General features: G+C 43.7%; 5 protein-coding genes across 15 annotated transcripts in view; 3 read left to right on the plus strand and 2 right to left on the minus strand.

Annotated features, from left to right (window-relative positions):
* The window catches only part of rps6ka2 (ribosomal protein S6 kinase, polypeptide 2), a 10,993-nt gene extending 4,095 nt beyond the window's left edge, over positions 1-6,898 (plus strand). The window contains exons 8-22 of the mRNA XM_076146963.1: positions 1-39; positions 725-795; positions 1,108-1,196; positions 1,394-1,458; positions 3,091-3,193; positions 3,343-3,488; positions 3,789-3,911; positions 4,067-4,156; positions 4,406-4,564; positions 4,707-4,868; positions 5,025-5,101; positions 5,441-5,558; positions 5,681-5,737; positions 6,050-6,130; positions 6,589-6,898. The exon at positions 1-39 is cut by the window's left edge and continues 104 nt beyond it. Coding sequence (XP_076003078.1) covers positions 1-39; positions 725-795; positions 1,108-1,196; positions 1,394-1,458; positions 3,091-3,193; positions 3,343-3,488; positions 3,789-3,911; positions 4,067-4,156; positions 4,406-4,564; positions 4,707-4,868; positions 5,025-5,101; positions 5,441-5,558; positions 5,681-5,737; positions 6,050-6,130; positions 6,589-6,738 — 1,530 coding nt within the window. The 3' untranslated portion in view covers positions 6,739-6,898. The remainder of the gene's footprint in view (positions 40-724; positions 796-1,107; positions 1,197-1,393; positions 1,459-3,090; positions 3,194-3,342; positions 3,489-3,788; positions 3,912-4,066; positions 4,157-4,405; positions 4,565-4,706; positions 4,869-5,024; positions 5,102-5,440; positions 5,559-5,680; positions 5,738-6,049; positions 6,131-6,588) is intronic.
* A 37,704-nt stretch (positions 6,899-44,602) lies between these two features.
* On the minus strand, positions 44,603-56,490 carry immp1l (inner mitochondrial membrane peptidase subunit 1). Of its 3 annotated transcripts, XR_012961721.1 has the most exons (7): positions 56,409-56,490; positions 50,125-50,238; positions 49,939-50,027; positions 49,669-49,795; positions 45,306-45,416; positions 44,965-45,171; positions 44,603-44,757 (listed from the first exon to the last, which is right to left on the minus strand). XR_012961721.1 is itself a non-coding variant. In XM_076146962.1 (6 exons), exons 2-6 carry the CDS (start codon positions 50,227-50,229, stop codon positions 44,671-44,673), a joined length of 519 nt encoding a protein of 172 aa, XP_076003077.1. In that variant the 5' UTR covers positions 50,230-50,238; positions 56,409-56,490; the 3' UTR covers positions 44,603-44,670. The 3 variants fall into 3 exon arrangements, 2 of the variants coding, with proteins under 2 accessions (XP_076003077.1, XP_076003076.1); XM_076146962.1 differs by lacking the exon at positions 44,965-45,171; XM_076146961.1 differs by lacking the exon at positions 44,603-44,757 and having other exon boundaries at positions 44,768-45,171.
* elp4 (elongator acetyltransferase complex subunit 4) lies at positions 55,878-101,211 on the plus strand. Of its 3 annotated transcripts, none has more exons than XM_076146959.1 (10): positions 55,878-55,950; positions 58,105-58,140; positions 62,182-62,303; positions 63,037-63,171; positions 64,562-64,698; positions 67,216-67,300; positions 69,898-70,086; positions 73,846-73,954; positions 75,584-75,690; positions 100,630-101,211. In XM_076146959.1, exons 3-10 carry the CDS (start codon positions 62,211-62,213, stop codon positions 100,756-100,758), a joined length of 984 nt encoding a protein of 327 aa, XP_076003074.1. In that variant the 5' UTR covers positions 55,878-55,950; positions 58,105-58,140; positions 62,182-62,210; the 3' UTR covers positions 100,759-101,211. The 3 variants fall into 3 exon arrangements, with proteins under 3 accessions (XP_076003074.1, XP_076003073.1, XP_076003075.1); XM_076146958.1 differs by lacking the exon at positions 55,878-55,950 and adding an exon at positions 56,586-56,776; XM_076146960.1 differs by lacking the exons at positions 55,878-55,950; positions 58,105-58,140 and adding an exon at positions 60,885-60,984.
* A 3,689-nt stretch (positions 101,212-104,900) lies between these two features.
* On the minus strand, positions 104,901-115,555 carry pax6b (paired box 6b). 7 transcript variants are annotated; one of them, XM_076146926.1, is made up of 11 exons: positions 115,531-115,540; positions 111,911-112,041; positions 111,558-111,599; positions 111,459-111,473; positions 110,764-110,929; positions 107,503-107,661; positions 107,161-107,243; positions 106,912-107,062; positions 106,364-106,497; positions 105,987-106,128; positions 104,901-105,320 (listed from the first exon to the last, which is right to left on the minus strand). In XM_076146926.1, the coding sequence occupies exons 1-11, from the start codon at positions 115,538-115,540 to the stop codon at positions 105,235-105,237; spliced, it is 1,119 nt and encodes a 372-aa protein (XP_076003041.1). In that variant the 3' UTR covers positions 104,901-105,234. The 7 variants fall into 7 exon arrangements, with proteins under 7 accessions (XP_076003041.1, XP_076003039.1, XP_076003036.1 ...); XM_076146924.1 differs by having other exon boundaries at positions 111,366-111,473; XM_076146921.1 differs by having other exon boundaries at positions 111,258-111,473.
* Positions 115,556-139,220: 23,665 nt separating this feature from the next.
* Positions 139,221-144,179, plus strand: part of rcn1 (reticulocalbin 1, EF-hand calcium binding domain) — a 6,056-nt gene continuing 1,097 nt past the window's right edge. The window contains exons 1-6 of the mRNA XM_076146834.1: positions 139,221-139,725; positions 140,590-140,783; positions 140,891-141,069; positions 142,748-142,808; positions 143,395-143,594; positions 144,137-144,179. The exon at positions 144,137-144,179 is cut by the window's right edge and continues 1,097 nt beyond it. Of these exons, the coding sequence (XP_076002949.1) occupies positions 139,505-139,725; positions 140,590-140,783; positions 140,891-141,069; positions 142,748-142,808; positions 143,395-143,594; positions 144,137-144,179 (898 nt within the window). The 5' untranslated portion in view covers positions 139,221-139,504. The remainder of the gene's footprint in view (positions 139,726-140,589; positions 140,784-140,890; positions 141,070-142,747; positions 142,809-143,394; positions 143,595-144,136) is intronic.

Genomic DNA, 144,179 nt, shown 5'->3' on the forward strand with positions numbered 1-144,179 from the left:
ACCCAGAGCGCAGACTGGTGGTCATTCGGGGTACTCATGGTAAGACCTGCTTCACCTTGTGTTTTAGAGAGACTTTAAACCTGCATGCGTCGATCTTTAGCTTAAGTAGTTTCCTGGATTACCACGTGTTTTGTCTCATCCTACAGTCAAAAACAGTGGTTTCTTAATTTAGCTTTCATCCGGCAGTGAACCTGCTTAATTACAACACCTAGTATATTAGATTTTATCACTTTTAGTAATAGTGCCCCTGCAGGAATGTGCTCATTTGTACGCTTAGTGGCTTTTATTTGATTCATACCTAAAAGGAGGATCACTGTCGGGTGGCAGCTGCGCCAGATTGCCAGAGGAAGACGTCCCTCGTCTGCCCTTGACTCGCATTAAAACTCCAACCAAACCAAATATGCAAGCAGGATGTACAGGAGTTATGTAAGGCCTCCATCCGTCCCTATAAAGCTTATCCTGTGCAGGCAATTCAATCTAAATCTCTTAAATTTAAACCTTTGCAATACCTTTGGAAAAGGGTCATGCAAGCAGAGGCATGTCATGTTAGTCAACAGCCAACAGACAATAGCAGAGAAAATGTATTTAAACTATTTGTGAGTGGTAGATGAAGGCCGCAGGATCCTAAATGCCCCTTCGCATGATCCATACCAAGCATTCCCATTAGCCATAATGATATCAAACATATGCAGGTCCTTTCACTGTGCTGTCTTGTGTTTTCCAGTTCGAGATGCTAACAGGATCGTTGCCATTCCAAGGAAAAGATCGTAAGGAAACAATGGCACTTATTCTGAAGTAAGGCCACAGTAATCTCACCCTAACGTTTTCCTCGTGAGCATCTCCAAATGTTTACTCTCATTGTTAGTCTTTGATTTAAGAGGCTGATACATTGTTGTAACTGGTTAGGAATGGTAAGTGGGTGCTTGTGTTACCGGCGTGCGATTAGTGGCTTGTTCTTATTTTGCTGTCTGCTGAGGAACAACATTCCTATACGCTCACAGCATCAATAACCAAGAAGCCAACCTGAAACTAAGCCAACTGTAAATAGAAGCTGTTTACACGCTTGTGCATCTTGCATGACCATACTTTTTCTCTTATCTTGCGCAGGGCTAAACTGGGAATGCCACAGTTCCTCAGTCCAGAGGTGCAGAGTTTGTTAAGAGCACTTTTCAAGAGGAACCCTGCTAACCGACTAGGTAATGATCAAGCTTGGCTATAACTTTATATTTTAATAATACCAGCCTCAAGGAATCACCAGTTATTGAACTCGTTGATGGACATCCTGGAATGTCAGCAGGACTAATGTAAACGTGTTTCTTACACATCTATTATATTATATGTGTTTACCTGGTAGGCGTGAGCTATGATAATGTTCTCCCAATCTGTTCGACAGGTGCGGGACCAGAGGGAGTGGAAGAAATAAAAAGACATCGTTTTTTTTCATCAATAGACTGGAATGTAAGTACAATGTAAAATAAGTGGTTAGTTTATGACAAAGAAACACCTGATTGACGCCTTCATAAGTACGTGCTGCAGTGACATCTGCCTCTTTCATATTATACACACTGAATTTAGGACATTATTTACTGTATATATCTTGTTCTATATGTTAAGTATTGTTAGCAACAGCCAAAGCAGACAGATACAGCTGCTGTCTTTCCTCTGGATCATATGGAGCCATACTGAAAGGATCTAAAGCTCCATCCCACCGATCACCCATTAATCCATCTGGCTCAACTATTACGAAAGACGCGTTTAAAACCCCAGTAGTGCAAGGAACCATACAATGTTAGCTCAAACACTTAATGTAATGGCTTTCACTGCAAATTCATGTACATACAGCAGTGTGACCTTCGCAATTCAGGTTCTATCTCACCCTGGACCCGTTTTCAGAAACAGTTTTTCCCGTTGGCTGACCTCTTCTGACGTCACGATAATCACTGTTTTCACAAAACTGCTCATAAAACGTTTCCCTGGGAGGTCTCGTGCCTTCCAACTTCAAAAAGCTTACATTACACAGGATGTCTAAGGGGAAATGTAGAGAACTGGAAACGCAGTGCCATATAAAATAACAAAGCAGGGGAAACAATCCAGGCTATTCTGTCATAAAGTGGGTCATCTGTGACAGACTGGCAGGTCATTTGTTACACGCAAACACACCAAGTACAAGCGTAGGACAGATTATTTACTGGCCATGTTGTCTCAGATTAACATTGTCCTTTTACAATGATTGAATTCTATTTTTTGCATCCCAGAACAAAACATCTGAATGTAAACGGACCACTACTGTTTCCTCTCATGTAAATCCTGCCTCCTCAACAGCTCAACCTCATGTGTCAGTAACATGTGAGAGTCAATCTCATTCTCCTGTCCATCACAGGGCTCTGTTGGCTCATACACCATTTCTTTCTTTATATTAGTTGTTTCTTCAAGTAGAATCCCTCTTGCTTCTGTCAAACATCACCAAATCCTGTTCTAAGTCTGGTTTAGGCTCATTCAAAGGGATTTTGGTGGGATTTTATCTGTTTCACAATCCATTTCTTGACTTTTCCTTTCATTGATTGTAGAGAAGAGTGAGAGAAGTCACAATCACTTCCCGAGGAAGCATTGCTGCTACTAAAATGTCACATCCCTTTCCCAGTTCCTCAATTTAGAAATTAGAGAGTTAACAGACAAACTTGTCACGACATGAATCCTGAGCAATCATAATCACATTAAAAGTGTCTTTGATCTGTTCTATATCCCTACTGCTGTCTCAGTCCTCACTGCACTTTCTTCCAAACACCACATCGTTTTTAAAAAGAGGAGAGTAAAACATGCAACCATATCTAAACGTAAAATGCTGGAAATCTCTATCATAACTGTCATTATTGAATAATGCATCGACAGTTCATAATGCTTTATGTCATTTTACGCCAGGATCGCTGACAGGTGTTGTAATGGGGACACTTGCTGGACATTCTTAATATTACACCTCCAAATATATGTTTGCAGGCTTCTCACTCAAGCTACACACCAAAACGTATATGTTCAGATGTCATTATATTTTGGACACATCATTTAAGTTATAATGTGATATCTTTTCTGCAGAGGTTGTACAGGAAAGAAATGAGGCCTCCGTTCAAACCAACAGTTGGTAGACCTGAGGACACCTTCCACTTTGACCCAGAGTTCACCTCCAGAACACCCACTGGTGAGTAAAACATACACACGTGAACATTCACACAGGAATCAATCCAAAAATTCAACCAATTCAACATAAAGTAGGTGCCACAGTATCAATGTACCCCAAAACATTACCAGACATCCATACATCTTCTTTATCTCTGTCATTGCATCTAGATTCTCCAGGCCTCCCTCCGAGTGCAAACACACACCAGTTGTTTCGAGGTTTCAGCTTTGTGGCGACTTCTCCAAATCAGGAGCCCAGTGTTGCTGCGGTAACATCTTCCCGTCAGGAAATTAACAACTTCAACCCCGTGGCTCAGGTATCTGCCATGCCATTAAGAAAACAACTAATTTCCTATCCGCCTCTTTAATTAAATGACTCTCCTGGCTGGGTGAATGACTTGGTGGCAGATAAAGGGCTTGACTAATTAAGTGAGCGCCTATCTAATGATGCTGACCTTTCAAAGCCTGATGAATCACTGTCATTTAGATGGCAGCTGTCTCACCATTCATTCACATCATATCTGACACTGTTGTGATGCATATATGAAATATAACGGCAGAAAACCTGAAACGGCAGACAGTTATTGTTTGTGTGTCCGTCTGTATCGTAACGACAGCATCTCCGTGGTGACGCGGCATTCAGCGACGTCTATGAACTGAAGGAGGAAGTTGCACAGACTGCGATGTCCATCCGCAGGAGATGTCTGCACAGAGTTACCGCTGTGGAGTATTCAGTCAAGGTACTGGAATCTAAAGTAGATTTTTTTCAGCTAAACGAAATGTATACATCCTCTCTCATTTCAAATTAAGCCTCGCAGTAACTTACAAAACTTTATCAAATAATCAATATCTTCGATACACTAAGTGTTTTCTGTGTACTCGTGTGTCGTCTCAGATCATTGACAAAGCAAGAAAAGATCCTTCTGAAGAAATGGAGATTCTGCTGCGATATGGAGAGCACCCAAATATTATTACCCTGAAAGATGTACGTTTAACACACACACTGCACACAAAACACACATGGAACAGATCAACAAAATAGCAGTTGTGATTTCATCTCTACCTAATCCTACATCCGCCATTTCAGTATTGTCACTTTTACATTACGAGTGTGGCCTTTCACGATCAGATGTGTGGTACACTTTGATTGAATTTAGTGCCTTGTCTCTGTCTCTGTTTCTGTCTCTGTCTCCGTCTCTGTCTCCGTCTCCTTTTTGCTGTTTCTCTGTCACAGGTGTTTGATGATGGCCACAGCGTTTTCCTGGTTCAGGATTTACTGCGAGGTGAAGAGCTGCTGGACAGAGTTCTGACAGTGCCAAAGTTTACAGAGAGAGACGCGTCAGGCATCATGTGCATACTGACCAAGACTGTGGAGTATTTACACTCACAGGGGGTGAGCCGGATAAAAACAGATACTCAATAACATATGAATATAATACATGTTTGTGTCCTGTTTTTAAGCTCCAGTTACAATCTCTCTCTCTCTCTCTCTCTCTCTCTCTCTCTCTGTTTTTGTGTGTGTGCTGGTGTATCAGGTTGTGCATCGGGACCTGAAGCCCAGTAACATTCGCTATTCTGACGACTCCGGTCTCCCAGAATGCATCAGGATATCAGATTTTGGTTGTGCCAAACAGCTGCGGGCTGAGAATGGCCTTCTTATGACCCCTTGTTACACAGCTACTTTCATGGCTCCTGAGGTATATTAGTAACAATCAATACAAACCCACCAAGATCTCATCAGCACATACACAGATGAAATCTTGACTGCAATGTGTGTTTCTACATTTGCGTGTGTGTGTGTGTGTGTGTGTGTGTGTGTGTGTGTGTGTGTGTGTGTGTGTGTGTGTGTTAAGGTTTTGAAGAAGCAGGGGTATGATGCAGCCTGTGATATCTGGAGTCTGGGGATTCTGCTCTACACTATGATAGCAGGGTAAGATTCTGCCTGGTGTAAAAGTGTGTATGAGCAGTGTTTATGCTTTTTGCTGCAAATGCCCCCATGGAAACCTGCCATAAAAACAGAATAGATAGCCAATATGCCTTTTGTTCAGTCCTCCAGTTAAACAATAGTGAAGGCAAAAAATGACATCATCAGGGGCAGGTTGTGTCTTATCTTCCCCTTAGATAGACATTTAGATAGACATTTTAATATGAATTTTTGTGGTTTTCATTTGTCAAATCTGTTTCGCACCAGAGGGTTCCCTGAGGCCAGACTCATATTTTTTATTCATCATTCCCTTGAATCACTTTAATTCTTCTAATTATTGTTCAGTTTCAGCCCATTTGCCAGCAGTCCTGAAGACTCAGCAGAGGAAATTCTGGCTCAAATTGGCAGTGGGAAATTCATTATCACAGGAGGAAACTGGGACTTGGTGTCAGAGGCTGCAAAGGTTACATTTTAATATCCTCTATTGACAGACAGATGACATCATTTCTCCTCTCATTATTACCAATACCTTCATGTGAATGACATTTGTGTGTGTGTGTGTGTGTGTGTGTGTGTGTTGAACAGGACATTGTGATCAAAATGCTCCATGTGGACCCCCACCAACGTCTGACTGCCCCCCAGGTACTATAGGTCGTGACTGAAGACTTGCTACATTTACAGCCTAAAGATACATATTAACACCAGGTTCTTTGTCTTTTCGCAGTTTTTACTTTATTTCTAACAATTTACAGTCTGTTAAAAGCGGGCATTGTAAAATACAGTATTACAATTTTGCAGAGATGAGGACAATAGAAAAAGATATACATTCAATAAGTGTTATGAGAGGAACTTGAGGACTTTTCTGTACTGTGTGTACTGTTTATAATGCCCACTGAGCACCAGTTGATAATAAATAACAGATGTAGAAATAATTCATGCTGTTATGTTCTCCAGGTTCTTCATCACCCCTGGATTGTAGAGAGAGATCAACTCTCTAACAGAGCTTTCAGCAGACAGGATGCACTCACTGTTAAGGTCAGACTTGATGTCTTGTAGCCCTGGCCAGTGAGTCATTTGAACTATTGACTCACACATCATTTTAGTTGAAGCAATTGATTTTCTTGAACAGTTTTAACAGTTGTGCAATGACAAGTCTATGCACAAGTCTGCAATCCATAGAATGCCAGAACAATTGATTCCCTAACTTTCAGTTCCCAACCATGAATCCCCTGAGTATGACCTCATTGTGTGTGATAATTTGTCATGATTTTTATATAGTGTGTTGTTGACTTCTTATGTTGCTGATCTGGGTGTATCATGGATTGAAATAGAGTTTATATTCATTTTGTTAAATGTACTGATATTGATGTGTGTCTCAACCTGTGCACCAGGGGGCGCTGTTTACCTGTTTACAATACTGCTTTTTCTTTTGACAGATGAGAGCAAGGGGAGACACTTTTCACTCAACGTAACGTCTGATTTTGTTCCACTAGGGGGCGCTGTCTGCCACATATTCTGCTCTGAAGCGGTGCGCTCCTGCTCCGGTCCTGGAGCCCGTGCTGTCCTCCAGCCTGGCTCAGCGGCGAGGAGTGAAGAAAGAGGGAAGTCCAAAACTTAAAATAGACATGAAAGAGAAGAATTAGAGTGAACTACTCTAAAGCTCAACTCAAAATTAAGACAGAACCCAGTCGACCAGTAGCACTGACATTCTAAATCTCAGATAGTACTGGTGAAAGATGTGTATCAATAATGATGCCGCATCATGACTTTCAGTTTATTGTGAGAAAATCAACTTCAATACCTACACATCTTGGGTTCTAAGCACAGAGCCTTTATAAATACACTACTTCTTGGTTACAATGAAAGTTTTAATAGGAATATGCCCTTAATTTATCCATAAAGGTGACTCCTACTTTGAATTTGCTCAGCTTTTTTTTATAGTTTGATTTTGGTCAGGATGAACTGACCTGTCACACGATTAAACAGGTCAGTTCATCCAGTTCCATTATGCGCAAAATACACTGGTACAATGGGAGCTGTGTTAAGTTCAAGCTGGACACTTGGGATTTGACAGTTCCAAACAGACAACATTCTGTGCCACAGATCATTTAAGCCATGCCAAGTAGTCAGGTTAGACACGGTTTTGTTCACTAAACGTTGATAGAGAGCCAAACAAAATGTCTTCCATAGGCAGCCACTGTGATTTCACTCATTTGAAGAGGTCATGCACCTTACACACCAAACCGGCCGCTGTCATTCAGATATATTATATTTCTCTGATATGCATGTGAAAAATGTATATATGGTACCAAAGGGAACTATTGAAGTCTTATTGTTAATATGCTTAGTACTTTTACTATACGTGTTGTCGTCTTCCACAAACACAGCCTTTGACTCTATTGCACTTCCCAGGTGAGATGCTGTCCTCATTGAGCAAATTAACATGTTTGTAAATAGTTTGTTGTTTTTTTCATGACATATTTAAATGTTTGTTTGAAAAACTGCACAGCACTGTATTGCTCTCTGGTAAATGCCTCAACCGTAGCATAATTCTGCAATCCATACATGTCATTAAATCCACATTCAGTGTGACAGGTCAGCGTTCTGTATGTGCTTGAGTGTGTTGTAGCTGCCAGCAAGCTTCCATATGTTGTATGTGTCTAAAAGAACAACTGTGTCAGATGACCGATATACTGTATGTTGTTGCTGCTTGCTTTATAATCACAATCTGGATGTTAGATTGCAGGAATGTGACCCACTGTGTTGCACAGTGAACAGTTTTGCACAATTATCCTGTAGGAATGTAGATAATTATGTTCCACTAACTAATTGAGGTAAAACTAGACACAAGTATGGCTGCTGGTAGAGGCAAAAACATATATCATGTGACGTATAACCAATAAGCGGAGATACGGAAATGCTGTAGATGCATATGAGTAAGGAGATATGATGCAACAATAAATAAGCGGTGAAGCTGTAAATATTGTTTCTAACATAGACGGAATATATTTACTGTCGAGCAGAACCACCAGTAAAATGTTAGATTATGTATATAGTGCTGTACAACTAGTCAAGAGATAAGACTGTATATATATATATATATATAAAGTGTTTGCAGACATATTGAGATTGTACATATTATACTGTGTTGTGCAACCATTGCTAAGAGTGTACATACTGTCTATACCTGGCCAACCAATGAAATGACTGGCTAGAATGCCAAAGTTTTACAAATAAAGGAAGATGATGGAGACAACACTGATATGAGTGGTGTTTTTAGTCAGGTCCATAGTTATGTATTTATGCTTTATATGAAAGTGTCATTCATCATTGCACACACACAAATCCTGTCCCTGATGAATCATTTCACTCATTGAATCTTGTAGAAAACATCAGTTATTATAGAGAAGGGAGAGGTCAAAGGTGTGTAACGCTACATTAACATGCAAAATACTAATTTATCAAATTCTACAATATTCACCATCAAATATTATGTATGAAACATCGTAGTGTCAGAAGATCCAGACACCACAGAGAAACCATGTTCACAAAGGCTCAAAAATGCTTTACGCAATGGACTCTCAATCTAGTCTTTTAGCAAAATCTTGTATGTATGTATGTATGTATGTCAGCATGTGTGTGTGTGAGTCAGTATAGATTCACATTCAATAAAAGAGGTCACTCACAACAAAGAAAGAGTTTTTTAAGGCATTTATATTGTCATTGCAGACAATACGGGGGGGTATGAAAGGAAATGCTCACAATACAATTCAAAATAAAATCCATGACAAGCTAAAGATTGTTGAAGTAATAATAATTGATTATATAAAACAAGAGTGAGCACATTTTCATCATGTGCGTTTCTTTTGTAAATGAATACTTGAATCGTCTCAGTTTAGGCCTCTGTGACATAGAGTGTGTGTTGTTCGACGTCTGTGATGATGTAGCAGGAGGAGCTTGTGAAGGCCACTAGATGGCAACCGATCACAGCCTATGTTCCCTCCCCTACAGCTTTCTTACCAAAACTTGTCCCCTCACAACCATAATCCCTGAAAAAAAGGGGTAGAAAGTCTTTAATTTGTGGCAACCACTGTGTTCTCTGGCTGCTCCATAAAAGCTTTTAGCAGGCACTGAGCTGATGTGTCAGGTGGGTGTGGCAGGCTCATCAGCTCTGACATTTAAGTGCAGTAGTGCTCCGAGCAGAAGGGACCGTAGGATATGAGTAGATACAGATGACAAGGCCCCCCGCAGGGATGATTGCAGTGGAGTGACAAGAGGAGACCAAACAACAGATCGAGGAAGTAGAAGGTGTCAGGAGGGATGAGATGAAAGGCAAAAGAAGGAAAAAAATCTTTGAAAAACAATAACTCAACCCGACAATTACAGCCATGACAGCATTTATATTATCATTCATAAAAGCCAAAACTATGTCGGAACATTTTTGCAGTTTTCCTCATCTTACTGAAACTTAATAGAATGCAATTTACATTTTTGCTGCAAGTAAATGTGTATATCCGGAAAAAAGCAGGCGGCTTTTTAGCTTCAGCGTGTCGTTTAATCTCACAGCAGCAGTCCGTCCATTAATCTCAAACGCTATGAAGAAAAAGATCAAACTGTCTGGATTTTACTTCTAGACTTTCAAGTTCAGAGTCTGTAGTATGGCTTGTCCTGGTTTGAACCTGGACATCCTTTCACCACAGCAACGTTTAAAGTGTGGCTCAGTATCAGACAATAATGATCCAACAACATAGATCAGAAGCAGCTGATGTTCCTGACTTTGAACCCAAACAACCTGAATGGGGCCTCTATAGGTTTAGTCTGCAAGTTCTCCCTGTGTGTGTGTGTGTGTGTGTGTGTGTGTGTGTGTGTGTGTGTGTGTGATAAGGGCACAGAATGTTATATTAAATATGAAGTAAATCACACACACACACACACACACACACACACATCAATGCCTTTCCTGCATCAGTTCCTTGTGTATATCTTTCAGCTTTCCACTTCCGTCATAAAACAGAAGACTGAAGTCTAGTGAAAATACACATTGACAGGGACGGAGATCCCACCACCTATGGCACTGGGTGCGCAAACACACACCCACACACACACACACACACACACACACACACACACAGACCCACCCTGTGGCACCACAGCTCGACCTGCCACTCGGACATTCACTGAATCAGACGGACAAATCTCTAACAGACGGCTCCTGACAAAGAGATTATCACCGTGACAGCAGAAGTGTGTGCAGCTGTGGGTGGCGGAGTTTACAGCCGGGAGGTGGGGGTGGGGAGCAAACTCTTCGTACCTTCACACTCTTCTCTCTCGTTATAACACTTGGCCAAGTCAAAGACGAAGTTACTTCAGTCAGCCAAACTAATACTGTACATGCAGTGTGTGTGTGCACCCGTCTGCGTGTGCTGTTGGCAGGTCCGTCGCTTCCAGTGATGGCTTCTACTTCAGTGTGATCCACAAGTCGTACTGCAGGTTGTGCATGAGGACTTATCCTTTTTAATGCTGCTTTGGACATCGTCATCTTTCCTCATCTGGCACTTTCTTCGTCATTGGCTCTTGATATTTAAAAATTCTGGTCAAAATGAACTCTATACTTCTTTAGCTGCTCTTTGATTTGATCTTTGTACCTCCCACATGTTGTGCCAGATGTAACTGCATGCACAGCATCTGTGCAGGCTTCCCGATTGTAGTTGCTGACCCAGCAGAGCAAAAGATTGTGGCCTCCATACGGCAAATATGTCCTTGCGGCCTTGCGTCATGCCAGTTAAGACGAAGACTGTTAGAGACAATTGATATGGAAAGCCCCAGTTGTTTAATGTGACAGCAGTAGGACAGCTTGTTTGGGGTACACCTTAGATCCTCAAGCAGTAACCACGTAACCTCTCCACTCTCACATACATCAACTATAACAAAGTGGATGACTCTGGTGCACAGGTATCCTTCCAGTTTCAGGGTTTTGTTATCTTTCAAAGACTTGACAGCAGCCAGGAGAGGATGGGAGGAGGTCAAGTTCTTCAGCGGTTTGATATTTGTGGAGCCAGGGGAGTGTATCATCAATGGAGTCGGGTTGGTTGAAAAGGCTTTTGAAATGTTCAGCCCGATTATCAACTTGATCTTTTATGAGAGTGGAGCCAGCTGCCGATCAGAGTTCCTGGTTTTCACAGAAGTCGTGCGTGTCATCTGCATAAGTGTGTGTTTGTCCTGCCATACACATCCAAGCGTCACTCTGCATTTGTCTGAGGACTGCTTGCACTTTGCACCGTCCTTGATGTGGCCCAAATGGAACGGCTGCAGTTATTCTTAACTTGCGCTGCTTGAAGTCATGCACATTGCAATCTCCTCTTTTCAAGGAGAAATACGACACACACACACGCGCGCGCAAACACAGATGTCACTCTGTCAGGTGAAAGGGTGAGAGAGAATGGTGTCAAAAAAAACATGAGCTTTGACTGCGAGGTGATGTGGGTTAAAAGAGGGTGCTGGGTAGATAATTGAGGAAGATAATGGATATCTGTGTGGCAGACATTCAGGAGGTGACCTTCACTCTCGCCACATACTAATTTACACAAAGATACACAGAGATAAAAGCAGACAGTCCTGGATGGTCATTTCAGTCAGATGACTCTACTTGTTGGTTTAGTTAAATTTCAATCTTAAAATGTTTCTGGGAATTTAACTCTAAATGCTCTTCAGCACTGCAGTTTTTTTCAGTAACACAGCAAATGATGGATCTGTAAATTTGCAGACAAGATAGAAAAAGTATAATTATACAGACATATTTGAAGAAAAATGCCAACAAAATGTCTCATAACTGCATAAATGCTCCGAGTAGCCACTGTGGAGGAAACCAGCGACGGGCAATAGTTTGATATTTCTCCAAAGAGTTTTGAACAGACTGCAAATGGCTGTGATAATGGTGATATAATCATGTAATCCAAACACAAATACACTCACAAGTCAAAGGTGCCAGTGGAGGATAAGTGAAGCTCCGCAGAAAGTCAATTAATCTTTTCAGTGGTCCCCCTTCCCTCCGCCCCGCTTAAAAGCTTCATTTACCTCCTATGGAGAAGAGATAGAAACACCATTAGTGAGACGATGGCAGGACTGGAAAGGGGAAAGCAGAATCTCACAGTTGGATGAGCTGAAACAGTATAGGCCCCCGTCTCCTCAAAAAAAGTGTGTGCGCAAAAAGGCGAGAGCATCTTCTGCATGGGTGGGCTCAATTAAGCTCTATCTTGATTATCAAAGGTAGTGGTGTATAAGTTTTAAGGTGGAAGTGTGTCTCAAATCCTGCAGATGTGAACGGGTCCGCTCACCTGCATATTTACGTTAGACTGATACAGGTACGAGTTCCTGCCACAGGGAAACGCTATGCAAGGTGTGCATTAGGGGATCACAACAGTTATTTCCATATACAATCCAGTATCTATCTGTGTGTGTGTGTGTGTGTGTGTGTGTGTGTGTGTGTGTGTGTGTGTGTGTGTGTGTGTGTGTGTGTGTGTGTGTGTGTGTGTGACACATGGGACCCCAGCTGGAGAAATTATATTCATGTGTGTTTACACGCACGCTTTTGGGTGTGTGAAATGCCAGTGAGCATACAGGCTCTGCTTCACTGAGCTCGGCTGGCTACTGGAGCACAATTGGGGGTCTCTTGAATGAAAGAGGTCAAAATACACACACATGCACAGACACATACACAAATAGGGAAGTTTGGATGATTGCTCAAGACTAGATTACCATGCATATACAAGTCAATCAGTTCAATATAATATGATATAATATAATATAATATGATATAATATAATATAATATAATATAATATAATATAATATAATATAATATAATATAATATAATATAATATAATATGACATTATATTATATTATATTATATTATATTATATTATATTATATTATATTATATTATATTATATTATTTAAGTTATAACTATATAACATAGTTTTGTGAATGTCGTGACAGTCAATCGACAGTTCGTCAGTTTTCGGGCACTTTAATTTGCTTGAGAATGGTTCTAGTGTAAGATCTTGTGTAAGTGCGAGACAGAATAAGTGAACGGCAATACCCAGGGCTAAAGATGTGACGGCTTAACCACAGGCAAGAAGCCCAGTCTCAATCTTCTTAATTACAAGGAGCTTCAGTATAGCCCCCAGTGTTCTCCCTAATGACATTGCATGTTGTTCTTTCCATTTATTATATATAGGTTTCATTAGATGATTATACAACTCCTTCTGGGGATGACATCTTTCACTGCATCTCATAGCTCCTATCTGTATGCATGTGTTGACATGTCTGTTAGCGCTAGTCTCGTGTATAAACTCATGTTATGTCCCAGTTAACTAGGTCCCAGTTGAACCAGGTCTATTTGGCATCGGTCCACTGCCGCTGGTGTGCAAGTGTTTCGGTTGCCGCATATACTGTACATGGACATATGTGTGTCTTTTGGATGTGGCAGCCAGGGGGGTAGCATGCTGCTGCTGACACTGGGCCTATCTGCCTGGTGTGCCCCCTTCTGCACCAGTAGAGCTGGCACTGCCTCGTGCCTCTGCCCAGCCGAGTCGCAGTGAGCCAGCTGGGCACTACCAGGAGAGACTCTGCATGCAGACGGGAGGATGCAGGTCAGCCATATAAAGAGAGAGAAAGAGAGAGAGAGAGAGAGAGAGAGAGAGAGAGAGAGAGAGAGAGAGAGAGAGAGAGAGAAAGAGAGAGCGAGAAAGAGAGAGAGAGAGAAAGAGAGAAAGCGAAAGGGTAAAGTGACAAGGTTTAGATACATGGCAGCATCCAATTATTTTCCATTTATTCCATATTTTTGTCATTCACATATATATATATATAAATACATATATCCCATTCATATTTATTCCATGTAGAATGTCAATTTGTCCGGATCACCATTACACATTAGACAAATTTTGTCAAGGCTTGTTCAACCTTCGCAGAGGTCAGTGTCCAAACAAACAATAAATATGCAAATTCTCATGTAATTCAGCAGCGTTCAGTGTTTTCAGACCTTGTCAACCTGTCAGCAGGAAATCTCAGAAACATAGAAACATAGTGACTTTTAGGAGATTGGATCCCCTTGGGCCAAGACAAGAAAATTCACAATTTCAGCCTTAACACATACTTATTTTACACCAAATCCAAGATGTTTGTTTGCCTGGTCCAGGAATCAAACTTATGCCCTCTACTTTGAAAATATTCAACCTGCAATTTAATGAGATGCCATAATTTTTGCTAAACATTGTGTTAACCCCTTTCTGTACATTACAGTTCACATTGATCGCTCAAAATCATCATTTAAACAATTGTGTCTGTTCACTGCTTTTGGGAGATGAAAAAGGAAGGATTCAAAGGTGAAGTGAAACTCAAATATCCTGATCTCACTTTACACTTCTGATGTTCTATTGAGTCTCTCAGGCCACCTTTATCAGATCAACAAAAGATTATAAGGACACAGTGAGGACAAACTGCAAAAGAGACGTGAGATGAAGAAGTCAGAAGTGATGTTTTTTATTCAGTGTAAATAGACTAGAGAAGATAGAGCGTGTAACACTGCTGGCCTTATAGGAGCATCTGTTCCATTTTCCTCCGTACACCTTCACCTCCACATCCCCATGTTGTCCCACAGCCTAAAGCTTTACTGTGTTGGCTCTGACATTGAGCTGCCACAGGGTTGTCCCTACAGCTACAGACTCAATGAAGAGGTTATTACACCAGTGAGAGCAAAGGCCTTGATAGCCCTCACCTCCTCCTTCTATTCCTACCCTCCTGGACTTTTTTCCCCATCCCTTCTGCCCCACCACACACTCTAAACACCCCACCCTGGCCCTCGCCTTCTCCAAAGCGGGCCCCTCTCCCAACCACTTCTCCACGGGCCCTGGGTCTCTGGCTGGGGTAGGCTGGCACAGCTGCGCCGGGAGCCGTGCTGTCACAAGCGGTTAGGGTGACAGCCACTCACACTTCATAATGTCCCTCTCACAGGTCAGCGAGCGACAAGCTGGGTCACCTCGCTCCAGCAGGCAGCCCCAGGGGAGGCCGAGTGCCCTCCCCCACCACCTCTCTGTCGGACCACCCCCGCACCCCCATATAGCCCAGGAAAATACAGAAACAGGAGGGGCAGGTGGAGGGAAGAGGTGTTGTTCTGCTGGACTGGGCTGACTGAAGACTACAGGGTTAAACTGATGATGGGCACACCGCTGCTAGTGCTCAATGTCTAATACAGACCGTCCTGTCTGTGAGCCTTGGGGTCCGACCGTCTGAGTTGGTTGGATGGTAATTGTTGACCTCAGAGGAATATGATGATGTGCTGTGTATCTTGATACTGTCAGTTTTTGGGTAATGGTCTAGAACGCAATACATCCACCTTGTGTAATACAACATAGAGCCTAATTAACACTGACAGACCAAACTGCTCAAGATCAAAGGTAATAGAAAGCTAGAGCTGCTGAATTTAGCCACAGTCCTAATGTGAGGGGAGATATCTTGTATTTGTTTGGCAGTGAAGGTATAGCAAAACAGTAGGGAAAAAACAAAAAAAACAAAGATAAAACTTTTGTCGAGGTTGGTCCAGGCATTTCACATGTAAAAGTTTGCTTCGGAAGAAATATAGGCAGGGCCTTTGTGGATAGATCCGAGTTAGATAAATCCCCAAAATCTTGTTTCCTTGAATTACAGCTCAGCAGCCTTAGGCCAAAATGTAAAAGTGATTATTGCAATACCACCATCAGACTCACTGGGACCTAAATGAAATTGATTATTTCCTAGATCATGTCCAACCTGCGCAGCACGTTTAACTGGAATCCGTCAATAACATCTGCGATATCCTGCTAACATACAAGACAGACAGACAGACAGACAGACAGACAGACAGACAGACAGACAGACAGACAGGCAGGCAGGCAGACAGGCAGACAGGCAGACAGGCAGACTTGGCTGAGGTGAAATGTCGGTGACTTTATTGTGTCATCCTTCACAAATAAACTGAGATATATGTTGCTTATATTGTCATATAAACTGAAAGTGAATCCTGTCATCCTGACACAATGGGATGAACCTGATAATGGCCAAAGGATAGCACCATGTGCTCCTAATGCCTGTCATTCAACTGTCATTAATGTGTATTACCTCTGCTCTCAACCTCATTGTGAAGTCTCTAATTGGTTTGCCATTTTCACCTAATGCATAGCATTCAGGTCATTACTATTACAAATGTCTTTCTCAATATGTCAGTTGAAATAAGTGACTGCCCTTTCAAGATCTCTTAATGATATGTTTCATCTCAAAGTACTTTTCAAGCAAATGGTTTGCTGTTCTGAAAAATGTGTACACAGGTTTAACAATAAAAGCTGACAGATGTGTACTGCACACAGAACTGCACTGAAAACCACAGTCCAACAACTGTTTACAATGTGTTGTTGACGAAAATGTGTCCCTCCTTTACGCTCTGACACATGGGAAGTTAAGCATGTGAATTTAGGGGCAGATAAGCTAATTGGATGCAATGTCTGCATTTGGCTTCAGCTGTGAGTGAGAGGCCTCATACCTAATTTCAGTTATTCAAATAGTCACACACACACACTGAGCGCAGTTAATTCACTGAAGGTGAACACACACACACACACCCACACACCCACTGAACAATGTGTAGCAATTAATTTCGCTCTCCCTCCCACATCTGGCGCTTGGATGTGACCCTGCCTCTGCTGTGCCGTGTCGCCGAGGCTGGGCGAGCCTCTGCAATTTCACACGTAAAGGACCCCAATGAAACGTGAAAAGAATACGCGGCATTGTTAAATTGCATTAAAGAGTTTAAAACAGTAGATCTGTGTCCCACGCCCACCCGCCCCCATCCCTGGGAAAACAAAGCAGTAAGTCCGCTCAGATGCCCAGTGATGAGATATGACATAATGTAGTACGCACTTTCACAAAGGGGACAATTTCCTCACAAGGCCCTCATGTGCTCCAATTATGATAAACACCACAGGAGGAAGCTGGACCTGACCTGACTACTGGGATGATGCATTAGATGTCCAAAAGTACATGTGATAACACAATAACTTCAGAAGAACATGTAATATTTATTATTTTATGTGCCTCTGTGTTTTTATTACAGAGGGATCTCTTTAATCTAAATCTCTATAATCTCTAAAATATGTTTTTTGCAGCTGCATTCACACAGAATAAACAAGTTTATATATATTGTGTTTATTTATAGATCCGACATTGCTTCATGCTTTTTCTCCAAATAGAAATCAATTTATATATTGAATTACTGTTTAACAACTGGGAGGGATGCACAAGAAATATGAAAATATGAAATAAGTGAGTAAATGATTTGCAGAGGAATATTTACTTTACGAAGTGAAATCATAGCATTTTCAAGATACAAGATTACAATAATATCACAGAAAATAACATTCTGTGTTCCTTATTCCTGTGTGGATATAGTGCTTGTCAAACAATACATCACCTGTCAGTCCTTTAGCCACGCACACACACCACCTTCCCTTCTGCTCCTACACTCCACCTCTCTCTCTCTCTCTCTCTCTCTCTCTCTCTCTCTCTCCTCCTCCTCCTCCTCCTCCTCCTCCTCCTTTCCTCTTTCCTTCCTTTGCCTTTCTCTCTAGGAGCCACAGTGCCAGTCACCCTGCTTTAGGGCTGCGGAGATATTTCAAAAGTATGCGAGGAAATCAATCTTACAGAAAACTGAAGGAAAACATCGAATGTCATTGAGCAATAAGTATGAAGCCTGTCAGAGGTGGGGTTGAGAGCTGGGCCTGGGGCGTGTTGGGCCTGCCAGTGTCCCAGTGAGAGGCCTCGTCAGCTGGGCCCCCTGCTTCCTCTTCTCTGCCACACACATACACACACACTTACATATACACACACCTCTACTCTCTCTCTTTCTATGTGTGTGTAACCTTATGTCTTAAACAGTTTGTGCTTTTACTCAAGGGTTGAATAATACCTGATACGATGAATATTTACTCAACGTGGGGGAAATCAGGTACGGAGCATGGATTGCTGAAGTACTTCAACCTGTTTGTATGCACACCATTGCTGAATGTTCGGTGAGATGTCACAGACCCTAGGGTGCCTCTTGTTGTTCTCATTGAGCTCAAATGGTTGTAGTCGCACAAACACCTAAGGAATTCTATAACTACCACAGAAAATATTACAATGTCAGGTTATCTCAGGTAAGTGTCAGGTTCAGAACTTATCAATCAATGTACACATTGGGCAGCTTGTGATTCTGTCGCTCTTAAAATGTAATATTAATTATATATTATAATGAAATATTTTTTCCATCATTCTCCTCTTTATCAGCCATCTTTTAAAGTCTGGGCAGTGAAGATAAATAGTATAGAAATATCATCATGTATCCACACTCTCTAGCATCTATCTAGCACGGGTACACAGGTGTTCAGTCAGAAAGGAGAGTGAAGAAGGGAGCGAGGAGAACGAGAGACACCCTGCACTGACAGACAAGTGAAAGCAAGCAGAAGTTGATGAAACAAGATGTCACCATTGATGGGTCATTACACCCAAGTAAGCATGGGACACTAGCTGAGCCTCCGCTGCACCCCCCCCCCCCCCCTTTCCCCTCTCTCTCTCTCTCTCTCTCCCTCTCTCTCTCTCTCTCTCTCGTCTCGGCAGCCTGTCTGACACACAGGAACTTCAAAATGCGCCATTGCCTCAGGGCCTCGCTCACTTTTAGCGACTTTTGCCGCCTACGTACAGTTTAGCGTGGGAGCATTCTTAACATGCACACATGTATGTCCAGGTCAGGCTGAAAGAGATTCTATAATGAGCCTGGGTGCTGAATATCTAACATGAATGAGCACGTTTGGGCATAAGCTGTCACAAATCAGGTGAATCCAGTTAAGAGTGTTTACACTTTGTCTCACAGTCCCTTGTTGCACCCATCCTGTTGCTCATTATCACGAGTCGAGTCCCGCATGAAGATCAGAGCGTCAGTGGTGCCACATCAGGATATGGGATCGAGAAGCGAGACTAATCTACAAATCCCGAGGGTGAGAGTTTAATAGTGAAGCTCAACCATTATTTGTTTTAATGCTTACCCATTTTTGGGCGACTACGCGCACACAATGTCCATATCACATAGCCACTGATCACAGCCTGGAGACGAGCCAATTATGGCTGAAGATGGAGAAAGGAGGATGCTGGCATGGGTACTGTTTATGTGCTTGTATTAACAAGCGTGTGTGGAGTGTGTGAGAAGTGTTCAAGCAGAGGTTTAGCGAGGTAATGAAATGTTTGTTTCCACTGTGATGTGATGTGAATATCACATTGTGGGATGAGGATTTGATGGTCCTCAGGCTGCTCAGTGGCAAGGAACAGAGAGGTCATCGTTTAGGTAACAGCACTGAAGCAGAGAGAAGCACTGTGCTGTGTTTTATTTGTGTTCACTGCCCTGCATCTACTCATACGTTACTGTTACCGCACTGTAAAATGAGTTTAGACGATAATGATCGTCAATAATCACAATTGAAATTTTATCTAAATATTACGTTAAGAGTTAAGTGCTTCATTTAGGATTTACCGTCTCTGACAATCAAGGTGAGAACCCAAACTAATGTAATCAGCATGAATTAACAGTTTTTGTTTTTCATACATGACGAGGTCGTGACCTCAGGGGACCTCACATCAGCATTTGCGTTTGCATTTAAGACTAGTGAGTGGAACTAAAACCCTGCACGCACGCCAACACACTTTGGCTCCATTGAGAGACAAGAGAGTGACAATAACAATCAAATTAAGCACGAGGACGCAGGCATCGGGGTGTCGAGTTGATATTGTTGAGCCGCGGACTCGAGGGGCCCCGGTCCACTCTGCTGCACTGATACACCACGAGCCATCACGCAGGCAGAATTCTGCACTGTGAAATTAGACCGGGGTGTAAAAGTGGAAAAACCAAATAAGCATGAGGTTGAGACATCGTATTTCATTCCCTCGCCTGTCTCATTCCTTTGCTTCTACACTGTCAAACTCCATAAGGACAGAAAATCATCTGTGGTCAGACACACCTGGCTCCTCTATTGTGACTAACACCCACATCTTTGACTTCACTTGTTGAAACGCTGTCTACTTTATCTCTAAACTCAATTTATTAACCCATGCACAATTCCATCAGCCAAAATATGCTCAATGGAAATGCCTGAATTAGTTTGAAAGCGGGGAAGGAACACATTTTCTAACTTTAATTCTATTTTACTCAAAAAAGTAGTAAAACACACCTAAATACACCTGCTGCAGTTATTGAGTGTCATTTTTTTTACAATGATTTGACACATAAGGGTTGATTGATAAGGATATGATGTCATCATCTGAGGTCAAAGTGTGTTAAGCTAAAGCCTCATGTTTGGGAAGAGCTGACAGTCTGAGGGAAGTAAATTAGGTGAGCAGGCCGGGTGCTGATAGCAGCCGGCAAGAACATAATCACAGCCATGTTGATCTAGTTTACCCATCGTGTAAAACACACAGAGGCTTAGTTTTGTACATCTGCTTTTACACAGTCAACAGTGTAATACAATTATAGTTACATTATCCACATATGTTCATTATTTTTTCATATTTACCATGATCACTACAGAGCAAATACTAACCTAGAGTGCATTAGCCTGGAGATCATAACCTTTTACCCCCATCTTTGTCTGTTCATACTGAAATTATGTGAAACTATGTTTGGTGGTGATGAATCTGATTCACCCTCACTTGCCTCAAATGACACCATTGATGAGCAACAACTGATTAATAAAACAGAAAGAGCTCACCCCCTTATGTGTCAGGTTCAGAATTTATCAATCAACCCCCTTACTTCAGCTGAGAATCCCTTGACTGTGTTCACTCTATCTTTTTCTGGCCCATCGGAAATTCTCCTTTGACCCTCTAACACGCTTCTGCCTTCATGCTGGCAGCTGTAATAGCATCCTATCCACAGAGACCTGTTTGTTATACACACACACTCACACACACACACACACACACACGCACACACACACACGCACGCACGCACGCACGCACGCACGCACGCACGCACGCACACACGCACGCTTAAGACTCCAGGCTCCAGTGAGACTTTTTGTAGCCTTTCACACAGATTTCCATCGCTGTTTGTCTTCTTCCTCTTAGTACACAGGCCACTTGTGTATCAAAATGACATTCCACAAGCATGTAGTCCCACACACATACACACATGCAGAAAGGTCAAAAGTCTCTTTGAATCACACACAAGTAATCACATTTGTTCCCACCAAAGACACTTTTACTTTCCTGAAACAAATACAGTGCAGGAGAACAAAAAACACAGAACACAAGCTGACACCTGCTCCCGTTACCTTAATCTTAAAGGCCGGCGCTGTGTTGACGGCATCACAAGGTGGGGGCTCCAATCTGAGTATCCAGGACCACACACACACACACACACACACACACACACACACACACACAAACACACACACACACACACACACTGTTTATGCAGCAGTGCGGCTGAAGCAGGAATGGGCTGAGAGAGCGAGCCGGTCTACAGCGCTCCAAATGCACCAGGCCTAGTTATACCCTGCCTGTTTGAGGTACACTGATTATATCTTACACACACACACACACATGCACTACCTTCACTGCAGGGTGTGTGTAAACTCACCATGCAGAAGCAGGTCGCTGCATTAAACACAAGCATATGCTAGCAAGGAATCTTAGTATGATCTTGCACACAGCACTCCACTAGACTGGGCTTCAGCACGCTACACTAGTCTGTGTTCCAGTGCAGCGGGTCGGGCGCAGCCGGGCTAATGCTGGCCGATGCGTCGCCATAGAGTAACAATGGCAGGCCTCCCTAGCTGGATGCTAGGCTAGGCTAAGCAAATCTAGGCCTCCTGCAGTCATTGGTGTGAGAGCCCATTTTCACAGTTCACACCCGACCTGCTAATGGCTGATCTTTCATTCACGCTCTCTGTTGAATGTGCAGGCAGGGGGTTGGCCAGTCGTACAGTTTGCTAATGTACCGTACATAGTGAGGATAATTGTGAGAGCAATAAGCATGCAAATGTTCTGTTGGCCATGAAACTGAGGTCTGGTAATCTGGGAATACTTTACAGTGGGATCTTCAAGTCAGCTGTGCGGGTGGGGCGCTGCAGGCCGGGACTGGGATGAATATTTTGAGATCTAATTGAGGACGAGTTGCAAACTACTAAAATGTTCACTGAAAAAATTTAAATACTAAGTCTATCTGTATCTTTAGTTCCACTGCAATGGGCCTTCCACCTGTCTCACTGTAGACATTATGCTTGGTGCAGGCATCTAAATGCACAGCTTTATCAATACCTACCATGATTTATTGATAAGCACACACTGAGGAAAATGACAGCAAACTGATTTATTTAAAATATGGCTTTCTTTCTTTTTTTTGCATTATTTGAAGAAATGTATCTGTTCATATTTTCTACATTCTCCCACAATGTTACTGCTTCTCTACATAAAAAGCAGGTCATCAAAAACACTACAACTGAGTAAGAGTAAAAGGAATACAACATGAAACAGGGATGGAAGATACGATACAAATAAGCAGGTGAATTTTGACATGTTGGATTTGTTTGCAACACCGGATCAATTGATTACCGTTTGAGATCTATGGTTTGTAGTTCTAATGTCTTATTGGTTTGTTCCATTACTTCCAAATGTCAGCGTCAGCAAATCTATTGTCTCTATCTCTATCAAAGGCCAGAGCAAGCACGTTCCAAGGAGAATTTAAATCAGCTCACATCTTGACCCTCCATGCGACATCATTATCTACCTGTGTAATATTGTTTCACTTATTGAAACACCAGCTAAACATCGGAACAGGATCAAGTACAATTTATGTTTTTTCCACCCCAACTCTTTTTTATATTTATATCCCCCCTTCACGGCTAGACAGCTTCACTGTCTTGGGGCTGTTATTAGGCTTAAAGGTGATGTGTTTAATTACAGTGTCATTTTGCTCACTAACATCTTAGGCTAAACACACTTTTACACAGCTGTCAAATATCTCGATTTTGATGGTGGGGGAAGTGCAAAGGGAAGCTACAGAATACACACACACACACACACAGACACACACCAAGCTCATTACTCCTTCTAAGAAACATCAGTATATACAGAAAAATACTGCACATACCCTGACTGAGGTGATGATGTCATTAAGTCTGTTAAACATCTGCATCCACCTTTCTTTGAGATCACATCAGATTCTACACTGTCTTCCTTTAGACTGGATGATAGAAATAGAGTGAACATGCAGCTACAGCCGGAGCCTTTAATTCTCTCCAGGCTAAAAAAAAACAGAGATGGAGTTGGTGCCAAGGAAGCATTACTAATGTTCTTAATTGGGCCTTTCCTTACAGTGGCGAATGATAGTCCAGCCATGACTCTAGGGCCACTGCCATGTGCTGCTAATGACGTGTGTCCTGTGCTTGTCTGGTCTCATTCAGTCGCAGGCCGTCTCTAACAAGAATCTCAGCACATATGAAGTATTCAATTACAGTTATAATTTATTTATTTTTTTCTTAAAGTAAAGATTTAAAGTGAATATTTTAATAATAATAAGTAATACTGGGCATTCCTGATCATCTCAATCAAATTGTTAGTTGTATTTTGTTGGCTTATTTATTTAATGTTTTTTAACACAACAACAGATTTTATTTTTATCACCAGGAATGCGCCATATGTTACAATTGTATATATATTTTATTTAATTTTCTGCAAATTATTGCGCTATATCATGTGGTCTCAGGAGAAACACTGTCTCATAAATCTCCTTCCTTTGTCAGTCATTTACTCTCTCTCAGGTCTGTCTCCTTCCTTTGCCGAATGATGAATTTCATCATGGAGCGTATCTGTGTGTATCTCTGTCCATTACATGATGGCTTTAACCCCCTGAACCTGTCCTCTCCCAGAGGTCTTATTTACAAGCACTCTCTCATTCTCGCTCTCGCTGACCCCATGACATAGAGACAGCAGATGGGCAGCCAAGTGTAAATCCGTTGCTCTCACAGACCTCTAACACTGACACTCTTCCTTACGCAGTTAAATCAGGTGTGACACACAAAAACAGTTTGGAAAGGGAAAGGTACAGTCACATGTGCTGAAAGTATGCTCGAGCAGATTGTTATTTCCAGGGATGCATAAGCTAAAAGAATATATGAATACATTAAATTGAGTGGTTCCTGTGAAAAGTCACATAATATGCAATACATGAACATTACACAACTAGAATATAAGTAAAAATGAAGGGGAAAATTAAAATGGAGCAGAAGGTGGTTTTAAATAAGGTAAACAATATTTACAACAACATTCATTTCATTTTGCTTCACTGGATTCCTGTTTGTTCCGTGAGAGATCAACCAGCAGGGGTCACTAGTGCACTGCTGTAAGGGTTCAGCCGAGCTCCTCTCCTCTGACAAACAAACTGTACCGCAAAGCCAGCTTCCATATTAGACCATGTACAGACCACGCTCATTAGTTTAAATATATTACATTTGCTGGGGGAAAAAATGTTATAGTATTAAATAATTATCTGTAAACCATATATGAAATTGATGGTGACAGCAGATATTCTGAAGGAAATTGTTTGAAAACAGAAAAATAAATTGCATACTTGAAAGCTTGTAAAATTAATTATTTTCATGTTATAAGTTTCCTATTAATACGTGGTTCAGTGAAAGCGCTTTTTTCATCGTAATGAACTTAAAGGAGGAGGCCGGGACATCACATGGATGCACAAAGAGACAAACAGACAGACAACATAATTATTAGATTTAATCAACAATTCTACTATTCACCTTGATGAACACGAATCCTCCCACGTCTAAAATTCAAATCATTTTATTCATGTATGATTAGATTGTATTGGAACGCTTGTCTAATTGTTGTTTTCTTTTTCCATTTTCTGCATAGGGACAATTGAAGAAATAACTCAATAAAATGGGTAGGGAACACTTTCACTTCAAAAGTTACATAACGAGTTTTGAGTATAAGCTATATATTCCTCTGCAGTAGAGGGTCTTAGTTTCCATGGTCATGGGAACAGAGTGACAGTTTAGTGTCCAACACGGGCAGAGACTGACACACTTTCCCTGTGTTTCACCCTCAGGCAGAGAGCTAATTAAGAAACAACTCTAGTTTTATTTACTGTCAGCCCGTGGGCTCTGTGTGTGTGTGTGTGTGTGTGTGTGTGTGTGTGTGTGTGTGTGTGTGTGTGTGTGTGTGTGTGTGTGTGCGCGCGTGTGTGAGGGCTGATTTTGCCCTTTCCTATCTGAGACCGTTCTCAGTCACACCAGTTCAGTTGGGCCTTGCCATTTTGCCCACACTCAGCCAGCGGCGCAATGCAACACAGATATCCATTAACTAAAGCCTTTGGTTAGAGGGAGATCTCCTCAGAATGGGGAGGTGCTGGGCACAGCAGCCTGCACTGTGGGCAGAGATGTAATTATGCCCTCACTGTGATATTGATTACATTAAATCAAAGATGTCATCTGGAGATACACCCCACACTCAGCATTAGGGTAAAAGAGCTCCATTTGATAGAGTTCATTTCTTTCAATTGTTATTCAGTGAATGTTCATAAAACCAGGCTGAGCTCCAGCTGCTTCACCGCACAATTCACTTTAATAATCCTCTCTTACTTGTCATCTACATGGCCACATTTATCATTGTATTTGGTTTAATTAGGGAATTTGCTAAATATTTAGTAATAAGCTTGATAATAATAAACTTGCAACCCTCTACTGGCTGAATCACACATTTTTTATTTTTACCTCATACTACATACTTACACCTGCACCTGCTTGATTGTTTGTGAGCAGGATCACTCGAAAATGCTTTAACCCAATGTGGACGAAGCCTGGTGATAGGGCCAGGCACAAAATAAAATGTTGCTGTTTTCTAAAATACATTTGACTATTACGGGATGAGATGCATTTTTCTTTTTTGGCATTTTGTCAAATACATCAAAAGTAATACACTCATCTCAATGGGTAAAATTCTAATTGTATCCCAAGATAGGATCAGTGGCTGCAATTTGGCCCATATCCCAATAGATTTAAAAATAAATATAGATAATGTAATAAATAAAGTACATTTCCTTCTCTTTAGTCCAGTGTTTTTAGAACAAGACAAATTTTGCATGGATGTGCTCAGCATTGGTGGAGGTCTACCTGTAATGAGTAAGCTGACCTGATTGTGAATAAAGTTACTTGCTATTCTCTTAAAAAATTGCTCACCCCTCTCAAATATTCAGCCGCTCTCTGTGTTGACTGTGAACGGTCATTTGTAGTTAAGCCAACAGTGGACATCCTCTCAACATCCGCTGATGTTGATCAAACAGAACCTGCAGTCCCCCACTGGCCCCAAACTGACTCAAACAGTACCTCAGCAGGAGTCTCTTTACAGGGTTCCACTAAAGCTCCATTTGTTGGTGACAGCGCTGCTGCAGAGGTGACACACCACAGTGACAGGGGCAGCCCCCCCCTCAACCCCCATCCACCATCATGCACTCACCCAGCGGTGATGCCCCAGCGCGTCCTGTACCTCGCCCACGCCCGTCAATAAACCGCAGGTGGTCACACACAACATCCCCAACAAGCTGAAAACGTTGAGGGAGTGTGGAAAACAACAGGACTGAAAAGAGAGGAAGTGATAGATGGATGGAGGAGAGTGTTTCAGGTGTATCTGAACAGCGAGCGCGGTGAGAAGAACTCTCATTACGTGCCGCTGAGTGTGACACAGACAGTGCTGTAGCTGTTATAGGAAGTTGATGACCCAAGTGACCCGGAAAGCTAGGCGTGGCCTACACAGCTGTGGTCACTGTGGTGATCTCACACAGTGTAATTAATGCACACAATCAGAGGTGTCTATGTATGTGTGTGTGCACATGGACACGCATGCAGGGGTTTGCCTGCTTATTACAACCAAACAGTGAGTTACAATCTGACAACAGAGAGCTCTGGGTAATTTCCCATCATGCCTCATCAGGAACAGTGGGGGGCCAAGAGCCTCACCACATCAGCTCACACTCGGACCTGGGTAGAAAATTACCGTCATTAAACAGCAATGTGTGAGAGAGAAAGAGGAGCCAAAAAACGGAGACCAGGAGACAATGGGACTGGGATGACTGATACCAATGGAAGCAGATGAAAGCAAAGGGATAGACCGGCACATCCGGGCCGGAGTAAATGCCAAAATCACGATGCAGTATTGATCAAGGCAAAAATGGAACTCGCAGCATTCAGGGCCCTCAAAAGACAAATCCATAATGTCATTCTACCTGGACAAAAAGACAAGGAGAGCCAGGCGCTACTGTTTTCTTTTCTCCTTCTGTCTTTTTCTCCCTCTAATTAGCAAGTAGCTGTGATTGCATTGGAGTGAGCGGCAACTGCGTATCGATCTGATCGCCCTCTGAGGTCCAACGCAATCAGTGCCCTCTGCCTCTGTGTGCTGATAGGCAGGGGGTGCAGGGCCAGATTAGTCCAGGGACTGAGCCTTCACAGTGAATATGGTCCACATACAGAGCACACAGGAAAGATGTGCACAAACAAGCACACACACACACAGACACACACACACACTTCTTCTTCTTTATCTAGCTGAACTAAACATTGTGATTTTATCATGTCATTTTTGTGAAAATATACTGCAAAGATTTTCAGTCAAGCATATTTAGAGAGCCTAAACACGCTGTCTGTTATTTATACTCTTGTTTCTCTGGGTGGCAGCTCACTTCACCCTTTAGCTCAGAATGGCAATAAACTTACAAACAAACAAAAGCCGCCGTAGTGACACATTTCTCTTGTTTTTGTCTTTCTATGCGTTAGAATCGACAACGCACTGATACTGAGATATGGATTAAAGGAATGGAAGGATTTTGCACAATTTTCCTGAAGCATCAAAGAGGCCGTTTTTGACATTTTGCCTGAGAGAGCAGAAATGTATTTCTTATGAACTGTGATGCATCCTGATATATGCCAACAAACTAAATCACATATTATGTGTTTTACATATTGAGACGAGTCGTTTCCTGACAGTGTGCAGGCCCGCAGCTGATTGGTCGCCGCAGAAGCTCTGGCCGGGCCCCCCGCTCGTCCTTTACTGCGTCTCTCTCTCTCTCTCAACCCTAAACGCTGAGAGTGGTTAGCTTCCCATCCTCTCTGCCATCACCTTCAGCGTCCCTGTACATATGTCTGCAGCTTGCCGTCACCCACCTTGACTCGCCCACCACAACCCCCCCTTCAATCCTGTAGCTCTCTTTATTTCCTTCTCTCACTCTCGCGCACACTCCCTCTCTCTCTCTACCGCTCTTGTGAAAATATCAAAAAATAGCATCACTTGATCACTTGACTGAGTGTTCACCTGGCTGCTCGGTTGGCAAGAGACAAGAGGGAGAGGAGAGAAAGAAATGAAAGAAAAAATAAATGAGATGGAAAATAAAGAGAGGCACCCAGGAGGAAAGACGGACATATGTAGAACACAATTTATGTTTTGTTGAGGATTGGTTGTACTATGCCCATCACCCCCGGCCCCTCTATAACACGTATTGTATCACACACACACACACACACACACACACACACACACACACACACACACACACTTTTGCTATGTAAAGGCCTACACAGATGCGCTCTTGGTGAGGAGGAGAGACAGAGAGAGAGAGAGAGAGAGAGAGAGAGAGAGAGACTCTTTGCATGGATGACCCAGTTGGGCTTGTGCCAGTTCTGGAAGAGCCTGGAGCCAAAGCGTGGACCTAGACACACACACACACACATACACACACACACACATACACACACATGCACGCACCATCTGGTCCCGTGCCTTTTAATAACCGAAACAAGGCACAAGATGTAGGCAGCATGGTGCACGGTTTCCCATCAGCCTGGCAGCGAGAGAGCAGTAAGTAACAATAGCAGCAAAAGCCATGTGAGCTGTAAATACACAACACAGTACAGGTGGAGATGGAAACACAAGGCGGCGGGTAAAGCCTTTGTTTGCAGAAAACTGGGGGATTTGTTGAAGGAGTGTAACACTTTCTGCCTGACAACAAAAAAAGATCCCTCTGATTTCTGGTTGTGCCCAGAATAAAAATAATTTCCCTTTGTTGCTCTTCCTCTCTCTTTTCCTCCTTACTGTTTTCCTCCCTTTCTTTCTTTCCTCCCTGCCCCCCGCTGTATACAGGAGTCAGTCCGACTTTTGATCCTGACATCTGCGTCTTGCAGGAATGTCCGTGTGCTCCCTCTGCCCTCTGATGTGGCTCCAGGAACTAATGGAATGTGAAAGAGACAGACGGGCTTCTTGTCTGAAAAACACGGCCCCTCGCTCCATATATGTGAACGCATGTGAGTGTGTTTCTGTGCTGTGTGCTTGAGGAGAGGGCACACTCCATCACACACATACTGAGTAGTTGCTTCAGTCAGCCTTATCTATTGCATCAATGCAAGGAAATGTTTATGTTTAGTAGTAATTTAGAGTGTGTATCACCACAGGCTAAAATTATATACTATAGTCTTGAGCTGCACATGGCAATATTATATGAGGGTTAAGATCAGCTGTATGGATTAATCCCAGAATTCTCTCTCTCTCTCTCTCTCTCTCTTTCTCTTTTTCTCCTTCACTCTCCGGAGAGTCTGAGGGTCTAAAAGGGTGTTTACAATTCGCTAATCTGACTTCAAAACCAGCTTAACTCTGGGAGACATCAAAGGTGCGCGCGTGATGGCCCCACTGATCCCAGAAAGGGGGGAAGTACGATAGACTGGAGACACGGTGAGAAGAGAGGAGATGAGGGCTGGACAGAACAAGAGGTTTCTTCTGAGATCTTGTGATGGCTGTGTACACTTTAAATGTGCTCCAGACTTATAATCAGGCAGACTTATTAAAAGCACATCAGGTAGATGCTGGAGTTTTGCGTAAATCAATCGCAGGTCAATAGTATCAATGGAATAATCAATAGATACACATTTGTTAATTGACAGAGAGATGTTGCGACACGCTCCTCAACATGCAGTTACATTTATTTGTGCTCCATAATGAATACATCCGTCTGTGTTTATCACTTCATCTAAAATCAGTCATGATGAAAAAAGGCTGGCGCGTTCCATAAACATCATGATTAAGAATTGATAGCTGGATTTTCAAATGCGGTTTTAAGGGAGTGAACAAGGGAGTCTTTGTCCTGGTGAGGCTGACTAATGATGAAGAGCTCATTTAAACAGGGTAGGATAGCTGGATAGGAGAAAATGCAGGCAAGGTAAAATTAGTCGGTAATAAATGAACATCGTGGAAATACAGCTGGCATTAATTGTCATCAAAGGTCACGGTTCATTAAATTACCATTAAAGAGTTTGACAAAATATATTTGGTGCTCATTGAGGTATGCTGGCTTTGTGAACTAAAATGTATAAATAACTGTAATAACTATAGCTGTGTTTCTAAGCCCTATTTATATCAGATGGAGAGGAGAAGCCTATTCTGCAGGGACGTTATCAAGGGATTCACGCTATTAACAGATGTATTTTTCCTCCTCCTTGAACACGTAGAAATAATGCAAATTATAATAAATTGTCGTGTAATGAATAGTCAAGCCAAAAATGAGGACAGCATGATTTGATGGAGATGAACTGATCACCGTCCTATTAGTTATTCGCTATGTGTGCTGAATATGTCTCAACACACAAAGTTCCTTTTGTGAATTCAAGTTTGTCCCACATTTCTATTGAGCTTCCTATCAGGGACAGACATGCGAGACAGCCCCGAGCAAACATCTGCTAACACAAGCACACATATGTATAAACACTCATAGGCTGACATACAAAGCCCACACGTGTGTGTGTGTGTGTGTGTGTGTGTGTGTGTGTGTGTGTGTGTGTGTGTGTGTGTGTGTGTGTGTGTGTGTGTGTGTGTTGCGCCGGGCCGGGCAGGCTGGAGCCAAAACACAATTTAGACCAGAGGACCAAGGAAATGACGGTGGGAAAAAGAAGGAAAGAATGTACAGTATCAACATACAGTATACGATAACGTGTAGAGATGAAAAAGAGAATGTGTGTGTGTGTGTGTGTGTGTGTGTGTGTGGGTGGAGGAGGGAAGGGGGGGTTACACGAGATAGAGAGACTCGGGTGGACAGACACTGATTCCCCCAGGTGCATGTTGGGTAAGTCTTCAATAATGTGGAGTGACAAGGAACAGAAGGAGCCGATTTCTCCTCATGTCATATCCTCTTTCTCTTCTCGCTTCCTGCTTCTTGTCAACAGGACTTTAAACTGGTGTTTGTTAAATTGGATGTCAGGGTCAACAGAGGACTTTGTTACATCAAATGATTGTCTGTTGATATGCACGTGATCGGCTGTGTGTGTGTGCGTGTGTGCGTGCGTGTGTGTGTGTGCGTGTGTGTGTGCGCGTGTGTGTGTGTGTGTGTGTGTGTGTGTGTGTGTGTGTGTGTGAGTGTGTGTGCAGCTATACTAAAGGGTCTCAATTGGAGGCGGAAACACTGCTGGAATACCTCAACTCCAGACATTCAGCGGCCAAATGTCAGGGTGTAGTGTTACATTACAACAAATGCAATACAAACATAACAGCCTCCATTATACTGACTCAGTGAGCCCACAGCCTTAGCACCATGCACGCTGAAGCCCTGGAGCCTTCAGTGTGCACCCACGCCACTGTAGCAGGTCCCCCCGTTGCCTTCCCACGAAGCCTCAGATGAGCAGGAAGCCCCTGAACATCTCTGTTAATCACTCGTCTCCAAACCAGCATTTTCTAAATGACCTTAGAGGGAAAGGAACGAGACAGACAAACCACGCTGCCAAACAAGGCCCCGAGGCCTCTAACCAATTTAAATCCCAATTAGAATTTTCAGAATACTCTCAAGAGGTAAGCGTGTCTCTGCATTTGTTATATTTGCACGCGCTTGTGTGAATGTCCGTGTGTGTGTGTGTGTGTATGTATGCGGGCATTGTCACACAACCAGCGACTTCGCATAAACAACAAAGGTCATTCCCTGTCGGAGTGGATGTATGTTATTGTTCTGATTAGTGTCTGTGATTTTGTTTTGACTGTTATTGCTACAACTGGAGAAGCAGCTGACTTATGATCCTTATTGTTGTCAGAAGATTTCCAGCTTGGGTGTCCTGCCAAGTCAATACTGGAGAATTAAAAACAACAGTTACGCACGCGCACTCCCTCAACCACATAAATTGTCTTCTTTATAGTTGGAATCATGCTTAAATGCAAATGAGATGACATACCGTGACATGTGACACCACGCAGGGTTGCATCAAACTTTTTGTGTTTTACATATTGGACAAGCAAAACTCATCCTCTTAACTTACATTCGGTCAGTTTTAACATGTTACATCCTCAAGTGTGAACACTAAAGAGGTAACATTTGTTTCAGTTTTATGGGCAATGATATGAAATCAACCCAGTCTACGCGAGTACAAGTGGAGGTGAATTTAACGACACTGATGTACACAACATATTATTTAAAATGTTCTTTGCAGTAAGAGCAGCTACAACCCATTGGGCTTTTTCAATACCCCTCGCATACATGAAATAAACAAATATACAAACACCCATGCACACACAAACACACAGCAGATGGCCACTCCCACCCTCACCTCTTCCATTAGGGTCCCCATGGCAACAGGTCAAAACAGGTCCCACCTGAACAGGGCATTTCTGGTTCACAGGTGAGCCCTCTGCTTGTTCTCTTCTTTATAGTCACATCTCTGTCTCTCTGAAAGTAAATGAGAGCAGGTCACAATGTGCTGGGCTACTTCTGCAGGCCAGATGGGATTGAATAGCGGAGACATTCGGTGGATGACCCACCTGGTGTAACAACAATACTGCTTTTTTTTCTCTCCGTTTGACAACCACAACAGTGGGATGAACACGCACACGTCTACTGAATTCAAATTGATGGTTGTGTGTAGTCCAGTCAAATGGATGCTGCACATACATACAATGCCCTTACCACGTTTCCCTCCAATGCCCCTAGGTGGCAGTATTGTCATACCAACCTCTTTAACCTCTCTTCTCTCTTTGCTCCATATTTCACAACTCCACAAAAACTGTCAATACCCTTTTTGCAAACCATAACACTTATCCAGTGCAGCACAAAATATTCTATATAATATGTAATAGCATAAACTTCATGTAATAGCCCATCTTCCAGAAGCTTCCACAAGGAATCGGTCACGCTATTTGCATTTGATCCTGCATTAAAGATACATTTGCACATGTCATTTGTTTAGAAAAAGCTATATGAAATAAAATTTTAATTTGTTACTTAACAATTAATCATGTTGGAAGTTGATTTTGTTGAATTGTTTTGGTCAAATCACTTTCCAATACTTAATACTTAATTGTTCACTGTTCATATGCACAATAGGTACACAATGTGACACAAAGGTGAAGTCAGTGCATGGCTGAGGTCAATAACACATCTACGCATCATCACAAACAAAATACCATTCACAGTGGAATATTGATGTCAGGCTTTACCTTGGTGTGTGTGTTAAGCTGTATGGAGGGCGGTGTTATACGGGTTGGTGTGAGTGCGAGCATTGTGTGCAGAACAGCAATTGTTGTTATGATAAGTACGAGGCAGAAAGAGAAGCAGTCACAGCCGCATGATGGCTACAAGTGAACAACACACAATTAGACTCATTATTGTATGCTGGAGATGAGGGAAGCACATCGTGGATTCACCCCCTGCTGTGACTTGGAAGCCCTTTGAGATGGTGAATGGTGTACACATGTACACACATGTCACACAACAATACAATAAAATTACTTCAAACATTCTGCACCATTCATTCACTCTTCAGACAGCCAAACACATTGACATTTATCAGTCATTGGCAAATGGTATTCGGGTGTCTTGCCAACTCACCGATTCTCAGCTGCAGGCCCATTTTCCATCTTGGCTCCAGTGTAATGTGAGCTTCAGAGCTATCATTTGACACAAGTCTTGCGCCTTAATTCTCCACATTGACAGGACCGATTACCATACAAAGTTGACAGTAAAGTAGTTACACTGAAACGCAGACAGCTCAAACTAATAGTCACCTTTAATAGTTTGGGTATTTATACATGCAGGTATTTATACAAGACGCCTCCGTGTGCTCTTGTTTATTCCCTCCTTCCTTGGCTGTAGGACTGCGGGTGCACCTGGACTCCCCAGCAGAGCGCTCGTCTGACAGCTAACACTGCACTATGTCACGGCGTGCACTGATTGTCTCATCTGCCCATTTATCACAGTTGAATTGGAACCAGCCTTGCCTGAAACCTGCTTTCAGACTTTGTTCGGGTGACTTGGGATGCATGATGCTGCAATTGTTGTGCTTTCAGAATGGGGGTTCCATTGCAAATATATTCAAGGTTATTTTAACAAACCAAGATACTTCATTTTTCATGACTGCATTTCACTGGCCTGGGGTAATAATGACAATTATCCTGCCACTATATTATGGCAAAGGTTGAGATACCATTAACTGTTATATAGTAACGTTCATACACAATGTATTCTTTTGCTGCTGCTCCTAGTCGCCTTGAATGGGATCTTGCATGATTTCAAAGTCTAAAATATATATCAGTGTGTGAGAAGTGGCTCGCTCCATGAGGCTGTTCACACAAGATGTTTGTACACAAACCAGCACTGATGTCTCCTGTCAGCCCTCATTTTGGTAAGAATTGATGCCCATGTGATGAAATGGAGTGACAGGTGCATGATGGGGTACTTAAAAGCAGACACTTTCAGTGACTCTGCCCCTCTCTCCCTCTCTCCCATCTCCCTGGGTTGCTGCTGTGATCCTCTTCATAGACTTACATCCTAGCATTATATGCATCCGTTTGTTTTTGTCTCCTGACACATTTTTTGGGGGGTCATGCTCAGCTAAAGTAAAGCATCTTTGGTAAGCTTTAGCGTTAATTGCAAAATAGTTTTAAGAGGTCAGAAATAAGCACTTCATTATCATTCACAGAGGGAGAGCTGCCGGCTTCTAAATGAAAAAAAGAACAGTTTCATTTCTGAACTTGTTTGAGTCTGACAGGCAGGCGCTGCCTTTACGTGGACTTTGTCATCTTTTCAAAGACTTTGCCGTTTAAAAGAGATCTGTAAAAGATAAACATTAAATATGCATCTGGATCTTCTGCTTGGGCAAGTGGACTGAATCTGTATGAATGGCTAATGTGTTGCTGTGACGGCAAGCATCTAGATTGATCACTCATTACGATATCTGCTCCATTGGCCATTAACACCCGCAAGGAGCCTAACCATGGGCCCCATCACACACCAGGGTTAAATTGAGAGTGAAGAAGTGAAGAGTGAGAAAGAGAGATAGAAGAGAGAGAGAGAGAGAGAGAGAGAGAGAGAGAGAGAGAGAGAGAGAGAGAGAGAGAGAGAGAGAGAGAGAGACCATGGTTGGAAGAGGAAGAGTTGGAGTCATGATCTAAACACGGTCAGCTGTAGGAGACGAAAGACAGGGAAGACGGTGTGTGAGTTCAGGTATCCGGTTGTGAGGTTTACAATACATTGCTACACTTTCTCACCGGGGCTACTGTGCCCTGTATTTATCACACTCACTAAACACATTAGGCCACAACAGTGCAAATCAAAGTGTAACCATTAACCCAGATGGCGCTTCAATGGAGGAAAATCATATGTGAGATAATACTGAGTGTACTGTAGGTGTTCAGATGTGGCCTGTTCACAGCTGATCCAAGAGTCAGAAGGAACAACACTTGTACATTTAAATGAAGAGGCGTCCACACCCATCGCCACAGGCCTGTTGTCAGCAGAGCCAAATTTAATAACTTACCCATGACACCTGGACAGATTCTCTTTCTCTGTGTCACACGCAGACACACACGCACCTGTCTATGTGAGGGATTTGCTTGTATTACACACAGTACATTGAACATGTCAATCATCCAATAGTGCAGCTGTCTGTGGGTTGACTGTGAGCTGTCTGCATTCCTTCAGGAATGTACTATGCACCTCAAATACTCTCTCTCTCTCACACACACACACACACACACACACACACACACACACACACACACACACACACACACACACACACACACAGTTTTAAACGGTAAAGAAGGGACAACTGTCGTGACAGGCTTTTCCATCAGTTACATGTCAGAAGCACTCACATCGTTTTTAATTACCAAAAGGGCGTTGCTGGTTCAACCCATGATGATGCCCTTAACCATTCAGTAGGCAAACAAATGATTTTGTTTCACAATGTGATATTACATTGTTGAGTTTTCAAATAAAATAGAATCAAATGTATTTGAGTAAAATAAATAAAACACTTGAATTACAGCTAAGCACACAGCCTTTATAGCCCATATGTGTATCATAGCGTGGTAATGGCGTTTGTGATTTAATACAAAAAACACAAGGCATTTTTGTCACAGCAACAGACAATAATGCAGGAACCAGGTGGTGTGAAGATACAATTAAAGGTATTGCACAGAGGAGACAGGAGCAGTAGCAACCCGACCCTGTAACCCTGTAGCCCTATAACCTATCATACATTAACCTGCAAATATACAGCAGAAATTTCAATAAATTGAAGAAGTTGAGGACTTTATTTGAGATGGGTTTATCTTACCGTCTCTACAAAATGATCACTGATAAGTTCCCTGCATGGACTAGACTGAAACAACAGCACTGGAGGGCTGGCAGTGGCAGTGAAGCTGTATGTTTTTAGGGGGGGGTGTCAGAGATGCTAATGTTGACATAAAGCCTGTTTACTCCACTGTGCTCCCTCTGTAAAGATTCTATCCACACAGACCTCATACGGTTTGAGGGGACCCCTATTCATCTCCACCCAAATGGGATAGCATCCTCCAGGGGAGAGGGGTGACACAGTCCCTGCCAAGGCAATGGGGAAGTCCTTCTGTTGATAATAGCAGTCTGCGGGGGGAACAACCTCAGCAGGCACCAGGCCAGACAACTGTCAATCAAAGTACCTCTCCTCCTCTCCTCCTCTTTTCACTTTCGGTCGCACTTTCCACCATTTCCGCTCCTCTCCACAGTGCTTACACAGGTGATTCTGGATCAGATATCCAGCATGAAGACATTTACAGTGATCATAATGGTCATGTTGCTTGACAGGGATCGGTTTGGGCATCAATGAAGAGGAACATTTACAGATGTGGACCCCAATGGCTTAATAGTAAGGATCGCAGCAACAAAAATGTAAAGCAGACATCACAAAATCCTGTCATCTCTTCTGTTTAGTCCACAAGATAACAAATAACAATCAACAATTGTGTTTTCCTAATACCTAATTAGTAATTACTACAATGATAATTACACTACTGTGCAATGGTATGAAACAAATTGTCACGAGAATAAAGTGCGTTCCCCTCTCAATTAGTTTAATTTGGAAGATTGAATCTAAATCATTCATCCATCAATAAAATAGACAAAACAAAACACAAACAAAAACAAGGAGATTAATGCAAAGTGGATTTATCTGCTTGCTGCATTCTTATGTAATGTAGTCATGTTAAAGGAAGCAGAGAAAAGTTGGCATTTATGTACGGCTTCATTACAGTAATGATGACACACCATTAATCCTAACACCTACATTTACCTGAGCAGTTGAGGCAGTGACTCGTGTGTTGCAATATGAGGTTACATTTAAATAAGGACACGGAGAGTACTGCAGAAGGCTTGATTTCGCTCACGTTGTAACAGCAATAGGTTGTTGGAAGCAGTCAGGCTTTCAAATGTCATTTTGAAAACTGTGGGGAACAGTTACTGGTAAAAGCAGAAATGTCACTATGGGAGACAGAACGCCATGCTTATGCTTATGCTGTAAGCTGTCTATTAATCACTCCATCAGGGGCGGTCTATTATGACAACTACCAGAGGCATTAGTTTCTGTGTGTGTGTGTGTGTGTGTGTGTGTGTGTGTGTGTGTGTGTGTGTGTGTGTGTGCGTGTGAGAGAGAGAGAGAGTGAGCGTGAGTAGACCTATTTATGTTTATTTGGACAGTCAGCACTCGTGGCCCACAGCAAACACTGAATAATGCAAATTTCCAGGAAACATTTTTTTATTTGTCCTCATGAAAACATGTGATCTACAACATTTGCAATTATGCTTATGAGGATAATAATTTAACAGTGTTCCTATGAAGACTGAGAATATTCATACTTTACAGTAGTTATGCAAGAACACTGTATCTATTAAATCACAATTCAAATGAGTTAGTTATTTTATCCTTTTTATTGTCCATTTAATGTTTTCATAATGATCATATAAACAAATCCATATCTGATGTCAAGGTTATGTAGGTTAAATATGTATGTACACATGTATACTACACTTGCGTGAGTCAGCCTAACCTTGCTTTGTATTATTTAATGATCAGCGTTACTGAGGTGAGTTACCCGCTTCTTTTTTAAGCATGCTTTTTACATTCACAAGTGTGTGCGTGTGTGAGTGTGTGTGTGTCTTAACCAGCTGAATGTATAGCAGGTATATGCGTGTCTAAGAGTGGTATGATATAAAAAGAAACCCCACAAGTCATAAAATATATAAGGCAGCCCATCTTGCAGATTTTCCGATTGGAAACATTGGCACAAACAGACTAAACCACATTCCCCAACACACTGGTGCACCATCACATCTCTAAGCAGCAGCTTCAATGTTATATTTTAAAAATAGGCCTTTTCGTATTAAATGTCATATAACAGAACGTTGTATTGCTTCGTGTTTGTACTGTCTCAACCTCTCAACCCTCAACCATGAAGAGCTTGTTTATTCCCACATACAGCAATCACTGTCAACACACATACTGCATGGGGCTCTTCAAAATCAATGAGACACATACAGCACAGACGATCTCGTTGTTGTTGTTGTTTTCTGTTGTCGTTTCTGCGGAAAGTCATCTAAAAAATTACATGACTCACAGAATTATTCTCAGTTAACGTCCCTGTTTACTGATCCACATTTATAAGTAAATCACATTGGCTGTTGGCTGTATCGTCGTTAAGATAAATCTTTTAAAAACCCTTACAAAATAATCTTCCCATTTTATATTTCATCCTTTCTTCCTGGAATACAAACAATCAGAACTGAAACTGGATGAATGGCCTTTCACCTTTGCAGAGTTGCTCTCACCTCAAAGTGCATCCTTACTAATCAGGTCCAATTATACTACGTCAGTTATGAGCTATGAACACTGTTTCAGTCAGCTGTCCAGTGAAAGTCTTAAATTCGTCACCACAGGGAGCAGCAGTCTGATGACACTCTTCCCCTGTGTCTCCCTCACGTCCCTCTGTCTCTACAGTTCATTGACTCTGGAGCTCTGTGTACTGTTTGGCCTCTGACATCATCAAGAACTAATTTCCTGAATCCAGCAAAGTGCCTGGCATCAGCAGAATAAAACACAACATATTCTCTTTTAGTCAATGGATTCTCAACAATACCAAGCTCCTATAATGACCATGTCTCTCAGTCCGTGACTGTGGCTGATGGCTGGCTTGTACTGTCGCTGATATCTCCCCCCCTCGTCAGACTTCATGCTTTCAAGTTCAACCATTTGACAAAGTGAAAACAGCAACAAAAACACAAACAAAAACCTCCCACGAGCTCAAGCACGCATAGCCAAACCTGACATTCTAATTAGTTTTAAAAGTAATTGCTCGAAATGATTAGTTGAGTTGGGCCACTTTCCCCTGTTACCTCAGAATTGGAAATATAATTGCGGCGGACAGTAATTGGCCAGCGATAGACTGTTGGTTATTGTAGTCTGTTGTGACCGACTGCATTATTACCCAGCCTTGGACGCGATTCAGCTTTTGAACTAGAGTGACCAAAAAGGAACACAAACACACACACGCAATCCTCTGTTTCCCGATGCCCACTCTGGCCATGCCCCGCTCTGAGCATTCTAAGTCGTTTTCTGATCCCGACCTCTCGCGCTTTCTTTTGCTTTGCCCGTACCGTCCTCTACCCTTGGGGCAAATGGATCAGTTGTTGACAGAAAGATAAGCTATGAGCTCTAACTGGGGGAATCCTCGGCTCCAGCAAAGAGAAAGGAAGAAAGGGAGAGGAAAGAAAAGAGCCATTAAGAGTCCGATGTATGCCTTCAACCTTTCTGCAGTCCGTTGTGAGCCACAGCTGAAAAACTTTAAGAGGTAAGATAGAAATTGGGTGATACAGTTTTCTGAATCATATTTGCAGTGTGGTGGTAGAGGTCCAGGATTGAGAACCACCGATTTATACAGTCGCTTTATTGTGATTACATGATCCTTTGGGTACAGACCTATGCGTACATCTCTGTCTAAATGAAGCCTCCCATTGTGTTTGCTCCCTCTGCTATTGCCCGGATCAGTTTGTGTCTGTTTGTGTTCGTTGTGCAGCATTTCCTTTGCTAAATTGTCTGGAAGCCGAACAGCCCCCCCATCAGTAAACCATGCAGAAAGGACCGCGTATCAGACCGCAGGATGCATGACATGCCAGCAGGGCAGCACATCACACACACAGTCTCTCTCAAACACGTACACTGTACTTGATTCTGCCTGACTCACAAACTCAGATCAACACTAAAACAGGGTGGCTAATTGATAGACCACCAGGCAGAAAGACATACTCACATAAACGACAGATATATTTTATACTTTCCATCAAATCAGTGACAGATCCAGTGACAAGGCTTGTTAGTTACATCATGTCTGTACCTAAAGGAATGTTACTTTAAGTGTGGCCAGATAGAATGAAGAGGGACGAGACCCCACGCCAGTCACTTTCTGCTCTCTCACAACCACAGGAAACGCTACCGAAACACAGAGAGAGAGTCCCTAATGGCAAATGTCAATCATTCCCTTTCCCTCTCTCCGTCTCTCTATTAGGCAAAAGGGAGATATAGGTCAGGCCTGTCAGACTAAGGCTGCTGTCATCCACCCCTCTGTCGCCCCCCCTCTGTGCATCACTTCTCGCCTGAGGATAAAGGTCCCATAGACTTCCATTAAGACCCTCAGTGAGTGTATGTACAGCAGAGGCCTTCAACCCTATACATACATGTAGTCATACAGTACAATCCAGCCAACCCGCACCATTAGGGGCAAGAAGCACTAACAGTGATGACTGCATTTGTGGAGGAAAATCACCCAGGGCCTGCAGAGGCGTGCAAACACTTTCACCATAGCGGCCCAATCCTCCAAAATCCTCCGCTTCACTGTCCCGTCGACTCCTACTCCATCATGCCACACGTCAATATGTGCTACTGCAGGTATTTAGAAGTTAATTTTCTCCCTTCTTTAATGAAAGTTAAGTTTTGCCTTCTAAACCGTCTTTGTGTTGTGTTTTTGCTTTGATTACTGGACTGTGAGTACTGACAGCCTGATGTGTGTGATCAACACAACAAACTGACAGTGGGGAGCTCAATAGACGTCCTACCAAGCTCCCAATACCATCTGCCTAGTATGGATCTCTGGAGGTTGATGCCGGTTGACTTGGGAGATGTACAGACAGGAAGCCTCAGGAGGCAGAACAGAGTTGGTGGAGGTGGATTTCCCCCAATTGAAGCTGTTCAGTCATCTTCACACACAGAACAGGGCCTGAGAATCTCTTTCTCTGTCTTCCTCCTCACACACACACACACACACACACCACCATTGAAAACCAAGCCTGATCAAACGTGACTGTGATGTCTTAATTAAGAAGTACTAACAGGCTTGATTAAAAGCAGAGAATGAAAGGATCCATCAATGAAAAGAGTAATTCCCCGATGAGCAACCAGCAACACAAGCAGATGCGAAAGGAGAAGGCCAAAGAAAATAGCGGTATATTTGGAGAATCAGGATGTATCAACAAAACAGGAATATGCAAAGATAGAGGGAGGAGACCTGATGCATGGGTGAACTCAATGGGTTTGATGTGTCTTCAAGTTGAATACTTGACAAGTAAAAGTGTCTGATGGCTACACAAACCTGTATGTGGGATAAAAGACAAAGTTATTTTTTGTTGAAACAGAGGTTTCCTTGTCAGGTTAATGCTTCTGGTTTACTTCTGGGTCACGTGTGTTACCGGGGACATGAAAACAAACAAACCAGGCAATTACCAGAAATGGCCACTTACTATCCCAGTCTCTCATCTCTGCACTGGATTCAGCTTACCTGAAAAACCGACACAGGCCTTTTGTCTCTGCTCCACATCAGGATAGTCTTCACTCTGTTTTCCTTTTGTTTTGACCCTACAGAGATTTGAAAGAATCTTGTAAAATCTGGAGGGTCTGGGGAAATTACATTTGAACACTTACCAGTTCCATATGCCTTTGAATGGACCTGTAAGCCTGTCATGTTTCCTCAAAGATAAATGACAGTAGTTATGTAAGCCACAGCTCAACGTATCTTGTAGATTCCCAAATAGAAGTGTGTTTTCTGTTGATGCCTTGAAAAATCCATTGTTATCATTTTGCCGTACACAATCTTGCACATGTATCGCCGCAATGTTGTGGGGCAACATCACTCAAGTAGCAAACTGATGAGAGCAGGAACCCAGATATTACTAAATAAAAGGAAACTTTGTTTGAGGCAAAGGAGAACATATTTGTATGCAGCTAAACTGGATGTGTGTACAATATATAATTAGTTTTGATTTATAATAACAGCAAAGGATATGGAGCTATAGGAAGAGTGCCACAGTTACCCTCCGTGTCTTACAGAGGCCTGCTGACAGCCCAGCCTGATTCAGTGCTGCTGCAGAGCTCAGCACAGCTGTCTGTTGTCTCTTTCTTCCAGTCTCCACTTCTTCATCCTTCACTCTCTGACTTTGTGCCGAGTCAGCTCGGTTATGATCTACACGTTTGTGGAAGTCTGGGATCCTTAGATTACTTAAACATTAACAGCAGCATACAAGCAATAGTATCATGTAATATGCAACTCAAATATACTGTATATTGGGGAGGTGATGGACTCGCCATCTCAGTTCTAAATGTGACAAATCAAACTTAATGATGGACTGTGGACAAAAATGTAATATGCATCTGTGCACCTGAGCAATCATCAGCTTTAACTTTGTTAACCTAAACTAAATAAGAAGATCCAAGTGACAGAGCAGCAGCAGCAGCCACACACACAGAACACACAGCCAGAGCTCCCTCTATAGGGCAGCAGCCTTTAAGAGGCATACTAAGATTAGGAATGTCAGCATTTCAGATGAACAGTGGCACTGTGTTGACACGCAGCAGATGAATATTAAACCTTGAGAAACACAAATGTGCTTGAAGCAAAACGCTACATAAATATTTTTGATTTACACACACACACACACACACACACTTGAGCATCTCTCCCAGCAGGCACAATCACACTCAGGCAGATAATTCAGTGTCACAGGGAGCCTTGTCTCTGACCCTCTGGCCCCCTCCAGACAGAGGAGCAGCTGGACGGGGACCCACGGCTGCCTGGAACTCACTTCCCCTGGGAAGCCTGAAGAAGAAGAGTCCCTCTCTGCCTCGGAGAATGACCAGCTGAGCTTCCACAGCTCGGCATGTGAGTGTACTGTCATGTGTCTGTTTCCAGGAAGGTCTGTGCCGCTAAAGAGGCAGGAGGCAGGAGGAGGAAGCATTTTGTGGGAGTCAGCATGTGAGACCATCTTGATTTCCCCCCCTCTGGTCAGACTGTAAAGTTTTGAACCATTCTGCTTCCTTTCAGGACTCAACATTTGGTTCCACACACAATCTATTCGGTGGTGAGCGTCGCCTTACTAAGTGCTTATTAATATTTTATGGTTAAATGGGGAAATGTTAACATTTTTTCAATTACCTCAGCAGCATAATAAAATATTAAATACTAAGAGCGCTTTTATTTTACCATAACTGTAAGAAAGTGTAAACATGAGATTAATAACATTTCTTTGAGGCAATGTGAAGCGTCTTTGTTATGATTTGTATATTTAGATAATCCCTGTTTTCAAAGTGCATCTACAAACATGCTGCAAAAGCGCACATCAGAAGATCAGTAGTTTAAATTTAAGATTAAACTACAAATATACAATAACCCAATAACCCAAATAACATCAACCACCCATCTGAAGAGTTCTGTGGATTGTTGTTTAATTTATCGTCTTAAAGCTCAATTATTTGTGCGACCCATTCCTGAATAAGCCTGATCTCAGCATAAACTCTTTGTCTTTGCATCTCGTCTGCGTGTCACTCTGCCATTAGCAGTTCCACAGAGAGACACAGCTTTACTCACTGCTCACGCAATGCAGCTCCTACAGTGCTACAGCCAACGCTGAGTGTTCCACGTGACAGGATCTTGTACTTTCTTAAATCAGCGCACACATGAACTGTGCAGTGCTGTTCACCATTGAAGCATACGTCCCAAACACCAGGCCTAAGCAAATTAAATGAACCTGATCAGATAAATATGAGCTGAGAAAAAGGAACACATGTAGACATTATTACAAGCTTTATTTAAAAATCAGTCAATACAAGGTAATGAGTATACAGAGTGTGTGAATCAGTCTGAGTCGGAATTTCTTAGAGTTTTATCGATTTGCCTGGTTGGGCTTTCGCTGAGAGCGCCAAAACTATCCGGAGGCCAGAGCTGTGTGGGACAAACGACAAAGAGAAACAAACGGGTTAAAAGAGAAAAGGGACTCTCACAAATTCACCTTATAATTGCCGTTGTAACTATTTCACTCTGGCTAAAATGGCTATTAATGATGCATTTGACTTCATTAAATGTCTTGTTATCTCATCTGCTTCGAGTAGAGTGCCACTGTCCAATCGGATAGACAGAAGGTTGGCTGACCTGTTTCCGGGGTCATGGTTGCTATGACATCCAGTAACGTGACAACACAGCAGAATGGAAAGCTAGACAATATGGTGTTCAGGCCTTGGTCAATCAGACACACTTGCTTTGAACTTCCAACTGACTCACGTCTTCCAATTGTGCCTCAAACGTCCATATTGGACTTTTGAACAAAAACACTGAAAAGATGTTTTTGGGTGGCCTGGCCTGGAGCAAAGCACACAACAGTGCAGTGTCAGTATCCATATATGAATGCTACAAAATAGCTTTTCTTTTCTTTTTCATATTGTGCAAATGTGTGTAAAGAAAGCTTAAAATCTGTGAGAACATACTGTCGTTACCTTTAAGCAAACACGGCCTCGGATGAGGGCATACGGAATTGGGCCATAGCTCCTGGAGTCAGTAGAATTCCTAAGGTTATCCCCTTCTAGCCATACGTGACCTTTTGGAACCTAAACGCATCAGACATGGAAAGAGCAGAAGAGAAAATGATTATGTTTATTATTATGTTTAAACCTACAATAGAGGAATCAAATACCATGAGCAGCTAAGATGATGGTGCTACTTTACTTTGTTAAACTGTAGTTCATCAAGTACAGAGAATGTACTTTTACCCCCCCGCGCCTCCCCACCCATCAGTTTCTTCAGCCATCTTAACGTCAACCTGCCTGTCCCTTTTTAACCCCGTACCGTCTTAGCAGAGGGGTCATGGGTAACGGGCAAGGTCGGGAGGATTTAGAGGAACTTCAAACGGGGTCATTAGGCTGTTGGCTGAGATCTGCACCCCTCTTACCCAGCGAGGGCAAAGCCAGGCAGAGAGAGAGAGAGAAAGAGAAAGAGAGAGAGAGAGAGGGAGGGGGGGGGAGAGAGGGGGAGAGAGAGAGAGAGAGAGAGAGAGAGAGAGAGAGAGAGACACGCTAAGCTGCGGCTAGCAGCAGTGTCCAAGGGTCTCCACCATGGTCCGACCTGCCAGTGGGGTGGTCATCCAAGCGGGCTCTAATTCACAGTGACACCAATTATGATTAATCTCATCACTTGAGGAGAGTAGGCTTGTCAAGGCCCTAATTAAGTGCGCTGTCCCCCTATATGTGCAGACAGGATCAACAACACATTATATTGTCATAATGGGCATCACAATCCGTGCGTCTATTTTTGTGCTGCTGAACTTTTTTAACGGCAAAAGTCCTCTGGAAAAACAAAATATCTACAGGTCGCGTCACACGTCTTCTGTTTATATTTGTCATTTCCATCACCCAGGTTTCTGATCAGTGTCTTCAGTCGTACCGCGTTTCGTTTCATATTCGATAATTGAGACAGATGATGTGACATAATCACGAGCCAGTGACATGTTGACCTAACATGAGGTAAACAACTCGCTGAATAACGACGACACAAATGAATATCATTAAAGGAGTCATCTGAGAACCATATGTCAGCATGCTGGATTCCCACCATTACACCTCATTAACATGGTAACATATGCTGGCTCCCAAGCACAGGAAAGAGAAACACCACGGTTTGTCATCTGCCAAACTAGAACCCCCTGTTTCTGCTCATCTTCCATTTAAAAAAACATCTTTGTCTTCATCCTACAGGTGTGACGCAAACAGTTCAAGTTTCAGGGAGGCAACTGCAGGAGGAGCAAATACTTCTTAACACTCACTTCTTGATTAGGAGGCTTTCACAGCCTCCTTTGACACTTCAGCTCTATTGAGGACCTGGTCCGAGCGTAACCACTAACAAGGTCAATCAATTTAGATTGACAAAAGCCAGGGAAAGTACTTTGATTTTCAGGTCTGAGAAAACAAATGACCTCACAGGGAAACCCAAGTCCTGAGTGAGGACAAGATTACGTTAAGGATCATCCAGGCTGTATTTCAGAACAGCGAGGAAGCAACGGTTTAGAAAGCTGCTGAAACCCGACCTGTCGTACAGTGGCCAGGCCCAGAATAAAAGCTTATGCATATCACCTTACAGGGTGCAGGTGTGTGAACAATGACAAAACAACACCTAAAGTCAGAAGAAAACCACTGGTTTAAAAGTAAAAAGCTGAAACATGGGGGGGTGCCGTTCCTAACTACTTTTTCCACAGATAAACTTGAGGTTTTACTTGAATCCCTGCATGTATATGAGGGTTATATTTGAGAATAAGCCTCCCTGAGGTCCTAATGATACTTGAAACATGCGAACATTTCACAACACAGACGGCATTAACACACTCCCTCCTGATTTCATCTACAATCACAGGAACAGAAAGAACTCAGCCATCTAAGTTGTAATCAATTGACGACGCCTCCGAGACCCAGGTAGACCCAGTGCCCAGTTATAGTATTTACTGTGGAGCCGCTTTGATCAGCCCCGCTGGCAGCTCTGCCATGATGGATGGCAGTGATTGCAGCCGTTCTGTGGTTGTGGGATGGGCCGGTGCGAGGCATTGTGTACCTGTCAGAGACGTGTTGAGAAGGGCTGAAACTGGAGCTCACCTTGCTGTGGAGGTGTGTTGTTTAACAGCCACACCATTACAGTGCTCATTATGTTAACATGATTGAGGTGGTGATGTTATGTTCAGCTTAAATACATATTGGCGTATGTAGCTCACCTTTCACCATAATGCTCCCTCTACCTTTTATGCATATTAAGTGTGGGGGTGTTTCGTCTCTCTCTCCCTCCCTCTCTCTCTCCCTGCTATAATATTAGGGATCAAGTGTCATTGTTTTGACACAATAGCTCAGACACAGAAATGATTCCAAAAAGGTGACAGGGCAATTAGTCTGCTGTTGGATCTGGAGGACCTGCCTGTCTGTCAGAACAAAAAAGGAGGTGATGACAGGGCCTAACACCGCCTTCCAAATTTCATCTTTACAGGTCCACCCAGAATGGCTCACACCATGCTAATGCTTACACACAAACACAAAAAATACTCCCTGAGGGAGGCCAAACATTTATGTGAACAGCAGGTATTTTCTCAGTTGCCTTAAATGTTGTCACATAAAGCCGCTTGAAATAACAGGACTGGCGAGGGTTCTGCAGTTGGGAACGAGCTATAACATGCATGTATTATTATTAGTAGTATTCATTTTTGGGAGGACATTTCCTTCGTAATGAGAAGTGGTAGTGTCAAGCTTAATGCAGCCAAAAGTAGTTAACAAATATACGATTACCTTCATTTCACAAGATACGAGAAATGCAGCTAATAACAGTCTAGACTCTGAAATTATTCTAGCCTCAGAAAGAACAAACAAATCCCAAAGATCACCAGAAAATGTTTTTTTTTTTGTGTAAATATCTCGACCCATTCCTAATGTAAGTAGTGCTGCATTGGTGAATAAAATGTTTGTGGGTCTTTTGTTGAATGCTTACAAAAGGGAAAAATCTGTTTAACATGTTTAATTGAGGCAAATACAAAGGACACTAAATGCAGCTCTGTAACAACTCACAAAATGACCAAACAATCAATAATCATGTTAGAAATTGATCATTTTCAGTATACAGAAAATAAGCAGCAACAAATTTGCCAAAATTGTATGCACATTCATTTATCTTCATTAAGATTTTAGGATGACAATGATTTTGAAACTGAACATTTTGCTTGTTTCTCAACATGTATGTTTGTATTATTTAGATATCAACTGTTGTGATTTCAAACAAAAGCAATACTGGCCTGTAAGATTCAGCACATATTGAGCTATGCGTGTTAAATGGCACAGACATTACTACAGTGTGTGTGTCAACAACTGTTTTGATGAATTGTCAAAGTGACTGAAATACACTACATACTTCGAAGCTTCCACCATCTAGTGACTGGTATGGATGACTTACAAATATAAGTGAATAAAATGAAGGCGGCTCCAGAAAGAAAGCTTATCAATGCACTTTATCACAACCAAACATATAGCAGCTACTGAGCTAGTGATCGGTTTCAAAATGACACCGAGTGAGATATTTCCCCCTAAATCAGTCTAGCATGACATCACCTGCTCAGCTGAGTCCTCATATGTGGAGGTTAGATATGTGGAGCAGGAAATATCTTAATTCCTTTTTTATATTTCCTGAATGATACTTACAGGCTTGGCCTTCTGCTATGTATCTCTGAACTCATCCAACAGTCTTCCCATAAAGTCGATAAAATACGCAATAAATACAAATCCATACATCATAAACACAACCTTTGGTTTGTGGACACACACACTGACACACATGTACACACACCTCCGCCCACCCATCAGTCTGTCCATTCGGCTGGCACTAACTCTAACAGGCTTCAGAGAGATTGCAGGCCTGAGCTGTGGGCGTCGGGGAGAGTAGTAATAGAAAAGCAATGACAGTGGTTTTACCGGCAGAACCCCTGCTCTCTCTCTGGTTTTATCACTGTTCTAAGGAAATATAGGTGTTGTCAAAAGCTGATATTTTGACCAATGACACAAAATGGACGTGTGTGGTCTGAAATGTAAACAACTGTGATAGTCCATAGACTGCGGTGTACACACACACAAAGAAAACCAAAGACAATCTGAGCGACGGCGTGGAGATTCTGTTGTGGTTTCTGTGAGATACTATCAGATGTTTTGTTGTGAACAAATGCTTCGTTCATTTGCAACGATTGCAAACCCTTAACCCTCCTGCTACAAACAGACCCTGGTACTGCACAGATGTACAGAATGAGAAAAAGTTTGTCTCTTTGAACGAATAGAAGCTGGTACTTACGTATGTGTGGGTCTTGAACATATCTGAGGGGCCGCTTGTGCAGACCTTGTCACCCTCCAACCCGATTACCCTTTTACAAATGTTCATATGTGGATCAGACGGACTCTTTGCAATTACGATGTCACCCCTGAAAGAAAAAATACGCAAGATCAATGACTTTGTTCAGTTTTGTGTGCAATAACGCATCAGTAATGCTCAACATTTTACAGTGCATCAAAAAGATAAACAGTAAAATGTTTCACTCTTTGTAATGCAAACAATGGAACCCACTTATCTATTTTGCAAAGATGGCGGCTCACGCTTTCCGAGAAGACAATATCTTCGCTGACGATGGTCGGCTCCATAGATGGACCGGAACACTACGGAAATAGAAAATCTGTTAGATCCTGTGGATAAATGACTTGGCATTTAAATGAAAAAAACTGTACTTGATAAATCATTGTAATATATACTGACCACCACAAACTCTCCAATGTATTCAAATGCACAGTGAGCAATGCAGCCATACTGGATTGTGTAGCCCACAAACCCCAGTGTCTTCCCCAGCACGCTGCGGAACATCTCCACCTGCTGCATGAAACACAACAATATGTTAGTGCATGAGACGACGTATTCAGTATATGATGTACGTGCATTATCACACGCTTTATACATCCAACCATCCATCCTCTACAGGCTCTGGCTGGGTTCGTTGTAGGCCTGTGTACTAAGCAGTGAGTCTAAAATCAAAAACCTCGTCAAGGTTTAAGTTCCAAAGGTGTGGACAAGGTTGTCACAGTTGGCCTACTGCTAAGATGGCACATTCCCTGGTGTTTCATTCTCAGAGGCTCAGCGGCCAGTTCACACCAGAAAACTGCCCTAAACTTTGACCCCGCGTAGGACGGACCAATCAACACCTTGCGCTCAGGTGACGGACAAACACAGAAGCTGTGACACTTCCAGCCAAGCAGCTCCGTACTGTCCACAGCTCTGCTCTGACACGCCGTCGCCTCCGCCGCCACCACCACCACCACCACCGCCACAATCATTAGGGCACTTATCAACTTCTGTCAGCACCATAGAAACACAAAGACACCCCCGTGCCGCAAACACTCCTGTACAAACACACACAATGGCTATCAGTGTGTCTTCTGAGCAAACATCCCCGCTGCACTCAGATTATTGACTTTTACTCAAGCTGCAAAGTGCTGGATGGGCAAGAGGAAAGTAAGTCAATCTTTACACACTGTCACGCGCGTCATGTATACGCAAGGCACACGCACAGATAGACGTACACAAAATGACTGAGAATCTATAGGTGCAGCTTGGGCTAGAGTGCAAATGCAGGTCAGTGCTGTATGCCACTGGAAGGGATTAATTCAGCACATACAGTATCACAGGAAGTTCAGATCACACCAGGTATGTATAGGAGTCTATAGTCTACACTTCAAACATGTTTTTGGCTCAGGCTCCGGTCCTGCCAGTCCACCATGGGGTAAAATAAAATCTTTTTCTCTCTCGTCCATATTCCTTCTGTCTTTCTCCCCCCCCGCTCCCCGTTCTCCCCCCTCTCTCTCTCGCCATGTCTTCTCTCCCTCCCAGGGTATTATTAGCCAAAGCAAGCAGAGCGGAAAGCAAAGCCCCAAATCCTCAGAGCGCTGGGAATGACTTCCCAAAGATGGACATGGATTAGACCCCCAATTTCTCCCTTACACCCCAGCCACCCCCACCCCCCTTTCTCCCCAGGTCCCCAACAGACCGGGTGTCAGGTGGCTCTCCCAGCCCTGCCAAAGGTGTTACCCCTAATCCCATTACCACCACCCCCCCTTCTCTCTCTCTCTCTGTCACACACGCCATTCTCCCTCATTCATGCTAACTATATCCTACCTATTAAACCCTCTATGTATTCTTTCATCTTGAGCATGATGTGTTGCCTCTGCCCGCTCGCTGCCCTCGCTGATCCAAACACACCAGACTCCGTCCTTTCACCTTGCTGTTTGCCACTACTCCCCTCTTCCCTCCGTCCCTTCATCACCCCTGGAAACCTTTGGCTTTTTTGCCACCACTGAGGATGACACTGCCCAGGCAGGTGAGCGAGGACATGCACAGTATATATGCACAGCACAGGGCCCAGATGAAATGCCCCTTTCCAGCCACGGGCTCTGTTCCTGTTCCCTGGGAACTATAAAGCCAGTCCTCCCCCAGCTGGCGCAATAACACCTCTGGCCCTATAATTCCTCAGCTGGGAAGCAAAATGGTCTAAAGGTTAATGTGAATCTGCACTAAGGCAGCATGTTCAACTCTACCCGTCTTGCTCTCATCTTATTCCAGCAGTGTCTCTCCGTTCTGGTGTGGTACCGTGCACCACACAGTAAAGCATTGCACTCTCGGACACCATCTCACGTGTTCTTCTTCCTTCTGCGAGGCTGGGAATCAGGAATCTTTGCAATCCTTACACCGCTCCCTCTCAAGACACAGTGGACAGCCTCCCGTACAGCTGCCCTCATATTTTCGACTCTCCCCCTCCGTCTAGTGTGCATTCATCATAGGTAGGGATTAAGGGACTTTGCATAACAAGATCACACGGCCAGTGGCTGATATCAAGAGAGTCCATATGCAGCCGCCTGGTTTTCTGAGGCACCCTCTGTCATTGATAGCGTGTGTGTGTGTGTATGTCTGTGTGTGTGCATGTGGTGTGATGGTGTGAATGTGCACACACAATAGCATTACTACCTATGTGTTTCATAGGATGTGTGATCTGCAGTAGCTCCGTTGGGATTCAGTATGAGCCGGACATCCACAGAGACCTCTGATTGGATCTCTATTACCCCCAATTCCCCTGAGCGAAGCATCAGATAACCAACAGTATCTCTGTTGCCCTAATACCCAGGGCTTGTGTCTGTGTGTTGGGTAGCAACCTTAATTGAATGCTGTATTACAGCTGTAAATTAACACAAAGTCTCTCTGTTAATCCAGGATTACACGCCAAACATGTTCATGGGAAAACAAAGAAAGTCAGCGCAGCCTCTTCGCAGAACCATCTGTGGCCACCGGCCTCCCATGGTCACAGCACAGTGCTACAGTGGGGAGAAGAGAGGGATCCCAAATGAATAGCTGCCGATGGAAACACCCCATTGTGTGTTTAACTCTGTGATCCTCTTACTAGGGGAGCCTCGTTGACTCAGGGCAAAGCAACAGCAAATAGTGGAATATTAAAGATAATTCTGCATAATCTGTAAAGGGAACGAGGTACTGTGGATGTCTCACAGAAATCTTTGAAAGTCAAAAATTAAGAAAAATGCAAAAGCACATTTTTGACTAGACGCTAAGTCAGGAAAACATGGAGAGTCTGAGTAACTGATAGGCACTGCTGAAGTTTTCATTGTTCTAAAAATTTCTCTATTTTGAATGGTTTCTCAAGATGATGCAATATGGCAATGCAATGGCTATATTCTTATCTTTATGAACATTACTGCAGGTACATGTATTGATGCAACAGCCATTTATGACATCTAAAGTTTGTTTTAGATAGTTACTGCTATTAGATATTACTTACGAGTAATTATTGAGAAAAATCGATCTGATACAGGCATGTTCCAAAAAATAAAAGATGTTTTAACAATGTGCAATGAACTCATCTAATGACACTGAACAAACATCACACACAACAATAAAACGAGGCCAATAAAAGCATAGAACAACTGATACCTTATTAAACCTACATTATATTATTGAAACCATAAATATTCAAATAAGAAACACCACCGGGTGTCTCCAGAGATTTGAGCCTGCCATTACTTGAGTAGTGTTAATTGATAAACATGGCCGGTCTATTAGAACCACAAAGAGAATCCCAATCCAAAAAGCTCACAAGGGCCTTGAGGTGGACTCCTTGCACAAGTAAATTAGGAAAACATGGGCTGAGAGAGAGCTGGGCAACAGGGGGGCTAAGAGGCTTACAAGCCCCTTGTCAAATACGCTTCTTCTCCCTGAGGATCCCAGATGGAAGGGAGTCTGGAGAAGCGGGCAGGACCAGAGAGGGACAGGATCCCACCTCTGATGTCTTCCTCTGGGCGGCAGAAGGGAGAGGAGGGAGGGGCGTCGGCCCTGTTGTGCAGAGCTCGATTTGATCTTAATGTGAGCTAATAAAAAGAGGAGGTTTGCAACAGGGGGGGTCTGTTTCCAACTATCAGTCCAATCAGACATAATCCTGCTGATTTAGACACAGACACCTGGCTGGATGGAGAGTGACAGATGTAAAAGTCCCAGTCACCAATCACTTTGTCTATCCTCATCTCCTCTGTGGCTGCCTTCTATCAGGGACTTAAATGAAGCGACTGATCTCCATATTGCTCTTTTCATTGTTGCTATCGGCAACACAGCCGTGACACAGCTGAGCGAGGCTACTATTTGAGGAGCTGGGCTTAAACCTACAATCAATGGGTCAGCCAGAGCAAATAATAGCCAAGTGATATGAATACAACTGCTATGAATTGAAAGGAAGTGTGGGCTGACAGACTCCCCAGACAATTACATAGAATGGAAAAAAATTTCAGCCGCTAAGCCTTATTGTATTGACTACACACGTATGTTTGGCACTGGTATAGCGCCGAGAGAGTTGAAAGATCTTATCCGGTGTTGTCTCAGATTCACAAAAGCGTTTGTGTTTTGCCCTGAGCAGCTTGTAACAAAGCCTGGGATATTTTAAACACTGGCTAATGACAGAAAACTTCACCTTAATGCCAACAGTCCTGAAGAATAACCTGACTTCTTTATTTCTCATTTTCATCCATTGTCATGTTATTCTAAAGGTTGCGCTAAATTCAGCTCTGGCTACAGCTCAAGAAAGACGTGTGGAAACAAAAAATACAGCTATTCAAACTATTTTGAATGTACAACAAATACAAAAAGTGAAATCCATTGTCAAAATAGGTGAGATGTTTATAAAATCCATCCTACACTTATTGTACCTTTGCCCTTAGATTATTACCTTCCTTTAGAGGCTAACAAAACAAGCTGTGCATGTTTTGATGATAATCTTGCATCCGCGGACACAAGTAGGGTACCGCTTCTCCTATAGCTCCACACCGATGGCAGAATTAGACTGAAGAAAGCAAAACAATCTGACCAGGAAAAGGCTGACATGTTATGACTGCTGCCATTATAAAGCACAATCAGATAAAGAGCGTGATCAAACTGATAGACACTTTCAAAAACATACAGGCACAGATGCCACATTGGAAAACCTGGAAAATTAGATTATTTTTGTACAATAAGGCTGTGGTGTTGACACTACCACACAGCAAATTGTGCTGGAGAGCCTCGAGGTTAAATTGGAATTGGAATTGGAAGTCAGCTGACGTGCATTGTGCAGAGGATGTGGAGAGATTTTCCACAGTTATGTACTCGTGCATCCTGCACATTCACTGCTGAAGCAGCTTTCCCCCATCTGAGATGCAGGTCAGTCACCGCATCTTAGCTGTTTCATATAAGCTCTCCACAATGCCCAGTGTTGTCCAAGATGACATGTTCCCTTGGTCTCCTGTCAACACGGGTAAATCTCAACAGTGCTGTCAAAACAGCAGGACTGCCTCTGCTGAGAGCATCTGTGAAGTGAGCAGTTGGGCGGCTGCCTCCTCTGGAGCCTCACTGCATCCTGTGATCTTGTGCTGCTCCTGGGTTCTCCCTGTCATGTGAAGCTCTAATACAGCTGTTCTAGGGTTTATGCCGATTAATCCTTACTTGGTATTAATAGATCTAAAACAAAATATTGCATATAATTTGCTTTCTGCATCAAATACTGCTGCTACTCATGCTGATCATCGGCTCATAGATTATTTTCTTTCCATTGTTGTGGATTTGCAGATACACTTAGGCACAATTGACTTAATTATTAATTAATTTTGCTACTGCTGAAATACATCATTTTGTTGCATGATAAAGTCGATATTTTGTCTTTGGTGTCTGTCATTCAGCATTTACACAGAACTAACAATAATGTAACATTATGAAACAGGACTACAACTGGAATCTAAAATACAACGACAAACGGAACCCTACTGTGCTTTACAATCTTATATTATTGGTCAGCACAATGTTGATTTGCAGTACATCATAACAGCGGTTTGTCATGTTTATCCCGGCCAAAAGTATATTACTACATGTGTCGTGTTATCAAAAGTATCTCCTAAAGTTCAAGAGTCCAAACTGTGAGTGCCAGTCAGAAGGTCCTGCTGCTCCCTGGGATCATTTCAGAAGCTTTCTGCTCGCACTGATTCCTCTGGACTGTCACTTTACCATCAGGTGAACACTGCATACTGATCATGATTAGGACAGAGATACTCAACTTTAAATCTGTTTCTTTCAATTTAAGATGACTAGTGTTCAAATACACACAGGACATGTACAGATACTGGAGGTTGAAACAGAGTATAGACCCAGAGAAAACTAAGAATCACTAAGTATATACAATGTGCTGTGTAGATGTTTTCCTGTGGGTTGCGGGGGTATAACTGTTTTTATTGACGTTACCAGACTGACTACGGTTAAGTGGGGTTGGTGCCTGTTTTGTCAGACCATGCACAGGTCATGTACAGAATCAACTAGGTCACGTTTTGTACTCGCACAGAGCCAGGCCGTTTTCTCAGGATATGGTCGTTTCACAGAGCCGGAAACACATTTTAACTCACATTATTGTAAAGGCAGAAGCTCATTAAACAGGTAGAAACAGGTGCTACTATGATAAAGTGAGGTCTACTCACCTACTGACTGTGTGTTACAGAACACCCCGATCATACACTCAACACAACTACAACTTCCTATCTACACAACGCCTCCTTACCGGCTCCGCAACAATCGCTGCTCTTATTGGCTGAGCGTTAACAAACTGGTATTTGATTGGGCGACGCTGTCCAAAACACAAACTAGCGTCATTATGCTACTACTACCAACAGTATGGCAGCTCCCATGAGCAGTGTGGGTAAACACTCTGGAGACCGTCCGGCGAATACTACAAGTTTTCAGAAGAAAACACGCAGCAAGTTAATTTCCATAGCTGGTACCAGACCCTCGGTTCAGAACGGACAGCTTCTAATTTCCACGGGTGTCACGTCACTCGACTATGTGCTCGGTCAGTCTGAGATAGCGATTAAGTTAGCTGCACATGCTAAGAGTATCTGTCAAAGTAACGCATCATAGATTTCATAATGGGATCTGGAATGGAATCTGTCCATTGTCAGACACTCTAGACGGCGCTTGTCTAGAAAGTGTCTTGTTCATTACAAACAGCACACGTGTAACTGTTAATATTATGGATGTTGAATGTCCTGGCATGAAATATTGTTGTGAAAAATTGAACACTACAAAAAGCAGCTAAAGCTTCGGTGTAACTAATAACATTAATGGTGCTTGTTCCATTTCTATGCGTCTTTTAGCGCTGACAGAACTAAATGTCATGCAGCCACTAGTAGTATTAGCTACACCTGTATTTGACCAGCCAAAATGTATGTTGTAAATCTATGCCTGCTTTTAGGAATGTGTTTTCATGTTATATGTTTTTTAAAATGTGGACAAACTGTTCAATGGTGTGTCATGTGCTGGTATTTTAACTATAACAATATGATATCCAATAATTACATTCATTATCCAGTAACTTAGACAGTGTCATACAACGTTTTGACTAATGCCAGTCAGAAGTTCCCAACCCTCAAATTAACATCTTTAAATTCTTTATTTTTTTCAGTAGTTTGATAGATGTACTTAATTGATCCCAAACTGGGAAATAATTCAATTTCCAAACAACAACAAGTTGGTTTGATATACTCAAATTCTAAAAAGATAAAGTGAAGAAGGCTTTGCATAGGAGAAGATGGAGACGGTAAAGTATCTGTTCTATTTGATAAATTCTAGAATTACTCAATTAAAATGGTTGGCCATTTAGTTTGATCGATAATCTGATTAGTTGTTAGCTCTAGTTTATCGTATTGTCATGTTTAATTTGGCATATTAGAATATATAAATATCAGAGAAGACATGCCTGTCTTCAAAACATACCTCTTCCCTTCATTTGTACTGCTGACAATACCATTCTTTGTTTGTTTTTTTTGCTAACATTGCCATATTTAGGGACCACTGCTTTCCTCTGGTGCAGGTTTTTGGCTCCAAAAACCGACTACATCATTAACATTTGAATAATTTCACTTTGTGACCTGCCTGGTTTCACTTCAGGTTTTGGCCATCATATCACCTCAGTTGTTTCCATTCAATGAAACAGAGGCATGTCACCTATAGTTGTACAGCCCAACACCATGTGGCACTTAAGGCTTTACCAGCCCACAGCTCAATCTTGCTAGGAGTACAAGTGTCAACACAAATCTCACAACGTATGAGACCAACTATTTTATATGTAATGTGTTCCTTGCCAAGCTGATGTTGTTTTGTTTTTGTCTGTACAAACAGGTGGTGGATTAGCAGTTGGAACAGTACTTCTCATAGGTGAGCCTTTCAATTATCAAATCAAACATTTCATTGATTTTGTTTGATTGCACATTTTAAATGGCTTTTTATTTGTTGATATACCATAGGCAGCAGTTTATTTCTGCTAGATGTTTTTCTCTGTTATCAAACCTAGATGTCTTGTTTTATGCCTCTCTAAATGTTACCAAATAAGATAAATTTTTGTTTAGAATTGCACCGCAGGTTACACAGCCTAGAGTAAATAAGTTGTCTGATTGACATTCTGTCACACACTATACAACAACAATCAACTCCCACTGCACTACAATTAGCTTCACCAAGTTTAATGGTTGGTTTTCATATCGCTGACAGATCTGTTTTGAATACCATGTTCTTTGCATTGAGTGGAGTTGTGAAAGAAAAGTTGAAGTAGTGAAAATTATCAACTCCTAGATGGCTGCGCCTGGAGACACAGAATTAACTCATCAACCCGCTGTAGCTTTAGCAGATTGTTTATAATCTGACTAGAATTTCCATAAATTCCATAAATTTAATTCAGTTTTACTTTCCAGTGTGCTGCAGCAAATCATACAGTGCATTTATGTGTGTATTCCCAGTGTGTCACAGAATGGAAAGTCTAATGACGAGAGGGTCAATATTTCGGATCCCAGGTGTCCACGCTTCTACTGTGAGCCTTAATTAATATGTTCATCTGGAGACGTATGATAGAAGTTGTGGAATCATATTCAAAAACAGATGCAGTTTTGCTGGACATAAATGTCATCCACTATATTATTATTATTATTATTATCATTCATCATAGGCTAGACTATTCGCTGGTAGACATTAAGGTTAAGGTAGTCTTGTTTCCCCTTGAAGCTGTAATTTGTGTGTAGCCAAGGCCTATACCAACTGATGATATTGCTTTGCCCTTTAATTCATCCTCCCAATCGATGCAGGAGTCAGTGATTACACACTAATGCGTTCTTCCCTTCCATTTTGTGAATCAACGTACGGTTGGTTTCATCTGGTAATGAGAGACACAGTAAAGGTGAAATGTGTGTGTGTGTGTGTGTGTGTGTGTGAGCGCGCTGTCTTGTGTTTCGATGTGAAAGAGTAGAGCGTATGTGTGTGTGCGTGTTCTATGTGTCTGTTTTGTTGAGTATGGAGGGGGGGGGGGGGGTGTTGGGAGTGCGTGTTTGTTTGTGTTTGTTTCAGGCAGTCGTCTCCTACAGTCCCCCTCTTTAGCCATGATGGCCTGTTTGTGAGACACAGACATGAAATTATCAGCTCGGCTCTGCCATTGAAGTTTCTTGAGCTGTCCATCCCTATTTTGTCAACCGAGGGGGGATCAGCCCAGTATTGCTGTTTTCTGAAGGTCTCTCATCTCTCATGTCGTTGTGTGAAAAAGAACAATTGCTAGCTTTATTTTGTTGACCATGTGTGGTTTTACTCTATTAGTTTGGGTGAATGCCTTCAGCTTCAAACTGTGGTCACCTGATTAGTTATTTCTTAGCTTTAAAAACAATTTCAGTATGAAGTCAAGTAGCCTTTTGTGATTATCACTATGACTCACCAGTTAGACCTTGCAGACAAATACAGCATGTTATAAACTCCTGAATATTTGAAAGTGACATTATAGATAAAAAGAGAAAAGAGAAAAGTAACTCTACCTCTGAAGTTACTTTTGTAACTGTAGTCTGCACACAGTTCATCCTTTTGTTATAGCGTATGTTTTTTTGGGTTCATTTGGTTTCACATTGCCATAAACAAAGCGCACCAAACTGTCTGATCTGCTGGACTTAACTGTGATGCTTTTGATGTCTGTGTTAGCTGATTGATCGGGGCTACCATCCATTTCCCATCATGTTTCCCCAAGATCACGCCAGCTTACTTGTTTGGTGCGTGTGAGTGTTCATACCTGCCAGAACGGCCAGAACTATTGAAAACGTTGTGGTTGGTGCGCACCACACAAGGTAGATATGAAAATGCCCTTAATCACATTTAATTACAAAATCTCTGTAATGATGGCTCATCGGTGTTTTCTCAGCTATTGACAATGATTAACAAAAATCTTCTCAGGGCATCATGAGACATATAATAGAGAAAATGCATTTCAGCCTGCAGTAATTCAACAATGTAAACCATTCTAAGTTGAGGCTTACCAATATGTGGTGTGTGGAGGACATGAATATTCAATAAGGGAAGTGCTGCTAATTAGAATTCAGTGTATTATGACCCAACTCTGAGGCAGCGTTTGCAAGGTAGTTCAATGATTTCAAAGGCGTTCAATTTCTTTTTCTGTCTGCTGTTTAGGCTTAAATGCATTTGGACTGTGTTCTAGCAACAATAATAATACTCCATACAGTACAGAGTCATACAAGGGGGAGAACATTTGTCGTGACCTAGATATGTTGTCTCCTCCCCCCGCAGCTTCAGATATGATTCAGGACTGTTGACTCCCACTCTCCTGTTCAAAGGCAAATGAAGAAGAGGCGTTGGCCCCATTTACCAAACCTTAGTCAGGAAAAGCAACAAAAAAAAAAAATCGCCCCACGACTGTCCAGTGTGACTGATCTACCTCAAAGATATGACCGTCCCCCACCCCCTGTTGCTCCTATACTGCCCCCACCTCCTGCACCCCTCCTCTTACCCCCCGCCTCAACAGCCTAATGACTCCTGGAGGTTCCATTTGTAAGGCTCCCATAGAAACACAGCCACAATAGGCCCCATCTTGAGAGGGCCCATCTGGGAGTCTTTGTGGGGCCTGCTGAAAGCCACAAAGGCCTGCTGACCTAGAAACCCATCAATAAGAGAACAGGGAGCCCCACCGACAACAAATTGAAGAGCCATGGAATTTCCTGGGCCATCCTAAGTCCGTAGGTGAGGACATAGACCGGGAACGTGGGAGGGAGGATTCTCCGGATGCTCCGGGATGACACGTCAGGGTGTCATTCCCAAGCTGTCAGCTGTATGCCCATTACCTTAAACTGTCACTGATGCCTTTGTCCCTGTGCCCACTGTTTGTCATTGTGTGGAGAGGCCTATGAAATCTTTACAAAATGGTAATTGTGACAGGAAGCAGCACTAGCATGCTGGGTAGAGTTATGTGGCCAGCTTGGGGGGGTTTCTTGCTGATTTTGGGGTTTTTGGGGTCTGGAATGGATGGGTGGCTATTTTAGATTTTAAGAATCACTTGATGATCTATTTGATGCCAAGAGGACATTGTAGCCACGCCACAATGTGATTGTGATGTTGTCTCATCACGCCGACATTTTTGCATCAAGGTGCGGAATTTCAGTCAGAGGAAATGCGTGTTCTGTTTTCAGAAAAACTTTAATTGAAAATAAATAGGCTTGATATACGCAAATAGCATAACAAAACACGTCAATGAACCGCTTCCATCAGAGTTCACAGGAAAAGCAGATATAAGGAAGCTGCATGTCAGCAAACATTTTGAGGACACTCACGATCTGATCCTACTTATGCCTCCCTCTGTCATTTAGCCTGACTGCTGAGGTACCTTTGCATTCAAATGGCGGCATAGATGAATGCTCAAGACAGGTGCTTTCCACCCCCTCCCTCCCTCCCTTCCTCCCTCCCCCCCTCTCTCCCTCCCTCCCTACCTTCTCTGTTGGCTGCTGAATGTGAGAGCTGAACATGGATAGGAATACTGTTATGACACTGACAAATCTGCTACAATACGCAGATAGCACAATAACACCTACACTGACACTACAGTGACACTGTTCCCTTTCAACATTACTCGCCATTTCATCTCCTCCAGCCGATAGTAGACCGTGGTCCTTATTTCAATTACAGGCAGCCAGTGTGATGTGGTCATGAACTGACTGCATGATTAGAAGAGAGAGATGAAACACAATGTATGACAGCCTTTTTGATGTTTGTTTGTTATAATTCCAGAATGACTATGTGATTCAACTAGTTGATTTATAAAGCTTTTTCCTTGGCCCTGCAGATGATGTTGGCTGAATGACACATACTGATTGACAGCTTGTGCTTGTTTGTTCATGTATTTGAGTCTCTCCGCTCACACCTATATTTTTATTCTTTTTTTAGAGGAAGACCGATATGATAGCTACTCGCGTATGATCTTAAAGTACTTTCTGGCAGAAGGAGTGGTGTGTCGACATGAACTCTTCGTGGCAGCGGCTCAGGACCATCCAAATGACATCTTACAGGTATCAGACCAGGAGGTGTGCTTTTCTGTAACCACAGTTAAAAATGCTTTTTTGTGACATTGTTTTGCTATTTTGCAACTACTATTCCAAATACTCCTTGATGCTTACTGGACAACCATTGCACTTGTGTCCCACTACTAAGAGGATGTTAAAAAATAAAAAGATGCATTTTAAGCAGCTGTTTGTATTTTTATCGGAATATATTGATTTTGGCTACCACTGTACAATATTTAGGTTTTTCAGATCTGTGACCTGGCAGGTAGTAAAGTTTGGTCAAGACATATCAGGGTCAGTAGTGGGATCCAACAGAACAAGGGTGGCACGAGGGTGGCATTGCTTAAATTCTTTTAGATGCATCCCTCTGTGAACAGGACTGTAGCCCCAGAAGCTGACTGTCACCCAACATACAGGAGGAGGGTCTCCCTCCTACTGATTGATAGTAGGAGGGGTCACTGCCTCACCCCCTCTTTACATATCAAAGACTTATTGGAAGAGGGGGGCTCCCTATGGGGATATATCACATCATCTAGTGTTTTCACAGTATGGTAATCTTCAGAGGTCATGGTTTATGGAGAAGACTGTATTGTCTTGTAACTCTGTGGCAAGTCTCACAGTGCTGTTGTGCAACACTAATTTTTTTTGTCTGTTTGTTTTTTGTCAATGAGGACAATTAAGATATAATTTGACAGTTTATATGCAACATGTAATCATATTTTTTTGTCACGTTATGCAGGAGCTTCCTGATCCTATCTTGGACGATATCGCTTTCCCCAAACCAATGGAGCAACACAGACCGTCTTTTGAACCTCAGGACAATCTAGATGCTATGCAGATTGCCTGGCGTTATCAGAATCTTCCAAAAGTGCAGGTAATCAGGTGTTGAACACTGTTTTGATTAAGGTAGTTATGCTACGTTTATTAAAAGTACAGCCTGTGACTTTGTTAAGGATGGAATGAGAAAGAACAGTGCTGGCTCTCAGGTCTTAGGGGTTTGGCAATTGTCTCCAGGACTAAATCCATCAGCTTCTAAACTCCTTTGTGAAGTGAATGAGGCCTCAGCCTCTCCTTTCAGAGCTGGACCAGATTACTCACACTTAGCTGGCAATAGGTAGGCTTTCAGTGGTCCCCAACTCACATATACACATATACACACACGCTTGCACCCCTGCTTAGCCTGGGAAACAAGAGTACTTTGCAGCCTGTGCATTGACATGTCTGCTCGCTCAACCCTGTGACCCAGACCTGCGCCTCTGTCTTCTCCCAAATCCCTGCCTTTCCCCCTGCTAGGGTCGGCAGCCCTACACTCTTTCTTCCGCTTTGAGTAGAGGTGACCCTCCCCTTCTACTTCTCTGCAGTCTCCCCCCTTCAGTCTATAATCCATATCGCTATGTGGATTAACAGCACACAGTGTGTCCCTGGGGATCCTCTCCCTCTTTCTCTCTCCCTGGAAACGTCTTTATATCTGTGTCCTTTCCTCACCTCTCCCCCTTCCCCTGTAAAATCGTCTTTACAAACCGCTAGTAAGCCCCACCAGAGGATTTGCATCCCAAATTCACCCCTAGAGTCAACGCTGAGTTTCCCCTAACACACACCTCTCCTGGCATTGCCCACTGTGTCGCTCTCCCAATGAAGACATCAGATCAAAGGTGAGGCCGTCAGGGCGGGGATGGAACGCTAAGCGGGTTGCCTGGTTCACAAAGAGAAGATGAGCCCCTGACCCCCCTGCCCTGCTGACCCCCTCGTCCCGCCAGGAGAGGGACACACCGGGAGCCCTAATCCAGATTAAGAGTAGATTAAGGGCCCCTCTGACAATGGAGTCCCTGCTTTCACTGGGAGAGAAGAGCTAAAACTCTCTCTTTCAGCTGCAGGAAAACATCCGCCTTCCCCTGAGTCCCTGACACATTTGCTTTCACAGCTAGAAGTGGACATTTATGTGAAGAAATGATTAAGAGCATGTTCCTAGTGGTTGTTTAACTTCTCTGCTGTCGGAATTTTGAGGAATGACCCATAAACAATGCAATTGCATTACCATAGCATTATGAAGGGCACTCATTTAACTTGTCAGAAAGGCCAATCCGTTCTTTTTTATTTCTGAATTTAATTCTAATCTGCAATTAGTTATATCACACATCATTTGTTAGTAATTGAAAGCAAGCAGCTGTGTGGGAAAGTGATGACTGAAAATCTTTTAATGCTCTCTAATCCTACAACTTCAGTTTTCAAGTTGTAACATGAGTTTGGCTTGTTGCGCCCCTCAGAGTGCCCTGGCATCCTCGTCCAGGTTCGGGCACTACTATGACGTCTCGAAGACGATGGAACCAGAAATTCGCTTGACAGCCAAGTGCCACCGCTTCTACGCTCCAGAGCATCACACCAAGTCATCACCCACACACAGGTAAAAAGACTCATCCACTGAAAACTTAGAAACCAATGAGACGTCCTCTGTAGAACACAGACACACAAATATGACATCATCCACATAACAGTTACACAAACAAGACATAATCTGCAGAACACAGATGAGCAAACATGACATCATTCACAGAGGGCTGCTTGCCCAACAGTGCAGATAGATCAAGGTAATTTCAAGAGCATTTGAGAAAAATCGGTCCTAAAGGAAGAAATGAAAGTCCACATTCAACCCCCTGAGAATGATTTACAGCCACTTTCTTAAGATTCTCAATTAAAAAAAACAATACAGTTTCTCTGTTTTGTGTAAATAGTAACTTAGTTTTATTGTTTGTCATGGTTCCATCCAGTTAAAGACATAATAGTAAAGCCAAAGTCAGTCATAGTGCTCACTTCACTGATTGCATAGCTGAATAAAAATTTTAAACATCCGCAATTCTCATCGGATTCGTTGTTGCGTCCAATTTAAATAACAAAAGGTGGAGTTTATTGCCCACATAGTGTCATTAACATTAGCCTGGGATGGTTGTATGTTTAATAAGGTTTAATTAGCTTGTCTAATTTCTTAGAAACAGCTTGTTTCATTCTCTACTCTTGAGTATTTGCTATCAGCCTCGACATTCAGTCTCTTGGAAAAGTTGTGAATGTCGATTCAAATAAGGGTCCTGTTTGCTCAGTGTCTTGTTTGATTTCTCCTGCTTTGAGTGTACTTAGGGTTCACAGGTCACGCCAGCTCTTTACTTAGAGAGTGCTGCTGAACACACAAGGGCACACGTAGGCCCACTTACACACACACTGGGTAAATAGTGCAATCTGGAGAATGAGGAGATGGCGTTAGAGAATCCATCTGCTTTTAGTTCTCCACACAACCAGCTTAACAGAGCACCCATACAAACATGTTAGCCATTGTGATGAAACAGCCCCTATAAATCCTACTACTCCTCCTATCAGAATTTAACCATAATCCTTGTTCACTTGGAGCAAATTAAATAATGCAATGTGTTCTGTATTGCTGTATTCAATATTTTGCAGATATTTAGTGATTAAGAGTGACACGGTGGCACTGTCATGCCAATGTGGAATTTGAATGGATTCTAAATTTTGCCGACATTTTGACAGCAGGACACTACACCTGCACTGCTCCATTGTGCCTCAGGCCCCGCCCTAATACTGACACACACGTACACACAGCACATTACACGCACACATATACCACATCAACTCCTTAGCAGGCTACTCCCCCTTGCACGTGTCCACAGCCCCATGTTGATACCCTGGCTGTTAAATTGCTCCGTTTCACTTGAAGGCATAATTGGCACAAATTGCTCTCTAGGTGATACAGATCCTGTTGTTTAAGACCAAGCATCCCCCTCCTCTCCTCCTTTCTTACTTGACTGAAAGAGGAACATTGAGATAAAGAAGCTTCTCTGTGTATGATCCTAATTAGCTGATGCACTAGCCCCTGTAGCTAAGCACCTAGACCTTATTGCTACCTGAATGAGGGGTGCTCAGTAGGGGTAACTGAAATACAATGCTGCCCTGTACAATGGTTGCCAACCAGAGGCAGCCTCTCACTCAACTGTGTGTCAAACCATCCCAACCCCCTAACCTCAGAGCAAGGGCATGGGCAGAGAGGCCAAGCAGGGTAGGTGTCCCTCTTTCACCAAACAAGCTCTATCATTAGCCCCAGCGGGGTCAGGAGGCACCATTGTTGGACTGAATAATTGAAATAGAGTCCGTGGATATACTTGGCCCAAGTATAATCACCATGAGTGTGTATCACTGTTCTTTATGCAGGGCTATTGGCGTGTGACCAATCTATGTGTATCAGCTTTTGTAGCCTGCAGGTCAAATTGACAACCGACATTGCAGCCCACTGTGACTCACTTCAGAGTGGTCATTACAAATGTTGGGGCGTTCTTAAGTGGAGGGCCCTGTGTAAAAAGCTACGGTTAACATTTCTATTGGCCATCCTATAGGCACATGGTGGGCTCAGCAGTTGTCTTGACTGTTGCTAAATATTAGTCTTGATTGTACTGTATGGCCTTTGTCAGTAGTGCACATCTTACCCCTGATTAAACACCAAAATGCTGCTCCTTGTTAATTTTAGATATCAGCCCATTAAATCCCTCCTCCTTCGCTGTCATCGATGTGTTGTGTGTGTTTGCGTGTATGCATGTCTCATCTGTCTGTCTGTCTCGGCACAATCAGATCCTCAGGGAGCTGACAGAGAACCAGTCATGTTGTAATTTAATCAACCAAATAAATTAATTGGATCTCTTGATATGGATCATCTGTCTGCCTCAGTGATTACAGAAAAGCACAGTCAGGAGGAACATACTGCACTCATAGAGGATTAAGCTACTGCGGTGATCAGCTTGGCCCAGTTTGATCAAAATGGTTGAAGTTACTATTTACATGTCCTAAACTACCTTGTTTGTTCTCTTTCTGGTTCTGTCCCATATCTGTATGCGCTCTGTCCTCCTTCCTATACTGTTTTCAGCCCGATGCTCGAGTCTTATTCTGCATTGCTGAAGTCGCTTCAAGATGTCATACAAAGGGAGGGATTTGATGTTGCTGCACCCATGGTAAGAATGGAAACTCTTAACTCTGCCCGGGTCACTTTGATACAGGTGTGTTAACTCCATCATTTATTTTTGAGAGTATCCCCTCTGTCTTTATTCTGTAGCTGTTATATACAGGAGTGACCAAAACATTAGAAACACATTTATCCAACAACACCTTAAAGCAAATGGATGTAGCTTTTTAAATAGGTAGCAGGGGATCCTCTTTGTGGACACCTAAAGCTGAAGCCCATGGTAGATCACAAGTCAGCAGCTGAACAAGAACAACATTTTTGTACCATCAAGTGCAGATTGTCATTTGATTTCTATTAGTAGAAAGCCAAAGCAAGGGGGACTTTTCACTCCATCTTGGTATCACACAGGTTGGACTTTGGATCAAGTCACATTGTTACAACAAATTAAGCTCCTGTAAGCAACAATGCAAAACAAAGGGGCAGCGGTGCAAAGGCAAGGCTATGGCAAGTGTGAGTTTGTCTCTAAATTGAAGTGACTCACTGCAGGGTAACACATCTACTGACTTGCTGATACCAGTGAGTTGAGGCGGAAAATGTCGAACTCTAATAGCCCAGTCAAATTGTTTGATGTTATTAGTTTTCTGTACATTAGAGCAGCTTTTCAAGCCACTAGAGCTGCATTTCTAACCTCGAGCTCTCCTGTCACATTCCAACTTCTTTGAACCCTGTTTACCTCTTCTCTTATCTGCCCTGGTTGGCCTCACCTATGTGTCCCAGCTGTGTGTCTTATCTTTGACATACATCTTTTTAATAATCATCAATCCTCTGCAGAATGCCAGAAACATTCATGGTCCCGTCTGTTTCTCTTGGCTTTTCCATTTATGTTTTCCACAGGGCCAAGTGTACTTGTGATGTGCGTGTGCATATGTGTGTGTGTGTACATATGTGTGCCTTGTTCACCTACATTTCCTGACCCCTCTGCTCGTCACCTGGAGCCACCTTTCCCCCTGTCACTCATGCAGGCTTTACTTCCAGTACCCTGCGCCCCCTGCACCGAGTGCTGTCGCTCACAGGACATATTAACTGCTGACATCATTAAAGCAGTGTGGCTGCCTGACATGCTGTTGGCACAGTCTAGGAATGTCGACCAGCACAGAGCGACATGAGCACTGGCACACAATTGCTCAGTATGGATCAATGTCAATATTTGATTTTTTGCTAGCTCTGCCATCATTAACGGTATATACATATAGTTCAAACCAGTAAAATTATGTAACAGATTCAAGCAGGCCCTAATCTCTCATCATATTCTTTGGAACCTTTTGTAGTTAGTAGAACAGGGCCTGGATCTCCACAGAGGCTGTCTGGTGATTAGGTTGTGGTCCCAGGCTGGCGGTAGACTGTGTGGCTGGCCTCTGGTCCTTGGCTGGGCTCTACTGGCACTGCTCCCTGATTTTTCTATAGGCTAAACTATAGGAGTTAAGTTTGGCCTCTCCTCATGATGTTGCCACAGCAACAGTCGTGTTACCACAGTTTCCTCCTGCTGGGCTTCAGACGTAGAAATAGATTTCTAATTCTATGTCCCCCAAGACCTGTGTAGGCAAAGCCTTCTAAACAAAGAGAGGGCATATCTAATAATGACAGCCACACGCACACACACACACGGAACACGAATACTTAAATACTACTTCTTAGGGAATAGCCTAACAGAGGATAAATGCAAAGTGCAGTGTGAGACCTCCTATAGGAAACTATGAGCTAATGCTGAAAAACTCACAGAAACAATGGAGTTTATTTTTCCTAGATGCCCATGATTCAGATCTCGATCCAAATGAAGTTTAGGTCACACTGTTCAGAGAGGAAGTGATGGGGAGTTGGGCAGAGGAGAATCTGGGAGGGTCAAGATAATAGAGGAGGAGGGATCGAGCGGGCCTACAGGGGAGAGTTTGGGGAGAAAAAAAGGGAAAGTGAGCAGATTTTGTGCCAAAGCTTTGTTAATCACCCTTGGCTCTCACCTTAGTAATCAGGACCGGTCCTGAAGAAACCCAGGATAATAGGTAATTGTACTAAAGGTTAAAAACCTCTCAGAGTTTGGACAGGCTCCTCCATTGTCTCTGTTTCAGTGATATATATCTCCACCACTGTTTGGCCACTTTTTCTCTGTCTTCACCGTTGATCTCTTGTGGTGGGATTGGGGTTTCAAGGGAAACCACTCCACCCTTACCCAGGCCCCCTTGGCTGCAGAGCATTGCTGTGCTGCCAAGAATGTGCTGGGGTTTCTGGGTGGCGGCCATATTGGAAGCCTGTCTGACAGGTCCATTGTGTGTGTGTCAGATGGCCTCTGTGATTGGGCAGTTGTGTCCAGTCACGTTTGGGCACTGTGTTCCGATCGTCTGTGTTGGTGAGCACTGCTAGTGTCCACTTGCTTTCTCCCAGAGTTTAGAAATATTACTCAAAACAACAGCATCTTTCAAAAACTGGCACTTTTCAAAAAACGCCAAATGAGCCAATCGCATCATCATCAGATGCATTGCATGAATATGAATGCAATGAACGTATATGATCAGTTGCAAATATCTTCCTGGCTTTTTCCTCATTGTGACATATTATCCATGACCCCTTCTTCTTTGTTCTTCCTTTTTACAGTCAAACTCACGTAATATCCTACGCATTGGGCTTCACTCTCTTGGCTCGGCCCTTTGGGGTGATGACCTTTGTTGCCGTGACAACCCCACACAGAGACACGCCCTCACCAACTTTCTCTATGGACTGCGTGCTTTGTTGAGGTCTTCGCTCTCCGTTGCAGTAGTTACTTTGCCTTCGCATCTCATCCAGGTAAGATGATGTGAAATACACAAAATAATTGCCACAGTTCTAGAGCAACAAGGCTTATCCTATTAGCAACCACTGACAGCTTTGATATGTATGACACATCTTTACAAACATGTAAAGAATTTGAGATAGTAGACAGGTGTTATGTTGTTGTTGTTGGTGGGTGGTGATGTTTGGCCCATTCAAGTTTTCTTTGTTTCATTCGTTAATGGGGCATTTAAGTTTGAAGTCTTGTGTAACTGTCCACTTGACCCTCTGGTTCAGTATCATCCTGGTATGACTCAGGCCTGTGAAGTGCCTCTTCCTCTGAGCATCATTCCCACAATTGTCCCAGCTGAGTGCACACTTCTATCAAGGGCCTCGGGCTATATTTGTTTATGGTTACATTTATCAAGCTTTTACACAGTTGGAGTGAGTGATCATTCTTTTGTGTGTGTGTGTGTGTGTGTGTGTGTGTGTGTGTGTGTGTGTGTGTGTGTGTGTGTGTGTGTGTGTGTGTGTGTGTGTGTGTGTGTGTGTGTGTGTGTGTGTGTGTGTGTGTGTGTGTGTGTGTGTGTGTGTGTGTGTGTGTGTGTGTGTGTGTGTGTGTTTTAAATTAGGCTGGGGGGGTTGTATATGAGTCCACGTGCATGCGTCTGTGTCCAGTCTGGCCTCTCAGTGTGAAGGTGGAGTCATCTGCTGAGGCATATGGCAAACCACAGCCCTCCCCCAGACATTCGATCATAGAAACACACTCACCAGAAAAGCCATCTGAGATCTCTCCTCAGAAGTGTTTGAACTTTCCTATAGTACAAACATCATAATGTCTCATAGTCCTCAATCGTGAGGGTATGGAGGTTGCATTTGATTCCTTTATCTAAAGATGTAGATTGATGCTAGACTTTCAGAACAGCTGTGTTGCCGCTACATGCTCTGGCTCCTGGCCTATATACTCGCAGCTCAGCGGCATTGGCCTAGTCAAAAAAGGTAGAGTGGCTAACTAGCAGATGTCAGCTGTGGTGGGAGCAGTCCCCCTGTCTCTCTCTGGCTTGGTCCAAACCCTTTAATCTGTCTCCTCCCCATTCTCCACCCTGGGGAGAGAAGTGAATGAGTGGGGGAAGATGGGGAGTAGGGGAGATTTTGGACTGAATCAGGTGCTGGATGACTAAGCCAACATGGAGGTAATGAGAGAGGCTGGTACGATGGGCATCTATAAACTGACCTTGTGTTTTGTCTTCTACTGTTGTGATAAGAAAATGTACTAATTGGTGCACTGATGTCACTAGTGTGTGCAGTCTGCTCACTTAGTCGCTTCAATTTAATAATAAAAGCAGTGTGTCTGGTGTTTGAGGAATGGATGTGTTTGTAGATCTACTTCCTGCGAGTAACGTTGCTGAAATAATTATCTTAGTTAGTCTGGCCCATGGAAGAGTGTCTAGACTAGAAGCAGTAGGCTAGCTGGTTGAACCGCTACTGGACTCTATTCATTATTGAGCAGCTTGGGAAGCTGAATGACTTGCTGAAAGCCTCTTCTCAGCAGCCCAGTGCCACAGTCCATCTGAAACTTTAATTAGATTTGTCCTGGCCTAGTCCTCCTCCATCAGGCCATCTCCTGCTTCCAAACTCATCCCCACAATAAAGACCTTCTCTTACTGAATACAAGGGAAAATACATAAACCATCACTTGATGTTCTCAGTAAGTATTTGTGACTTGTTAATACTACCCAGTACCGGCATATTTAAGATTTGTACCAGCATATATGCACATGTGCAAAGAAGTTATTTTATTACAGCGTTTCATGCATATTTGACCACTTTTTTTCTTTATTGCATTTACACATTTCTTGTAGTTATAGCTATTATTTATTATAACGTGCAAAACCCATATAAAGAATGTATTTTTTTTTACTTTTTGTCCTTTTTACCTTTGACTCAGGAAAGTTGCTGCCATGGGCCTAAAAGGTTTGTCCTCTGTGAGACAGGCTTGAATGTAATTTGTAGGTGTACAAAGTGCAAAATAATTGTTGAAACAAGTTCTGTTTTGTTCCATGGTTAGATTTCAGTACAGTGCAACTGTATTTTATGAATTTGTTAGCTTATGTTGTTATGTAAAACTGTGAATAAGCCGCTGTTGTGTGTTATTAGTGAGCAAGTTTCCTCAACCATTTTATATATTGTATTGCAAAATGTTTGATACTAGATATTTCTTGAATATTTTATTTTAACGATGAAATATTATCGAGGCTTATATTAAGCATAATAGAAACTGCATTTCTTTCCACTGGAGAAAATCTGTGTCTGTGTTCCCTGATGAAATTACAATGTTTGACACACCTCCATTTGTGTGGGAATGAGCTGCATTATTAGGATGGTACTGTCTCCCAAGATGATATAGGAACGGAAAAGTCATCCCACCCTCCTTCCTTTCAGAGTGATGGCTTAAATTTTAGGTTAGCTTTTGTGTCTATTCATTACTAGATTGCTACATCTGCTACCTAATCTTTAACCGTGTACGTACACAATGACACACATTGTCAAACAGGCAAACACAGGTAAAACAACCCACTGTGGCAAACAGCTGTGACCAAAGCCAAACAAACTGGTCCCCATCCATCATTGGTTAGATTAAATATGTGGGTTATTATTGCAGGTTGTGTTGAAGCTAGTCAGTCGTAGTCAGCTGAGGTTCACAGTGTTCATTGTGTTTAATGGAGTCTGATCAAATTGAGACATCACAGACTTTCTTTGTACCCTTTATCAATTATAAATCATACATAAAAACATGCAACGTCGAGGCGACTCGAAGCTCAAGGAGCTGTGGACCACATCCTGTATACCTATCATTCGCATCTCTGTATGTGAGTGAAATAACATCACAGTCTCGACTGCCTGCAGATACAAAGTTATAATTGGTCAGCACTATTGTCCAAAGTGTGCCATCAAGTAGTATTTCAAATAATATGCTCTGGCCAGACTCAAAGTCAAACTGGTTTTAATTGCCACATGTGAATGACCTTAGATAGCCCTTTAAGTGCTGGCAGTCCTGGCTGGTGGGATATGCATACTTTAAAAGTAGGACAAAAATGAAAAGGAAGAAGAAAGAGTACGGAAAAGACATGGAGGCATGAAAACTGCATTAGGTGGTGGCAGCCAACACAGAGAGAAGAATGTGAATCATTCAAGAGGCAAGAAGATTAATAATGCAAGACTCCCTCTCTCCCTCCATCCCAATGCCCCCCCCCCCCCCCCCCCCCCCCCTTTTATCCTCTGCTTCCACCCTTTTGTACATTTGCAACTTCATTCTTTCCATCCACTGTATACAGACCTGTGTTGTCCTCTGCCTTGTGAGGTCCCTGACCTAGCCAGTAGGGGGAGCTCCACTCCTCAGGCCTCTTCTGTTTGCCCACTCCCCCTCTGCTGTATGTGGGTGTGAGTGTGTACCAACTGTGTTATTGATAAAAAAAAATGGCGTTTGAAGAAGTAAAATAATTTCAGTCTGGTGCACATCAGCTTTCTTGGTGTGTCTCTAAGGTGTGTGTTCATTTGCTTATCCCTGTGTCACCTGTACAACCCCGATCAGTGGTCTCTCCCCTTTCTACCTCATCACCCTCACCTAAGCCATGGGCGCAAATGACCTGGCCACAGGAAAGGATGACCTAATTTAATTGCAACACTGATGGCCTGTCAGGAGGCTTTTAATTACCCCTCTCTCCTTCTCACTCTTTCTCTCTCTCTTTCTCTCTCCCTCTCTCATCCTCTCTCTCTCTCAACTCAATCCCACAGAATACAGCTCTAATGGACAGCATAACCAGGCTATGTGACAATGCCATAGCCCTAGAATCATTCAAGGGCTCTGAGAGAGAGACCAACCCACTCTACAAAGACTACCATGGTACGTACTCACGCACGCACGCACGCGCACACACACAAACATTCACACAGGCAGTGCATTAAGGCTGGGGCTGGGCTATGGCTGGAGACAGGGCAGCCCCCTTGCAGGCCGGGCTGTCAGTGTGTGTTAGTGTGCTGCTGCTCAATCAGACGTACTCCTCAGTAGACAGGCCGGGGGGGATTCAGCTGCCGCGCTGCACCCCCTCTCCCTCACACCCTCACCCTTCCATCCCTGCCTCCCCCCCAGCAGAGCCTCTCTCCCTCTCGCCTCGCCCCTCTCCATCCCCAGTCCCATACCCCTGAGGCTCTGAAGTAGCGCACACCAACACTGGGGAATCGATATTCTCACCATCACTCTCTCTTGCTCTCTGTCTCTATCGCTGTGTTCCTCGCTCAATGTCTCCATGGCCAGTGTAATAAATGGAGGGCAAGGGCTTTCAATGGGGGAAGAGGACACTGCTAAGGAATGATGGAGACATGGAAATGAAGAAAGAGGAGGAGGGTATTGTAGTTGGCATCTACTCCCCTGCTCCTCACCCTCACTACTCTTATATCCTGTTGCCATTCCTGCTTTTCCTGCTTGAGTCCCTCTTTTCTATCACTCTGGCTCACTCACTCCCCACATAAAGGTCAGTTTAAGCGAGTGTGGTATTTTTAGCTGTGCCTCTCAAACTCTCCCACTCATTCTTGCTCTTTTCCTCTCATTTTACCCCCCTCTCTTCTCCTCAGGTCAGACAGCCCTAGTTGTGACAGATGAAGGAATGAGGGATGAGGAATGAAAACATCCAGTGGCAGCTTTTGGTGTTTTATTTAAATCACATATCCCATAGTGAACGCATTCCTCTGCATTGTAAAGGCAGGTGGCATCTGAGGTCATTCAACATATAACTAGTCATTAGTTAAATAATTTTGGATTACAAAAATCCTTTTCATTTTGTGCCATCTGAAATATTGGGTGGGTTATGAAATACATTTATGTGTATAATTGTTTTAATGCTTGTTCATGAGTGCAGACACATCTGGTATGAGTGTGAGTACATGCGAGTGCGTGTGTGTGTTTGCGGCAGCAGTTCAGGGCTGCTCAAAGCATGCTGGGAAGCCTGTCACTGCAAATCAGGCAAGAGAAAATCACCCAAGTGCACAGAGGAAAGAACCCACCATCCCCCATCTAATCGTCTATCTCCCTTTCTCCATTACTCTCTCTCTCTCTCTCTCTCTCTCCTTCTCATCTCTCTCACGCTCCTTTTACATCATACAACCTCCTCTGTACTTTTACAATTTTATGAAAATGGGACCTCACGACAAAAACAAACAAGGAAAGAAGGAAGAAATAGTAGAGCTTCCTGTTTTCTTTTGAAAAAAGTTGCAGGTGGCTTTGCTGTCCTTCGTCACCCTAGTGAGTTCTAGTGTAATACATTTTCTTTTACAATGCGCTGGTATCCTGCCCTGTTGGTAGCAATGAAAGTACAGGTGCCAATTGTTGTGCCAATATCCAGTAATTTACATAGTTATTTTGGATGATATGAATACAGATACTTTTTGCTCAATGTAATAGATGTAGGAATAACTTGATTGTAGTTATACTGTAGTTTTATGGCCTTTGAGGGTTAACCTGCTCGTTTCTTTGCAGGTCTGCTACATGTGCGGCAAGTACCTCACCTGAACTGTCTGTCGAGTCAGCTTCCTGACCATAAGGACCTCGCCTTTAAACTCAAGAGGAAACAATTCACCATTGAGGTATGTTGTCGGAGTAAATCGACATACACAGGGTTTCTTCCTAAGCAAAGCATTTGGTTCAGTTGTACCCGCTCATTCTTGTTGTATTATTAATGTGGCCTCTCAGTTAGATTTCTTTGTTTTGTTTGTTTTTGTGTGCTCTCCATCTATTTCCATTGCAGCCATTAACTTAAAATAGGAACTCAATGTAAATATAGACTAATTATTAATTAAGAACCCTGTGTCATTTGTTTCATTTTCACTCACGCTAGTATTCATTCTGTTCAGTGTTACTGAAATGAAGTGCAGATGGTCATGAGGAGTCTCTCACATCAACCTGGTTGTGCCAAGCAGTGTTTGCTCTTGTCAGTCAGGTGGGGAAATGAAAGGTGAAACTATTGATTAACCAATTTAGCTGCCACACTCACCCCAGTGTGACTCCAGGAAGCAACAGAGTGAGGGAGACATGTTACATATGCAAATGTAAATTTAAGGTCTCTGGTTCAACAGATATACAGTGTTGAGCAGGTGGCCGCAGCATTAGCTTATAGCATGCAGTGTAATTCCCATTCAATTTCCATGTGATATGCTAATAACAGCTAATGACCCTGCATCCTGAAATGAGATGTGAATCCAAATTCCTGATTGATTCCAACTTTTGCATCATGGTGTAAAATTTTCCTTTTGTGCTCATTTAAGCCAGAGGAGTTCAGAAATAGGGCATATACATAGCACATGATTGTATGGCCTTTCTATTTCTTTATTCATTTTGATTTATGATTTGTCATCCTCTTTCTCTTTCTCTTCCTGTCAGAGATGCATCCATTTTGCTTGTGTCACATCATCGCTCTCACTCAGAGCAATCAATCTGTCACTGAACTACCACTCTAGAGACAAATTAAGGGGCCCTCCTCTTAGCTCAGGCTCATGATTGGTCCTCATTACATTATCATTACCTTATCACACCCTCTGGTCCTTGGCTCTTAGTGGGTCCTATTGTTTCAGGCAGGACGTGAGGGGGAGGAGAGGAATACCCACCCCCCCAAACCTTCCCTGCACCCTACGGTCAACCCCTTCTCATTTTCTGCCAGCTATCATCATCCTTCTAACCCTTTCTCCTGTCGTCTTTGGTCCTCTCCCCCTCCTTTCTCTGACCCCCTGAATAGGGCACTCTAGTATAGATTTATAAGGTCCATAAAAGTCAAGGTGGTTATCCTCAATGGCCTTTTAATTAGGCCTCTGTATTGGGCAGAGCAGGGGGCTGAGGCCTAGAGCATCACTGCAGCTCTATTGGGGCCTAGTTACTGTGTCTTATGTCTCAGCAGCTTGTTGTTAAGACCAAGCATTGTCTACCTCTTCTGTTTAAGGAGCTTTATTGGAGTTTTCAGTTGAATGGGATCCATACTGTTGTATTTACCTCAGAACAGGATAAAAAGAAAAGCAAAGCATGTGTCTATGCAACTCTTTCCAATATTTTTAAATGGCTGACAGTGTCGATGACAGAATATAGATTGTATGAAATGTCAGTCTTAATGCTTTGCTGGTATCATTGTTAAGTGTCAGGGAATTTCACAGTAAACATAGTGTTGGATCACCAGTGATCCAGTCAAAACACTGATCGGGGACTGTAAAACACGATTGCCCTCTCATGTTCTGTTCTCTGGCCCTTCGATTGGCTGCCATCAGTTTGAATATCAAGTAAGATGGCATTGTTCTGAACTCTGCATGCTTCGTCGCAGAGTCTTTCATCAATATTAATATAGCTGCCTACGTGTTTGCATTCTACAACTGTTGTATTCTGACTACGTTGCTCATGTGTTTGACCTGTTGGCCAACTTCCTCGGTGGGCCACAGTGATTGACACATGAGATAGTGATTGGATTCTAAGCCCAGTGTCTGACGTGTGACAGCCCACGCCATCCCTGTTAATCACCTCGTTTACTGGAGCTACAGGACACCTCTGCCTGAGGCTTAAGAATACTGAATTCTTTTTACTGCATGGTTTTGTGGCACAGACAGACGTAGAGGCACAGTTTACAGCTTGTGCCAGTTCATCTGTGGTCTACTACACTTCTGTCCTAGTGCCAGCTTGTCTGAATTTCACAGTAAAAACAGAACTTGTACTGTGAAGGTGGTGCATGACAGGTGATTGACAGCACCACATCCACGCAATTTCGATCAGGCAGCTACATGTCACGCCAACTGCACATAAAACCGTGCTAATAACCAATTTCTCAACTGCTGTTTGACTCATGCTTTTATCATCAAGCACCCCTGGAATGCGGAAATGTATTTGTCTGCCAGCACATGTTATTTGCGATGGTTCGTCTATTGTTTTACTGCATTAATTCCCAACTCCTGCGCCAGCGCAATTGCCATGGTGCTTTTGGGTCTCTGATAAGGTCACCACAGTAACCACCGACATCTCGGAGGGTTCAAGCTGCGGTTGATGAGCAGTTATTAGCCACTATGCCTGAAGCCAGAATTAACCCATGGCCCTGTCTGAGCAGGTAGAGGAGCGTTAGGTGTTTAGACAAGATTAACACATACTCATAGACACATACACAAACATTACCTGCTCCCACACATGGAGTTATTGACATGCATGCAGTGGCACAAGCACATACTTATTGAGAAACACAGACCTGAACGCCCATATATGAATGAAACCTTGACAGACACGCACACTCGTGAGAAATGCTCTGCCTGCTCATGGTAAGCCAGTGCACACTTCTGTCACCGGTTTCACAATGCGAGATGCTTTGAGGATGAAGCTCTGAAGAATGCAGATAGTTCAAAATTACATTCCCCTTACCTTTGTTTGACCCTTTAAACTGACAGGTAGTGTGCCTACAGGGTACTGGGGTGCCAGAGGCAGGTCGTGGGGTCAAATACAGTATAAGACGAGGATTTGTGTCAAATTAGTCTTTTCTCAGAGAGGCTATTTGGAGGTGTCTGAAGAACTGATGACGTCTGTCAGTCGGATGTCTGTGTAGTCGATCCGCATGTTTTACCTAAAGGTGACCTTTGTAGACTTTAGGATTTTACACTTAAGGTTAGGGTTTATTGTTTGTCTGTTGGGTACGTTTTAAGCTGAAAGGCGGGGAAACAAATTCCCTAGACAGATATATAATACAGATTATCATTACGATGGCACAGAGGAGAAGGAAAGTTCAAGAAAACAGGAAGTTGAAGTGAAAGGGTCCGAAGGAGGTTTGGTTTATGTTGGTTAATGTTTCTTGGCATGTCCTCAAAATGTCTTGAAGACAAGGCCTGTGTCTGCCCCCTGTTACAGCCTGTGGGTGCCAAGGGAAGGGTGTTAATGGACCTATGTGAGGAACAGAGCGAAGGCTTGGAGAGGAGGGGGGGGCATAAGCAGAGAGGAGCAGTTAAGTGATTCTCAGGTCAGGTCTAATTAAAATGAGGGCTTTTCCTTAGAGGCACCAAAGCGTCTTATTGAGACAGAAATAAAAAGGGAGGGAAAGAAAGAACTGTAGAATGCAGAATGAATTGAACAGAGCCCCACTCCATAGAGCTTGTTTGTTTGTTTATTTTTATTTCATGCCTGGTTGTATATCTGGTTCATGTCTCTAACAATACACGGTACCAAAGATCAGAGAATATCCAAGAGATTGAACTCATATAGAGAAAGAACTGAACTGGGTCATTCAATATTCACTGCCAGAAGAGGATCACAATTAGTATTCACAGACTGACAGCGTCCTGAACTTATTAGTAGTATACAAGATGTCCTTAGGCCGCCCGTATATCTGCCTGGGTTTCCTACATCTGCCGTAGGATCTGGATAAGATGGGAATGGACCTTTTGAATAATATTACCGGTGAATAATTTATACTCTCTCCCTTGGTACGCACCACCCTCCCTCTCATTTTGGAATGAGGCGCGCTTATGGTTTGTGCGTGTGTGATCGAGAAAGAGCGTGGTGCAGGCCAACCAGTGGCACGCGATTGGACCCCCCAGCCGAACAATATTCACAACATACATGAGATTTGCATCTATTATTTAACAGGGGTTTTATCTAAGCTGCAAATGTGCATACAGGAGGTGTGTGTGTGTGCGCGTGTGGGTGCGTGTTTGAGTTGGTTTGTGATTGGAACTGTGCGAACTTACATTATGATGCAGGTTTGCTGAACAAGCAACAATCTTTAATAGTGATCTTTTAAATGTCACCACAAAACCACCAGTGCCAATTTGAGCTGCTGCAGTAGCATAGATGGCCTGATAGTCTATACTACAGTATGTTCAAGGCATACTTTGACTAAAGCATATGCTTCGGACATTCAGTAAAACAATTCCAATGACTTTCCTCACGTTATTGTGAAACGCCTTTGGAAGAAGAAAAGCTCTTGAGGCGCTTGCTGTGTTTCAGTCCAAACTCAAAGTCAGAAACTTTGCCAAATGTGCCGCCTTGTATGCAACATCAACACAGTGCTGAAACATTTCATACAAACAGACAGTATTAATACAAAACCAAACAAAACGAGGCATATCTGCTCCTCCTGTCAGACTGAGTAACAGTGTGATCTGCCCGCACTTGCCCTGCAAGTGAAGCTGCTTTATCAGCGAGCAGTGAACCCTTAACATGGTCTGTACACCACTCAGACCCCATCACATGAAACTGACCACATCGGACTCAGACCTGATTAAAGTAGCCCTAGTTGTGTCTTCAGCTCCCATTAGAGAGAGAGAGAGAGAGAGAGAGAGAGAGTGTGCGTGCATAAGCAAGATAGAGCAAGAGAGTGAAAGAGGGAGACGGTTAGTTGCACGCTACCCTACATCCGTGAGGTCTTGTGTTACTATAAGGGCATTTGTAAGTGTGTTCAGAAAGGCCTCACCATTAGCATAATGGTAGTGACGAGGGAACCATAGCCCCCCTGGTGCTTCTAAACTGGGTCTTCATTGTTTTGCCTAATTCATTATAGCAAATATATTTAACTGTAAATCCCATACTAGCTAAACCTCTTCACTTCAACCACTTTCTGAAATCAGTAGCTTATAAATAAATATCACATTCAATCACTTCAATAACACAAAAGAAATGATGATGAGATTTTAACTGGAGATGTGTTTAGATTAAATTATTCATATGAATTTGATCGGGGCTTAATTAGACCACCTGGTTTCAGATCCGAGTGTTCTCCCCATGTCATGTTTCCTCCCACAATCGAAGGACACGCAGTTTTACGTGAATTGTAACAACATTGTGAGTATGAATAAGTGTCTCTGTGTCGGCCCTGGGATGGACGAGCAGTCTTTTCAGCGTGGACCCTGCCTCTCACCCAGTGACCATAAGGATAAGCTAAAGCGCTCTGCAACCCTGAACAGGAAACACAGATACAGAGCATGGATGGATGTGAATTCGAGTTCATATATAAAGATAAAGTGTTGTTTTTCAGCAGCATCCTTCCAAATTAACTTTTTCCGATAAAAAAGGCTTGGTTGTTGTCACTGTGACGTCCCTGTCAATATGGCTCTAAAAGTTAACCCGGAAAGCAAAAAAAGAACAGTTCCCGCACTCCAGTTGGTCCACGGAAAAAAACAAAAATTGCCATCATGGGCACAAATACCTCCCTTGTCGGAATTGTTCAAAGGTGGAATGTTGATCCGGAGCAGGAGCATCCAACTCCGGAACGCTTTCTGCTTGAGTCCTAAAAATAACTTTCCCACACTCTTGCCGCACAGTGTCCTGGGGGTCAGGAGGAGCAGCAAGTGAGTGTGTTTCTCTGTGTGTCTGTCCCATTTGTATATGTTAGGCGGTCTGCTCTAATGTGGATACTTTTCACATCAATTGGGATTTTATTCACGCCAGCATTTTCAGGTTCTTTTCCATTTTTTTTCGGTCTACATTCAATGCAGTAGCAACAGTAGCAACGAGCCCATTACAATTAACTGGCTAGTTAACTGGCAAGACAAAAACTGGTAATGTGTCTCTCACTAAGCATTAAGTTAACGAACCATCGCAGGCATAGACTAACAACTGTTCAGTGATTCAAACTCCCCCCCTTTATTGTCTTCCAACCTTCCAGGGATCCCTCCTCTGCATTGATAAATTCAGACAGACAATATACTTTTGATGACACATCTTTGTATCTCTGATTTGTCAATTATTTGTCTATATCGACGTATAAAACACGTTGGCACAGACGGAGTTGGAGCCGACCGAACGTATAAGCAATATTGCGAAAATAACTAAGCCGTGTCATCTTTTTCTGTCCAAACTAACCTCAGAAACAAACTGGCCTCAGACTTAAGACCTAATGCTATCAATTAAATAAGAAAACTGTGCTTAACCATGCAAACTCTGTCAACACAGTGTTTTTCTGTTTTTTTTTATTTTGTTGTGTTTCTCTGTAAATGATCCCTCAGTGAATCATTGCCCACAAAGTAATTGTTTTAATTTCTTATGATACCTAAACACACCATGAAGACATTTGTTTCAGCTAATCATGGCAGCTTCTTCGCCCCTGCTGCTGTGGATGTAAAAAGTAACACACTGGGTTGTTTTTAAATGCCGCCGGTCATTGAGAGAAGTTGACTCGCTGCTGAATGTAGCAGTGGTCATGAATTTTATGAGGGTCAGTTTCCCTGTTCTTCGGAGTTCACAGGTGGCTATTGAAAGGCCTGGCCAAATGATGGAGGATAGTTAGGACACATACAGAGCCATGAATAGACTTTAATTACTCTGAGTTGATGATTCAGAGGCCATTTGAAGGACAAGGCCTGCACTTCAAAAGGCAAGTTGGAGGGCAAGGTGAGGGTGGGTGCCTTACCAGGAACTGTGTGTTCCCATTCAGAAGTGTGGGTGCACACATGAGTCAGTGGTCACATATGAGCAGTTTTCTGTGTGTGTGTGTGTGTGTGTGTGTGTGTGTGTGTGTGTGTGTGTGTGTGTGTGTGTGTGTGTGTGTGTGTGTGTGTGTGTGTGTGTGTGTGTGTGTGTGTGTGTGTGTGTGTGTGTGTGTGTGTGTGTGTGTGTGTGTGTGTGTGCGCACACTATCTAACAAACACATATGTGAATATGTGATGCCGGGGGAGTGCGGAGTGGGAGAATACTCCAGTGTGTGGCTTAACCAAACTTTCCTTTTGTCCGAACAATGATGAGTGATGATGAGTGACAGGGGTGTTAGGAGTGGGATCTGGGGAACAGAATGTGCCTAAGCAGTGTGCACCAAAACTGACACAAAAGGCAGCAAAGGTTAAAACAGAGGCATGCATGTACTGCCGTATAATAATGCAAGAAGCTCTGGAGCTCTGTTGTGCATCAGACAATGATTCTTTTATGTGTTCAGACTCAGTTTGATGCTGTCACGCTATTTGCTGGTACACACATTTGAAAAGGGTGTATTTGCAGTCTTTACGAAGTACACAAATACAAATGATGAATTACTCATATTGGATGGTGTACATGATTTACAAGTCGAGCACTTAAACTGCAACATATAATGTTTACCACCTAAAGTCTCTCCTGTATGTGGCATAACTTTGAACAACTTTTTATTAAATTCACAAAAATACTTCATCAGTGTACCTTTGAAGCAAGCAGGTAATGCACAATTGTCATCACCTTACACCAAATCTATACATTCTGCTAACACAGCACTTACATTCTACACACACACACACACACACACACACACACACACACACACACACACACACAACCACATCCCGCCCTGCTGCTAGCTGGAGATGAGGAGGACTTGCGTGCAATTGTTTCCCAGGAGACAATAGTGCAGTGAGGGTTCTGAGGCCTGGGGATGGCTCTAGATGGCGGTTAGTGAGGAACCTTTTTTTTTTTTTTTTTGCCTGTTCTCCCCCTGTCCCCTCCCCCTTTCTGAGCTCAGGCAGTGATCATAATGGGGGGTGACAGCTCACCTCTCCCTAGCGTGCCTACGGTCCTCAGAGCGTTACACCCCCTGTGTAACCCCACCACCACACCCCCAAGTCCTAGACCGCCACTAAGGTTACTCCATATGTTACTCTGAGGATTCTTCTGATGTGGGGTTTTTTTGTTTACTACAAATGAGTTCTGGGGCTAAAATGATTTGTAGATACAAATCAAATCTCTGCTTAGTGCGCTCCTTAAACATATATGTCCAGCATGGAGTGTCTTTCTTTCTTTCTTTCTTTCTTTCTTTCTTTCTTTTCTTTCTCTTCTTAAGTGTGTGTGAGTGTGTGTCACCCTGTGCCTCCTGTCGTTCTGTGTGACTTGCAACTCAGTGGTGTGAAAAGATCCAGAGCTCTGAGTTTCACATCTGTTGAAGGCCTAATGTTTGGAGAGGGAAGCGATCTGATGGTGTGTACGCTCACTTACACAACCCGGGTGTTTGATGACGCCACCGAAGCTTGCTCCATCTCCTTTTGTGCACCTGTGTGCGCACATGTGTATTTGTCTGTCAGTGTTTGTCAGGTATTCAACCCAGATAGTTATTCATTAATGCCTTGGCAATTTTTGTATTTTGAATTGTATTTTATGGATTGTGAGTAATCTCAGCAGTTTAATTTAGTTTGTTTTGTTTTTTAAAAGAAAACAAAGCTTGGATACACAAGACATTTACTTACTATTCTCAACAATCGCAAGATGTGGATGCTTGTGCAAGCCTTCGATAGGTGGCAAGTGAAATTATTTAATGAAAAGTTCTGTGTGTGTCTAGGTCTGCATGGCATGTGTGTGTGTGTGTGTGTGTGAGTGGGTGCATGTGTTGAGAGGAGGGTTTGCGTGCTTAGATGGGTGAGGAATGGAGCACAAAAGCATGTGTAGTGGTGAATATTAGATTAGACAGAGTGTTAGCAAGGTCACTTTGAGTATAGGGAGTGCTTTCCCTTCTCAAACTCACTCTCCTTCTCCCCCTCTCACTCCCTCTTTCACGTTTTTTTGGAAGTGGGGGTGGTCTCAGCCTCTTTTCTCTCCTCTCTCTTCTCTTCAAATAGTAGTCGGCTTTTTAGGAGTGCTGCTGCCACTATGTTTGTGGCCCTTATTCCAACTTAACAGCCTTCCAGTTCATCCTTTCAGCTCATTTGCTATCAGACATGAAGTCAACCTGGCATCGTGTAAGCTGGTGGCCGTCTTAAGATGTAATCACGGCGGACATCGAAGCTAAACTCAATTGCTGAACCTCGTTTCCTCCAGATAGGTGATCTCATTTGGATGTTCAGACAGAAATGCACCGACACAGCAACATTTCTGTGGGAATCAATCTGAAAGGTTCCAGTATGTGACAGAAGTGCCAAAGTGGGCGTGTTTAACTTCCCAGCGTTCTCTCCAAACACCCACAGGCTAAAGCGGAATCCCTGCCCCGCCCCACTTATCACCCCATGTGATAGTTCGGGACGCACTCAGCTTCACCCCCAGACACGTAACATTGTTCTTTCATTGTCTGTCTTTTTACTTTAAACCTCTCCGGCCCCTCTGGCTTTTTTTTCGCAGCGTGGTGCACAAGTGCATCAGCGCTCCTGGCCTTTAATGGCAGCCTACATATCAGAGAGAAGGCATTTGGCTGGTGTAATCTGACTTGTCTTAATTACAGGCAGTATCCAGTAATAGGCTGCTTCCATAGATATCAGCCATTAGAGCGGTGTCTCTGACGGGAGCGAGCCGATCGGGTATGAGGCAGGTGATAAAGAAGCCATGCCTCATTTACCTCCAATTTTTTTGTTCACACGTCCCTGTATTAAAGTCAAGTGAGACGACGGCAAAGGACGGAGTTAAATTGATTTATATACGTGGTGGTAGCTAATCGGCTGCTCCTGATTGCATTGTCAGCAATCTGCATGATGCAAGTAAATGATTCCCCCCCCTTATGGAAGTTGTTTCAGTAAAGTTGAAGTGCTTGAGCTTTCATTAAATGGTCTCTTTTGGGCACTTATGAAAGGACTATGACACTTTGTTTTGATGGTTTTAGGCAGAGATCACTTCAGAAGCCTCAAACCAGGACCTACTTTGTGTTACTAGAGCTAAACCACAGATCAAACAGACTTTACAAACCTGAGTCTGGACTATTTTGCTGTTTTCCCCCAAACTGTCTGTGCTTTATGCTTGATGCAATGCTCTCTAGACTGATTGTTGTTGATATAGACAATGAATTCAGCAATAGCCCATTTCCCCCATTCATTTTGCATTCATTAGCACCAGAGCAGCATCTGATCTGGTGACATGATATGTTTGACTAATCCCACCAACGGCGTCCATTTCAAATGCCATAAAACAAAGTCAAACCATTAAAGATGATATACCCATTATTAGTATGGAAATGAGAAATGGAATGCCATAAAGTAGTGAAAGCTTGTCACTTGAATGACAGTTAAAGACACTCCTGGTTCAGTGCACTGTATTTAAGATATGTTTGATGTTTTTCAAACTCCATATTTGGCACATTATCCTTGGGTGGCAGCTCCCACCTTGTTGGTATTTAAGACTGATTTCAGCGAATATTACCGGATCATTGTGGCGGCTGCATTTAAGGGTGCATCTCCCTCATAACAGGGAGGTGTCGTCTGCTGACAGATCACTGTCTGGATGAGAGAGCACAGCAGCATCCTACCTCATTACCGTAGCAACACACTAACCAAGGGACCAACACACTGCTCGCTGTGATTAAGATGTAAATTTCCTCTAATTGGAATGTAAATTCATACATTTATATGAAGACGTCAGCTGTCAGATTGCAATATTGTGTCCTTTTTCTCTCCCTCTCCCCTGTTCCCCAAGCAGGGACTAGGTGCCTGTAATCTGTATCATACTCCCGCAGCCCATCCTGGGATTTGCCGTTTGTTTAATGGCGGGCCCATTGTTCTGCGTCCAGCCCGTCATTGTAATGCTTCCCATTCATGTTTCTGTGTTTTGTTGGAGTCTGATTTGCTCTCGCTACCTGTGTTTGTTCCTCCATGCATGGCTGAGTCGTCAGGGCTTTGGGGACTGGCAGGGACTTTGAGATGGGGGCCGGGGTCATCGGGTGGCCGTATTTTGCGTGTGCATCGATTACTTCTGCTGAATGTTCCTCAATGCAAATAAGTCTGCCACTTTGAGAGGAAGCACATGTATCTGAAGTAATTAATTTTACCCTTGAATGCCAGCTGTGGTGTTGGTGTGACGTGCTCCAAATTGAGCTTTCTCACCAAAAAAAGGTGTTAATTTAGGGATTTGGCAGATGAAGTAAGCGTGTTTGCCAATATGTATGGCTGACATACGTGTAAGGGGATACATCTTCTTGCTCCTGCTAATTTTGAGATTGTGCCATAATGAGAGATTGTGAGTCTTTATCCTGTTATGGGACAGTGAAACCTCATCACTCTTAAATTGCTTTCACGTGTGTGTTTAAGCCTGTGCATGTGTGTGATGTCAATGGGGTCAAGCCTTAACATAGAGGGTAGCAAGAGGTGGACAGTGTTCATTCAGGGGCTTAAGTGCACAGTCAAGTTACATTGCCAATGTGTTCCTTAAAGCCTAATGAATTGAGTAATGTGGCAAAAAAAACATCTGTTCAAATCAGACTTCTACATGTCAACAGGGTCCTTATTATAGTTGTCTTAAAACAAATAAGACATTGTTATTGTAGCAAAGCTATTTCAAACTAGACTGCACTATTTTCCGTCCTTGTAATAGCTATTCTGTGTTTCATGTAGTCCACCATGTTTCTCAACCTTGTGGATAAGTTGTTCTTCATACTTTGTGGTATCTGTTGTCATCATGTGGGGGGAAGTGAGTATGGTTTGGTTTGCCAATGGCAGATTTCAGACTCGGGCACACACACGTCCAATGTTGTTGAAACGGAGCCCAGGCCAATGATTTTTGGTACCGGAGTGACGCCTCACAGTTATTTGGCTGTCACATGCAACCAGTCAGGACGATGCTGGATCAGTTTTACGTTTGCGTGTTGAATACATATTAAACATATTTTAATACAAAGCAGCACGCAACTTCGAATGTACTGTATTTAAGTGGAGCAATATGTCCTGTAGATAGAATTAAAAAGGCATTCTGATGAGCACATGCTAAAAACAGGAGGTGTGTGTGCATATTCACAAGTCATTGACTTAATAATCTGTTGACTCAATAATTGTTCTGACAGAAACACAACTGGATTTCATGCCAAATTCAGTGTTGGCCCTGATGTGACAAACTAAATGATTTCCTTTTGTTTCTTTGTTTGTGATTCATACACACTGTTGAACATCTGTGGGTGTGTATGAAGGTTCCTGCATATCTCCTGAACATTCCTGGCATAGCTACTTTGTGAAACCTCACAGGTCACGCAAACCTGCATACACAGAAGCGTCACGTGCCAGACTACATTGTTTGCACGTTTACCTCTACATCTCCACCATTTTTCGCACGTTTACTAAATTGATCTCCCCTAACGAAGTGCGTGTTTATGCATACATTTCACAAACACAAGCTTAAAGGCAATAAGATGTGTTTGCAGTGTATCAGTATGTGTGAAGGGTGTCGTCGGCTTTGACAACAACATGTGTAGGTGTTGTATTGGGCAGGAAATTAAAAACATTAGCATTCCCAGGAGGAACTTCCTGGACCAAGCAGGGAGGATGGAGAGATGCTGCTATTTATAGACCCAGCTGATCGTGTTCACTCAACCTGTGTGAAAGAGACAGTGGTTAGTGAAAGGTCAGTAGGTCGTCACAGACTTTGCAGTGGGTCCTCTGTGTGTTTGTGTGTGTGTGTGTGTGACAGAGCCTGGGAATCTTGTGCAGTCAGAAGGTTGAGCCATACACCAGGAATCTCGACAATGCTACCATAGCATGTCACCGCTACTCCACCCACCTGTGGCACCCGACCAATACAGAATGCCCCTTCATCAATTAGTCTTCTATCAGGGAGGAATCTTAATGAACCTGCTCCTTTCACTTCACTTCCATCCATCATCTTCTGTTTGTTACACGGAATCGACAGCGTGGAAAACAGACGCGTTTCCAGACATTCTTCCTGTTCAAACAGGAATCTGCCTCTGGTCAGGTAAATTAGCCAAATCTGGTCATGTGGGGTTATTGCATGTTTGGGATCTGCTTGAACATACACAGACTGCACACACACACACACCCACCCCACCCCCCTCCACCTCCTCTCACCATACCACCTCCGCTCACTTAAAGTTTCACTCTTTGCCTGACTGCTCAGGTGTCAGAAGAAGTGAATCATCCTCCCCTCTTGCCTTAGGGGGCCATGAGAAATAACCTTAAGTGAATTTTTCCAGATGTATAACAACAATTCTTATCCATCCCAAATCATGGACATGTTATGGATCCACGTTCCTGCTATTGTCTCGCCGCCTCGCGTTTGTTCCAGCGGACCCCTTTTTGCCACACAGCACCACAGAGCTACCCAGAGTTGGCCGACCACACTGCAGGCTCTGGCTTTATCTGTGCACTGTAGTCGGAGCACCGCCACATGAGGAGGAGGAGAGGTAGCAGGCAGGAACTGGGGCACAGGGAGGCAGACAGAGGAAGGCGGTGAGACCATTTTTTCCCCCAGGTATGACAGAGTCACTCATGCAGAAAGAACCCACATGGAGGGAGGTGGGAGAGTTGGAGGGGGGCAGGAGTGGAACAGGACTTCTCTTGGCTTCCTCTTCTGGATTAAGCCCCCCCTTCCCTGAAAACACATCTGTCTTCCTCTCTCTGCCACACACCTTTTCTGCATTTTTCACTCCTATTCCTTTTACAGAGTATTCTCGCCTATTTCCTATTGTTTCTCATTTTTAGGACATCCAAGCGTGGCTGTTTTTGTCACATTTTCTTGCCACCTGTTATATTTTTTTCAAACTTTGTGTGGACAAAGCTTTACGGACACAAGCACGGCTTCTTTCTCCTTCTAAAATATCCAATGTTCTTTGGCCCTACGGACACATTGCCATTACCATCACCCCAAGTGGTCCTTCTTAGATGCAAATATGTGTCGGTTCTACAGTGATGCCCATTTTAGTCTGCGGCGGCTCTATCTCATGGCTGCTTGCATTAAAACAATTAAACTATGCCCCTCCTTGCTTACAACAATAATTTGCGGATGTGTTGGGTGAAATTTAGCAAGAAATTATCATTTTCTGAATCACTTCACTCTGCTTGGTCGGTGTTTGTTTCATTCTTTCTCTTTCTCTGTTCCGTCTTTGAGCTTTTTAAAAGACTCTGAGCCCCCTGCATGTTCTTCTTTTCGCTTCTTTTCTCTGTACTTTTTTTCATCATTATCCAACAGCACTTTTCTATGCGTGCAAATGCTTTCTGAACGGTGTCCTTTCTTCCCTTTCAGGCTGGATGTCATTGTTGCTGCCTGTGGGCTGGGTGTATTTATTTAGGGGTAATTGGTGTGTGGATGAGTGAGGTAATGAGGTGCATCCACACTTGGCTGCTCCCCTCCCTGAGAGCCTGAGACAGACGCAGCCTAGCTGGGCTCCGGCTTGAGCTGCACCACACTGCTGTGTCCTCCACACAGGCCAGAATGGCTCTTTCATACCCAGGTGGACAAACACAATTGCCCGGGCTGATACCTCAATGAAGCTTCTGCGGTTTGAAGTGGCGTATGTTTGTGTGTGTGTACATGTGCGTCTTGCGCGAGTCCATATGTTTACACGCGACAGCATGTGTGCGTTTCTGTGCACGTATTCCTGTGCCGGTTAGGGGTGGGTGCTCGTTCTCTCGCGTCTGTCTCCAGTCCGTATTTGTCTCGCGGCTTGTGTTTGTGTAAGTGATTTTCCTTGTGTGTTTGTAAGTGCATGTATATCAGGCTGAGTGGGTGTTCAATGGAGCTCAAGGAGGACCTTTGGCTTCCATAGCCCCCTGCCAACCTCAAAATGCCCCCGCTGTCCTGCAGAGTTACCTAATGATTTCACTTACACCTCCCTTATCTGTCTGGCTTGTGCGGCAGCAACTGTCTGACGCTTCAGCCTTTACATTCCATTTGCTGCCTCATATCCTGTGAAATTCAATTGCACAGCTCCAACTGTAGCCAGAGCAGGGGGATCTCTCCCTCTCTCTCTCCCTCTCTCTTGCTCTCTCTCTCTCTGCCTCTCTCTCTCTCTATCTATCTAGCTCTCCATCTTGCTCTATCTGTATAAACAGTCCTACAATCAGACCCTTTTTTTAGAGTGTAAAAGTTCAATTTCATTTCATTGCAATGTGTTTGGGAGAGATTTTGAATGAGATGTAAAAGTTTCAGATGAAACATTTGTTGCTGCCCACAGGTGTTCCACAGATAATATTATGCATAGATTGTTTTGTTGTTATCAGGATAATTGGTGTAGACCTGCCAGCCTTTGATAGACACACAATTACTGTATGCAATGCATAAGTGGACTCATTTTAGGGCAGGTTTTGAGTTGTTAATGGTGCATTATTCAGCTTTTGGTCTGTCCCCAAAAGTGCCCGGCCAAATCAAACAAGCCGCTCCAGGGTAATTGAGGCCCACTCCGCACCCCCTGCAGTGAGCAAGGCAGAACTGTAATCCCCTGACAACTCTGACTTGGCCCCAATCTGGCAGGCCGCCCATTTCCCAGCAAAACGCCTAACTCTGCATCAGGGAGAATGAAGAAGCTGATGGTCACATTTGGAATGCCTTCCAATTTTGTTAATCTTTTCAGCTCATCAGTCTTCTGGATTCATCTCTGTACTTACCCGTTTTTTGTTTTTCTTTCCTTATTTTAAGCAGTAGTTCATATAACAGATTCAACCAATCTTTTTGTCTAAATCAACAAATCCCTCAAGAGCATTTGAAGCTTTGAACAACTCTTCACCCTTCAGCAGAAAATGCTATAAATATTGACAAAAATCTACGGAGGGAACAACATTTTCTTTATATATAGCTTTATGAAATAAGCAAAACACGAGTAGTTATAATTTAATGTTACAAAACCAATTTGCCCATGACTGCAGTGTGTTTCCCGCACGTGCACTCTGTAGTAAGCAAGTATTTACTCACACTTATTTTCAGTGCATTCTCTCATTTTGAGCAGACATGTGTCCTTAGCTGCAGACCTGTGCAGTATTTGTAATTTTATAAATGTTATGAAGACTGTAAAAACATGAAAAATGCATTGTATTGCATATTTCATCAGGAGAAACATTTTATTTGCAATATGTCTTCAGAAGGAAACAAATGTTTTGGCTTGAAAGAGGAGCTTGATAGATTAAAATTGAATTTCAGGTGGACGTTTATTTCCACAATCATTTGGCAACAGAGCTGTAAATGCGGTTGAAGAAAAAATTGGAATAAGATAATTAAGCAGAAGTATTAACACTTGCATATATGAACATATATAACTTTCAATCTATCTCTCAATTATCTCAAAAGTTACACATTTGTAATAATTTACTTATGTCCTCGTGTTTTTCCTCTCAGACCAAGTTAAACTATGAACTGGGGATTTTAATATTGTATTTAGTTTATTGCCGTTGTTTTAAAATGCCACGTTGTAATAGGTTCCTTTATAATATGTAGTTCACGCTGTCTCGCTGATGTTTAAGTTTAGCATGCATTCTCCCCAGGCACTGGCTCAATGTTTTAATAGATTTAGTAATGCTTCACAATTAACACTCAGCCAGCGCTCTAGGTTAGGTAATAGCTGCTGTGTTTCAGGCTAAATTAGAAAACACTAAACAACAATTCTCGTCGCCGCGGTGCTGGTAGGGGTTGTAGGTTTGTGAGGAAAATGGAAGGTGGTGAATTTTTTGACAGGACAGCTGTGGTGATGTGTTATTCCCTGTGACATGTTAAACACCCTGAAGCTGGCTTTGGCCACAGTCTACCCAGGAAGCACCTCACCTAGCTGTGGCTAAATTTACACAACCACCTGCCCACAGGAAGGGCACAGGAGAGAAAAGGTGGAGGTGGGTTGCTAGCAGGGGGCAAACAGGAGGGAAAGGAAAGTCGCTTACTGTGTTTTGTTGCTTACTACAATAGCTGGAATTCACTTATGGAATCAAGTCCTGCACATTGAACGGAGATTTTTCTTCAACAGACTTTCATACTTTGTCCGTGTGGGTTCATGTTTCCCTTTCAACACATTTTCCCTTCAGTGCTGCAACATTGTGTCAGTGGTGACGGTCAGGGTTAGATTTGGGTTTTCCACAGTGATGTTATGAGTTCAGTAGATTAGTGGGGCAACATATTTTAGGCTCCAGTGATTCCAGTGGAACTCTCACTGGCAGCACACCAGCTTCCCTCTCCTCACTTTCCACTGTGAAAATGTGACCCTCATTTTATTGTGACAAGTGACAGGTGTAATGCATGTGAATGTATTCTACAGTACTCCAATACTCCAGGACAGAGCACTACTAACTGCGGACTCAAATATGTTCCATAAGGTACAGTGGATTCTGTATGTAATGCAGACTAGTTACTTTTCTGTTGAAGTGTTATTTCACGCTTAGTTTCTAAAAATGATACTTTCCTTATATTGTACAACATTTTGGCCAAATCCATGTTAAATCCAAAATTCTTTCTAATGGGAAACAAGTATTTCTTCCTTTATATACTGCAGCATTTCTCCTTATTACTTTGGAACAACTGTTTTACTTTAAGACCAAGTCTGAAAATGGACTTTACCCCAAGCTCAACAGTTCTTTACCTTCTGACTGTTATTAAAGTATCGTCCCTTACTGACACGTCGGTGACACAATAAGCAATGATTCAACTTGTGTCCCGTAAATGTGTGTATCCAAGCTTTTTATAGCTTTATTCACCATCTGCATATTTTAAGATCTTGAGACGGGTAAATAGAATAGTAACAATTCTGGACGCTCCCCAGTGGCAGAGTTCAGCCTGTCTGCCTGAGGGCCGATGTGGAGTGAATGGCCTCAGGGGCTCTAGGCTGGTCTATGTGTGGCCCGGCTGGTCCAAGTCAGCAGTAATGACTGGCTTTGGCCAGCATGCCTGTTAATGTGAATGGGGTTACTCTGGGCAACACCTTTTCAGCTGGGTCCTATGAAGTCCCCAGTATGGTGGTCTTTGTCCGCACAAGGGCTGTCCTCTCAGCAAAAAGGGCTCCTTTTTTGTGAGGACTATCAACTGGTGATGGATTACACCCACCCCCCTTTATTCATCTGGGCAGTCTAACAGACACAGATGCACATAAACATACACATGTGTGTGTGTGTGTGTGTGCACACCTAGACTCACTCAGACCCAAAGCAAGTCAGCACATTATCTTGCATGATTGTGTTAAAAATAGTTTGAAGGTATTGTTCGGTTTTCAGTTCACTTAGTGTTGGTCTCCTCTTTTAGTTGTTTTGTGTCTTTTCTCCAGTATTCATTTTGTCTTCTTCTCTTACACTTGTGTCTTCATGAATGCAGATGGATGTTGGCACTCATTGGTGTGCTCCTTATAATGGCTTTGATGTTTAGATTTCAATATAGGGTGTCTAGTCGGTAGTGAAACGCATCAACCACCAGTGCTCAGGCACCTCTACATCTCTTCTAATAGAGTACATTTACCAAATATGTTTCCCTGTTTGCTCCCTGTGGCACTGAGTGGGGAGAAAACAAACTCAAATTGTACAAAACAAGTACAAAGCTGATGGGAGGAGAGGTGAACAAAACTTGTAGTGGGAACAGTAACACATCGTCATCATGCGTGACACCGGAAATATTTCAAATTGCAGATAATATGTTGTCCTCCTCCCCTGTCCGCTCTCCTGCTCTCCCCGATTCTGATGTGCCCCGTTCCATTATGGGGGTTTTTGCAAGAACAATAACAGCCTCTGCGTTTGTGAGAGCGATCACCTCCGCCTCTCCCAAGAGGTCAGCCTCTTACCCGGGCTGACACAGTAACCTCCAGACGACCTTCTGCTTTGCCAAATGTTATGCCTGTAAACTGTGTGGGTGTGTGTGTGTGTGTGTGCTTGTGTCTGTATGTGTGAACCCTGTCACAGTGCAACAGAAGAGGGAGGAATAGCATGTTCTGTGGGATGGATGGCTGGGTTTAGGAAAAGCCAAGTGATGCTTCTCTGCTTTGAGCCCTGCTATTGCAAATACCTCTGTGTGACATGCAGAGGCAAGTGACAGTGTGTGTCAGCCAGTTTTTGTACATGGGCGTGTGCGCTTGTAGACTGACTGCAGCAGAGAGAGAGAAAAGAAATGAATAATACATGATCAGATCTACTTGGTGATGCTTTTTTATTTATGGTGACTGATGCAGTCAGAGAGTCGGTTAGTGTTAAAGTATAATCTGACATGGGCCGGTTACTTTCTGTCACTCAGTTTATCATGCTGTGGTTTTAACAGGAGTGTAAACATCCAAAGGGGAACTGAGGAGGAGGAGGAGGAAACTATTAGGTCAGATAAAGATAAAGCTTTATTTAGTTAACAGATATTTAAGATGACCAAGGTGTTAAGTGGGATTATTCTAACAGTGTGTCTTCATTACACCAGAGAGTCTGCTCTTACCAAAATTGTCAGGGGTGTTTTTTTCCCACAGGCTTGTATATCAGAGAGATGGTTTGCGGGGTAAAATGTGCATTTTGAGGGGTAGAGGGCAGAAGAGCTCCCCCAGATATGCTGTCATAACCCATGCAGCTGTACTCTTTGCTATGGGCCTATTGATAGTGAAGGCAGCACTTACACATGTTTGTACTCTTCACCCTCTATCCCTCTCCCGCTCTCCCCGGGCACCGTGTCACTCCAGGGATGCACCAGCACTGCCTGGCCGTGCCCAAGTCCATAACACCAACAACCACCCCCCCACCCTTCCTACCCGCTATGACTCGGGTCAGTGTGCCCTAGTGCGCTCACCCTACAGCGCCCGGGGTCCTCACCAATACTGCCCTATAAAGAGAAACACACTGGAAAAAGACAAAATGGCCCCTCGCTGCCTCGCCTGTCAGAGCTCTTGACAGGCCCGAGCAGAGGCCCCCAGAGGAGGGGCTCGGTAGGAGATGATGACGGTGGAGATAACAAGTCAAGTTGTTGTGCTACACGTAGTTACACTCTGGCCCCTTGTTTGTCCATCTAGTTATTCCGAAGTACGGCGGAGCGAAACCCATTTCCATTCACGTCATGTTTAGAAACGTGACACATACTATGAAACGCTGTTTTGCATCAGTCTGTGGAGCGTGAAGGGTGAGACAGGAGGTAGCTGTTCAGGAGTACACGAATAAACATTCCATTAGGTATTAAAAGCCTCACAATATTGTCAGCTAATCAATTTCCTGTTTGAACATGCTCGCTTTTAATGAAATTCACTCAGTTATTAGTCCCTTCCAATTCTTTCAATGTTTGGGAGTATAATTACACTCAGAATGCTTACTCATCCTTCTCCTGCCTGCTGCCTGCACTGTCAAACGCATTAGCCACCAAGCAGAAAGAGACGAGTAGCCCGCGTCTGTATCTGTCCGTGCGCCCCGGCTCTGTGCGTCTGCCTCTCAGATGATCCGGGGTCAGGTGGCAGGTGACACGGCAAGCAGGTGACCATCACACAATTACCGAGCAGAAACATGAGATGAGCTCCAGATTAGCGCGTTTTGTTTTGTTTCTCGCTTTTCCTGTCTTGTGTCCTTTGCGTCAGAGCCGTTTCTCTTTTTGCCGGTCTCTGTCGCTCGCAACATAAGAAGCTGGATCCAAAACGTCCCGCTGGTGTTTATTTGACAATAAAATGTATGAAAAAAATAGGGAATATGAATGAAATAAGAATAAGTGAAAGGACATTTGTACCGCCAGAGCTTACAGCATGTGTGGGATGAATGCTTCCCAGTCAGAGGGTTATTGTTAGGGCAAGGCCACGGATTGTGTTGCACTCTTTGTTACCACAAAAGAAGAGGAAGGTAGAGGTTCTTGTCAGCTTTTGTTAGGTGCAGGTGGGCTAGAATTACCAAAGTGATGGGATTTATGCTGGGACGTCTCTGCGTTATTTTTATGTTTTTGTGTGCCAAGGTAGCGGAAGTATTCTCTGAAATTGCAAACATAAATGAGATGATAGTTTGCTTCTCCAATAGAAAAGGACATCTCACCTCATTATGTGTGTTTTTGCTGTGCCAATGTTAATACCCCGGGCCTATAGGTTCAGCAAATGATTTCCCACACAATGCGGTGTAACTTTAGAGGTGTGAGGGATTACAGCACTGGGAGGTGATTGAGCTTTGGTTTAGTGACTGGATAGACCAGCAAGTCTGGGAAATTTCGACCAATTTCAGCTGCGAAAATGTTCTCCTACCATTTTGACCCTTGGCTGGTTGTAGAAATGAACCTGGAAATGGAGGACATTGACCTGGACCATGGACAGACACACACACACACATAAGTTTACAGTGGCTGCACTGCCGCTGTGCCGCTCTGGGTAAATGGAATTGGCGAAAGGCATCAGCTCTACTGTGAGCACTGTGTAATACTGGATACATATAGATCCATGTTAACTGTTTTGTATAGAATAGCTTTCGTGTTCTGCATCAGTGGAATAACTCGACTTGCTCATTCACGTGTGACAGCGTATAGCCAGATTCATCCGGGGGAGGGAGGGGGGTTTCTCTGGTTGTAGCGATTTAAACTTAGCAATACCGTACATGTTGACTTTCTCTCCTTTCTCTGGTTGAACAGAGCGTCTATATGCTGACCACATAACAGCAATCAGCACCTTAAGTAGATATTTATGGTAAACATCATGTCACTCGCATGTGCATGTACCGCGGTATAGATAATCTGATTGGAACAGCCGGAGCGCTCGTCATGTGTTCCAACAAGGTGTTGGGTTTCCCATAGTTCTAAGCTGTACAGTGACACGGGAAAGTGTGGCTCAAACTCTATGGAAGAAATGACTCGTTAAATTAGCAGCTAATACTCCAGTCATTAGCAAGCCGTTACCACCAGTGGAATGTCTTTGATGGTGCTGCTTTGTGTGTGTGTGTGTTTGTACGTGTGTGTGTGTGTGGGTCCTCTTTAACCTCCTGTCGGGGGGGGGGGGGAATGTCCTTTTGAATCTGGGGATATTAAACATTAACAGTAAGGTAACAATAACGTGACAAAGACATTAAGATCTCCGTGACTTTGGCGCCTTCTGTGACCGCTGCTTCCCCCCCGCCCCTCTCCGCCGCCGAGCGCCCACGAGACGCGCACGGACGAGAACCAGCAATATGAAGCAAAGTGTTCCTGAGCAGCCCGATCTCTCAGGTGTTTAGTGAGCTGAAGGGAATAGTCCATTGTGGGGTGATATTAGTAACCCTCTTAGGCAAAGCTGGTCTGTGGGCCGGCCCCGAGGGCTCATTTCAAGTGCTTAGCGCTCGTTTGGAGCTCTCCCCACCCACCCACCCTCACCCCCACCCCCATCCTCACCCGGTTGCCAGCATGGCCTCGGCCCCTCTGGCTGTGGAGCGGAGCTGAAGCACAGACCTTTACCCCTGCACCACCACTAGGGAGGGGAACGCTGACATCACAACTCTTAACACACACACACACTCTTGCGCACACAGTCTCACACTAACATTGTGGCACACACCCATTTTCACAGTCCCCTCACCCCTCCGTGCCCAGTGCATCACAGCCAATGGTCTATTTTCCCGCCGTCCACTCCGATCCAACACCCCCCCACCCCTCCTCCTCCTTTTTTTTTTTCTTTTTTTCCACTCTCATGTGGGTTGCCAAGCAGCAGAGAAAGACTTCACACACACATACACCCCACTATGCCTCTGAGGGTTTTCCGGATGTCCTTGTTTACATCATGAAGTGTGCAGGTCGTAGGGAAGCAGACTCGCAGCCTCCCTGGCTCTGTCTGTCTCAGGCCTACACTGACCTCCATTCACTTGGTGTCAATGCAAATGTTCAGGGCAGCCGTGCAGTCGGCCGATCACGGCTGGGTTTAGAGCACAAGCAGGCTCCACATCATATTTGGGCGCACGTTTCAAATCACAATTAAATGAATCTATATTTTTTTTAAATGGTCTTTGAACTGCCTTAAATTTGGAAAAAAAAGTCATTCTGTATTTGGAGTAGAGGTGAAAATAATGGTATTTAGACACTAATAACCTCTAAGTGCTCCTCCTGTAATGGCTGTGTCTCCTCCTGTAATGGCCGTGTCTGAATGTCCAGGGATGGTTGCTGGCAGTGTGACCAGGCTGTCCATTCCCCCTGTGTCAAACCTATCGATCGGTTCGGTCCGCTCCTCCCTCAAACTTTGATGTTGCCATTGATTGTTCTCGTCTGCCCCTGAACTCAAAGGTTAGAGTAGCCGAGCTGCACTTCTGGATTGGTTTGACCTTCGCTCCGCACATGCTCAGTGGGCTCCTGGAGCCCAGAGCCAAGCAGACACGGTGCAGCCAGGCCTGTGGGTGCGTGACAGCCCAACAACGGTGTGATGTCTTTTTTTTTTTATTTTACTCACCCACTGAGGACGATGTACATGTGATTGATTTTTCTGCTACCCCTCTCTACCGTGTTTCCGCTGCAGTGCACTTAGTAGCACTGAGTCCAGGCTTGATCAATGCATTGTTTTTCTTTTTCAATCACACTCGAATGAGCTGAAGACACGAAAGGTTACACCGGTGAGCTATGGCATGGGGTGGAGGCAGAACTTCTGGAGGCTCCCTCAAGGCCAAAATGAGTTTGAATTGATGTTAGGGAGAAACGGAGTCAAACAAAGACGAAGATGCAGGAGGAAGTTTATTTCATCCATCATGCACCTTTCTGAAATGCTGCCAATTGTTGTTCTAGTTGAACCGTCGCATATTAGATTATACTGTAGGCCACAGTGTAGTCACAAAACAGGGCATGAAGATCAATACTGTGAAAACTTTCCTCAGGTCAACCCAGATAAAGATTCCCTTAAAAACACAACAGGCTTTAAGGACAGGAAGTTGTCCACCCTAGAGGGGCGAGGAGTGTCACGTAGTCGTCCCCAATGATCTCTTAGTAATGACGCCGTTAACCCCTGTACCCAAACACCTAGTCATTATGAAGGAGATAAGTATCTGTGGGAGTGGAGGGCCTCTCCTAAAGCAGCAGCATGTCTGGAGGGGGCGAGGACGCGGCGGGCAGGGAAGCTTTAGAGGGCCGGGGCGGGGTGAGAGGCTCAGGCTTTGACCGGCGGGTTTCAGATGTCATGGCAGATTCTTTCAGCGGCAAATTACAGGGTTTAACTTCTCTTGTAGCCCGGGATGCCTGCATACTCAATTGAACGTCCTCGACAGACACTCGAGCATCGCGCTCCGCTCCGCCGCCATTGTGAGGCGCGCACACACACACTCGACTCAGGAGATACTTCACCTCCTCCGGCTCTCGGCACCTCTTCAGCACTTTGTTCACAGAGGGCCATTGGTAGCCTCTCTTGTGGCGCCTCCACAGAGCAGCGTAGGCCCTCTTAAGCTTTATAGTAGTTAGCGTGTTGGTGTTAGGGGGCTTTACACGAGTGGCCCTCATTAACCTCCCAGCGTCTTTGAGCTTTGAGTTGGCACAGGCCTGCTCCACAGATAAGCTTTACTCTCAAACAAGTTACTCAGCTAAAACACTTGATTCTAATGACTCTGGTATTAGCCACATCTAATCATCTGTGTTGCGAACGCCGTTCCAGTCAACTGAACACTCAGGCACTCAGAGAGCACATGCCTCCGCCAAGGCCGAGCAGTCCCACAATTACGACTCTATCACTCAGCGATTAAACAGACGCACATATGCTGTACCCCTCCTCATGAATTTATGCTCTTATGTCCCATACACAACCCTCATAAACACACACACACACACACACACCCATGTATTCCCTGTGAGCTGTAACAGACCTAAAGCTCTCTGAAGCATTTAGCAGCACGCTAGCAGGTTTACTCCACACTGCCAGTGCTGAGGGGAGTGCTGAAGCATCTAATGCAATTTCAACCCAACACGGCTCACTGTGAATAAACATCACTGGAGTGTACGTCCATGTTGAGCCGGTGGACTGATCTCTCTCTCCCCCTCTCCCCCACCCCTCTCTCTCTCTCTCTCTCTCTGTCTCTCTCCCTCCCTCTCTCTGGTTTCCGTAGAGACTGCATTTGCCTCCAGACTTGTCTGAGCGGGTGAGTCGGGTGAGCCGGGGCGAGCTGGCAGGAGCTGCCATGGCGGGTTCAGGCTGCGGCTCGGGCTCTTCCGGCAACAAACACCTGGACTTCTAGAGGCTCCGACCGCAGAGTCGCCAGGGGCAACCAACAAACACCTGGAATGACGCCGCGCTGTCCTCTTTATCGCGGTGACCAGGTTTTTCCCTCAACCGCATGATGTCAACCGCGATAACCCTGGCAGCCATTACCACCTGCCAACTGTCCCAGCCGGGGGGGAGAGGGAGACGCAGCGCTGCTCACCACCGACACATTTCATGCTTTAGTTCAAGTTTTTACAGTGTTATGATATCAGTAACAACAGAGGCACCAAGATCACATGACTTTAGCCAGGATTGATGGTTATTCAGAATATGCTCTGTTGTATTTTGGTCTGATTATCTGTTGTTAAGTCAGATTATCTGCATTATCCCAAACTCAGATCCACCATATAGAAGAGGGAAAAGAACAAGTTACTCTGTACGGAAATGAAACTTAATGTGCTTTTTTTTAAGTTAAATAAAAGAAAATGAACAATAATACGCAACAGAATTATTCTTTTCTGTTTTATATTTTCACTTCATCAAAGCCTTTCCGCTTTTGTGTGTGTGTGTGTGTGTGTGTGTGTGTGTGTGTCTTCTGACTGATCTGTAACCGGCCTCACAAGTTTTAGGTTAAAATGGAGGTTTGTCCATCTGACCCTGAATCTCTCTCTCTCGCTCTCTCTCTTTCACTCTAAAGAACAAATGAGGTCAGATGGCGAAAAATACAAGAAACTGCGTAGTGAAAATCTGTTCCGGTTGTTTCTCTGTGTGCTGCTGATGCCAGTGTTCATATGTTCGCCCTGTGGAAACTGGCAGTGTTGCTTACAATCTACAACACAACCAGGGTTCAGACTGTGTGTTACCCCAGGGGAGCTTGCACGAATGGAGGCTTCATGTTTGGGTGTGTGAGAGACAGAGATGATTTGCACAGGTTGCTCACACACATAAACAAATGTTAAGGGTCAGGAAGAGCTGACAGATCAAGGCGACACGTTTAAAGTGGATCCAAGTCAAACATTATTGGGGTTTTTTTTAATATCTGTGTGAAATTGCTGCAGTACAGTTCCACACGTGTGTGTGTGTGTGTGTGTTGATTTACTTTCCGTTAGGTCAGAAAGTAGCTGATGTTCAAAATTCAAGTAGACAAGAAGAGTTTGAACATTCTTAGATTTGTGTGCACACTGGGACGGTTGTAAAAATAAGCAGATTGTTGTTGTATCAAACATAACTTTTTAACATATAATTTTAAACTCCTGATTGATGGTTGATGGTTGAAACGGGCCACACATGCATACATGGTTCCAGAAGGCTGTGGGTTCTGATCAGACAGACATGCAGCTGAGTCTACCAGAAACTGAAATAATATGATTCACAATAGAGGGAAACGAATAGACGAACACGCCATAATAAACACCACACGGCTTGTGTTGTGTTGTGTATTTCTGTAGCCGCCTCTCGTGTGTCATTGATCCCTAATCCATACTTTTTTCCTACATTCCCCCCCAGCTGAGGCCTCCACATCACACTGCTGCACTCTCAGAGTAACACAGTGTAACTGCCACAAACTACCGCAATGTTTTAATTTAAATAAAGCATAATTAGGTCACCATGCCTGTCCAATTCCATTTACAAAACACACAACATAAGGTCATCCTGTGTAAAGCAGAGGGAGATGTTGTTTTAGCTGCTCTGCTCTGCTCTGCTCTAGGGAATCTTTACACAAATGTATATTTCTCCACTTTGTTCGACGTGAGAATTTATGCTTAAACCTTTTTTTTTTCCCTGAAGCTGAGTATGATTCAGAATTCCACTAATTGCAGCCTTTCCTCAGCTTTCCTACTCTGTGTAATTATTAATGTCCTCTCCTCTGTCAGGCCGTCACCTTAGCTGCTTCTTCTCTTTGAACCGTATTCCTCCATCTGTCTTTGTGAGGACCTGGATTAAGCAAGTAGAGAGAGCTACACCAAAAATGTCACAAATCTGATTAAACTTCACATCGCAAACTCTCTGATCATTAAAAATGGAGGAAGGCGAGTAAAAATCAATCAATATCTGAAGCCTGAGGAGATTTAGTTGAGTTACTGTTAAGCCATGCTGTGTAATGTTACCTGACCCCCCACACCCCCGCTCTCCCTTTTTAGATACACTTCTCTATGTGCGCACTCACTCACTCACTCAAAACCATACACACACACACACACACACAAACACACACACCCCTGCTGAGGCAGCAAGTGAAGCAAAATAACTCACTCTGCCACACAATCGCTCCTCTGCCTCGCTCTAGGCTCCGACTGCTTTATTCCATTACTTTTTTTTCTCCTCCCTTCCCAGCTCCCTTCCTCCTCCTCCTCCTCCTCCTCCTCCTCCTCCTCCTCCTCACTGCTCCTGGGCTTTCTTCATACCGTCGTAACTCTGCTAAAACAAGAGCCAGTGATGGTGAATTGCTTGACCTTTCTCATTGTGCGGTGCTGTTGCGCTGTGTGGTCTGTGTCGACTCGGTTCAGCCAATACATCAAGAGAGGTTTGTTATTGTGGACACCTTTGTTTGGTGGGAATTGTAGGTGTGTGTGTGTGTGTGTGTGTGTGTGTGTGTGTGTGTGTGTGTGTGTGTGTGTGTTACACGAGCTCTTGTCCTGGCATTTGTCAGCGTCGGGTTTGTAACTTTAAGAGTTTTCTGTTAGTGTGTTAGATATGACACCAACCAGGCAAAAAGGCTTTCTTTAAGACACAATTTTACTGTACAAAATGTTTTATAGTTTTCACAAAATACATTTAGAAAGCTCCATTTTAAATAAAATTAAATTGAAATATTTAAGAGACAGCGTGTAGACGTTTTTATCTCAAAAGCATTGCTCAGACGTAAACCCAGTATGTGTCCATGTTCTACATACACACTGAAAAAGAAAATCAAAAGAAATGGAGAACTGAAGCGAGCATGACAGATGATGCTAGAAAAACCCTCCCATGGTCTTTAATTATAAATAAGGACTGCCGAGGTTCGACTGCAGTCTCACCAACTCCAAGCCAATGTAGTAGAACAGAATGTGTGTACAAAATTTTGCAACACAAGACTTAAGATCTTTAAAAAAAACAAAAAAAACATTGTGTACTAGATGAAATACAAAGGCTTTGGTCTGTTTTACAATCAACAATGATTAAATCTGATATGTACTTGTAAACAACTGCCAAACACTTAAGTTTAAAACTCTGTCAAGCAAATGTTTAATCATAATTATAGGAATTAAATATTTCTAGTTGCACAATTTTTATTGACCATAGGACACTATAATACAACTATAGCTAAGAGACAAATTGTACCTGACCTAAAGAAATGTTTTTTTATGATGCATGGGACATTTATAGAATATTCTCGGGGATATACGTAAATGAAATCAACTTTTTATTGGAGAAACCTTTCTGGAAGGTTCCTAGGGAAGACAAGTACTTTACATTTTGACATAAACAAACTGGATTATATCGAAGACGCGGTCTACCATTTACAGACTACAGGTTTCCTCACACCTCTTCCCCCCACATTTAAGTGTTCTTTGCGGTAACCTATAGATTCAATCCGACCACCCGAAGCATGAGGTCCAGGTCGTGTTGCGTTGATGTTGTCGGTCTTTGTTTTGCACCATCTTTGCACACTTTTAGTGGTTGACAGTGGTCCAAGTCTAAGTCGGCCATCTTTAATCGAAGCAGGAAGCGGTCAAAGACCGCACGGCCTCTGCAGATGGATCAGGTTTGTCTGCGCCTCCTCTGCTTGTATCCGCTCATATAAGGAATAAATAGTGTTTTGAAACAATAAGAGTCTTCCCTCCAGTTTTTCCTCTTTAATGATATGCAACAGTGTCCAGAGACCATGCAAAGACTGGTAAAAGTCTCCATATAAGCTGATTAAAAGATAGTCATGGCAGAATCTCTCAGGTTCTCCTCTCTCGCTCTCTCGCTCTCTCTCTCTCGCTCTCGCTCTTTCTCTCTCAAACAGAAACGCAAGACCAACATGGTTTTCTAGCAGTCCATCTATCAGTACTTGATCTTGGTTTTTCATATTAACATACAAATGGCCATTTACTAACACACCAGAGAAAAAAGGAAACAATGACTGAAGTTTGAAATAGAAAAAAGAAAAACCATAAGTTTTTGTTCCATAAAAATGTAACACCGGGCACTTTACAGAGGTCCTTTTTTTCCTGTCTCTCCGTCGTTGTTCTCTTTTTCAAAGTCCTCGTTCAGATGTGCCTCAGGACAGCACGCAGTCCCACAGGAAAAACAAAAGCCCAGACCGTCCAGAGTCTCTCTCTCTTTCTCTCTCTCTCTGTCTCTCCCAGAGTCTCTCTCTTTCTCTCTCTCTCTCTCTCTCTCTCTTTCTCTCGTCGTCTCTCCTCCTCAATCCTCCATCGCCTCCTTCTCTCCCCCTCTGCCGTGTTGTGTGTGAGGAACGCTGCCCCCCGGAGAGGGCGATGGTGGAGTGGGTGGTGGTTACAGGGTGAAGTAGCTCTTCTCTCTACTGTAGTCTTGACCAGTACTGAGACATGTCAGGCTCGCCCCCTGGGACTTGGACAGGGACAGACACTCCAGGAGAGATGAGTCCTATGGGAAGACAAAAAAAAATTGAAAGACTTCAATAAAAATGGTCTGTAAGTCAGTGTGTTAAATGAAATTAGAGGGTCGCACAGGGTTTTGCCCTTTAAAGCCTTGCAAATAGGTAGACAAGCGGTGGAGCTCACAATGGTCTGCACATGGCTGCACAGTAAAACGCTTGTAAGCTCGATAAATTGAGGCTCTGGCGATGGCATTTAAACAGAGAGTACAACAGCAAATGAATCAAATTAATTAGCAATTTAGCACAGAGGAAATGTGGTTATGCATGATTAACTCTTCATGACTATAACCAGTATATATGGCTTTCAGTAACAGCATTCTAATGGAGTGGAACTAAACTATGGGCTGAAGTGCTGGGATTGACATGATGGTGGTGGAGCTGAGATGAAATGGGGCTTTAGTCATGCAACCGGCAGGGGAGGGAGGGGGCGGGGGGGGTGGAGGGCGGCGGAGAGAATGATGTGGAAATGTAGAAGAAAAGTGATCTACAGATGTTTTGTAGCATGGAGCGAAAGCAAGAAGAGAGCTGTAAGAGTCTATGTAGTACCCCTTGATTACAGCAAAGGTGGCAGATGCTTCATGAATATATGTCCATATAATGCAATACTGTAAAATGCATTAAGTGAACCGAGGATCAACAAACTTTCTGCCTACCTGTTGAGGTGGTACCAGTAGTGGTCATTGATTGGCTGTTCATATGTGCCTGCATATGAGGGGGCGTGTATGTTTCGTAGCTCCGCCCGTTCACAGGCGGACTGGTAGGCAGCATGCAGGAATAGGAGGAGGTCTGGCTGGGCTATAGAGGTGGAAGAAAATGTGGCATTAGCTTTGGCCGACCATAGTTTGACGCTCACATTAATGCTTCACGCCTGTCAATCAATGCCCAGTGCGAGATATCCATCCATCATGTTTGTTTCTATACTCCTATATAGGAACTAAGTGGTTTGCTTTCATTAAGGACTCCAGGTGCGTTTGAATCCAGTTATATATAATCTCACAATCTATACATCTACACGCACACACTCACACACACACATTGGGGGTTTACTCACTTGCATAGGTAGGTTGTTTCCCATGGTGAAGCTGGGCATGGGGGGCAGCGCACTGTAGGTGTTTGCGAGCGAGGAGTCGGGCCTGCCCAGCATGGACCCCGAGGTGAAAGACACTGGGGAGGGGAAAGGAATCATGTAAGTATGACAGAGTGAGACAGATCTTTGCCTTCATGTCATAGTAATAGGCAGTGAAAGTGATTGAGAGGCCCCGGATGTGAGCTTTATTATTGGAGCTATTTGGCTCTGCCGGTGTGCCCTTGTGCCAATGCCGGTAATTACACAAGACATGTCAAGACAGAAACGTTTAGCTCAATCGACCATCAAAACGGAAACCGTCTACCGTGTGAACTAGCAGGAACAAGATCGAGGCCCCGTTTCCCCTCTTTTAGAATCATCCGGATGGAAAATGTTTCATAGTGTTCCAATAACTTCCCAAAACATCCGGTACCTGCCATCAGTGTGTGTGTGTGTGTGTGTGTGTGTGTGTGTGTGTGTGTGTGTGTGTGTGTGTGTGTGTGTGTCTTTACCCGGTGTGGCGGGCTGTGGGATGGCCTGGTACACGCTGGTGCTGAAGCTGCTGCTGATGGGGATGTGGCTGGAGGAGTTGTTGGCCTGTCGGCGCTGGTTCCGCAGCTTCTCCTCTCGCCTCCACTTCGCTCTCCTGTTTGAGAACCACACCTAGACACACACACACACACACATATTAGTTATTTTATGTTCTTATTTGATGGGGTCGAGTCTTTGTTTGTTATCCCTTGAAGTCATTCCTTCCTTACTTGTATTCTCGCTTCCGGCAGGTCGATCTTCGCTGCTAGTCTCTCCCTCGCGAAAACATCCGGGTAGTGAGTTCTTTCGAATTCTGCAGGACGGTAAAAACGCGATCACACGTTAGTAAATGAGCAATAAATCCAGCTCAGTCATTTGCTTTAACTTCAGATCAGATCCGAACATCAGATCTGTTATTTCACACAGTTTTCCTCCTGATTTCTTTTGAACATTTGGACTTCACCTCCGTGTGTCTGAGCGGGGTGGGGGGTCTAATTAAAGAAATATTACTCCGTCTGAACTACACAATGGATCTGAATGTATTAATTATTCAGTCATTAGTGGCTCTCGACCTTTTTCCAGCGCTTCAATCTGCTCCTGTGTGAAGGAGGTGCGGTTCCTCTGCAGCTTTCTCTTGAGCTGCAGCCTCATCTGCGTCTCCTCGGAGTCCTCCCCGTTAGAGCTGATTGAGTTAGTGTTCTCCCCTGCACCGTCCTGCTGCTGGCAGCCATCTGCAAAGCAAATATAATGGGAAATATACATTCAATTAAGCTAATTGAATAATTAATTCTCTGGGACTCGTGTTCTATCAGCGCGCAGCTAATTGCGGTGCAACATCATTAATTAAGAAGAAGCTCCTATCGTGGTCGATTTCATTCAAAATCAGAGGAATTATTGCTAATTTTTTCTTAATGTTGCCAGATTTGAGAGGAGGAGAGGAGCGATATCACACACACACACACACACACACACACACACACACACACACGCACAAAGAGGCTGCAAGTGTTTATAAAATATTGTGGGAAAAACAGGCCTAAGGGGGAAAGCCTCCGCGTATACCTCCCACAATGGCGTGTGTTCTCAAAAGGTTAAGAGAAATGTGACAAGATGTGGCGAAGCCCCTTTTCAGCGCCTATGAAATGTATTAAAACCCCAAACTCTCTTAGCCCCCTTCTCCCTCTCTCTCCCTCTCTCTCTCCCTCTCTCTCCCTCTCTCCCTCTCTCTTTAGCCCCCGGAGCAGCGCCTCAATGGCCGCTCCCATATGGGCGTTGGTATCGCCATTGAGATGACCACCAACTTTTGAATGGGAGAAGACGCTTTTCAGGATGATACAATGCCTTCAGGAGTAAGGGAAACCATTAAACTATGGACGCAGCCAGTGGACGAGCAGTGAGCCCTCGGTGGGTGTAATATATGGGAGGGGGGCCATTGGAGGAGATGACAAAAGGATCCTCTCTCTCTGGAGGCGCGCAGGCTATAGTGCTCCGGCATTGTGCACACGAGGATCCCAGTCAACAGAGCTTTGAGTCCAGTGTGTTAACCCTTATCCACTACCATCATTAATCACGTCCCCCGGCCAGCGACACGCCAGTCAGGATTTCTGTCTTCAATTGGAAACAAATGAGTGAGGAGAGAGCATGCAACCCCCTGAACAACCCAAATAAGGCCCATCTATTCACGGGCCCTGCTTGTCCGCGGTGGGCCCAGAGACCCCTTCACTGGCAGGGCGAGGCTTATCGACTAATGTCTGTCTTGTTGTTGGACATCATTATCACACCGAGAAGTTAATGCGAAATTAAGCAGGGGGCTGCGATCATATGTGGAGGGGGGGCTGGTGTGTGTATGTGTGTGTGTGTATATGTCATATCTGACTGACTGGACCCCAGCATGGCGGGAAGGAAGGAAGGAAGGGGAGATGGTTTGTATTCAATTAAAGTTAAAAGTGCGAGATGAGTGGGAGAGAGAGAGAGAGAGTGGAAGGGGGGTAGTGCCTTGCTCAAGAGCTGGAGATCTAACCACTATTGAGTTCTGCAACTATTGAACACCTGAAAGTGGTTTGATCTCTAAGACAAAAGGCCGCATGTCGGGCATATGTGTGTGTCTTTGTTTCATTGGTCGGGGGGAGTGAAGCTGATACATCACATTTCTCTCTCTCTCTCTCCGCTGCGAAACAGTCCCAAAGTATTTTTCTTTCTTTTTTTCTAAAGGCCGATAGTTTGTTTCTTCCCTCTGGATAATCCATAAAAAGGAGTGAATGTGCAGCTATTATCCGTCTGCCAGACCCACTGACGCTGGGATGGGATTTGTTTTCTTTATAAAAGCGCTGGGAAATAAACTCATTCTTTAGTATCTCGATGTCTCAACCAGTGAGGCGGAAAAGCAGAGAAAGAGATACCGAACCAATTGCGGCACCTTTCAGCTGCTGAGGCCGGATCAAAACACTCTTGAGAAACCGCTTAAAAACTGAAAGAGAAAGTGAGAGACTAAATCCTATAGACGGGATTTAGAAGCATATAGCCAGAGAGAGAGGGAGAGAGGGAGAGAGAGAGAGAGAGAGGGAGAGAAAGAGATAAAAGAGCCAATCGGTGCCGAGCTCTTATTCTGGGCCTCTTTGGATGCAGTTGTCTTCTTTGGGGCCTGTCACATTTAATATGCTCACTCACAAAGGTGCTCACATGGAAAACATATTTGCACTCCTCTCAGCCACCAAACGGCCTCAAACACAATGAAATCAAACGCAACTTTATTCTAATAATTGTGGTATAATTGTAAGGAAACGAACAAATTATTAGGAAATTTCTTATTGAGTTTGTCTGTCTATTTAATATCATTTATATTTATTCTATCGCTTTAGCCAAACAAATTTAATAGACAAACAAAACGAAATAATTGTATAATAATTGTATAATTATTGTATAATAATAATAATAATAAAAATGATAATAATAATAATAATAGATTATTTTGCTTGTTGAATAAAGTGAATGTTCTGCTGATCCTTTCCGCTTTGCTGCTTCCTGATAACAGCTCCACGTGTCCAAACGGCCATCAAACACATGCTAATGCTTAGTTGCTGTGAGTGGATTCCAGCACTTTCTTTCTTTCTTTCCACTCTAATGAATATAAAGTCAAGCCGGTGCTTCTATTTGTTTTGTTTGTGCGACTCGCAGCAGCGGATCAGAGCGCGCAGGTGTGTCTGTGTGTGTGTGCGTGTGTGTGTCTGTACACAGGCCGCTCCTCTGCAGACACACACACACACTCACACTCTGTCAGGGTGGAAGCATTTCCACTGCGGCTTCGGTCTCCACACTCCTGCATGTTGCCATAATGAGAGACAAAGACTCTCTAATGAGCAATTACACGTAGCGCGGCTCGTTCCCATCAGCGATCATTGCGTGTGAAGGGAAACATTCCTTTGTGCTCCACACACACACACACACACACACACACACACACACACACACACACACACAGTCTCTCCCCCGCGCAGCTCCGTGGCTCCTCTCCGCGCCCCGGCAGCAGGGGAGGAAGAAACCCGGGCTGCTGGACGCGACGAGCCGCTGTCACGCACATCCCCGCCTGTGACAGTGGAGGTATTCAGCCTAGACGGCGGGCTCTTTAATTGGGGGTCTTGTTTTGTGGCACCAAAGCATGCCGATACAAAGCCCCCAGTGACAACATGCAACCTTCAAAAGCGCGCAAAAAAAAAAAAACCTGCAGCCACAAACTCTCATTCATCCACAAAAGTCTCCATCCCATCATCACCCGTCAGCTCTCTGGCACAATGAGCCAAGGTGTCTTTATTGCCGCGGTGTGACGGGAGGCTCACCTTGGTTGGGCTGCCCTGGCACCGATGTTCCGGGGTACCAGCCGGGCCTGGTCCCCCAAGTTCCTGTCTGACCGTTGAGCATTCTCAGCTTGTCATACATGCCATCTGCGCCCATCTGTTGCTTTTCACTAGCCAGGTTGCGGAGGACTCTGTTTATCGATGACACCTGAATAACACATGAAATACAATCAAAGTCAGAGATTGGAGTTAAAATTCACAACACTACCCCCTCTCTCTCCCTCCCTGTGTGTGTGTGTGAGAGAGAGAGAGGGTAGATTACACCTTAATGATAGGATTTCTGCTCAGGTATACGTGGCTGTAAATGCGCACATTCCCTTTTCATTCCCTGGATGTTTGGCTTTGGCGTCGCAGTGCGTAATAATAATAAGAGGGAATGCTTGGCTGCCCTTCTGCTTTTCCTCCACTGCGTGAGAAAAAGTCATTTCATGTGGCAAATTAAATCATGCACATCAACTTCCACTCAGTTCACTTACACTGGGTATGTTGTCGTTGGTGCAGATCCCCTCCGACAGCAGCCTGTCACGGATCTCCCACGCGAAGATCGACGGACACTCCCGCTTGTACTGCGCGATTTTGGCCACCACCTCCGGCGTGGCCACTCTGGGCTTGCTGCCGCCTATCGCTCTCGGTCTTATGGAGCCAGTCTCATAATATCTGCCCAGGATCTTGCTCACACAGCCGTTGGATACCTGGATAGAAAACAAAAGACACAATTCACATACATTATTTAGGACTATTATCGGAATTTCTAAATGGCGTCAAATAATTATCACCTTTTCATTGTCCAGCACTTGGACTTTTGCATCATCATGGGTCTATAAACACAAGAAATATGCCTTGAATGGTATATTAGGCACTTTCTGCATATCGATAAGAGCAGGCAAACTATGTTCCTTCCTCTGCCGCGTTACATTTGAATCACGTAAAGAATAAGAACCTGTTTTTTTTTCTTACACTTAAAAAAAGATGCAACATTAGATAAAAGTCAGTGCGTAATTAAGTGAAAATCTAACTGCGATGTCTTCCTATATTTTGGATCAAATTTTACATGCCAGCATTCCCAAACCAATAGCCTTCTTTAGATCATGTAAATGTTTGTGTACTGAGAGAGGAGCGTCCTGGTCACCTGCAGGATCCGGGAGATGTCGCAGGGTCGAGCGCCACTGTGAGCAAGTTCAACTATTTTCTGCCTGGTGGAATCCGGCAGTGGTCTACCATTAACAAACACACCACCAAGCTGGTTTACGCCACTGTGACCTGAATGGAGACAAAGGCAGCAGCAGTCATCGCACCATATTTCAAGTCCAATTAAAACATAGGCAATAAAGCAAATGGTTTACATGACACGGTGAGGAGAATGGCGTCATTAAAGGGATAAAACACGGAGACGTGTATGTATGTTGTGTAATAAGACTTCACATGTTGAACTATCACAAGACTCAAAACTACATCATAACTAATAATAATAATAATAATAATAATAAAGTTTAAAAAGGAGTATGATGATTAAATACGTTAGGGGGAAAATGTTCACCTCGTTGACAAAATCACAAAATCTGGACCAAAACACCTCCGTTCATCAAATAAAATAACAAACGTGACTTTCTTTTTTTTAATTCTGATAAGTGTCATCTTAAATGCATAGCGTCTCTTTTTTACATTTAAACACCTGCACCGTTATGTGGATATAACGGTGCGCAACAGCAGAGACCTCACACAGAATCCTATAATAAAGCTCCATAATCAACAATCAACAGGACGGGCGCCACAGATATGAGAACAATATATATCATAAACAACAGCATCGCTTCAAAGCAGCAGCTCATATCACGCAAAACATCGCTTTTGTTTTCAGAAACTTGCCATTAAATCGTCAAATCCATATAGGAGCTCTCCAAAAACGCCATAATTACGCATCAGCAAAACAGGCGCGACACTGGAATACATCCCCTAAAATCGCGTTTTAATGCTTGATATTGTTTTAAAAAGAAGTGTCCATAACGGGAATAATCGCGTTGTATAAGTGCAAAACGTGTAATAAAGGCGCAAACCTGAAGCCAAAAGGCAGAGCTGCCTCCCCGGAGTGCCTGAGCCGCTCTCCGCCTCTGCGCTCCCTTCCCCTGCGCTGCCGCCCGGCACATTGACTCCGGGAGCACAGGCTCCTTAGCAATAAATAAGCTCCAAATATAGAAGAGGGGGAAAATATGATGAGCCTGCCTGACATTTGTCTTTAAAATAAAGCTCGCTGCACGTCAAGTTTGAGCTTAATTTCTGGAAATAGGCGGAAGTCGCCTCGGATCATGCATGGGAGGCTAATTGAAAAGATCAGTTGGAGCACTTGTGGCAGGCATGTCACTTTATGACACCGCTCTGCTTTTGAAAATCGCATCGTCACGACAAATAGTAGCATGATAAAACGACCCTTTCTGTCTGCATTTGGAGATCACTCAGACAACATCGGACGCTTCTCGTTTACCCTCGGAGGGAGACTTCGGTTTAAGGTGGCCGGGGGCGACGCGCGGCCACACGAACGAGGGCGCGCATGGATTCTTAACATATTAAAAGTGACATGCGTACCCCCACCACCCCTCCACCCCACACACACGCACGCACGCACACACACGCACACACCCTCCTCTTGTTTGTATTTGACAACAAACGCTCACAGCCTCTGCAGTCCCGTTGTGTGCAATCGGTGGGCGTCTCTGCTAAGAAATATGTCCAAAGACGGCGTGTTTTATTTTGTAGGAATGATCAAAGGGAGCCTGTGGACAGTTGACTACAAATAAATCCCTTTAAATGAAGATCACATCCCCTTTTGGCCGCTATGTGTAATAATCTCCCAATGTGGATCTGATTGATGCTAAATCCATTATCATCCCTCTTTCTCTTGCTTAATTCCAGGATTAAGTGGAATGAATATACTTGTTAGGATAGAAATTGGCCTCCACGCACCGTCAGGCCCCTGCGCGCCTCCACCGCCACCACCTCCGATTTTTTTTTACAACATCACATAAATCCCCCCTGATCGATCAAGCCGTCAGATAAGAACATCACATAAAAACAATCCAACTCTCGGATGGTTAAGTCTTAATCACGGGCGCAATTCCCTGAAGTGCACCGGGAGTCGATCTAGCCCGCTGGCGCTGATTATGCGGCCCTTGTATTCTATTGCGAGTCGACTAATAGGAAAACATATGGTGTCAATTTGGACGCAGCCCACCATATACACCCAGGAGTTATTAGCACAAAAGCCACCGAGGCCGCCGCGACCTTTAGACAACCCGAAGGGCCGCGACCAATGATATCTGCGCCGCGATCCTCACCCGGCACCACACGCCGAAGCCAGGGGAGCGTCCCATTAACATCAATCCGCTGCAGAGGCGTGGAGCGGCGGGTATTGTCGCAGCCCCTGATAAGGCCTCATCATCTCCATAATGGACAAACTGGCAGGCACCGGAATCCGCCGTGATTGCGCAATGAGAGCACTGGGGCGCTGCCGTGCGCAACTTCCCATCCAAATTACGCACACACCAGCACTTGTAGTATTAATATTATTATTTCTATTATTGTATTGTATATTTCTTCACATTTTTAAGGCATTTTTATACATCGTTTACATCCAATCACATCATCCAACTTGTGGGCTTCGAACATATGTAGTTTGGGACTCTAATGTTACTGCACACACACGTCATCAAGGAATATGGAGAATAAAGTGTAAACTGTAAGAGGAGGAAAATCATTCCACACACCTTCATCACAGATGTCAAACACCTCTTGTCCAGCAGCAAGAGAGAAAATGTTTCACGTTTATCCTTTTTTGTTTCAATGCACCAAAACAATAAGACAATACGTGTAAAATGAAAAACAAAAAGATCACACACACACATACATACACATACATACATACATACACACAACTCAATGGGTTCGGCTTTAAAACACAGTGAGCAGCTGTGTGTTGACTGGCACCCATATGGGCTTAATACGGGCGTGATGCGGATCTTTGCCTTCCGCACTGAGTTCGGCCTGCAGACGCCAAACAGCGAGGCCGCGGTGTTTCTATACTTCATGCTGTGTGTGTGTCCGTGAACAATCTATTGCTCTAATCTACATAAGACATTATTGCCGTCCCTCATGTTTCATGCAGGGCTCCTCTTTCCTCTCCTCTCCTCTCTCCTCTTTCCTTTCCTCTCCTCTCCTGATCTCGTATGCAGCCTGGCAGCCAGCAGCTCTAACGCTAATGCAGACGGCTGTGCAATTATTTAATACCAACTCAAGCAGAAACAAAAAAAAAATGTCTCTCTCTCTCTCTCTCTCTCGACCCCCTCCCCCCCTTCTATCCCCCACCCTCTCTCTCTCTCTCTCTCCTAGGACGACATATGATTAACTTGTTCAATAATAACTCGCCCTACCTATCATTGCAAAGAATAAATTAACAGCAATGAAACGGCCATCAAATAAACCGAGAATATTCCTCTCCCCCCCCTGCCTCAAAGCATGCAAATGTCACCCCCCCTCCCCTCTCTCTCCTCCCACCCCCCTATATACATACATTTCCTTTTTCCTGCAGCTTATAAAGTTCCCCTTAAACTTATTGGCGCAGTATGTGTCTTTCAGCGTCCCACATCATCTCCATGGAAGAATGAGCGGTCGTTGTTGTTGTTGTTGTTGTCATAAAACAAAAAAGTTTCAAAAAATAAATAAATAACACAACACCAAATAGAAATGAAAACAACTTACTGTTCTGCATCATTGAGGCGACGCCAGACTCCCACGTGGCTTGGTTGTGGTATTCTAACGTCACAGAGGGGAAACAACAAAGCGGGTTAGCGTCCAGAGAAATCATCACAACACACAGATCTAACAAATTTAGCAAAAAAACATTACAAAATTCTTTCTTTTCTCATTCTTTTATTATTGGATTTCAATTCCAATTACTTTGTTTTGGCGCATGTGGAGGTTTAAACATTGTATTTGGTGTTATGATCAAGTTCACATAGCTGTCAAATTCCTCATTTATATATATTTAGGTCAAAGTTTATTAAACTTGCCTGGAAACAGAGTTGACTGTCCACTTTATAACAATTTAGTCAATCATCTGCCGTTTTCACTACTTAATGTCTCCCTATAGGACAAAGCAAAACAACACATTAGCACAGCCACAGCCATCCAAATGTGCAGCCTACATTTACAATCAAGCTGCCAAGATCATAAAGTAGCCTATCGCTTCATTTTAACATCTTTGTTGGGCCAAAGTAGGGTCTGAAACTCTTCCTCTCTCTTCCTCTCTCCCTCTCTCTCTGCTCCTCATCGTCTCAGCGAGAGTCTCGTCATGTCTCCCTCCTCACCCTGTATAACTGTACACTGACACACGCAAAGGGTCCGGAGCAGGAGAGGGGAGAGGTAGGGTAGGGGTGGGTACAAAGCCGGCGCACAAAGCCGGCTTGGGGGCTGCGACAATGCGGCCCCCGTCTCTGTCTCCGCACACCTCAAACCCGGAGCGACAACTCGGCTAGGAACACACAGCTTCCCCCGCTAAACACACCCAACAAGTTCAGATTAATACAAAGAGCCGGAGGCATGCATCCACCCCCTCCGGGACTATTCACACACACACACACACACACACATACATACACCCTCTCTCTCTCTCTGTCTCTCTCTCTCTCTCACACACACACACACACATACACACCACGACCGTGACCCGGCTGAATGTAGGTTTTTGTTTCCCCCTCTCTGCTTTATTTTATTAAAGAAATAAAAAAGTAATTTCTCGTTATAAATATTTGCTGGTTATGTTGTGTTGCTGGTTGCGGGTTGTAAAGCGGGTTTGGAGACACAACAGCGCAGTAGGGCGCTCAATTGGGAAAAGACAAACGCAATAAAGAAGCCATTGAATGGAGGACAGATAAAAAGGGGGCCAGTGAGGGACAAGGCTGGACTTTGGGTTTCTTCCCCTTTCCGTACGAAGTTGTGTGTGTGTGTATATGTCTGTGTGTGTGTGTGTCGCAGAGCAAAAAACGGCCCTGATACTGAGCTACCAACCCGCGCCGCCAGGACCTGAGTGCTCCTGCTCCCCAGCGGATACACCGCGGCTGTATTTTAGACCGCTCGCCTTCTTTTTCTCCACGGTTTCTCAAACTGCGGCTGCGGGCTCATTAATCACATTCAGATTCCATCACACGGGCCCCCACACACACATATACGCCCCCGCTTTGCTTCTGCCTGGTTTGCATGTGAAACCACAACCTGCAATGATTTTAAGATATTATTAAGGTTGTGATCGTGTTTTTAAAAAAAAAGTTAAATAGTTTGTAAATGAAGCTTGAAGAGGCTGTAAATGGAGACCGGATATAGGAAGAAGCCTGCATGTTCACGTCCCGGGCGGTTAATGATTCATTTAAGGTCGAAAGCTCAAACGTTGTTGTTCCTGAGGTGAACCAAGATCTAATCTGCATTTCTTTTCCTTTAGTAATCCGTAACAACAATGTCTTAATGCAACATGCTTATTCTGCCCTCTGTGCTCACAACATTCATATGCAGAAATAGTGTGTGTGTCTCTCTCTGTGTGTGTGTACGTGTAGGCCCCGACTACAATGGCCCCGATGTAAAGAGCGTCTTCTAACAGATCATACAGGGAATATGTGTTTAATACTATAGAACTTATTTAGTCACATTGATTCTGCTTATAAGTCAAGCAAGTATCATAATATTAAAAAAATAACACACATCATCAACAGTTTTTAAGTGTGTGTTAATGAATGAACTTCTCTATTTTGCTGTGTTTTGCTGGAGTGTGTTGATTTATCCTTTATAAATGTCAAACGTAAATAGTGTGTAATTATAAGTCAATAAATAAGCGTTTGTTATTTTGCAGAGGGAAAATGTCGTGCAGTCCTAACGTTTATCCACTTTATATGCTTATGAAAATGCTATAGCGTTACTATTTTTACGAGTCAGTGAGTTAATATTAGTTTGGATTGGTGTTTATGGGCTGAGAGGCTTTTTTAAAAATGCTACAGATAAAATGCAAATGGCTCTCAAGTCGCTGTCATAAAAGCTGAAATAAAGAGGAAGACGCATAAGTTGTATTTTATCTGACACACACACACACTCTCTCTCTCACACACACACACACTCGTCCCTAAGTGCTTTATGTATCTTTTTTCTCCCCTCTTTTTTTCCCGTGAAGGCGCTTGGGTGACTCGCCTGCATGAATCAATCTGACACCTTTGCTCAACGGGTCACTGCGCCCCATTCTGCACCATGATCACCGGCCTGGCCCAACCTGACTTTTTACTCTTTTGCTGTCATAAATGAGCGCTTAGCTGCGGGGTTTAGGCCCTAAAACACAACAACAACAACAACAACAACACGAACCAAAAACCGAGCAAATAAATACACACAACTGAGGCGCTGTAACGGCAAGTTCCGGTCCCGTAACACACCCTGAACCTCAACACTGAGCCTGAACCTAGAGCCGGCAATAATAATAATAATAATAATAATAATAATAATAATAATAATAATAATAATAATAATAATAATAATAATAATAATAATAATAACAATAATACTACTACTACTAATAATAATAATAATAATAATAATAATAATTATAATATCCTACATTTTAATTAATTTAAAAAGCACAGACAAACTTTTAATCATAGAATCTCACCTTTTTGTGGCATCCTGCTTCGTTGTCAAAGTCCTTGGCAAATTATAACCTATGGCCTACTTCTCCACACACCACAGAAAAAAAAAGCAAGCCGACCACGATCACTCTCTCTCTCTTTCTCGCTCTCTCTCTCTCTCTCTCTCTCTCTGCGTGTGTGTGTCTGTCTCGGGGAAGTTGTGAAGAGGGGGAAAAATTAGTTTCCAGTGGTCTTCGTCGGAGACGGAGGGGGGATCCCTGCGAAGGAGACAGAGATTGACAGTGAACTCAGATGTCAGGACGGACGCACGGAGTTTGGCGAGGATGTGCGCTGGCGTGTGAGCGAGCGAATGAGAGAGTCGGGGAAGAGAGAGAGAGAGAGAGTGGGAAAGGGGAAGAGAGAGAGCGGGAGGGAAGGAGGGAGGGGGGAGGGAGGGAGGGAGGGTAGGGGAGGGGTGGTAGAAGGAGGAGGAGGAGGAGGTGGGGGTAAGAGAGAGTGAACACACCTATACTGATTGGTGATGGAACAAGTGCATTAATGTATGTGTTCCTAGTCTGCTGTGCGCGCCTCGCCTCGCCTCGCCTCGCCTCGCCTCCCTCCGCCGCTCTTCACTGGCCCATTAGCGCGACCCGACCTCTGTCATCATCCCCCCATATAAACACTTCCCCCTGCACCACAACCCAAAGCGGGAAACGGGGCCGAGCCACAGAAAAAGAGAGCGAGAGAGAGAGAGAGAGAGAGGGAGGGGAGGGGAGGGAGGGAGAGAGAGGGGAGTCTCTTCTTCCCAACCCCACTAATCAGCACACTGCATGCAAACACCCCTCCGCTCACTCCGCTGAATGTTGCAAAGCGACCGCCTCGGACATGCCCCCACTTGGAGAGACTGAAGAGCTCCATCCATCCTTCCATCCATCCCTCCTCCAGGCTGAGTTGTGTGTCCGCGCTGGTGGAGTGAATCTTAAGCACCTCTCGGCTGCACCGCTCCGCACTGCTCCACGCCGCCCGAGCGCTTGCCTGCGAGCGGAAGGAGCGCGGCAGCGGCGCGCAACGCGTGTACGAAGGAGCCGGGGACGCTAAATCGTAATTGTGAAGAGCTGCGGCTCGCGTGTTAAAATCTCTGAAGTTGCGTTTATTGTTGAGGACGCGCGTATAAAGTTGCGTAATTGCGCGGTTGATATGTTTACAAGCACGTTGGGGAAAAAAAATCAGTGTCATCTCCATATTTACATCCTCTTATGCGTCTTTCTGAGCCGCGTCACGTTAAGCAGGTGCAGTCTGACGCGGTGATGTCATTATTTTGCATACTGAAGCACCTTTTGGTTTAGAGTTGCGTAATTGTCACCGCGTCCCATCCAAACTTTCCCCACGTGCTGTTGTTGATTCTTGTAGGGGTCTCACCTTCAACTGAATAGACTCACCCCTCCTGTCAACACACACTCACACACACACACACACACACCGGCATGCGTAAAGAGCGCAGCCCTTCAGCCAAGCTCGGCTGCTTTTTATGGACACATTTGCGAGGCACGACCACGTCACTCCCCGCGACACTGACAGCAAATAGCACACGCGTAAAATAAAGTCAAGCAAATGAGCGCGTCGCCATGGCCACACGCTCACTAACCGCGCCGGCTGACTGACTGACTGACTGGCTGGCTGACTGGCCATTAATGCCCACCTCAACACCCCCAAAGCGTCCCCCCTCTGCGGCCCGTGTGTGTGTGTTGTGCTCGCACCCGGGGGTTCTTTGGTACAGCACCAGCCTCGGCACTGACTGCATCCCCGCCGTTTGCTCCAGAAAAGGGGGAGAAGGAGGGAGGGTAGATGCATGCGGAAGCCCCAACTAAAGTAGAAAATGGGGGTGCGTGAAAGGGCAGGGAGAGGGAGAGGAAAGGCGTGGGGGAGAGGGGGAGGGGAGGCCAACAACTCTGGGGGTTTGGGTTGTTGTATTTTGTTTTGTTTTGGGGGGGGGGGGGGGGGGGTTTGCAGTGCAGAGGCATGGAATGAAGTCATGGAGGCCTACACTTGACTTTCTTTGACATGTGAAAAAGTAGGAGAAGTCAGAGCTCATCAATAAAACACTTCGGAGGTGAAAGAGGGCTCCCTAACAACCATCGCATTCCTAACTGTGGGTTCAATGAGTAGACAAACGATTCTGCCAGAGAGGGAGAGAGAGAGAGAGAGAGAGGGAGAGAGAGAGAGAGAGATGGCGTTGAGAGGGGACTGCCCGGCTTGAATGGGGCCCTCAGTGGGCCTGCGAGATAATGAGCTGAGAGGACCGGCGGCTCAAACTGTCACCGAGGGTCCCGCGGTGAGGAACAACACTCCGGCCAATACTCCTTCATCAAACAACCCGTAAACTAAACGAGCACATTCATCTGTTTCTCCTTCCTGCATTGTTTCTCCGCGCTCAGACTGGTGGCTCAGCCTATAGGCCTATATACCTTCAATGGCCGCGGCCTATATCAGCACAGGGACGAGGAGGAGGAGGAGGAGGAGGAGGGAGGGGGGGGTCCCCACCAAACATTTTTCGCGTCAAGGACCCCCTATTAGACATGCATTAGACCACCACAAACACCCCTCCCCCCACGCAGCCCAGCCCATTATGAGGTTTAGTCCCCATAGTGTGAGTTTGTATAGTTATGATTTACTGCACAGATACACAAGTTCAACCTGACAACGCTACATGTCATAATAAAGAGTTTAACCTCCATTCCGCTCATCTTTGCTGGGGGGGTACAAACAGGGGAGGGGGGCGGGGGGTGACGTCATTTATGATGATTGGAATTCTGCGTAGTCTGATGCGCTAGAATACAACCAACTGTTGCTCGCATGCAGGATGAAGAGTGTGTGAGCTCTCTACTGAGCCCACATGTCAGTCAGCCATGAGGGCGGCGGGGACAGCGACACGTGAGCTGCAGGGCTGTTAGCACCACCCCTGCGCGCTGTCCAGGCATTATTATCCAATCATAAGCAATAGAATGTGTTATTCATTTGGCCTACATGCACCTTATCAGTCCAACACAAGTTTCAACAGATACTGATCAAATTGAAAATAGTAGCCTAGATTGCATCCACTCAGGTAAAGGGATCTAATCTGTGAAAGATCTGAATTTATAAGGATTATTTATATGTACATAGGCCACAATGTGCTTTGTAGTGCTAATGTTATTGCCACCTACTTGTTACAGAATGCAGCTGTCAAAAATTCACAGCACTAAAGTAGACAGGCTCTCAATGAGTGTGTCAAGTAGTTTTCTTTGGAAACAATACCTCCAATAGGTTATTGATTTCTTTAGTTAAGCTGTAAATCCGCTCCAACAGCTAATTCGATGTCTCTATTCTCAAGAGATTTTTTTGGGGGAGTTGTTTTTTTTTTGGAAAGTCTTACTGGCATGTTGAACAGCTTTATACCAGCTTTATATCAGCAGCTATCAAGGTTTCAGTTGTAAAAATGTGTTTCTTATTCCTCTGCGTCGCAATGTAGTGTGGGTTGTTGTATAGGGGGGGGGGGGGGGGGGGGGGCAGCCTCTAAAACGGGAAAGGCTGATGTTGGAAAAGCAATTAGCCCAATTCGGATTAGCAGTAACTAATGTCACAGGCCCTGAAAGAAGCCTAATCTGCTCGCTATTTTCCCCTGAGGCCATGTGGTATTTGGACCCCTCTAAAACTTTAAACACAAAAAGAGAGAAAGAAAGAGCGAGAGAAAGAAGACATAAGGGGGAGCTGGAGTGAAAAACAATGATGTGGTTTGTGAGCAAGGATAATTTAGACAAGTTTGACTAATTAGTCATTAATAAAATACAATTTAAAATGTACTGTAGTATCAATGTGGCGGATGGCTGAGGAAGATTTTTCTGGACACCTGGGGCATTTTTTTTGTTGATTACATGCTTGTTTGTGTTTGTGATGATCAGCAATGAGGTCACAGTTCCATCTCACAGAAAGCGGCTCCATGCGGTGTAAAGTCCCTCACATTTACACAGATATCACAATCAAAAGTGTAAGTGAAGTTTTTATTCACACTAAACCTGAACGCTGCTCCAGTGTTCGGTACAAGCATGCACATATGATTGAATAATAATTAAATTTTACAGTGTGGTAAATAAGTAATTAGTTAAGATAATTATTACAATTATTTAGAATTATTTCTTATTATTATTATTATTGATTATTATCATTATTATAATTATTATTTTTCTTTTATTTTTAGAAATCTACTTTCAACCAATATTATAAGCAGCTCCGAAAATAAACATAGGATGAATTAAATATTATATATAAATTATAATTAACACGTTGACAAGAACTATTATTATTTTTATTATTATTATTATTATTATTATTATTATTATTATTATTATCATTATTATTATTTTTATTATTATTATTATTATTATTATTTTGCAACGTAAAAAATATATGGATAATTAATTACAATTATAATCTTTATCATTGTTGGACAATGCTGTCGATTCCGTCAGTAAAATGTGACCTAAATTAATAGGATGGTTGTTGTCATTCATCAGATTTCTTGAGTTATTAGACTAATTCATTCCAGGGGATGGGTGAGAGCTTTGGCACAGTTTCTGGATCAACCTTCGACGCTTTAAAAACGTAGAAACAGTTTCACCAAGACGCGCTTGTTGGGGTTTGGAGCAGATATTTCACGACTTTGCTCTTTCTGGGTTTGTGTCTGCGTGTGTGTGTGTGTGTGTGTGTGTACGGAGCGGCGGCCTGGAACAGCTGCTCTGTGCTCATGCCCTCTTCTTATAGCAAACACATAACTCGTATATCGAGGTTTGACAGGAGAAACTATCTGAGCTAAATAAGGCCAAAAGCAAAACCCACACACATTTATGAATAATATAAGAATCAATAATATGGAATCTAAGTATTGTCAGCTGGGTCATGTATATTTCCCTGTAAGTTGTGAGAGCAGGTGTAATTTACAGCCTGTATGCTGTGACACTGAGGCTCCTTCTGCACAGCGCAGAGGAGCTGCACAGCCCACAGCAGCCCTCTCCTGGCTGAAGACTGAAGACTGGAGGCTGGAGGCTGCATGGGGCCCAAACACCGGGGTGGTGTCACCGGGTCCCAGCACCTGCTCCCAGTAAATACACCGGGCCCGGGCGGGTCTATCTACACCCCCCAAACTCGTTTACTTCTCATTTCCCTCCAAGTTTTCTCCGCCTCGTAATACAGCTGTTGTTTACTGCGACATCTCGAAACCTTCAGCGTGATGATAATAATAACAAAAAGATCAGCTTATAGTTTCTCACCGGGTATTGACTGTTCACTTGAAAGCCACAGCGTCCAAAGTGAAACATTGCAGCGCGTTGTGGTGGCAGCGTCATTTCCAACGCGCTGCGAGGAGCGTGAATGCATTCCGTACCTCTATCACTTTACCGTACAGGTCCCGAGCCTTTAGTTCCGCAGCGTAAAGCTCATCATAATGGACGCTTTTTACGGAGCGACGTGCGCTTAATACCTCAATGAAGATCGCTAATTACACGCTGGATGTGTGTGAGTGTGTGTGTGCGTGTGTGTGTGTGTGTGTGTGTGTGTGTGTGTGACTGATGACAACAGACCCGCAGCTCAGCGCCGTGTGTGTGAGTGTGTGTGTGCGCGCAAAGGGACACCTACCTAATGACTCGTAACCAATCACTTTACCGAACTTTACCAACGCGTCTGGATTAACGATGTCCGTGTCTGAGCGACTTTGTTTACATGCCCGCGGTGTTTATTGTGTGAATTAAGAACAAGTATCGATGCTTTTAAAAGACAAAAACAACAAAACAGTTTCAGATGGGCGTCAGAACTCACCGGGTGGGAGGCAGCAGAGCTCTGACCGCTATCCTGTGCGTAATGACGCCGTGTCCCCTCCGGATCTGTCCCGGGTGTCACACCGAGAGACAAACGTGCATACGGTCCAGATGAGAAACTGTCTGTCTGCCTTTGGATCCGTCGTGGAGTTGAAATGTCAATGAGAGTGGAGAAAAAAATGGGCTGCTCTTACCAGTAACTTTCACTGTAGCATCAGCGCCGAGCTGCTGTGATTGGCTGCAGAGACGGCGCGACGTCATACCTTGGACGGGACAACCGTGCGCGCGACTGGGAAGTGCACAAGGTAGCGAAACATGTGGAGCACCCTGGCCTGTCCCACTGTCCCGCACTGTGTCCCCCTGTGTCCCACTGCTACCCCACTGTCCATGGAATGATTTTTATTTTATTTTATTTTATTTTATTTTATTTTATTTTATTTTATTTTATTTTATTTTATTTTATTTTATTTTATTTGTAAAAAGAAATGTCACACATGGCTGCTCTAATCACTGTGTTTGCTTATTTGTCCCCTTTTCTTTTGTTTGCATCAGATAACATCTAGTGTCGGTTGAGTTTCAGCTTCATGCTTCAGCTTCGTGCTCTAGTCTAGAGCACTTCAGTAAGGATGCTTTATGGCTATAAAGTCCAACCTCTAAAGGTTTACTATAGCGCCCTTATCTAACGCAAAGGACTTACACAATCACTACATCAGCTTTTTGGGGGCTTTTTTTGTGTCTTTATAATTGTATTTTTACAATTTTGCAAAAGCTCTAGTCACAGTTGTGTATAACATGTGTTGTGACAGTAAAGATCCCACTTCTGTCTCATAAACTCAGTGTGCAACAGGTGTGGACAGAATAGGTGTGTGTCTCATTAACTCGTCTCTGTCCCTGCTTAGACTCTCTCCCATCTCCAGGCTCTATAGTATTACATCACATCCCATCAGAGTTAAACTGCAGTGGGATTAAAAACTTGTACCCATAAACATAAATTACAGGACAATTCCACTCTAAACTCGAGGCGCCACTAAAGCGTTTTTTATTTCAGCCCTATAAAGTTGCCATCCGCCACCCGTAATGGGAATTCAGTTTGGCTTTTACCAAGGCGGCCTAAAAGCCTCAAACAGTCTTTCACAACCTCTGATGTTTGTGTCTATTTGAACAAGGCAGAGTAAATGGGCAACCGCGCCGCCGCCGGTCTCCCAGGAAAGACACCGGGGCGGCGCAGGTATACAAGGAGGCCAGTCTGGACCGGCTGTGGTTCAGGTCGGAGGGGGGAGGGGGGCGGGGGGTGCATTATTTGGAGGGAGCGACCATTAAGAGACCTTGATACTGTGCAACGCAGCAGGGTGCTCGACATGCGCGCTGGAAACCGCACGGCTCGCCCCCCGCTTATCAGGCTGTCAATAAAGCGAGACGGGCTGCGAGCGGCCGGGCCAGGTGCGCCCCGTCCCTCCCCACGCTGCTCTGCTCTCCAGAAGCACATCAGGCGTGAACGCAAATCTGCCCAGCCGGCTCTCCCTCTGCCGTCACCACGCTGCGAGATGCATGCTCTCTCACTCACTCTCTCTCTACACACACACACACTATATTTACACTTGCTTCTTATGTGTTTACGCACATGGAATACACTTTAAAACATATTTTCAAAGTTCAACCTATAAACATTTGAGGATGTGATCATATATGGAGCGTGTGTGTGTGTGTGTTTGGGGCCTTAATCGCGCAATCTTCCAAAACTCTGTCCCTACGCTCAGCTCTAGTTGATCCCATTTTAAAACAAATGGCGTAATGATCGACCTCCCCTCTCTAACCATGCAGAACATCATGCTGCCATATAGCCTGCGCCTCTTGTTTACATGCCGCCAGAACACACTGAGCGTTACCACAGCACACAGGCAGGCAGAGTCGGTGTTGCCTTCAAAGAGGGGCATCCAAGAGGGCATCCTTCTAAATTAGGATTAATGGCAAAGGAGACGCGGAGGTAAGTTTTATCCAATTTAAAACGGATGTGAAATACGTCATAAACACGTAATTACGCGTTCATGTGTTCATTTAACGTGAAGAAAGGCCTCGATTAGTCAAAGGTCCAATGTGTCAAAATTATAGGCCGGTTGTTGCGCAATAGCCCAGACATGTTTGGATTGATCATTTGATGTCTTCAGTTAGTATCACACATTACGCATACACATACACACACATACACACACACACACTCTGCCCCCGTGCGTGTGAACTGTTTTAATAAGCCCTCCACGCCCTGTGCAGGGTTTGATTTGTTTTCCCTCCATGCTTCCCCGGGTCCTGGATCGAGACATTAGCCGAATTCCCCCGGGGTGATTGGATGCAATTTGTCCGGAGCAGACAGCCACGTCCTGGATGTTAGGAGTTCACTTTGGCGCAACGTGACAAGTCTGACTTCGATCTACAATTGCATCTGAATGTGCAGCAAAGCGGAAAGATCCCCACGCCATTAAGTGTTCTTCTTCTCTCCCTCTTTTTTTTTTTTATAAACCTCCCCTTCAAAATAACAACATCTCTCCGTTTGTTTGCGTTTAATTTGACGCACCTCTGACGCATCGGTGTGAGGCGATGCGGCCACACACACACACACACTCACACACACACACACACACACACGTGGTCAGCAGAGAGAATTCCCTGCCCTAAATCTCTGACCCTTTAAATTAGATTAAAGATCGACATAAGAGTGACAACTGTCAAGCAGACTTGACTGTGATTGATTCTGATTCTCTGTGCTGGCAACAATAACGCCACAGCTGCTTTTTTCTCCTTCATCTTCCTCATCTTCCTCCTCTTCTTCTTCTTCTTCTGAGTCGGCGCGTTCATCAGTCACTTGCCAGGAGTGGAGCTGCAGTCAGTGTCCATGTCGCGCTGTGAGCTGACAGGGGAAAATGGGAGCTAACGAGCTTGTCAGATGTCCTGACAAGACAAATGAGAGCTCGTCACTCCCCGCGCTTTAATAACGTTTAATGGAAACGTATTGCGCCCTTCAAAATAAAGTGTTAGACATACACACATACTCGGGGTCTGGGTCTGGGTCCGCGACGCACTTAATTACGCACGGTGAGGTAAATTACGCGTCAGCTAAGGGGTGCTGGCCTGGATTCAGAGAGGACTTCATCTATGGAACACAGATCTATAGAACACAGATCATCAACACCGAGGACTTTATTTTGTTTCATATTCTCCAAGATTAGTCTTCAAGAATATTGTTGGATGGAATCAGAGCGTAAAGAGACGTGACGTAGTTTCACATAACATTACAAAAAATATACATGCTCAGTTTCTTGTCAATACTTCCTTCACAATATTTCCTCTTATGACCCAAATATGAATTAAAATTAAGAGATAAGATAAGATAAAATAAGATAACATAAGATAAGATAAGATAAGATAAGAGTGATAGTCCTGCTGATGTTCCATCTTTATACAGTGACTTTAGTAAACACGGGATCTGTCTATCACCTGACACCTGTTAACTGTTGAAACCGTCTTTACCTGTCCTCATCGTGACTCAGACGTGAATGATTTTGGTGAACAGCGTTCAGTGCGGAGGATGTGCAATCTCCCGTGTGATTCATGGTGTGTGTGTATGTGTGTGTGATATTGCCAACGCACGATCCCTAGGGCGAGCTGTGTGTTCTCACTAACTGTTCTCGCTGCTATTTGGAATAAACCATTTTCTCCTCTTTTATAGTTAAATATAGTCACAATATTTGCTGTGATGCTGTGATGTGTGTGTGTGTGTGTGTGTGTGTGTGTGTGTGTGTGTGTGTGCGTGCGTGCGTGCGTGTGTGCGTGTGTGTGCGTATGTGTGCGCGTGTGTGTGTGTGTGTGTGCGCGTGTGTGTGTGTGGCGACACACACACTAAATCAGGCAATAACGACGACAAACCGTTTGGAAAATGGACGCAGATAGTGCAGCGAGAAATCACTCTCTCTCTCTCTCTCTCTCTCTCTCCCTCTCCCCCCCCCCCCCCCCCCCCCCCCCCCTCGCCCCCTCTCCTCCCTCCCTCCCCTCTCTCTGGGTGACACAGCCGCCCCCCACCCAGGAGTAAATATTTTGAGGATAATTTAACTGATTGTTATTAGTAAGTTTGTGTGTAAACGCCTCATAATGCCTCTGAGAGCACATGGGCAAAGAGATTCATGATGGGAAAATGGCTAATATGCTCAATTCTTCACAATGTGTCAGGACGAGTTATTGATTTGGGCTTTTCTTTTTTTTAAATGCAAATATTCTCATAACACAGAGCAAAATGTATAGAAACAAAAAGCAAAAAGATGTGACCCACTCTGATGGAAAGGGACCAGAATGGAAACCTATAGGAAAGTGTTCAACCGCCTATTTAACAGATTATTGATCAATTCTCCAACACAACAAATAAATACGAGATATTTTCGGGGTCACTGGGTCACTCCATCCCTTTTACCCCCACCTTACATACACACACTCATTTCAGCCTACACCTACAGCTTCACATAGTCACTGTACACACCGCAAAACGTTTCTAAATCTAATCACAACGGACCGTAATTAGACAAGTAATTACCGGCGTAATTACCCCCCTCTCCCCCTCCCCTCCCCTCCTTCCCACCCCCTCTAAGCTTTGATATGGACGCGGGCATCGAGCTCGGCGCATTATGGCGCAGACAGCGGCAGATAAAGTCTTTATTATTATTGCTGCAAAAACCCCATCTGGCAATAGTCTAACCCTGCCCGAGACCTCCTCCCCCCTAATCAAGGTTTTAATTAAAGACGGTTGAGGGCCAGAGAGAACATGAAGGCCAGTAATTAAGACTCACATTGGACCTTAACAGATGCAAAGCCTCCTCCTGTGGTGGTGCAGGAGAGAAGGAAGGAAGGAAGGAGGGAAGGAAGGAAGGAAGGACGGAGGAGTAGTCCAGATGAAGACTCCTCACTGGAGGGGGGAATCAAACTTCTAATCTCCTGTCAATAAAATGCAGATGAGTTTAGGTTTATAATAAAGTCTTTAACCCCGCATTCCTCCTGTGTGAGGGCGGTGTGTGGATGCTTGTTTTCATTTCATTCTTGTTTTCTTTGACGTGTATTGATTTGAGGACAGCTGTGGGGTTTAGACGCCCCCGGTCAGCCCGAATTAGCCTGATGCCTGCGCACTCGCCCGACATCTGAGGTGGCTTCGAACCAGGACTAGAGCCTGACAATATCGTTATTACACACACACACACACACACACACACAGAGAGAGAGAGAGAGAGACAAAGAGAGAGAGAGAGAGAGAGAGAGAGAGTGTGTGTGTGTGTGTGTGTAATGGTCCAAAGTTAAACGCAAGTCTAGTTAAAAGTGATTTTCCAGGAAGAATCAGCAATCAAATTAGATATTAGAAATTAAAAATCTATTTTCACGTTCGCGATCAATTGTGTCTTAAGAAATGAAATGGAGATATAAACACACTTTATCATAGGTTCGAGGTCCCAGTGTTTGCGTGTGTTCTGTTGTGACCCCACCGGGTCACGTGGGATTTTTGACTACACACCCCTGATAAACCTACTTACATCACACAATCACACACACGTCACACCGCATCGAACTTAATACAAGTGATGTGTGTCAAGCGACTTTATGAATATTCATCACCTACTCTCAGTCCCCCTCCCCACATACACACCCCTCCCCTCCGCCATTCACTGCACACACACACACACACACACACACACACACACACACACACACACACACACACACACTTGCTCCATAAGTTCCATTGTGAAAGTTTCCTGCGTTAAGCTTCGCCCCTCTTCAGATGGCGCAAACAGATGGGCAGACGTGCAGCCAAACTCCCTGCCTGCTCTGCCGCACCGCTGCAGAGGGCCGACACACCATTACTGTTTCACCTGGGCACCATGGAAACAATAGAAACCTCTAAAAGTGAAATATATGTAAACGTTCTATTGATCAACCATCCGTCATCACACTTTACTTTGATATCCAACGGCGGCGTATGTATTTTGTTTTGCTCTATACTTATTTATATAAAAAAACTAGGATGAAAATAAGATTTATTGGTGCGTAATCGGGTCAGAATTAAGCAACAATTCGGATCGATAACAGCCATTAACACCCAGTTGGAATCAAAACAAAGCAGTTGTGCAAAAACTTAAATATGTTATAAAAGCACCGCGTGACAGAGTGAAGGAGACCTCGGCCTCTCCAACAGCGCCACTTGTGGAGCTTTTCTGCCCCCTAGCGGCAAGTGAGAGACCAACAGTCTTCGCCTCACCACTGTTGTTGTGTTTATTATTACAGTGTCTTATGGAGGCTTGCTGTTAGGTTAATGTGCGCATGGCTAAACAGCACTGACCTCCTCACACTCACAAGCACACACACACACACACACACACACACACACACACACACACACACACACACACACACACACACACACACACACACACACACATTAGATTGTAATTGCTTTGGTAATTTTAAGTTGTGTTTTGGTATGTTGGTTTGATTGTTGACACGCAGTGTTGCTGTCATGCAGAATAATCATTGATTGTGGTCGTCCAAGAAGGAGGAGAAGGGCCACTGTTCAACCACTGACTTTGATTGTCTCTCTCTATATATAAACTGTATATAAATATATTGTGTGTACTTTTTTGAGAGTGGTTGTTGCAGTGAAATAGACAACAATCTTCACCAAATCCTGTTTTTGTTCACCAATGTCACTTTTGTAGGTCCCCAGTCTGGTAAATAAAGGGGATTAACAAATGGAAACATCTAAACATTCAACATTCATTTTTACATACAATCCAATCCGGCTTTGATCACAAGATTGAAGTAGAATCCATGTTTTCACCACGGATGTTAAGTCGAAATTTTTGTTGGCTGGTTTCATAAAAAGTACAATGATCTCCTTTATTGTCACATATTGATTGATGCAGCATATATGTATGAATATGTATGAATAGAAATGAGTCGTCACAGAGTTTATGCAGACGAGTCGTGATTCTAAACATAATTTACAACATTTTCTTTAATTCATTATGTTAAAGGCTGTAAATACATTGATGTATTGTTTCTGTTTAAGTATAGGGAAGTAATAGTGCTGATGTTTGAGCAGTGAAGGTTTTGTGTGTTTCACTCGACTTAAACTTTAATGTCAGATGATTGTCCCCTGGGTGTCAACATGAGATATAATATTAATGCTCCATAAATTGGCTCCACAAATTCAATTTAAAACACATCTGTATTTAATTAGTATTCATAGTTTAGTCTTAGTCCCATATTTAAAATGTATTTGCCATCTGTAATTCTGGGCCCAAGACAAAACAGACCAGACGGTTTTGTATGTGTATGTTTGAATTATAAAGTTTAAAGTGCTTGATTGTATCTTGTGTTTATGGTCCACAGAGTCTCAGATTAAAGTGATTTTACTCACAATCATAATACAGATACGAATCTTCACAATCTAAAATAACATTTTACATTATTGTGAGAAATATCAAACTGACCTAAATTAAGGCTCATTTACATTATGGCCACAGCAGAACAATTGGAAGCGTATACTGCTGTAGGTACAGAGGGAGAAAGAGCACAATTATTCTTAATATCCCAGTAATGTTAAAAGAATGAGAATTAATTTTCCATCTGGTTGCATAGAGAAAAATGTCAAACGTATCGGGTTGAGACCGTTATTTTCTTCATTAAAGGGAGCACAGTGAAGGTTGATGAAGAGGTATTAGGGCTTTGCTGCACATGCATAATTTAGCCTATATTGATTATGTGAGCATGCAGCTTATTTGGGGCAAACGCTGCTGCTTTAATGCAAATGTTGGACTAAACAACATCCTGCAGGCATATTCATCAGAAACAAATGTTAAAAAGCTTGTTGATATTTAACTTCTTGTTAAATAGAACCGTTGTGGCGTCTACAATAGATAGATACACACACACACACACACACTTTCACACATTTCCCTTCCATCACAGTGTTTTTTGCCTCTCCCTCTCTTTCCCCCCTGTCTCTCTCTCTCTCTCTCTTTCCCTCTGTTTCTCTCTCTTTCTTTCTCTATGCATGGAGGGAGGCTGGCATTTTACTTGACAATTTGTGCCTTTAAGTGCAGGCTTTAAGTGCAGTGTTTTTATCTACACCTAAGATAGCTACGGACCAGGACAATTTAACAGGCAATTTAACTGACCGTGTGTTAGTGAAGCTGTCTGAGTCCCACTCTCTGCCAGACCGCCATGGCATGATGGATGTAGGCAGTCTGGGTTAGGTGAAACGACACGCGTGCACACACAAACACACACACAATACTGGTGAATACACAGACACACAGAGATACACAGACACGCCGCCCTGCCATATTTTCCCAATACAAACGCATATGGGCCCATCCACGGCCAAACCCCCTTCCATTAAGTCAACATCTTGTGCTGGCGGTTGGAACAGTGCAGGGCTGGAGTCAGGTCGTCCAAAACCGTCAGTAAGAGGAGGCAGAGGCGTTTGTCATCCTCCTCTCTGGGCGCCATCCTCCTGGAAGAGGGAGAGGGGGGACAGAGGGTGGTGGAGCTACAGAGCATCTGGCTCTGGGAGCTCCAGCTGCAGGGAAAGAAGGGGGACAGGAGCGACGCCGCAGCCCAGGGGAGACACTCTTACTGGAGCCAAAACTACACCCTGCTAGAGAAACGAGAGCTCCCATCTTTCAGTTCACTTTCGTCAAAATGTATTAAGACAACAATGGAATGAATAAGTGTAAGTGGTCAAATGTATTCAAGTATATTAAGTAAAGTCCAGAGCATTCACTTATTGAAACACTCACATTTTTCTGGTAAATGTTAATGAATTAATATTGAAACAACCTTGTATCTCACATTTTGAATGGTAATAGGACAATAATGGAAGATTACAATTGAGAAATAATAAATAAAATAAATATTGTGCCACCACACTAAAGTGAGGCTGAGATATGAAGTTAGTACCTGACAAGAGCGACGAATCATCAGATTTAAGCATCTGTGTGGTCATTTGTATGAGAGAAAGGAATAAGAAAGAGAGAGAAAGTAAACTATTTCCCTCTAAAATGCAGTGGAGCTTGAGTAAAAGTGCCCAATAGTCATAGTAATACATGGTCTTTGTTTAGGTCCCATCCACGCTTTCTGCCCTTTAATCAATATTTAGCATTTTTACTACTTTATTTTATTTATTATGACTGTGTTTTCATTTATTCATACTAGCGTGTTTTCCGATCAATAAAGTCTATCTATCTATCTATCTATCTATCTATCTATCTATCTATCTATCTATCTATCTATCTATCTATCTATCTATCTATCTGTCTATCTATCTATCTATCTATCTATCTATCTATCTATCTATCTATCTATCTATCTATCTATCTATCTATCTATCTATCTATCTATCTGTCTATCTATCTATCTTAGTAACTTTCCACCTCTCATTGCTGGCAAAACAAATGATTTAATAACAGATTTCCAACAAAATATTAATTTAGGTGCCCCCAAAGTCTCTCTTCTCGATCAGTAGTTCTCAATCCTCCTCCTCAACTGCTGCTCTGGCTGCAGTACTTTGCAGGCCTGGATTGAGAAGCGCTGCTCTACATTATGGACTCAACCCTTTTCACATCACATAATATTCAGATCCTCGTGACAGAATGAGCAACTTGTCCACCACAACAGAATAACACGACGGCAAAAAGGCAAACATTCACCCAATGGATGACCCATAAGTCACAGGGCACAGCGACGCGTTCAAGGCCTGGAGACGCAAATGACGTTTAGCCAAAAGCAAATATTTAGCACCAGACTGGATCTCCTCCTCCGGCCCTGTGGATGATTGAAAAGCCAGGAGGCGGCATTTATCCTTACACTTCTACCCCAGTGTGTGTGTGTGTGTGTGTGTGTGTGTGTGTGTGTGTGTGGGGCTTGCTCTCAGGCCACACTAATTGAGGAGGGAGATGAAATTAGATGTTTTGATGGAGGGCATGAGAAGTCCTCACATTGGTTCTTCCCTTGCACTGTGAAGTGTGACCTTTGCAGGGGGGGAATAACCGGGGGGCTGCAGAGACCCTTCCCCAATCTGAGATATCCTCCAGAATTAATTAACCTCATTCTTCAATTAGGCCTGTGGGGCTACATTTCAGGTTAAGGAGGTTCAGCAGGGGAAGTTCCTACCACATTCCTCTGATCACCACTAAGGTCCTACTCCTTTAACCCTTTGAAGTGTGCATTTCACTACTTTTTCAACCCAAATCTCTGATATCTTCCCTTGTGACTCTTCCATAGACGCAGCACAGCCTTGATCTCATGGTGAGGGTACGGTTATGGTTAGCCAGAGAAGAAAATGAAATTAGCAGCACAGATCACAAGCATCTGTTTGATGTCACTAATGATGTGTCAGGGGAGCTGCCATGTGTTATTGTTCTGATCGGCTATAGACGTGCGTCTGTATAATGTGATAAATGTCATATTCCCAACAGAGAGTGCACAAATCCTGCATTCTTCCCTGAAAGTGGATTATTAATGTCAATCACTTGGATGGCCCCAGAAAGCCAGAGGGGTGCCAGCTCACACAGCAAACATTGGTCCCCACAGCCTCATGATGAAGGTCCCCAGACGGTCTTCTGCCAACAGCTCCAGCTAATCTTCTTTTCATGGTCTCCATTACGACCTGTCAGGACATAAATTGACAGTAAATTGCCATGTTTATTAACACAGCACTAAAACAGCATCCTTAACTGTTCTGCCCCCTCGTGTAAATGTTAATGTGTAGCGGTGACCAAGAGGCTCCATTAAGCTGCGGGCATAAAATGATGCTGCACCCTAACAAATCCCCCTCTTACACGCATACACCCCCAAAGAGCCTCACAACCACAATTCCACCTTAATATGCCTCCTCAAACATTATGTCCTCCGTTGATGACCCCCTTTGAAGACCTATTCAGACAGACACTTGCTCTCCACATATTTGCAGCTCGAGTAACGATGGGAAGGGCCATGCTTCACAGAGCACCGTCCTGAGTCTGAGCCTGGCTGCGGCCTTTGCCATATAACACAGTAATTACTAGATCAAATCTGTTCAAATTGAGGCAACGCTGTTCTGTGATCCCTCCTATACTAATCAGCACGCTGAGGTATGGCTGCGCGACTATAAATTGCTGACTTAATTAAAACCAGGACCTCTCTGTCATCTAATTACAGGGAGAAAAGGTTATTGCTTCAATGCAATTTTCCAAATATGATTCCTTCACAGTTATTAAAGGCTCAGGCGTCGTTTATTGTTTCAGATTTTTCAATATGGAAATGGCCCCAGTGACAGACGTAATGACTCGGGGAAAACGCTTCATCTCGATAGTGGCCTGGCGTGGCCATTTGTCTAAGATAAGTGGAGCGGACAGGAACGGGGAAATGTCATGGGAGGCATCCCATGATTGCCTCCACTTTACAGTTGTCATTAAACAGAGCAAAGGTTTCTTTTCTCCTATGCGGCAGCAATGAGAAGTTTATTAATCTATCTGGAACAGTAGGGGCGATGAGTTATTGTAACTATGAAAATTCACAAGGGAGAGGGAAATTGTGGCTGAGTAATTGCGTGATGAGAGACTCTATATCCTCTGTTATTGTTCAGTCAAATCAATATTCTGCTTTAACTCCTCTAGCAACCCTAAAACCTGAAGGACAACTACTGTAGAAAAGGGGCACAAAACTAAAATTAATTGAGAACAACACACAGATATTTCAAGGACACACTGCAACCGCCAGCAATTAGTGCAAAGAAAATAGATGCAAGCAAAACCAAAACCAAAGACAATGAACAATGTTAGAATCAGAACGCTTCAAGACAGACTCAAAGTTATAATGCTGACATCAGCTTTTATGGCCAATAGGAAAATCACCCCCGAACTTTCATATGTGTCAGAAATGTTTGCGATACTAATACAGTGGTTCTCAAACGGTGGTATGAGGACCACTGGTGGTTCTTGAAACACCTCTGGGTCATATGAGGTTGCAGAGAATCAAAATTGAAGTCTGTGGAAACGTTGTTATGGTAACAAACTATTCAAACACATGTGATGAGTATTATTTATCATTATTAAAGTAAATTTTTTGTTCACTTTGAATTGAAAATCTTAGATATTGTGTTCATAACAGCACACCTCATCCAAAGTTCACACTATGTATCAAATCTATAACTGTAGTCTTTATGTTACATTTCACATTTATACTGTAAACATCTGGATTAAATCAAAACACAGCTTTTCTGACCTGTGGTGGGACTCAAACCAGTGATGACAGATTTGTCACTAATTCTTGTCTTTGAAATCAAAAAGCATGTTTATGATGCAGTGAGTGAGGCCCTCATGTAAGTTTACCTCTATTAATGAGATCTTGTGCTTCTTCCGTGCATGTTTGTAAAAGCGTCCACATATTGGACAGCTTATACATATTTATAAGTTGTATATTGTCACTAGCTGAGAGTCAAATCACTTCTTTGGTGACGGCCAAATCGAATATACTGCAGTACAATATAGAATCTCAGTTACGGATCCACTTAGATATCAATATGTTGTGCATTATTTCTTTATAATTGAAGTAACCCTGGAGCTTTTTGCACAAAAACATTGTAAATGTGTGTGTGTGTGGCTGTGGGCATTGCAGGGAGACCACTGAACTGTATATCCTGGACACTAATTTTGTGTGTCTTCCACCATAGGGTTTTCTTAATCACATTAACCAAAAGCTTTCTGCAGTGTGTGTGTAATCTCATGGTTAAATGAACACCCCCATAGCGCCAGCCCCTCCCCCTTCTCTGGCTTGGTGAAATATTCATGTTGAAAGCCGCTCTGTCCGTCAACAGACTCTCTGCGATGTGGCCAAGAGTTGCTCGGCGATGCTCATATTGACTTTGAGATCGATGCCAACTTCCTGATAACCTTTATATTAACCCTAAAAATGGCCTAAAGTGGCACTAGTGACTGGACTTAAGACAGAGAAATGACGTTGTTTGTGCTGAAAATGTTTCATGGCTTTGATGAAAGTTATTTTTCTTCCTATCGTTCAATGCTGTGAGATGTTTGTTGGATATCAATATCTTAACATAGGGTTAGACCTTGTAAGTTCTGTAGAAATTGCGATGATACATATCTCAGTGGAAAAACACATGTCTGCACAACACACTGATCCAAACTGACCAGGCAAGACTAATTTAAATACATTAACCATTAATTAATTGAATAAAGAGGCTAGTTAGCCCCAGGGTCCCTTTATATGCATAAACCGGGTTGTACTGTTTATGCAGAACAGCAAAGTGCCATGTGCTGGCTTATTATGCTAATGATGAATGGCAAAATCTGTGTTATCTCCTGCCCACAACAGAGGATCAGGCCTGGCAGTGTCAGCAAGTTGATTTCCAGGTTCCAGACTCTGTCCTGCACATTACAGCTCGTTCACATGCAGCTGACTAACGTGGATCTTCTGGTCTTTGTCAAGTAGATATCATCACTGGATCACAAATACAGACCACACACACGCTCAATGTGTTGTTGTTTTTTGGAGTGATCCTGTTTTCAGCTTCCTTCCTGTGAAACTCAAAATGTCTAATGCACTAAGGTGTAATGTGCAGTAAAGGAAATGTGTGGAGTGATGCTTTGTATTGTGCTCAGTAAACCAAACATTACACTTCTGTACTCCCCTGATGATGCGGCGGGCCTGTGTGTGCAGCACTGTTGACACATGATATGTTTACTGTTTCATTTCCCATATCACTTGCATCATTTCCCCCACAAACACTTCCCTCCCCACCAGCATAGGCGATGACAGTCAATTGTTTGACGACAAGTTATCCATATGATCTTGGGTCTAAAGCTGCACTAGTTTTCATATTGATTATTGAAACTCAAAACAGTTTGAGTATACAGCCAACAGTGACGCACAATTAACCTGCACAGACATGTAACTATTCTAAGGACTAGCGCAAAGCTGTGATATCATTCATGATGTCATTCTGGGGGGGTTGCGTGGGTGGGTTCCATTCAAGATGCCATTAACAACTGTGACATGCTAGGGTGGTTCCATTCAAACGCTACTATAATTCGGTATCGTAAATAAAACATGAAATAAAAATGTAAATGAAATGAAATGAAAAGGAGCGTATGCAAATGCTGGAACCCGGAACAATGTTTCTGGCAAGTTTGGAGGCCATTAGAGGAATGGGACTCGTTGTATTGACGGACAAACACACACACACACACACACACACACAGGAACTCTCCTATTATAGGAGTGAGATAAGATGAGATGTTGCGGCTGTTGTGTTTTGATTACAGGCTCCAGGTTTTTAATGTCACACTGCTCCACTACATGAAATTAGAAACAATGTTGATGACATCATCCCGGTGAGGTTCACAGAGGGCACTTGCTATGGAGGTGGCTAGATGGTTAATAACTTAAATAATCTATTTAAAAGTGTATGTTGGGGTAATAGCAATGCAATAACCAGTCACAATCTACTTAAGTGACTGAGTTGAGTCATCCTGTACCTGAACTCGACTGTACTTATCTATCTATCTAATCACACAAACAAACAGGCAGACACATTTATGACACACACAGGCATATTTTACAGCCATTGCAAGTTGGTGCATGTGGGACAATGCTACTAAAAGTGAGCTTGTCCAATCCCATCCTGTGTCCTCTCCCCGGGTCTCCAGACTGAGAGCCCACGCTGACTCCACACACACAGCGCCGGTGGGTTAGGAGCATCTATCAGACTGCAACGTGGCGCCTGGTGTGCTCTCGCGTTACTGACAGCCCGCGAGCCAATAGCAGAGGCGCTCTCAGCGCAGAGAGGCGGAGCTTAGCCTGGGACGGACGCTACGATTGGCTCCGTGTAAGGCGATATGAAAGCCCGGTTTGGTTGCATCCCGTCTATGGGGAAACAAGAAAGCATCGCCCCAAAAAACTGGACTGGAAGTGCTGCCGGTGGACCTGTTCACCGGTTCGTGAGCTCAGGTGCTCCGTGGCATGCGTGTGACTGTCGGACGCGACGTTATTACGCACAGCAGCTGACAGGAGGGAGCGCTTTGAGTGTGTAGCGGTCCAAACTGTGGCGCCTGCTCTCATTATTACCACACACACTCCCACATCACAGGCCCACTGGAAAACAACTGGTTTGTCCACGGAGAGAGCGAGAGAGAAGTGATGGGCGCCCTCAACTACGTGTGTGTTCTGCTCCTCTGCACCGTCCTGGTGCACAGCAAGCCGACGTTAAGGAAAGACCGAGTCCACCGTGAACCCGACATGAGCAGGCCAGCCCCCGAAGACAATACCAGCTTCCAGTACGACCATGAGGCCTTTCTGGGCAAAGAGGAGGCCAAGACGTTCGACCAGCTCACCCCTGAGGAGAGCAAAGGGAGGCTCGGGTATGTAAAAGAAAAACCGCTTTTGTTATGGTCACCGGGACTGGGAAGCTGAGATTCATTCATTACGTCATAACTGTAGGGATGGAGCCGGTATAGCTCTGGATCTGCACCGGGCCTGTTGTTGTGGTGCATCATCAAACCACATCCACTTCTCCCTTACTGGGTGTGTGTGGCGTGTAACCGCTGTGGATACAAACATTAAAAATTGAACTAGTTGAGCAGAAGTGCCTGTGCATGCCTGCGAATCTTACACCAACTTATGTGCGTTATTATGCGCCATTCGCACACACACACCTCGCAGGGTTAATTGCTTGGTGGGAATCTTAATTATAGATTGTCATTAGTGAAGCATTGGAAGATGAAGGAGGTCGAGTTAAGTTGTGCGTGGCTGCCACTGTGTGTGTATGTGTGTGTGTGCGTACTTCATCTCTTTTGCATGTGTGTGTCTGCCTGCATGACATGTTGGCACCATGAATTCACTCCCTCGCTATTCTGGGCTTTTCCCACAAAGACGTGCCTCTCCTGTGGGGAGGGAGGACCCCTTAACATCACAACGTGGCAATCACAATCTAAGAATAAACTCTAAAGCTTCTGTGCATTTGTACTATAAGCTCTCTTACCTTCTCACACTATGACCAAGTGTTGCTTTAGATTGCTTTTTCTCTCTGTTGGTAAGCGTTGGAGTGTGTTTCTCTGTAGTTTAGCTGGAGGGACAGCAGGGTGGAAGCTGGACAGAAAGAATGCGTCTTGCCACATCAACAGTTTCCTTGTCACCTCTGTCAGCGAAGAATGTGACAGAGCAACACATTTTGCTTTGAGAGATTTCCCTGATTTTTAAGTGTGTGTTCAACTCTTATCTTCCAGTAAAATAGTGGAGCGGATCGACGGCGATGCAGATGGCTACATCACCACCGGCGAGCTCAAGGCTTGGATCAAGCGCGTGCAGAAGCGTTACGTCTACGAGAACGTGGCCAAGGTTTGGATCGACTACGACCTGAACAAAGACAACACCATCTCCTGGGATGAATACAAGCAAGCCACATACGGCTACTACCTGGGTACGGATCCGCTAGTGTGCTTGTGCCTCTGTTCAAGGTATTACGCAACTATTTCACAAACCTGCTCACCTTTCTCTCCTCTCTGTCCCGTTCGCCCCCCCTCTCAGCCAACCCGGAAGAGTTTGAGGATGCGACGGATCAGTTCAGCTTTAAGAAGATGCTGCCTCGCGATGAGAGGAGGTTTCAGAAAGCTGATCTGAATGGAGACATGAGAGCGGACCGAGAGGAGTTCACGTCCTTCCTGCACCCGGAGGAGTTTGAACACATGAAAGACACGGTGGTCCAGGTAAGCCTTCAGTAACGATGGACGGATGAGGCAGAGGCAGGCCGGTCTAGGCGCTAGGTTGTGTTTTCTACTCTCACGGAGTTTGACATTCACATTTGCATCCGGGGAAAAAAATGAAAGTCCCTGAAGTTAGTTTAGTAATTTGCCTGTCCTTTAAGAAATATCATTTCATTACAGCCACAGATTGCGTTTTCTTCTCAGTGTGTTTAATTTGATGGGCCACTTGGATGAATGTGCTTCATTTGGATTACTCCCTAATGAAACTGTAACTCATCCCAGAAATGATAGTTTTCTCGAATATTTATTTTGGACGCGGTCCAGAGTGACGCTCCCACCGTCCCATTTCAAACTCGCCTCGTCTTTAAATCTAAATTTGGATGCGTGGAGGAGTTGCGTGGCAAAACACTCACAGTAATGCTCTGTGCCTCTGTTCATCAAAGTTGCACCACCCATTTAACACAGTTCATTATTAATAGTTCATTTTGATGATGTCACCAGAGAACTCCTCCAGCCGATAGCGTCTCCATTGATAGACCGAAGCTAATCAGAGGCTTGTGTTTCACCGCAGTCATGGGTTGGGCACAGATCTTAACTTACACTGATTTTACTGATGCACACAATAACAGGTCATTGATGCTTTATCTAATAAGAACAAAATGTGTCTCCACTTATACTTTGGATTTTGGTTGCAATCCATTCTGCAGCCGTCTATGTTTTGCATTATTAATGCATATTTGTCTGAATAAAGACAGAATTGTCTTGCTCCCTGATCTTCCAGACCATATATGGATAAGGTTTGGTCAGCACTGCAATCGGATCACAGTCGCAACACTAGACTTCCTGTTTCAGCTCGCCCTCGTTGATATAGGTGTGATGAACAAGGTGGTGTAAATATACCAGAAACAACCACGCTAAAACTTTGATCTTACTCATATATACTTGATGTACGTGTGTATAAATACATATGTGTGTGTGTGTGTAACATACATGCACACCAATACTACCACCAAATGCGCCTCCAATCACCTCCAAACAACAACACATTTAAACAATTTACCAGTTTTGGATCAATAAAAGTCTATCTATATATCATCTCTCCATCTAAACATGTCAGAAACATGGACTGGCATTAGGAGCCTTTCAATCCATTTACATTTTAGATGCGTATGGAGCATGAATGATGTCACAGTTCTGTATTTTTTATTTTTTATGAGTATACGTTCTTGTTTACTATCAGTCATCCACTAAGTTGCAGAGGCATTATGGGTATTAAACCTTCAGCCCTCACCTGCACACACGCATGCATTCCCTTTGTGACCCGGTGACGTGGATGTCAGTAGCTGTGTGAGCACTTGCTGCGCCCGGATGCATTTATGTTTGATACAAGTCAAGCCTCTAAATAACCATCAGGATCCATTATGCACTTTGTCAACTCCTGTATTGCAGTTACAAAAGCCCAACCCCCGGCTTTCTGAAGGCAGCGTCTCACCAAGTGTTACAGCTCTGAGATTTAGTGGCTAGATTGTTTTAATCCTTCACTGCAGAGTCGTTCACAGTGTCGTCGTGCTCACACCCCCCCGGGGGAACAAGTTTCTCCTTTTACATCTCTTTAAGTGAAACATCTACGACTGTGGTCCCTCTGGTCTCACTTTAATGACCTCATTAACTAATTTTGCAGGAAACCCTGGAGGACATTGATAAGAATGGTGACGGACATGTGGATGAGGATGAGTATATTGGTGAGTTCAAGCAGTTATTAGAAATGAAATGGGTGGAAAAAATAAAGGCAAAACAAGACTAAACCAAAGAGACATTTACATTCAGCTGAACTAAATAGCACAAACACACTGAGCTGTTGGTGTTGGGAATAGCTGACGGAGCACTTCAGAGGGTGCCAGGTTCATATTCCATGTAGTTTGGAGATGTAACCTGAAGCAAGACGATGTAATCAAATTCATAATGCTCCTTCCACTGCTACTAATATTTTTGTTTTCTTCATATAATAAGCACGGTTGAGACATTAAAAGTTCTTAGAAATCTATGTCTCAATTTGTCACAGGACACAGCAGTGTTTAGTTGCATACCATCATCATGGGCCTTTACAACATTGTCACCTTCCTCTGGGTCACCACAGATGAAGCATGTAGGACATATGCACATATGGACGCACGACTTGTTAATGATGGCTTTGTCCTGAATGGCCCAATCAAAGATGTTTGTTCTTTCCATCCCATTATTTACACACACCAATGCACTTCCTTCCATCTTTCATTCTGTTTGCCTTCCATTCCTGTGCTGACATCATTGCTCCTCTGTTGTTTCTAGCGGACATGTTCGCCCACGAGGACGGGGGTCCAGAACCCGACTGGGTCAAGACTGAGAGGGAACAGTTCTCCGACTTTCGAGACTTGAACAAAGATGGTAAGATGGACACGGACGAGATCCGCCAGTGGATAATGCCACAAGACTACGATCACGCCCAGGCCGAGGCCAGGCATCTGGTTTATGAGTCTGACCAGGACAAGGTACAGTAGAGACTCCATTACATGATCAAGTGCTGCATATTCATGATACGTATATACACAAATGATATTTCTATGCTATTTTAGTTTTAATAGTTTGACTTTGGCATTACAAAACAGAAGCATTTCTATTCCAGCAGCTTCCATGATTTATTTTGAGCAGCTTTTTAGATGCATTGTTTTGTTGAGCCGGCCCGAACAACTGAGAGAAATATAATTTAGAACAGCAAGGTGCCTCAAATGCAAATGCAGCTGCTTCCCCGAGGGAGAGAGCGGCCCCCGACTGTCCATCTCCAGTACGTCCAATAGAAATCTGAGGTGGAATTATTGAAGTTTTGACTGTGACAACACAGAGCACTTTAGAAGAGCACTCGGTTTTCTGTTTTTTAATGGGGCTGAACTGCTTCCTATTCAAAAATCTCAGTCTTCATTCAAAGTGGAATAATGCCTGTAGAGGGCGCTCAGTCATTTGCAACCTGGCTTCTGTACAGCATTTATAAAGTTTTTAAAAAGTCACATTTTTACACGTTTGCATCCCTTCTCAGGATCATATGCTGACCAAAGAGGAGATCCTAGAGAACTGGAACA

This window comes from Genypterus blacodes, unplaced genomic scaffold (genome assembly GCF_046128005.1).
Source record: "Genypterus blacodes isolate CSIRO-AG114 ecotype Tasmania unplaced genomic scaffold, CSIRO-AGI_Gbla_v1 ptg000036l_1, whole genome shotgun sequence".
NCBI classification, from domain to species: domain Eukaryota; kingdom Metazoa; phylum Chordata; class Actinopteri; order Ophidiiformes; family Ophidiidae; genus Genypterus; species Genypterus blacodes.

Coding starts and splice junctions, on each gene's coding strand:
- elp4 (XM_076146958.1), top strand. CDS start 56,602: ATGGCAGCTCCCATGAGCAGTGTGGGTAAACACTCTGGAGACCGTCCG. Junction 56,777..58,104: donor GTCACTCGACTATGTGCTCG/GTCAGTCTGAGA, acceptor CTGTACAAACAG/GTGGTGGATTAGCAGTTGGA. Junction 75,691..100,629: donor GGAAACAATTCACCATTGAG/GTATGTTGTCGG, acceptor TGGTTTCCGTAG/AGACTGCATTTGCCTCCAGA.
- pax6b (XM_076146921.1), bottom strand. Junction 111,474..111,557: donor AAGTGCTGGACAATGAAAAG/GTGATAATTATT, acceptor TTTTCTATCCAG/GTATCCAACGGCTGTGTGAG. Junction 106,498..106,911: donor CCCACAGCCCGCCACACCGG/GTAAAGACACAC, acceptor TCCCCTCCCCAG/TGTCTTTCACCTCGGGGTCC.
- immp1l (XM_076146961.1), bottom strand. CDS start 50,229: ATGTTCCGCAGCGTGCTGGGGAAGACACTGGGGTTTGTGGGCTACACA. Junction 50,028..50,124: donor ACATTGGAGAGTTTGTGGTG/GTCAGTATATAT, acceptor CTATTTCCGTAG/TGTTCCGGTCCATCTATGGA. Junction 45,172..45,305: donor GAGGCCGTGTTTGCTTAAAG/GTAACGACAGTA, acceptor GCTTTGCTCCAG/GCCAGGCCACCCAAAAACAT.